Source organism: Zootoca vivipara, chromosome 3 (genome assembly GCF_965207765.1).
Source record: "Zootoca vivipara chromosome 3, rZooViv2.hap1.1, whole genome shotgun sequence".
NCBI classification, from domain to species: Eukaryota; Metazoa; Chordata; class Lepidosauria; order Squamata; family Lacertidae; genus Zootoca; species Zootoca vivipara.
Window position 1 is genome coordinate 1,746,472 of NC_142586.1, and position 118,038 is coordinate 1,864,509.

At 44.6% G+C, this 118,038-nt stretch overlaps 5 protein-coding genes and 1 pseudogene across 11 annotated transcripts; 3 read left to right on the plus strand and 3 right to left on the minus strand.

The window, feature by feature from the left end:
• The first annotated feature begins 10,994 nt into the window (after window positions 1–10,994).
• LOC132591866 (cysteine-rich venom protein pseudechetoxin-like) lies at window positions 10,995–20,410 on the plus strand. The gene is made up of 7 exons (XM_088665460.1): window positions 10,995–11,147; window positions 12,039–12,143; window positions 14,029–14,116; window positions 15,953–16,122; window positions 17,543–17,637; window positions 19,011–19,099; window positions 20,220–20,410. Exons 1-7 carry the CDS (start codon window positions 11,088–11,090, stop codon window positions 20,342–20,344), a joined length of 732 nt encoding a protein of 243 aa, XP_088521586.1. The 5' UTR covers window positions 10,995–11,087; the 3' UTR covers window positions 20,345–20,410.
• Window positions 20,411–30,566: 10,156 nt separating this feature from the next.
• Window positions 30,567–36,666, minus strand: LOC132591867 (dynein axonemal heavy chain 12-like). The gene is made up of 6 exons (XM_088665487.1): window positions 36,562–36,666; window positions 35,722–35,819; window positions 34,550–34,837; window positions 32,741–32,857; window positions 31,498–31,655; window positions 30,567–30,856 (listed from the first exon to the last, which is right to left on the minus strand). The coding sequence occupies exons 3-6, from the start codon at window positions 34,758–34,760 to the stop codon at window positions 30,692–30,694; spliced, it is 651 nt and encodes a 216-aa protein (XP_088521613.1). The 5' UTR covers window positions 34,761–34,837; window positions 35,722–35,819; window positions 36,562–36,666; the 3' UTR covers window positions 30,567–30,691.
• A 5,651-nt stretch (window positions 36,667–42,317) lies between these two features.
• On the minus strand, window positions 42,318–54,081 carry LOC118082806 (cysteine-rich venom protein pseudechetoxin-like). The gene is made up of 8 exons (XM_060272317.2): window positions 53,886–54,081; window positions 51,388–51,449; window positions 50,488–50,592; window positions 48,796–48,883; window positions 47,134–47,282; window positions 46,594–46,688; window positions 43,055–43,143; window positions 42,318–42,595 (listed from the first exon to the last, which is right to left on the minus strand). Exons 2-8 carry the CDS (start codon window positions 51,445–51,447, stop codon window positions 42,585–42,587), a joined length of 597 nt encoding a protein of 198 aa, XP_060128300.2. The 5' UTR covers window positions 51,448–51,449; window positions 53,886–54,081; the 3' UTR covers window positions 42,318–42,584.
• On the plus strand, window positions 46,478–99,740 carry LOC118082645 (uncharacterized). Its single transcript, XM_088665461.1, has 24 exons — window positions 46,478–46,667; window positions 46,848–47,389; window positions 48,989–49,116; window positions 53,607–53,710; window positions 55,341–55,468; window positions 56,691–56,870; window positions 63,020–63,311; window positions 63,784–63,900; window positions 65,489–65,646; window positions 66,290–66,356; window positions 74,696–74,757; window positions 75,385–75,483; window positions 76,156–76,243; window positions 79,161–79,309; window positions 81,283–81,377; window positions 83,128–83,216; window positions 84,186–84,307; window positions 90,900–90,998; window positions 91,476–91,580; window positions 93,506–93,593; window positions 95,273–95,421; window positions 96,210–96,304; window positions 97,869–97,957; window positions 99,484–99,740. Exons 7-24 carry the CDS (start codon window positions 63,044–63,046, stop codon window positions 99,609–99,611), a joined length of 2,067 nt encoding a protein of 688 aa, XP_088521587.1. The 5' UTR covers window positions 46,478–46,667; window positions 46,848–47,389; window positions 48,989–49,116; window positions 53,607–53,710; window positions 55,341–55,468; window positions 56,691–56,870; window positions 63,020–63,043; the 3' UTR covers window positions 99,612–99,740.
• On the plus strand, window positions 59,698–60,850 carry LOC148686123 (uncharacterized; annotated as a pseudogene). Its single transcript, XR_015948811.1, has one exon. The product of XR_015948811.1 is annotated as an uncharacterized LOC148686123 (transcript).
• A 7,096-nt stretch (window positions 99,741–106,836) lies between the features above and the next one.
• On the minus strand, window positions 106,837–117,620 carry FAM161A (FAM161 centrosomal protein A). Of its 6 annotated transcripts, none has more exons than XM_035110432.3 (7): window positions 117,212–117,620; window positions 116,000–116,235; window positions 112,407–113,591; window positions 110,174–110,341; window positions 109,896–109,995; window positions 108,956–109,116; window positions 106,837–107,266 (listed from the first exon to the last, which is right to left on the minus strand). In XM_035110432.3, exons 1-7 carry the CDS (start codon window positions 117,344–117,346, stop codon window positions 107,038–107,040), a joined length of 2,214 nt encoding a protein of 737 aa, XP_034966323.3. In that variant the 5' UTR covers window positions 117,347–117,620; the 3' UTR covers window positions 106,837–107,037. The 6 variants fall into 6 exon arrangements, with proteins under 6 accessions (XP_034966323.3, XP_088521614.1, XP_060128291.2 ...); XM_088665488.1 differs by having other exon boundaries at window positions 117,204–117,536; XM_060272308.2 differs by lacking the exon at window positions 110,174–110,341.
• Between the last annotated feature and the right edge of the window lie 418 nt (window positions 117,621–118,038).

Sequence of the window (118,038 nt, forward strand, 5' to 3'; positions counted from 1 at the left end):
AGGTCAGAGAGCTTTGATTTCATGAGCCACAATTGCCATCCTGCAGGCCACAGGCATTCCAGGTTTGGGTCCAGAAGCAACACCCAAATACCTCCTCAAGAGAGTCCCCATTGAGAAGAAGGGAGCCCAATGCCTGCAACACCTGCTAGAAACTAAAGACATTATCAATAAATGTAACATCCATACCAAGAATAACAAGAATAACTGTGCTCTGGAAAAGACAAAATCCCCTCCCACAATGCCCAGCCCCATCAACGAGTGGCCAACCTTTTCTCCATAGCAAAGGTTGATTGCTGTAAAACAAGAATTCAAGAAGTTCAGGTCCAAGATGGCAATTGTCACAAGGCGTGCCAGGTCTCCTCACTTAGAGCTGACCCAAACAGGAGGGGAGAGGCTCTTCCTGCAGTCTGCCCCCCGGTCACACCCCCAGGAGCTCAGCTGGTTTAGCTGATTGGTGCCTGGGACAGAGCCATGGACCACTAAAAAAGAAGAGATCTTGGTTTAACTTTCCAAATATAGCTGTTCTTAAATCTTTCAGGTAAGACTTGTATTGAAGGCTGGACCGCTCACAAGACTGGGATACATATGGAAATCCACTATAGGATGCATTTAAATACTGTAATCAATTCATGGTGGAAAAAGTGCTTGTGTAAATCACCTTAAGTAACCCTGAATTAGAGATGCTAGAACATCAGGAAGAGCCCTTCTTAGAAATATATTTATGGGAACAACTTACTTTGCACTGAAAAGTTCATTGCTAATATCTGGCACAACCAAAAGTAACACAATGGACCACTATGCTGACTCAATTCACAATGGGCCAGTTCACGGACAATGAGCTGGTTCATGGACTCACCCATCCAGGGATATAATATGCACACAAGGCCACATTTGTACTTCATTTGTGCAATAACCTCCATTTCCTCACTCATTTGTCAGTGGCCAGGGTTTTTCTTCTGAAGGAGGGAAGGATGAAGGTTTATGGGCAATGAGACCACCAACCAGAGCCATGACTCAATCACACTGACAAAGCATTTGAGTCTGGTCCCATTTTCTACCCATTTCCCACACCAATGCATCTTGTGTAAGAAAACCAGAATGAGAGGCCAGATCTCAAGATTATAGGTGAGATATGAAAATGTATTACAGCATATTATTGGCTCAGTGCTTAAAAAAATATCCAGCAGAAAAAGAGTCATGGTATCCCTTGTTCTAGGAGAACATTTGAATAGGAACATTCAGTTTTGAGCATTATGACTTGTCACTATCCAGAAAGGACATGTAACAGTACAAGTCATTGTATTTTGCTTTTCCTGATACATCCTCATGCTCCCCTGAATCCCTCCTCTGCTTAAGCAGATTGCAATTGCAGAAGCAGCAATTATGTCAGGATGCTCAGTGGACAGAAGCAACCACTGAATGCTGGGATGCCAGTTAGTATGCCATCATCAACATCGTCTCTGGAAAGATCAGCTGTGCAGCATCAATGCAGACAGAGATACGAGCTGCCAAGGATCGGCAAATGAGGGGCACCAGAACATTTCCTGTCACTTCAGCAGTGCATAAATAGTTTAAGTAGTCAATAGCAGGCAGAGTCCAACTATTATCAGGAGGAGGGCCTTAACCCTCCCCTTGCTACAGTCCTAATCCAGATTGGGCAACTCACAGCTGCTTCCATTGGCTCAAATGGGAGATTTACTTCCAATATACAGTGGTGCCTCGGTTTAAGTACACAATTGGTTCCGGAAGTCTGTACTTAACCTGAAGCGTACTTAACCTGAAGCGAACTTTCCCATTGAAAGTAATGGAAAGTGGATTAATCCGTTCCAGACGAGTCCGCGGAGTACTTATGAAAGTACTCCAACCGAAGTATACTTAAACTGAGGTATGGCTGTAATTAGCAGGCACCAGGGAGAATTTCTTCTGCGATAGGAAGCACATAAGTTTGTATCAAAAGAAAGGGTAGCCATTATTATGCAATGCTACCTAAAAAGCATTTATCCATGAATGTTAACACATCCAACATTAAAAATCCTCAGATCTTCTAAATGAAAAATAAAGGCAGGCACATCAGTGATCTGATTTAACTACACACCCCTTAACTTTTGTAATCTATGCAAATGAAATGGGGTGTTGATACGACAGCCTTATAAAGTAGTGTAGGCAGAGAGATTGTGGCTACCCTGAAATAAACTTCATAGCATAGTTTGGGATTTGAGTACAAGTCTCCTTGATTAAAGAACAACTCTTTGCTACACCACATCAACTAACCTATTAAAAGTAAAAATAAAAAAGTATGTAACAGAAATCACCCCTCGTATAGAAATGGGCTGCAGATTTTTCCTCTGCGGAACAAGGACATTTGGGCAAGGAAGGAGGTCCAGTTTTCTCCATTCCCTCAAATAGGTGACTGGATGGAACAGTGCCTGTCAACTGGAGGTAACAACTAGAAAAGGCATGATTCAAATGACTTAGAATTGTAAGTAAGCAACGAACTCTACCTTACTTTTTATCTTCGCTCACCACTCCCCTGCTTCTTACAATACTCTCTAAGGTACATTAAGATACTTCCAATTATTGTGGACTTTTCTCCTAATCTCCACTATGGGCCATGGCAAGCGGCCAAGGGACCTGGATGAGGCAATGCCTCCCCGAGGCCCAAACAGTCCAAGATTGACTCTTTCTTTCTTAACCGTGGCAGAAATAACGAGGAAGTTAGCTACACGGTGGAAACTTACAATCGTTTTAATCCTTTAATTGACCTCACAACCGACATAGAAGTGGAGGGGGTGAACTCGAAGGCGACAAATAATGCTAATGATAATGACAAAGAAGTGAGAGTCACCTTGAAGGGGGAGTCCGAGTTGGCCCTGGGCGATGGCATGGGACTCGATCATTTCCAATTAATAACCAGGACCCTGCGCTGCATCTTTAAGAGCATAAATGGGATCTCCATGCAGGTGGATAAGCTCCACCAAAAGCTTGAGGCCCATTTGCCAGAGCTGCAGCTCAACCACACTCTACCGCCGAGGGATTTAAAGGGACAGAGGTGTACCTCCCCTATTAGACATGAAAGTGGTACTGGTGGTCACCTCTTAAAAACTCAATTGGACTCTCAATCTCTGGTTTTACAACCTGTTAGGGGAAGAGAATATAGGGATCCTCCTCCCATCATCAGAAGCAGCTCCTCCCCATCCAGCAATGGCAGCGAGGATGGGGAGGAGTCCAGTGAGGAAGGGGGGAGAGAGGTCCAGGGCTCTGGCAGCAAGGGAGAACCCCTGCTACACATGAGGGAGGAAGAGAGAGAGAGGGAAAGGGGGGAGAAGGAAAACATGGAGCGTAGACCCTTCTTTCCCCCAGTTCCGGAATTACGCAGGAGAAGGAGGGGAAGGAGATTTGCTGTCCCGAGACTCTTATGTTGGAAGAAATCCAGGGGCACTCCATTGCCGGATTCTGCATTGGACTGAGCAGACATGTTCTACACACCAGTTTCACTGTAAATAGACTGCACTAAATAAAACTGTCTAAAGACAAGAATGCGGAGCGTCGTTACTCTAGAGTAGTCGCAACAACCCCCTGACACAACCAAACAAAATATGTATACACCATATATACACCATAGTGACCCCAGGTCCCCAAGGTGAAATAATCCGAGAGATGTAAAAGATCATCTAAGGCAACTCCTTCAGATTTGGCCTCCGCTAATAGACCTCAGTACAGTGAAACTTTTAAATTACCACCATCGGCTCCAAAAAGTACTGCTCTCCTTCCAGTCACCAAAAATTCCCTCCATTCTGGTTAGACGGAAAGCGTTTTTGGCTACCTGGGGCATCTTCCCAACGAGAGTCTTTAATGACACCAGGATTAAACCTCTTTCCCACAGCATCGCACCAAAAGGTATCTGCTCGCCAGACAGGCGTGACATAGTCTTGAAACTCAAGCCGTCCACCCGGGAACCTCACTCTCCCCCTCAGCCCAAGCTTCCTGGTTTATCCTCCCCAGCAACAGAGAAGCACGATCAAAGCGAGCCCAGCCATCTGGCTACCTCAGAGGAGAAGGGACCTTATTTCATCCTATGGCGAGCTGCCATTAGTAGAACAGCAGGAAGTTATAGACAGGCTTGATACACTCAAGCAGCAACTTGCACATGTACTTCAAGAGAAAATCTCCTCGAAACCTGGTCATAGCAACCTATTAAATCAAAGGAACGCAGATGTGAAGGTGCTAACACCCCAGAAACCCCTGCCAAACACTGGGACTTTAATAACGGATGATATGGCAGTCTGCCTGGTGGAAGCTCCTCACACACCACCGCAACACAGACCCTCTTCACCTCTACTAATAGATCTGCAATCAACTACCTCGCCTTCTGCTCTAAAGAGCAACGCGCCAAACACTCCTCATCCTGGCTGTCTGGAGTCTGGGCAGGAGTCAGGCTCTGGGGCCTGTAGTGCTTTGCAGGACTGGGGCCTGCCTCAGCTTGTGCTGGAGAAGCAAGGAGTGGCCACTCAGGTGAGGCCACTTGATAACTCATTGCACCTGGTGGCAAGAGCTAGAAGGGATAAAAGCTCAGCATTTCCCTTCAGCTCTTTACCACAGCAACGCTATCCCTGCCTGGTTGCATCTGGCCTCTTGCATCTTGATCCTTGGACCCTTGCCTTGCCGATGCCTTGATCCTCGACCCTTGGACCTTCGCCTTGCCAACGCCTTGCTTCTCGACCCTTGGACCTTCACCTTGCCGACGCCTTACTCCTTGACTCCCAGCCCTTCGCCTCCACCTTGCTCCTTGACCCTGCGACTGCTTGCCGCTGGACCCTCAGCCCTGCACCTGTTCCTGCTTCTACACCACCATCTTACCTCTGGTCCTGACGTCCTCAGCCAGGGCTTCAACCGCCCGCCGACCGGACCATGACACTGGCAATCTGTTGATGTCCTACTCTTCTATGCCTGACCTGGAGTCTTCAATCAGTGCGGTCCAGGCAGATGACTGTATATCCTCATCCCTTGCCAGTCAACCTTTCTTGGCAGAACCTTATTTATCCGCAACCTCTTCAAGCCAATACATAAATGTTAATGAAGCCACTGCGCAAAGAGGCAGCTCTGATTTTATTGAAGACCCTGCTGGCCACATCAGTCAAATCATCACCACTTCAATACCCTCGGCAGTATCACGCCTGGCGTCGTCTCAGACCTTTGGCAATGTCTTTCCCACCAGCAACCAGAGTAACTGACTAGCACATATTCCCTCCTCAAACTGCTTCAATGTGCTACACTAGAATGTGGCGGGATGGACGTCCAAACAGGATGGCGGGGATATGAAAGAGTTTTTAGCGAAATTCCAGATTATGGGTATACAAGAGACCTGGTGTGTAGTGCAAGAGGGATTCTGGAAAAAGTTTAACTTTGGGTCCCTGCTCTGTTCAGCTTGGGGAGAGAAGCCAAGGTTGGTATTTTGGGAAGGTGCCTGGCTTTCGTGTCTGGCGCTCCTTTAAGATAAGCTTTTCTCCTCTTCCCTTAATTGCCTTGGGAAGGTAGGGAGTGACCTAAACTCCTCAGATGGTTGTTAATCAGCCGTTGCCCAGCTGCAGTGAATAGTTGACAATTGATTTATAGTTTTGGTCTTTAATCATTGGGTCTTTACTGATTAAAGTATCCCTTCAATTGGTTTAAAATCGCACTACCTTGTGGGGTTAAGAGGGATATATACTCAGCGTCTAGAGGTGCAAGGGGCCCTCCTTTGGCCACCTTTGTCGATGTAAATGCCTGTCGTCGAGAAGATTGCTGGAATTCTGCCAGAGTGTTCATCATGCCCTTGTTGGAATGCAGGGACCTGATGGAGAGACTTTGTGCTTTAAGATTTATCATCGATAAATCTGTGGCTGAATTTCCAAAGTCAGAGATTCTTATAATGGGGGACTTTAATGCCAGAATTGGAGCAGATATAAGTTCATTTACCGATAAGTCACAATTATTCATAGAAGAGGAGTGGTTTCCTACGTGGAATTCACACGACAAGACCATTAATAGGGCTGGCATCATACTGCTGGAGTTTACCATTAACTGAGGGTTGCTCAGCTTGCATGGCACACCCAAAGACTGGTCCAGGGGATACTATACTTTCCTAGGAACTAGAGGGGCTAGCGTTATAGATTACATCTGGTCCTCCTCGGTATAGATTGATAAGGCATACTGTTTCAATGTGTTCAACAGAACCGAAAGTGACCACCTTCCAATCTCCATCTCCTTCCACCACACCCAGCTGGGGCCTCCCAGCTCCCTCCACCTCCAGGATTCATTGATCTTAGCCCCCGGACGGAAGAAATGGGATATCTATCTGGAGCAAGACATAAAAATCCTCCTAAATTCCCCTGAGATTCTAGCCCTGAAAGCTCAGCTGTTAACAATGAATGTGATTCCTTTCTTAAGTTTCCAACAATTTTTAGCCTACTTGCTCCCTACACTGAGGAAACCTCCCCGCACAATTTTAACCTGGAAGAATCAAACTTGGTTCGACCAAGAATGCAAACAGTGCAGAAGTAGGCTTAGATTTCTTCAGTCTGATATGAAATCAGACAGCACCCAGCGCAAAATCAGGGAGTTAGCCCAATTCCGCTCATATTGCAAGAAGCTGCTCCAACATAAGAAATTGCTCTTTGCGAAAGAATGCTGGACCACACTGTCAGTGGCCATTAAAACGTGTGATGACAAGAAATTCTGGAATTTAATTAATGCAGGTTTAAGACCCCCCTCGTTCATCGTTAATAACATCACAGCAGCCAGTTGGCACTCTCACTTTGCTCAGCTGTATTCCGCCCCAGATTCCGACGTAAACGTAGTCTCCACTATTCCAGCATCTGCCTTGCCCACCTGGGAGCCAGTCTCCCCGGAGAGATGTATACAACTAATTAGCATGCTATCAGAGGGTAAATCCCCGGGGGAGGATATGATACCACCTGAGGTATTCTTATCGAACCGGACGTGGTGGGCCCCTATTTTAGCATCTCTCTTTACCACTATTAATGCTACTCTTAAGATTCCACCTAACTGGAAACAGAGCATAGTCATCCCAATACATAAAAAGGGGGACCCACAAGATCCGCGCAACTATCGACCTATTAGCCTGCTGGACATAACATACAAGATTTACTCTAGATTCTTGCTACAGAAATTAATCGAGTGGGCAAAAGAAACCAAGCTATTCCACCCGGAACAGGCTGGCTTCCGTAAAGGTCACAGCACATCTGGCCAATGTCTTGTTCTATTTACTCTGATTGATAAATACCTAAACAGGTTCAACTGCAAATTACACACGGCTTTCGTGGACCTGACCTCCGCTTTTGACTCCATTCAAAGAGATAGGCTATGGCAGAAGCTTAGCTACACCAACATAGATAAAAGACTCCTCCTCCTTCTAATGGAAATTCATAATGACATATCTGCCAGAGTAAAATTCAGCCCTCTGGGAGCTCTTTCCGATTCTTTCCCTTTGAATAAAGGGGTCAAACAGGGCTGCCTTTTGGCCCCTTTCTTATTCAGTTTCTATATCAATGACATTGTTACAACTATGAAGGCCCTAAATCAATCTGCCCCCTCCTTACAACAGCTCAAGATCCCCATATTACTCTATGCGGACGACATGGTGATACTTTCATTAACCAAGCAGGGCCTAAACAACATGCTCAGAGGGCTCATGACATATTGTGATACCAACTCCCTCAAAATCAATTTCGCCAAAACCAAAATTCTTACTTTTGGCACGAAAACTCGGAAGTCATTCTGGAATTTTGAGGGCCACCCCATTGAATATTGTTCAGCATTCAGATATTTGGGTATCACTTTTCAGCATGGGCTTAGCTGGTCAGTTCACCTAAATATGACCATCCTGGCCGCCTGTAGAACCATCAAAGCCTTGGAGAAATTCTTCTATGCAAAAGGCGGCCAGTTGGTTCCACCAATTAGAAAAGCATTTATCAGCAAAGTCCTCCCAATGTTACTGTATGGGGTTGGAATTTGGGGGTGGAATTTAAAAATACTACAATGGCTGGAGATTCTACAAAACTCATTTGCACGAAAGATACTGGGTCTCCCCAAGGGCTCGGTTGCTGCACAGTTAAGAACAGAACTGGGCCTCCCCTCCATTGTTGCGAGAGCCCACATTAGAATTATTTGTTTTTATTGTAAATTAATAACTGCCCCAGGTTCCCTATTAGCCAGGCAAGCCTTTTTAACTTGTTCCCATAGCAACAAATGCTCTAAGGCCATGGAGACTATTATTACACGCTACTCCCTCCCAGTATTCGACACGCTGTCATCCTGGGACCAACATAAAATCCGGGCCTGGATTCTTACAAGGGACGAGGCCATGGACCGGGCATGGTCCACCTCAGCCCGCCTCTCTACATGGCTTCCTAAAGTGAAAGTGGTAAGATCACTTGCCAACTACTTGATAGACCTGACGGAGCCCAATTTGAGAAGAGCGTTTACTATGGCCCGATTCTATTCTATACCCACGGCCTTCCTGCAGGGGATTTACTCTAAGACCCCTATTACTCAGCTATGACGTATTACTCAGCTATGCACAATGAATGAAATAGAGGACTTCCTACATTTCTTTTTCTACTGCCCCATTTATGAGCCAATAAGATCTAAGCTCCTCTTGATCCCGTCCACCATTACATCTAAGGAAGACTGTTTGAAATTGCTTCTTGCGGACGCAAATCCCCTAATTTCACGTGGGGTGGCAATCTTCATAGTGCAGGCTCTGAAACTCAGGGCTACCCTGACAGGGTAGTGTGTCCTAGACCTGGACCTGTTTTAATTCTCTCTATTTCATTTTTAGCTGAATGCGCTGAGCCTATTTTGGGCTATTTTATGCTTTACATATATCCGCATATTAGATTTTTGGTGCTGGCACCTAAATCTTTGCATTATTGTCTTAGGGTAATTTAAATGTTATTACACCAGCAATATCGCCTTGAATTATGTTTTGTTCCTTGTCTCTGGCATTTTGTGGTGTTTTATTTTGCTATGGTTGTATGCTAACGCAATAAAGGTTTGAATTGGCGTGTTGATACATTGTGTTTTCTAAACAGCTTGTGTTCGCATACTGCAATCCGTGCAATCTGTAATGATTCAGTGCCTCAACCATTCATGATGGTTTGCAGTTGGTTTAGCGTCTTAGGCTGCAGCTGCAAACACATTCTGCTTTTGGAGGCAATGGGACTTACTTCTAAGTAAATGCCATAGGACAGGGGTCAGCAACCTAAGTCCCATGGGCCACAGGCCCACGAGCTGTCCCCGAACTGAGCCACCCACTCGGCTAGCCCCCCCACAATGCACTAAACCGGCACGGCACGGGGACTTGTTTCTGTGGCGCCGAAAATTGCATCTGCGCAGGCAACGAAAATCGTGTGCACATGCGCTCACACGCCATCCGGCCCAAGGAGGGATCTTCGCTGAAGTGAACCAGCCCAGGCGAGGTAAACCTTGCCGACCCTTGCCATAGCATAAAGAACAAGCACAGATATCAATCCTTCATAAGAAGTTGGCTGGTATGAAAGAGCTCATTAATACGGTAAGAGATGCTTTGTTGTTGCATAGAAGATGGTTAATAAAATCCAGGAAATAAATCTTTTTTAAAACAACAGAAGAGAAATCCAAAGTTTTCCCTGATCAAAATTGTCTGATTTACTGTTGGACATTGAGTCATTCTGCAAAGCAGGAAACAGGAGAGGTATATAAGCATAACATCATCCAGGGACACCCAGAACCTCCTTAAATCTACAAAGAAGGTTATTCAAGTCTCACTGGAAATGAGAAGGTAATTTGGGGGGATGGGGGTAGCCAGTTTATCCCATAGCCTGCTATATCATGTAGCCTGCCATATGAAGGTCATTTGCAACTTGGGTTGCCATATTTCAAAAAGTAAAACCAGGAAACCCCAAAATTGCTGAGCTTTTTGTTGCATGTGTAGACCCTTTAACCTTCCCCAAATAAATTCAGACAAAACTCAAATTTTAGGTTTGTTTTTTTGGCAGAATTTAGGCCACAACTTTATTGATTACAATCAAGTGAGTGGTTGCATAGCCTCTGGTTCAACTAGCGCCCTGCACCCTTGCAGGCAGCGCTGACCCAGGGCACACCGTAGGTCAGCCTTGGGTGAACACCCAGCAAAATGGAAGGCGGGGTCAAGCCAAATGCCCCCCTGGACTCAGGCTCAGGGCACAACCCCTCTCAGGGTTGACCAACCAAGAGTCCCAGGATTCCTTTAATAGAATACCCATTGCATAGGGATGGCCAGACCGCTCTGCCACCCCTATCACCTGAACCAGAGCCTATCCACCTTACAAGTTGTGACGATTTGCTACGCGGCAGGCGAAACCCAAATGGCACCAGCCGATCAGCCAAGTGGGGAAAAGAATGGGGAAGGGAGGGTGAGAATTTCACACCCTCAAAGACAAGGACTCTCTGGATATACACTAAGAACTGTGCTAGTGTCATCAAAGTGACCTAAGTGAATTTACCATTGCTGTAGAGCAGTCCACTTTGCAACTGTGAAGGGAAATTGAAGGAATATGGCTTAGCGCTTCCACCCTACAGGCAGCCTCCATAGCCAGGTACATCCATGAAATTCTAACAGGTCATTCATCGGCTGCAAGCACCTATGGGTCATATACAGTGGGAGGACAGCTTGCGTACATGCAGGTGTACATCTGATTTACTACAGGTCAGTTATTCCTTCTAAGAGCCTGATGTTTTTCTTTGTGGGGGATTAGTGTGCTGTAAGCTATATTAAACATTGTACTTACATTGGGAGGGTGGGGTACTAATCCTTAGCAATAAATTGCCCCTGTTAAACAACCAGGAGTCCAAAACCCTCACCCGTCTCCTGCAAACCATCCAGAGATCTTCCAGCAGATCCTGATCCACCACCTGCCCAGCAGAAATCCACTTCTCGGCTGCTGCCACATGAGCAGTTTGGAATCTAAACCCCCACTCAGAAGAGTGGTGCCATGTTTCAATAAGTACATTCTATATACAAACAGCAAATGTAAGGTAAAACCCCTGGTGTTATTTTGTTTTCAGAGATGATCATTCTCATTGTGTTGCTGAGTTTTGCTGCTGTGTTACAACAACCTACTTCAAAAGTAAGTTTCTTACCGTCCATGCCTAACTCTCTCCCCTTTAAATCAGTGGGACAAAAAAAGTGTTACTAAATTTGGCTGGGTTGTTTTCAAATCTAAGATTGGATTGGGTTAACCTAAATATTCTCTTTAATCAGCCAAAATGTGTTTTCCTGCTTCATCCAGGAACACAATGGACTTGAAAAATATCATACTTAAGGGGAAGTACAAACAAATGTAATTGTATTCTTTTAAAAAAAACAAAAAAATAAAAAACTTGATTAAATCTCGAATCTTTAAGGATGTTGCGGTTTCCTATCCCGCTAAAAGTAATGGCAAGTCTCTTTTATTTCAGTAACTGTAAAGGTAAAGGTAAAGGGACCCCTGACCATTAGGTCCAGTCGTGACCGACTCTGGGGTTGCGTGCATAGGTGCCAGGTGCCCAGGGCCCTGAGTGCCATGGCTCCCACAACATTTTAAATGAGGGGGCCAGGCTCGGTTGCGCATGCATACCCCAGGGGGCATGCGCACTATGTCATCCTATCCCTGGTATGTGTGCTCTACGTCATTGTGCCCCTATTAGGTGTATGAGTGATGTCAGCATGGGGGGGTGATGACATAGAGTGCGCACATCGGGGGGCATGATGACAGCGCACAGCCTCAGGCACCCACAGTTGCAGGCACCAGCCGGCACCACTGATCCAGAATACACCAAAGAGTGTTGGGTGGCACTGTGTTACCCAACAGTTTACAACTCAGATTTCATTTCGTCAGAGGAGCCTGACAGAGGCAAATGGGGCCTACAAAGCACTTTTTCATGATTCTTAGAGAAACAATGGTCAAATTATATTAGCATAATGAAAACTAATCCTACAAACAAAGACAAGAGGAATATTTCTCGTTCTCTTACTTCAGGCACATGCAGTAGGAATTGGACCAGCAGAGCGAAAGCAGATTGTTGACAAGCACAATGCGCTGCGGAGAGGAGTGCAGCCAAGTGCAAGCAACATGCTGAAGATGGTAAGCAAGAAAGAGGCCGGATTCATGTAGGTCAGAGGCCTTGGCAAAGGCTTTCCAGGGATACTACATCTCCTTGCAGGCAGAAAACCTTGGTTCTTCACCCTCTCATAGTAATCATCAAGGATAAGACTAGATTCAACAACAGCTTGACATTTCACCAAGGATTGCCACTTACACATCGTTTTAAAAAAGATAAAAGAGGACAAAAAGTGGGCACATATTTGCATATCATCGTTTATGCATATGTCACTATTCCATCATTCAAGCCACGCCCAATGCAATATACATAATCAGATAACTATAACAAAATTTGTCATAAACCAAGAATAAAACACATCCCGACATATACAACAAAATTAAATATTCCCCACATAAGTCCTAATGAGATCTAAGAATAAAGATACCAAAACAGCAAAACTAAGCATCTCCAGAATTTAATCTTGACACAAACAAAAGAAACCCTGAACGATACCCCCCCCCAAGAGTCTGCAGGCATCCTGAGAAGCAGGTCTTGAAGGACTTATGGCAAAGATGGTCTCTGGTCTCATCAGCAACCTCAGCTTTTTTGGCTGGAGTCAGTCAGGGCTCTATTAGACAGCCAAGATGCTTATTAATATGCTGCTTTCCTGTGAAGGACAGACGAGCTGAGGATGGTGAAGTGATATATATCTATTAATGAGGCACCTGACACAGACTGAGCTGATTTGTCACACTTGGGCATTATCCACCAACAGCCAGGGAAGCTCATATGCCACAGAAGGTCCACACCACTGTGCAGAGAGGGGGCAATGATGCATTTGCCTGAAGCATGTGACTCTGCCACCCCACCCCACCCCCCAAAAAACCCCTTTGTGTGGCTGTCATCTGCATCGATGATCCTATGCATCTTCCAGATATAATGGGGTTTACTCCCGACAGAAGCTGGAGTGAAAACATTGAGGTTGAATGCAGTGGTTTAAAATCCATTTTAGCAAGTCGGACATGAGAACATCAGAAGAGCCTGCTGGATCAGGCCAATGGACCATTTAGTACAGTATCTGTTTCTCACAGTTGCCTGTGGGAAACCAGCAAACAGGAATTGAGCACAAAAGCGCTCTCCCTTCCTGGGCTTCCAACTGGAAAGACAAAGCATAGCCATTGGGACTAGGAGACATCCATTGTCTAATCTTCTTTGGAAGCCATCCAAGTTGGTGGCTATCACTACCTTCTGTGGGTGACGGAGAGAGACCCCAACCAGCCAAGTTAAGGCAGCGGGGGGGGGGGGCAGCAATGGCATGCTGAAGTTTTTTTTGTTTTTTAAAAAAATCATTTTTATTGATTTTCCATTGAAAACAGCCACTTAACATATCCATCAAATCATAACCACAATCCAATTAAAAACAATAAACTAAAATATAAAAACAACCAAATAAGGAAACATCCATGTCTCTAATGTATACACCAGGGCTTCACTAGAAGTGGGACAAGGCTACAATGATTGCGTCAGGCCAAATTTGACTGGGGGGGGGGGACACCAAGGTGCAAGAAATGGCAGCATACCTTTGGAATATGAATAACATTGTGCATACATAGATTCAAAGCCCAGTGGTTGGGGTGCACTGGAACCCAAGTAAATGGTAATGTGTGCACATTCCAATGAGTAGCTGAGACCACCTAACTCACCGTCTTAACCAGGGGTTGAAAGCTGGTGACTATTGTTAAGCATGGATGGCATGAGTCAAGCAGATGTAATGCTAAACAATGCTTAAGATCATCCAGGGATTGAGGTTGGAGATTGACTCTAGAACAGAACACAAGAAATTTTTAAGAAATCAGAGGTACATTATGTTCTCCAGTTTTAGAGAATGTGCCCATTCTCACATTTACTACTTTTCTTTTCATTTAGGGATGGAGCTCGGCTGCTGAAGCGAATGCAAAACGCTGGGCAAACAATTGTGAATTTGCTCACAGCCCAAACGACAAAAGATTTGCCGGTAAGTAGGGCAGTCAGTAAGCATTGTACAAAAAATTAAGGGTGATCTAAAATCTAACCCACATCTAATATAAATTCACAATTATTGCACTGACTCCGCAATTGTCATTCTGAGCATAATATTAAAAATACTTGAGGAATCCCACAGAAAGAGGCATAATGGAGAGGAATGTTCCAATTCTTCCTAACATCTGAAGTCAGAATTCCACATTCCATTCAAACCAGCTAAGCTTTGCCTTGACACAAACTGTGTCCACCTGTGATACATACAATTTTTTAAGCACAGGCTTATCCCTGTGATTCCCCCCTGATCCCCCTCCCTCATCCCCGTGAATCCCCCAACGCTGTCCTGATCCATGACCTCTTCCCCCCACCCCAGCTTATCCCTGTGATTTCCCTCCTCTCCTCCGTCCAACACCCCCCCCCCGGGTTATCCCTGTGACCCGTTCATTTTGCCTGTAAAAGGCCCATATTCAGTTGATTCTATGCTGCGGCCTATTCGGCCCCCCATCCCCCCCCCAGGCAGACCCCTAAATCCACTCAACCTAGTCTGCAAAGCCGAGGCGAGATACTGTAGAGAGGGCAGGTTCAATCCCTGTGTCTCCCCCCACCCTGTTCTGACCCATTACCTATCCCTGCCCCCTATTTGGGCCCTCCACCCACCCCCCACCCCAGGCAGGCCCCTACCTCCACTTGGCAATGTTGGGCCTTGTTTTCAGTTGGTTGGGCCTTGTTGCTGCAAAAGGCCTGTTTTCAGTTGGTTGCTGTGGAATTTGTGATGTCATCTGGTGGCGCGGCTTTGGAAGCAGCAGTGGGCGATCTGCCTTTCTATTGGATGCTGCTGGAGTCTTCAGAGCTTCTGCTGGTGACCTCTAATTTGGGTGCCACTTTTTTGTGTTTAATCATTATTTTAGGTATGAAAGGTTTGCTTGGGGGGGGGGAGTATTCCAGATCCCTCACTGATAGGCATGTAATGTCGTAGCCAAATTTGTTACATTACAGTTCAGCGGTTACGAAGAAAGGCTGTGACCTCCACGCACGCAATGCCTACATTTTTTATATAAAGATTACAAATGAGAGACATAACGGTTTTATGGCAGAACATTGCAGCTTTCTCCTCCCTCAAGTGTTCTAAAGAAGGTGAAACCTGAAACATTTTGCTTTCAAACTTTACTATCTCTGCCTTGTTAATCACAGTAATAGAGGGAGATGGATACAGAGATAAATATAGAGATCAATACAGGAATTCAGTGGCAAGCAGTGAAATTTTTCACAGGGGAAGTTAAGGTAAGAGGTGACAGCTTGCAAGGGCAATTGGGGTGCTCTTGCATGTGTGACATTACAACACCACAATGTCACACACGTGAGCATTGCGCCTCCATCCATAATCTGGGCAGAAGCTTCCTGGGCTTTGAGAAGGAGGCGCCAGGCCTCTGACAAGATGCTGGAGCCCTTCTGCTTCCTTCCCAGAGCCAGTGGGCTTTGGAAAGGGGACAGAAGGGCTCTTGATCCCGTATGGGGACTTGCCTAGTCCACTCACCACACACCACTGTAGTAATTCCAAAAACCCCAGAGAGCGAGTACCTTTTACAGGCAAACATGTGCAAACATGTGCTAACAACAAAACAGGTGTTCCTTTTGCTTTAGAATAATTCTTTTGCATTCAAATGTAAGTAGCTTTAACCAACTAGCTTACCAGACAGATTTGTGAGGGGGGGGGACAAATTCTGCTTGGAATAAACAAGCTTTACCTGTTGCAACATGTCAGTTCAAAGCACTAAATGACTCCTCTTGTTTACAGAATTTCCTGAATCAGTAATCATGGGTTTTTGTTAATGCTTCCCGTCTCCACTTCTAGATGGCGTCTTGTGTGGTGAAAATCTATTCGCTTCAACTGACCCTATTCCATGGAATAACCTGATTCAAGTTTGGTACAACGAGGTGAAAGATTTCAAGTACAATGTTGGAGTAATCCGTAAAGGGGCCCCAATTGGCCATTTCACTCAGGTAACTCAAACACTGTTTTGTATCTTTGTCAAGTGCATGGTTCAGCTAGTCAATCCATGCCTGATAGTCCACTCACATCTTGGCTTGCTGCTGCCTTGGACATCACAAAAGGAAGAAAGGAAACCGAGAAGAGGTGGTTGTGTCCCTCGAGTTTCATCCAGTTCTTTTTGATATTTTTCACACAGGAAGTTCAGATAATGGATTGTCCTTCTCTCTGCTGTGCCTTTGTTTCTGTGGTTTCTTCAGTTGCCATTCTCATTCACAGCTTCTTCCAAACTTCCTTTCCCTGAGGGGAAAAATGAGTGTGCTTCAATTAGACACAACACAAAGTGATGATATTTTGGCTGTTGTTAAATGTATGTTTTCCTGGCTCAATATGACACCAAATTGGGAGGGGTGGCTAATACCCCAGAGGGCAGGATCACACTTCAAAATGACCTTAACAGATTGGACAACTGGGCCAAAGCAAACAAGATGAATTTTAACAGGGAGAAATGTAAAGTACTACACTTGGGGGGGGGATGAAAGGCACAAATACAGGATGGGTGACACCTGGCTTGAGAACAGTACATGTGACAAGGATCTAGGAGTCTTGGTAGACCACATACTTGACATGAGTCAACAGTGTGATGCAGCAGCTAAAAAAGCCATTACAATTCTGGACTGCATCAATAGGAGTATAGCATCTAGATCAGGCATCCCCAAACTGCGGCCCTCCAGATGTTTTGGCCTACAACTCCCATGATCCCTAGCTAACAGGACCAGTGGTCAGAGATGGTGGGAATTGTAGTCCAAAACATCTGGAGGGCCAAAGTTTGGGGATGCCTGATCTAGATCAAGGGAAGTGATAGTACCACTCTGGTCAGACCTCACCTGGAGTACTGTGTCCAGTTCTGGGTACCACAGTTCAAGAAGGATACTGACAAGCTGGAACGTGTCCAGAGGAGGGCAACCAAAATGGTCAAAGGCCTGGAAACAATGCCTTATGAGGAATGGCTTAGGGAGCTGGGTATGTTTAGCCTGGAGAAGAGAAGGTTAAGGGGTGATATGATAGCCATGTTCAAATATATTAAAGGATGTCATATAGAGGAGGGAGAAAGGTTGTTTTTTGCTGCTCCAGAGAATCGGACATGGAGCAATGGATTCAAACTGCAAGAAAGAAGATTCCACCTAAACATTAGGAAGAACTTCCTGGCAGTAAGAGCTGTTCAACAGTGGAATTTGCTGCCAAGGAGTGTGGTGGAGTCTCCTTCTTTGGAGGTCTTTAAGCGGAGGCTTGACAGCCATCTGTCAGGAATGTTTTGATGGTGTTTCCTGCTTGGCAGGGGGTTGGACTGGATGGCCCTTGTGGTCTCTTCCAACTCTATGATTCTATGAGATTCTGATACCTTTTCTTGTGTGGATGTTTTTATACTTACAGATGGTTTGGTACAAGTCTTACCTAATTGGTTGTTATGATGCCCATTGTCCTCAAAGCCGCTGGAAATACCTCTACGTTTGCCAGTACTGTCCTGCGTATGTATTATTTATCTGTTTGTTTGTTTGTTTGTTTGTTAATTAAGCTTGTTAGTCGTTTCTTACCCATAATCTCCAAGGGACTTACGTTTCGTATCCGTTTTCCTTTTTTATATTATGGGGGGGGGACCCTGAATCAACGAACCCTCATAAGAGCCACAGGACACTTGGGCAGAACCCTAGTAATGTATTAACTCTGCATTTCAATGGCTGCCAACCAACCAGAAAATTACCTTTGGGCCATTTGCCAGAAAAATCAGGAAGCAGCCGTTGATTTATTTATTTTTTAATGACAAAGTCAAAAAAACCCAGGAAAGACTCCCCAACTTCACCATCTGGGTGGATCCAGTCAGACCTCATATGATGGGTCTGGCAGCCCTCCTGTCAGTTACCTAACAGCACAGTTACATCAGGTGACCACTTTTAAATGCAGAGCCCACAAAGTACCTTTCCATCAGCTGATTGTCACCTGTTGAGAAGCCCTTTCCACAGGGAACATGCCGAGTTCCCTGGACAGCTGAGTTACTTGAGTGTGGTGCTGATAATGTCAAGGTATCAGGTTTGATCTCTGTGTTTTTAACCATATCGAGTTCCTTATGCCAGCTCTAAAATCCTGGAGAAATCCAGTGCCACCCCAGATAATATTTGGCAGAAAACCGCCATTTGCCACCCACAACTAGTGTCGATATTTCTACACTTATTTCATTCAGCCCAATTTTTCCCTCGTTCATAGGAGCAGTCATATTCCTCAGGAGAATAGGCAGAGAAGTCACAAAACTAGTGACTTCCCGTTCACCCAACATAGATCTTTGTAACCCAAATTATATACAATTGCATTTTAAGGTTCCATCTTATGCAATTTCATCCTCTTTAACATGTTTCTTAATATATTCAGCTATTTTCTTACGCTTCAAACTCCACTGTGGTCTTCGCATATGGGGAATAACTTTTTAAATAGACTAGAAAGGGTTTCCAGTCTTCTTTAAGGATTCGAAATCTGTGTCTCTTATCAGTGCTGTCAGTTTTGCCATCTCTGCGTATTCCCAGATTTTCATCAACCATTCTTCCTTTGAGGGTGTTCCCTCCTCCTTCCATTTCTGTGCATTGAGGTTTCCTTCAGAATTTTGCTGTCTAGTGTCCCCAGTAGGAAGGATTCTGGCCTGTTTGATTGTCAAAAAACATCGGAGCAATTTAAACAATAAAATTAAGGAAAAATTAAGAACAATAATTTACAACTCACAAAATGTTAATATAATAGTAGACTAAAGCAATTTTATTAAAAAAACATGCATAAATACTTTTCTTATTGAGAACAGAAACACAAATGTATTCCTGTTTGTTTACATCATCTTGTTTATCTTATTATCATTCAGAGGGAACATGAAAGGATCACTTAAAACCCCATATAAGGCTGGACCACCTTGTGCGGACTGCCCTGGCTCATGCGACAATGGATTATGCAGTGAGTAGAAATAACTTCAAATATTACCATAATGCCTTTTTGTAGAGTCGAAAGGGCACTCAATAAAAATGGATCCCAGTAAATATCCAGTTCCATCTGGTAGACCAAGTTGACCTTGGCTATGAGAGGGCCACTTTGCACATAATACAAAACGCGCATAAATTGCACAGGACATTACAAAGGGCAAGCATACATTTGCTACCATGGGTACCAGCAATGATGACCCACAGCCAATGTTAGTTTCTCTCTGATGCACAAATTTGAAAACAAGCATTTCACACACAGATGGGATTTTTGAGCAATCCTGCTCAACTGGTGAAAAATTCTTGCATTATTATGCATTTAATGTTCGGTGCATATTACATGCATATAAGGGTCCCTTCCAACTTTAAATTCGATGATTCTATATATACACACCAGGTTTTCTGAAGTAACTGCAAAGTAAACGAATACATACAACAGTGCATATACTGCAGAGTGTGCAGGGGGTCAGGCTGAGATATTATGAGCCACTGATATGCTCCTCTTTTCAAGTTGCTGCAATGGTGTAAACTGCAGCAGCTGTAGGCCCGCTTTGCAAGTGGAGGCACTGTATCATATAGTCAACATGCTTCCTGATTGCTTGTGAACCTTCTGGCAACCTTGTGTGCTTCCATATACCCTCCAACATTTCTCCGATGAAAATAGGGACATCCCATTCCATAATGATAGTTTTACTATTTATACCCCACACATCTTACTGGATTGCCCCAGTCAGTCTGGGCAGCTTCCAACATATATAAAAACATAATAAAGCATTAATAAACCTTCCCTATATGGGATTGCCTTCAGATGGCTCGTCAGTTGGATAACTCCATACCCTCCAACATTTCTCCAATGAAAATAGGGACATCCTAAGGAAAGGGGGACATTCTGGGATCAATTCAGAAACTGGGACGGCTTCTCTAAATCAATAATCTCCCTGGAAAATAGGGACACTTGGAGGGTCTGTTCCCAGTTCTCTGCATGGGAACTCTTAGCAATTATGTGAACTGGCCTAGTGACTTAGGGCTGGCTCGTATGATTTTAATGATGCATCTACAAATGTAATAATCTCTCTCTCTCCCTCTCTCATTTTTAGCCAATCCATGCAAGGAAAAAAATCGTTATAGCAACTGTGCGAGCTTAAAGGATCAAGTGGGATGCAAACATTATGTAATGAAAGACTGTCAGGCTTCTTGCAAATGTCCCACAGAAATAATATAAGGCTCCTGAATTTCTTACTTATACCAACCATCTATTTGTATTAAAATAATAATATACTTTGCTGAATTAGACTACTGTTCATTTTTGATGATCACTGACAGGGCCAAAGCTGGTTTGGGTCCAGAAGCAACACCCAAATACCTCCTCAGGAGAGTCCCCATTGAGAAGCAGAGAGCCCAATGCCTGCAGCATATGCCAGAAACTAAAGACAACATTATCAATAAATGTAACATCCATACCAAGAATAACAGTGCTCTGGGGAAGACAAAATCCCCTCCCCCAATGCCCTGCCCCATCAACAGGTGGCCAACCTTTCTCCATAGCAAAGGTTGAGTGCTGCAAAACAAGAATTCAAGAACGTCAGGTCCAAGATGGCAATTTTCACAAGGCATGCCAGGTCTCCTGACTTCGAGCTCAGACCCAAACCAGAGGCAGTGGTGGAGGAAGTGGAGGGCAGGGGGAGCGGAGCACCCCAGGTGCCATCTTTGAGGGGTGACAAGAAGGCACCCCATGGGGGGCTAGCCCCGCCACCATCACACAGCCCCAGCTGTGTGTGGAGGATCCTCTGCTCATGGCTGCACCCTCTGCCGCCGTCCCTACGACTCAAGCGGCGCCGTCGGCAAACCACCCAGGGGCGCATGCATGTGTGCTGTATGGCACCGCTCGAGCGCTGTATGGAGGCTGCAGGATCCCTCTGCTACTGCTGCAGCTGCAAGTGAAGAATCCTGCTGCCGCCGCTGGGGAAACCAGGGAGAGATTGAATGATCATGCACTGTTTGGGGGACTCTTTCAATTTCTCCCCTCTGGGCAATGTTTCTTCTCCTCTCTTCCCCCGCAAACAGCGAGGAGAAGCGTTGCCCAGAGATCCCCAGCCCAGCTGGTTTGAGGGGAGATCACACACTGGTTTGGGGGGTGGGAAAGAGGAGAAGTATTGCCCACCCTGTGCCAATACCTGCTGCTCACCCTGCACCTATCCCTGCTTTAGTTGACGCCCTGGCAGAAACCCTGCCTGGCTTAAATGTATTTGGGTAATCATGTGTTTTTTAAGCCTCTGGGCCAGGCAGGGTTTCTGCCAGGGCGTCAACTAAAGGACAATATGCAGAACATAATAAATATAATTGAAAATTTAGAAAACAAAATAAATAAACAGGCTGCATTAATTTTCATAGACACTGAGAAAGCATTTGACAATGTTTCATGGGTTTTCATGAAAAAGAACTTAGCAGCAATGGGTTTAGGACCAAATCTGTGGGTTAAACCACTGAGCCTAGGGCTTGCTGATCAGAAGGTCGGCGGTTCGAAACCCTGTGACGGGGTGAGCTTCCGTTGCTTGGTCCCAGCTCCTGCCAACCTAGCGGTTCGAAAGCACGTCAAAGTGCAAGTAGATAAATAGGAACCGCTACAGCGGGAAGGTAAACGGCGTTTCCATGTGCTGCTCTGGTTTGCCAGAAGTGGCTTTGTCATGCTGGCCACATGACCTGGAAACTATACGCCGGCTCCCTCGGCCAATAATGCGAGATGAGCGCGCAACCCCAGAGTCGGTCACGACTGGACCTAATGGTCAGGGGTCCCTTTACCTTTACCTTATATTGAGATGTATTGATGCAATATACAAAGAACAGAAGGCGAAACTCATAATTAATAATGAATTAACGGATGATCTCTGCATCACAAAGGGTACAAGACAGGGGTGCCCATTATTGCCTTTTTTATATAAGCTCACTGGAAGTACCACTCCAAAAGATAAGGAATACGGAAAACATTAAGGGGATAAAGCTGGGAATAAAAGAATACAAGAATACAATGTTAATACTATGTCTTCGCTGATGACATAGTATTAACATTGCAAGAGCCTCAGACATCAATAGTGGAAACATTAAATATCATTGAAGATTACAACATGGTGGCAGGACTAAAAATAAACATGAATAAAACAAAAATGATGGTGAAAAATGTAAAGGACAAACAGTCAGAACAGCTACAAAGGGAAACAGGAATAGCGGTGACCAAAAAAAGTAAAGTACCTGGGTATTTGGCTATTCCCGAAAAACACAAATTTATTTAAAGACAACTATGACATAACTTGGAAGGAGGTAAAGACAAAGTTGGAGATATGGAACAAACTGAAACTTTCATTCTGGGGAAGGATCGCGGCTATTAAAATGACAATCTTGCCTATAATGCTTTTTCTATTCCAAACAATTCCAATTATAACAGGACAAAGTAAATTTAGAGAGTGGGAGAGGGTAATTTCCAGGTTTGTGTGGCAAGGAAATAAGCCTAGAATAAAATTTAAACTATTAACAGACAAAATAGAGAGGGGAGGCTTCTCGCTACCTGATTTTAAGATCTATTATGAGGTGGCATGCATAACATGGTTGAGAGAATGGCTGAAATTGAACAACTCTTATATATTAGACTTGGAAGGGTTTGGAAATATATACGGATGGCATGCATACCTCTGGTATGAAAAAGTTGGGGTACATAGAGATTTCTTAAATCACATTATAAAAAAACACTTTATGAAGTCTGGAATAAATATAAGGATTGGTTTGAGAGAAAGACTCCTTGGTGGCTGTCTCCACAGGAAGTGTATGCTGTTAAAAAATTAAATATGGGAAGACAATGGTTAACATAGAGAGACATGCTGTTGGATAAAAATAATATAATGAAGATCAGACCGTATGAGGAATTAAAAGATAAAATTGTAGGATGGTTAGAGTACCACCAAGTAAATAATATATTTTTAACAGCCCCCCCAAAAAAGGATTCGAACATCGAAGATCAGAATTGGACAAAATTTTAGTACAAGGTAATACCAAAACATTTTCAAAAATCTATGAATATTTACTAGAATGGCACACAAAGGATGAAGAGATCAAGGTGGTCATGACGAAATGGGCAATCAATATAGGCCATAACATAGAGTATGATAAATGGTTTAAATTATGGACATTGGGAATTAAATTCATGGCATGTACATTGTTAAAAGAAAATCTTTATAAGATGATGTACTCCAATCAAATTGTATAAAATGTATAAAACTGGGAATAAAAACTGTTGGAAGTGTGGTAAAGAGGAGGGCAGCTTCTCCCACATGTGGTGGAAGTGCAAGAAGGTTAAAAATTATTGGGAAAACATCTATAATGAACTAAAGAAAATTTTCAAATACACATTAAAAATAAACAACCGGAAGCATTCTTGTTGGGAATGGTAGCCGAGGATGTAGAGAAGAATGACAAAAAATTCTTTTTGTATGCAACAACAGGAACAAGACTGTTATTAGCACAAGTCTGGAAACAACAACAAATACCGACAGTAGAAGAATGGCAACAAAAAATAATGGAATATGTGGGGACAGCCAAGTTAACAGGGAAAATTAGACAAGGTAATGAAAAATTTGACAAGGAATGGAAAAAATTTATGGACTATATAGAGAAGATATGTTGAAAGAGAGAATATCAGTAGATCTGAATCTTACAAAGCGGTTGTACTCTATAACATTAGTTTATTAGTTTATTGGATGAAGAAACAATAAAATATTGATAGGCAATATAATTATTAATGGTTTTTTATTTAAAAAATATTAAAAGATTAGGAAAGAAATGGAAAGAAATGGAAATCAGAAAAATAGAAAAGCAATGTGCAGAAAAATATGATAGTTAGAAGACAAAGGAAGAATGGAAGTCAATTATGATGGAGTAAAAAGAGAATGTGTTGAATCAATGCTAATTTGTAATGTAAGTAAGGATGGATAATATGGAAATAAGAATGTAATTTTTTTAAGTATGTAAAGTATGGGTATGGTGGATAATCAATAAAATTGAAATAATAATAATAATTAACACAATGCCACTAATTTTTGCTCAGGCAATGCAGAAGTCTGTGCCATGGTATCCAACTGGATACCCAAATAGGATAATTCTGTTGCTGGGCCTTCGGTTTTGTCAGCAGCCAAGGGAACACCCAACTCGGCTGTCAAGTCATTAAAGGCCTGCAATACCAGCAGGTGTTCATTAGAATCTGCTGCAGAACTTAACAAAAAGCCATCCAGGTAATGGGTCACGCCCCTATAACCTGTCTTTGCATGAAGGGCCCAATCCAAAAATGTACAAAAGGCCTCAAAAGCTGTGCAGGAAATAGAACAGCCCATGGGCATGGAACCCGAGCAATTTAAAATCATGTGGATGCACAGGAAGCAAGCAAAAGACAGCTTCCACATTGCACTTAGCTAAAAGTGCGCCTTTCCCAAAGCTCCTGATTAACTTGACTACATAGTCAAAGGTGACATATTTAACAGAAGACAGCTAGGGAGGGATGGCATCATTTACTGATGTACCCCGTGGATAAGACAAATTATGGATAAGGTGAAATTCGCCAGAGGCCTTCTTAGGCACCACACCTAAAGGAGAAAGGTGTAAATCAGGATATGGAAGGGTAGGGAATGCGCCAACTATCCTGCCCACCACCGGTTCCTTCCTAATTTTGAGCCTTGCAACCTCAGGCATTTCGTGAACCGATTTCTGATTTTCCACTTTCGAAGCCCTGGGTGGGTGCACAACAGGAATACGGAAGCCCTTGGAAAATCCAAGCCATAGATAAGAGACAGCAGCTGCATCAGGATATTTATCCAAACATTCCCTCAAGGCAGGCAACTTAATGGGAGTACATGCAAAGGTCCTTAAGACCTCATTTTTGACATCACGGGATGCTTGCAGAGAGGCAGCCTGTTGTTCTTGCTGGGAACCTCTCCTCGCTCCACGAAAGAGCCACTTGCTTCCACATGAAGCAGCAGGATGACTCCCAGAACATTTGCTGCAAGCGTGGGAATAAACACAACCCAAACGCTGGCAAGACCCCTTGTTGAATTCCCAGCAAACAAGAGGCTTGCTAAATTTCTTATACTCCGGCTTCAATTTCTATTGCTCAGTAGGCTTAGCATCATAATGTGGAGACACATAAGTGGTCCACACATCAAGATCTTTACGATCCCAGCGGGCAGAAGGGATCTTAGAAGCCCCACGATGGGAGGTCTCGTCATAAGTGATGGCTGCTTCTGAACAAGCCAACATGAACGCCCTGCACACCAAGGACAAATAAATCCAAAAATGCAGACTTCTTTTGGGGTAAGCAGCAGAGACTATTCCTGCAAACACCTGGAAAGCATTCAGCCATTTTTCAAAGGTCTTTACGACCTTTCTGGAAGAAGCCTCCAATTTGCCAGAGGAAGATGTCTTATCTTTTTCAGGGCACTCACTTAGAATCATAGAATCATAGAGCTGGAAGAGACCACAAGGGCCATCCAGTCCAACCCCCTGCCAAGCAGAAAACACCATCAAAGCATTCCTGACAGATGGCTGTCAAGCCTCCGCTTAAAGACCTCCAAAGAAGGAGACTCCACCACCCTCCTTGGCAGCAAATTCCACTGTCGAACAGCTCTTACTGCCAGGAAGTTCTTCCTAATGTTTAGGTGGAATCTTCTTTCTTGTAGCTTAAATCCATTGCTCCATGTCCACTTCTCTAGAGCAGCAGAAAACAACCTTTCACCCTCTTCCATATGACATCCTTTTATATATTTGAACATGGCTTTCATATCACCCCTTAACCTTCTCTTCTCCAGGCTAAACATACCCAGCTCCCTAAGCCGTTCCTCATACGGCATTGTTTCCAGGCCTTTGACCATTTTGGTTTCCCTCCTCTGGACACGTTCCAACTTGTCAGTATCCTTCTTGAACTGTGGTGCCCAGAACTAGACACAGTACTCCAGGTGAGGTCTGACCAGAGCAGTATACAGTGGTACTATTACTTCCCTAGATCTAGATGCTATACTCCTATTGTGCAGCCCAGAATTGCATTGGCTTTTTAAGCTGCTGCATCACACTGTTGACTCATGTCAAGCTTGTGGTCTACCAAAACTCCTAGATCCTTTTCTGCTCTCTACCAAAAGTCCTAGATCCTTTTCTGTACTGCTCTCAAGCCAGGTGTCTCCCATCATGTATTTGTGCCTTTCATTTTTTTGCCCGTGTAGTACTTTACATTTCTCCCTGTTAAAATTCATCTTGTTTGCTTTGGCCCAGTTCTCTAATCTGTTAAGGTCATTTTGAAGTGTGATCCTGTCCTCTGGGGTATTAGCCACCCCTCCCAATTTGGTGTCATTTGCAACTTGCTCAGGATGCCCTCAAGCCCATCATCCAAGTCATTGATAAAGATGTTGAATAAGACTGGGCCGAAGACAGAACCCTGGGGCACCCCACTAGTCACTTCTCTCCAGGATGAAGAGGAGCCATTGATGAGCACCCTTTGGGTTGGGTCAGTCAGCCAGTTACAAATCCATTGAATGGTAGCATTGTCTAGCCCACATTTTACCAGCTTCTTTACAAGAATATCATGGGGCACCTTGTCAAACGCCTTGCTAAAATCAAGATATCCCTTTTAAATCTTAACTCAGTTAAAAGTTCTTTAGATAGCCACCCTGGCTTCTTTAGGCACCTTCCATGTTTCCATCTCATTGGTATTCCCTGAAGTTGTGCTTTTAATATCTCCCTTTTAACAAACTCCCAACCATCATGAACTCCCTTCCCTTTTAGCATTGCTGTCCATGGGATTTCACTCAGCGTTTTCCTAAGATCTCTGAAGTCGGGTTTCTTAAAGTCTAGAATTTGAGTCTTAGTATGCTTGGTTGCTCCTTTCCGCTGTATAATAAACTCCAGAAGAGCATGGTCACTACCACCTAATGATCCTGCCACTTCTACCCCACTCACCAGGTCATCACTATTGGTTAGGATCAGATCTAAAATGGCTGATTCTCTTGTTGCTTCTCCCACTTTCTGGACAATGAAGTTGTCTGCAAGGCCAGTGAGGAATCTGTTCGACCTTATGCTCTTGGCTGAGTTTGACATCCAACAAATATCCGGATAGTTGAAATCCCCCATTACTACTTTCTCACTTCCTTTTGAATGCTTTTTCCTGCAAGACCAACTGTAAACATTCGTCAACAGGTTTACCACACCTATCAGTGAATCACCCATTCCCACCACCCTTCTGAGTAATCCTCCCCACCCTCTCACTATATATAAGGGTCTGGTGACTTCTGTTTCAGTGCATCTGAAGAAGCATGCATGCACACGAAAGCTCATACCAATGACAAACTTAGTCAGTCTCTAAGGTGCTACTGGAAGGAATTTTTTTTCTTTTGTTTTGACTATGGCAGGCCAACACGGCTACCTACCTGTAACTTACTTCAGCAGTCATTCAGGGTTTGCAGTTCCCATAGACCAGTGGTTCCCAACAGGTGCCGCGAGTTATGCCAGAGGGGTTCGCAAGATGCTATTAGAATAAAAAAATATTAAATATATTTCGTATGATAACAGATTTTTTGTTTTGGCCGCTTCCTGCATGAGCAGAGTCTAGCACAAAACTAGAATTAGATAGAGGCAGTAGTTCTACTGTATGCCGTTAGGTGGCGCTTTACAAACACTACTGTTTTGCAAAGAGGCAGCGCGTGCATTCTAAACGCTCACCTCCCCAAGATGCTTTGCGCGCGTCGGCTTCATTTGTGCACTACTGCGCAGGTACCCTGTCTTCTCCATTCCCCTCCCTCCTCCCTGGCGTGCGCTGCCTCTTTGCAAAACAGTAGTGTTTGTAAACAAAGCGTTGTTTTTCGCGGAAGCTACAGTTCGCGTAGTTAAAAATGGACCGTTGGTTTAAAAGTGGTTCGTTAAAACGACAAAGGCCTACAGATGAAGAGGAAGATCATGCATTTGATGTTCAAGCAAGTAAGTCAATTAATGGGGGTCCTTGTCACAATAGCGGCTCGATGAGGGGTCCTCGAGAAAATTTTGTTGGGAACCCCTGCCATAGACTCTAATGCACTGCTCCGTTGTTACATTATCGGTCCACACTTTAATATAAGAAAGTACAGCATCTTGGGGCTTACTCCCATTTGCACTCACTTCCTCTACTTTTTCTGTTGCCTTCCCTATTTCAAACTACTATATAGACAGCAAACGCTTTATGGCAGGGCAAAATTGTCTTGTTACTCTATAATGGTTGATGGCCAGAAATAATGCATGGTGCTTGAATACTGTGAAGCATATACATAAGGCAAGTGAGCTGGTGCGATAAGGTATTGTGTGGCCTAATTAACTGAGTCAATATTACTATCTGGTTATGGCAAAAGCTCAGGGGTGGAACAATTTTTTCAGACCCGCAGCCCATGTGTCATATTTGACTCATCCTTTCTTCTACATCCAATTCAGTCATTTCTTCCTGTCAAATTGAATACAATAATAGCATTCCCCTTTGAAGTTGTTCCTTATCTATCCTTCTGCTTTCTATGCTGCTGTGGCTGTCTGTCCCACACAAAATAAACAGTGTGTGTGTGTATGTGTGTGTGTGTGTGTGTGTGTGTGCCCTGACGAATCAAGCAGCAACATAAAGCGAAAAAAAAATAAAAAATGAAGGTGGCAGACTTAAATTAACTTTGTGATCGGTCAATATACCATACTTTTCTGTGTATAATACATGGGTTTTTAATGCTAAAATAATGTCAGAAATAGGGAGTCGTCTTATACATGGGTAGTGGGTGATTGGTTGCTGCCACAAGCAGCATATTGTCAGTGGTGATTGTGCTGTTGATTGGTGAATTTGTCAAGTGCTGCTGTTGATTGGCTGCTGCTGTGGCAATTGGGTGGGCAATTGGTGGCTGCTGGTGGCGAGCGTGCAGAGGATATTTTGCCTCTGCGATGCGTTTGATCGTCATTGCACCAAAAAAGTGCAATAACTCTGTGCAATTTACCTCCATTTTCTTAATTTTGAGTCCCCAAATTTTGAGAATTATACACGGGGGTGTATTATACACAAAAAATACAGTATGCCCAAAATCTAATAGCTGTGTTCCCCTCACAGAGCTGGAAGCCCCCAGAGTCCCGCAGGAAGAAGAACTAGCCTCTCAGCACCCTTAATATAAACTCCAGTTCCCAGTATTTTAGAGTGTAAATAGGTGTGATATTGCTTTAAATTTATGGTGGAGGCGGGGCCTAAAACCACAAGGAGATGAACATCTGGGGCAGAGAGTGGAAGGCTGAGGGCAAGGAAGTCTTTGCCACAGGAATGGACGGATTATGAAGTCACAGAATCAAAGAACCATAGAGCTAGAAGGGACTAGAGGGTCATCTAGTTCAACATCCTAGAATGCAGGGGCTGGAACCCATGACTCTGACCTGAAAATGAAAGCCCTGGTAGGAACTGGGGAAAGCCAGAAGAGAAGTTGAATGAAATGCCAAGGCTAAGGAGTTTGGCGAGAGTGGTGCTTTTTGCTTCCTCTTTCTGGGAATACCCTCCTGAGTCACCCTGAGAGCAAACGGGTTGCTGTGAGTATGGCTGTAAGAACAGGGGAAAGGAAGGGCCCAATTCTCAATACAAAATGGATCAACACGAGAGAAAGCCAATTGAGAGCAAAGCAAAGAGCACCTCCAGGCCATTGCGAGTCTTGGGTGGGATTCAGCCACATCCCAGCAAATCGTGGTTGTGCAGTTGATGGCAGTTGGGAGGTCTTGCACAACAAACCAACTCCCCCCAAACGTATAAGAGATGAGAAAATGCGCTGGAAAGTGTGGGATAATGCTGGCTTGATGCAACATCGCTCACATGCACAGCATACATTTAAAGCACATGGCCTCCAAAGAACCTCGAGAACTGTAGTTTACCCCTCACACGGCTACAATTTCCAGGACCTTTAACAAACTCTGTGAGATTGTCTTACCCCATACATGCCCTCTCGGACTGCTATGATCTGTGGAGCTGGCATTGTTACATAATACCCATTCTGCATCTGTAAGAAACTGATCTTTTAATGTGGTAGCCCCTACACTTTGGAACTCCCTGCCTATTGATATCTTGCAGGCAGCTTCACTGTGCTCTTTTTGGTACCTACTTAAAGCATTTTTGTTTAGACCAGCCTCCTCCTCTATCTGAAATACTGATGTGTTTATGTTTACTGCTGGTTTTACTTTTCTGAATGTTTTCATTGTTTTTACTAATGATTTTATTGTTGTATTCTTTGTATAAACCCCTTTGAGGGTTTTTGTGTTTTTTTAAGAATCAAGCAGTATATAAACTTTATGAAATGCATACATGCATACATCAATGTCTGGTGTAGATGCAACTGCCATCTAACCTCCCTGGAAACAAATCAGAATGAATGTGCAGTAAAACAAGTTGCTCAAGCCTTAAGGTTTATTTCGTTATGAAGGGGCGGTGATTGTAGCCCAACACCTCTTTTTTCCCATGGGGCGGTGGTTGTAGCCCAGACCTTAAGGCTTCTTTGCTGTAAAAGGGGTGATGGCTCTAGCTGCGCTTTTTCATTGGAAAGCACAGGCATTTAGTTGACAAGCCTCTCTCAGCACAGATGCAAATTTCCTTCTGCAGACATTTGGTACTCTCACCAGGTTTCAGCCAAATGTAGGCTCCATCTTCTGGCACCTGAGTCATACATTCCTCCTGTATCATCACCTAAATTGGGTGGGGGAAGGAGATATGCTGTATTAAAACATGGCCAAGGTCTTGCAGAAAGAAGTAAAACACACACACACACACAAACCACACAAGTCTTTTAAACCCATACAAATCATTACAGTAAAAACAGCATAGCACCAGCCCTTTCATTAAAAGCAGTCCGTTCCCAAAAGCATGTTGGAACAAAAAGAGAGGGATTCCCAAAAGTCTGGGAGCAAACACTGAGAAGGCCCGGCATAGGATCAGGATGACTCTGCCAAGTTTGATTTCTCTCGGTTTCTCAAGGCAAATCAAGTCCTTTTATTACGGCCAATGACCAGTAACAAGACACAAAAACCAATATTCCAAAATACAAAAAATCAGAAGAAAATAAACAATGTAAAATCACATATACATAAAAAAGCAGTTCTGGCTGGACATTTATTTGTCCAAAAGGAAACCATAATTTGTCAGAAAAGCAACCTCAATTGATAGACGGTTACTCTCAGTATCTTATTTCTCTAGTGTTAAACCAATCCCCCACATTTTCACATCACTTTGCAGAGCTTTTTTTAAAGTGCTTGTGAAAATTCATTAGCATTCTAGTGCAAATTTCTCCTAATACACACATACTTTATCCACACCTTCTGCTCTCTTACCCGGCATGTCCCGAAGGATAGTTCAAAATATTCCCCCTGTGGGGAACGCTGATAGTTTTCCAGGACTTCTGAATTTTTGTAATACACTAAGAAGATGAGAGAGAGCAGGAGACGCCTGTCCTTGTCGTCCATTGTTCTCCCACCATAGTTACATTCGCCTAGGGATAGAAACAAGGCATTAGAATGAAAATGGTAAGGTGTTTACGGAGAGCGTGTTCTCCTTCATGGAGAGCACGTGTTGCGGTGGGGGCTAGCAAAACACCCTCCTCTTGCTGTTGGGTGAGATCGTTTGGATGGCCACAACTGTAATAGGAGATTTTCGGTTGTTGGGGAGATTTCTATGTTGCAATTTTTGATTGACAGCCTACTGGCTTTATATTCAAGGCTCGCAGAGCGGGCTTTCTCTTTAACTGCAAGCTTCGGATCACCCACCCACCCTCCCTTTATTTAGGCTGTTGTGTTTGACCTTGCTATGCCTGCCATGGGGTCGTCTGCTTTGGGGGCAGGGGCCTGGTAGGAATTTATCCATTTGGCGGATAGCTGGTGCCACTTGGTTTTCACCTACTGCGTAGCAATTCGTCACAACTTGTAAGGTTGCAGTTAGGCATTGGTTAATAAACTGGTTGGTGAGGGATCAGGATTGGCTGTGACCTCCAATGCTGCTGGTTGATGGAGGGGCCAGGATTGGCTGTGCTGGCCCCTCCAATGGTTGCTGTAGGGGAAATGGTCAGCCATGCCTGACCCTACAATGCTGCTGCTGTGCGGGGAATTCCATTAAAGCAATTCAGGGGCTCGCCATGCTTTCGTCCGTACCCCCTACAAGGGGCTAGGGCCACGGAAGAGCCCCTGGGAGCAGTTGAGGAGAGGAGAGTCTCTGACCCCCATCTCCATTCTCTCCTCATTTTGTTTTCCTCGCCCTGACTTCCGCAAAGGAAGATATCAGCCAGTCAGAGCAGACGATACTGAATTAGATGGACCAATCAACTGACTTTGTATAAGGCAGCGAGCGTCCCATGAGCTGCAGTGTGCCTTGCATGCTCCTCTCTCTCCCCTCCTCTTTTCCTGCTGTTTTGCTACGGTCACACTGAGGAACGGGGAGGGGAGCCCTTGGGGGCTCATTTTCATAATATTTGTAATATGCTCAAGTTCGTAATGATAAACAATGGTTTAGCTAAATCATGCTAAACTCGTTTTCCTGATGCAAAACCAGCACTATGTCTGAATGTAGCCATAATGTCCATACCTGTAAGATATGTGAGAGCTTCAAATGAGGTTTCTACATATTCATCCAGAAACATCTGGATCTGCCGCATACTGAGTCTCAGATCAGATTCATTGAATTCATAAGGAACGTTCCAACCTGTCCAGGTCAGAGGGGGGGGGGAAGTGAGTCTGCAATACAGCAAGCTTTCTTCTGCTGATGGCAAACGATTAAATGCCATTCAATGATAATAGGCTACGCTGAAACAAAACTATAGTGAAGCCTAGGCACATGTCCCAATATTGTATGCAAGAGGGAGATATTTCTCTTTAGTTAACTTCCCTTAAAGTGCACTGAGGTGTTCCAGGACTTACATTAATTTGAGCCGCTAATGTTAAATATTATCTATGTGCCCCTCAGCTGTCATTTGAAAACTGCTGAGCTCAAAACTGAACAGCTGCATTCTGATGGAGACAGAAAAGGCACAAGTGCCTCTGGTTAATTTGAGCAGAAGCTGCTTATAGGGCCAGCTAGGAAATCTGAGCAAAATAGACCCAAGTTCGTAAGCACATAAAAATACTCCCATTTGTTTTTTGGGGTGCTTTGGGCAGCAAAAGCACCCCACTGAGTGACATACCTGAGGAAGTGTGCATGCACACGAAAACTCATATCAATGACAAACTTAGTTGGTCTCTAAGGTGCTACTAGAAGGAATTTTTTTATTTCGTTTCGACTACGTCAGACCAACACGGCTACCTACCTATACCTAAGGAAATCTTCAATAAAACTAAGCCCCAACTTAATTGCACAGACTGACACAATGGTTGTGCCATTATTGGCATGGGGTCAAAAGCTGTTCTCAGTGCCTGTTTAATCCATGCTGTGCTGTTCCTTAGTTTAGAGGTGTAGCACATCTACGATGATAGCATCAGTCTGGTGTTGTGGGCAGAGCAGTAGATCAGGGAGATCCACTTTAAATTCCCCACTCGAGAATACGAATGTCACTTTAGGTTTCTAATATTAATGCAGTTCTTCACTGTCTCTAGGGATCCCAGCTTGGGGGCCTCACAAGAACATAAGAAGCGCTTGCTGGATCAGCCATTGGCCCATGGAGTCCAGAATCCTGTTCTCAGAATGGTCAACCAGATGCCTGTGAGCAACTCGCAAGTAGGACTTCAACACAACAGCACTCTTGCCTTCTGCGCTTTCCAGCAACTGGCATTGCGAGGCATTACTGCCTTTGACCATGGAATCTCTGGCTCAAGTTTAGAATTGGGGACCAAGGTCTGGGTCCAGCACCGAATCTGTTTGCACTGCCGTTTTTTTAAAAAAAATCTGGATGTACACGCCTCCTCTGGGTCAGAGTTTGAGCTGCTGTTCAACTAAAAGGCAGTTAGTTGTTTAAGAAATCTCAGCTGCCATGGGATCAGCACCTGGCAACAGGACAAGAATCAGAGCTGCGCAGCATTTGGAATCATGGCAACTTCTAACAAGATCAAATGTTGGGAGTTCAATATGAATCTTCTCCAATATTTGCAAAAGGAACTACACCTGCTGTTGGAACAGCACGCTTCAAAACTGCCATGTTAGCAACAAAAATGTTTAAGATGTGATCTTACCAAAAATGTTTAAGATGTGATCGTGATGTTGGGCTGGTGATATGTCACAATGTTGAATGGTTGGTATCACTCAGCTCTACCCCCACCCCCGGTCCTTCTCCCACACTCCCTACCTGGGGAGTTTGGGGTCCCTGGCAGCTTCTTTCTGAAATAGGAACTACACCTGGTGTTGTAACAGCATGGTTCAAAACTGCCATGTGTAGCAAGAAAAATGTTTAAGATGTGATCTTACCTACGAATGCAACAGCCTTTTCCCCAGCGGGTGGACCAAAAAGTGCCTTTCTTCCCCTGACCAGTTTGGACATATTAATGTCCTGGATCCTACTGGCTGTGGTTCTGCCAGAGAAACTTGGTCTCGGAGTGTACTTGGTCTTTGGGCACTGAATCACAAAGCTGTTGGTGATCGCAGATTTCCCTGTATTTGTGGGTCCCACCAAGAGCATAGGGGTTTCTTAACATACGTTTGCAGGGGGAAAGTCTGCAGGGCTGCTTCCATGTTCAGAATTATAAGCTCAGAGACCTGTCATGAAGAGATGGTTAGGTCTAAAAAACCACATCTTGCACATTTGAAAGTAGAAAAATCTGCATCACTGCAAGAAGGAAGTGTGTGCATGAGAAAGAGGGATAATGTAGTTATGACCTGTACACTGCAAGGAACCTGGTGGGGTGGCATATACATTGCACTCCATGCATGCAATGGAAGCTGGTCCCTTAGGGGAAATGGGGCACTGCCCCACCATTTTGTCCTTACTTGTCCTCAACTAGCTGCCACTTGCCTACCTTCTAACTTACAGTACTGTCAGCTTCATGCTCGTTCCTTAGTCTAAGTGTTGCATAACTCAGCCGGGAAGAGCATGGGGACAAAACTAGAATTACTTGGCTCTGCCTTTCCTTGGCTCTGGATCTTATCATAGTTTTAACTACCTGACTATATTTATAACAATCACAATCGCATCAAGGCTTTCATGTGATGTCACAGTGATGTCAGGTCATCCCTTTCTGCCCTCACAGGCCTGGGGATGCACAATAGTAATTACTCCATCAAGGCTTTCCCATCACCAGAGTTCCAGCCCCACATCTGCTAAAACTTCACTGTTTTCCTGGTCATGACCAAAAGTGTGATGGAATGTTGAGAACAAGCTCTTACATTCATTGATTTGGGATTGAAAAGATATAGACCTTGTTCTTTAACCCGTGATTCTAAAGTGAGACAGAAAAAAATCCAGTCTAAACTGTTCAATTCAACCTTATTAAAAATAATAAACAAAGCCACAGGCAAATGATTAACAAAGCCATCAAGAATCACTTCTCCCTTTTCTTTTTGAATTACTGTAAAGAAGGGAGGTTTCGTTCTTTCTTTCAACAATTCACTCAATTACGAGGCAATAAATGCAAATGGTTTACCTTTCCTGCACGTGGAATGCTTGGCTCCTCCTTTCTAATGCACTCCTTCTGCATGTTGCATTGGTCGCTGGCTAAGCAAATGTCGTTCTGCACAGTTCCTGGTTGAGGGGAAAAGGCCGTCAGGAAAGCTAAGTTCCAAAAAACAAAGCTGACTTTGGGTATTATTTCGGATTGCAAAATTTGGATATGTTTCTACGTATGCCTTCTAACCCAACAGAACAACCCAAATGTTGCCAAATCATGATTGCGGTACAGAAGGTACAGCAGTAGCCCACCAATAATGTCTAGCTCCCAGTTGTGTAACAATAGCAGCAGCTCCCCATTCCACACACCACTTTCAAATTACACTGCAAAAGCAAACAAAAAGGAAAGAAAACCTTACGAAAGACCTCATGGGCCCCGGCTTCATGCACTTTCTTCCTCCCTCTGCTTTCCAACATCGTGATGTTGGGCTGGTGATACGTCACAATGTTGAAAAGTTGATATCACCCAGCTCTACGCCCACCCCCGGTCCTTCTCCCACACTCCCTACCTGGGGAGTTTGGGGTCCCTGGCATCTTATTTCTGCAAAAGGAACTACACCTGCTGTTGGAACAGCATGCTTCAAAACTGCCATGTGTAGCAACAAAAATGTTTAAGATGTGATCTTAGCTACAAATGCAACAGCCTTTTTCCCAGCGGGTGGACCAAAAAGTGCCTTTCTTCTCCTGACCAGTTAGGACATAATAACGTCCTGGGTCTGACTGGCTGTGGTTCTGCCGGAGAAACTTTGTCTGGCAGTGTACTTTGTCGTTGGGCGCCGAATCACAAAGCTGTTGGTGATCGCTGATTTCCCTGTACCTGTGGCTCCCACCAAGAGCATTGGGGTTTCTCTCTTCACATAGGTGTTCAGGGGGAAAGTCTGCAGGGCTCTTTCCATGTTTGGAATTATCAGCTCAGAGACCTGTCATGAAGAGATGGTTAGGCGTAAAAAACACACATCTTGCACATTTGAAAGTAGAAAAATCTGCATCACTGCAAGAAGGAAGTGTGTGCATGAGAAAGAGGGATAATGTAGTGGCCATGGCAAGGCTGAGTAGGCTGCAAGAACACTGAGGCCCAGCTGCAGCAACACTGGAGAAAGAGCCAGTAGAGCGAAGGATTGCAGTTGGGGGGGGGGGTGTCAGGAGTATGGGCAGGAATCAGGCTCTGGGGCCAGTAGTGCTTTGCAGGACTGGGGCCTGCCTCAGCTTGTGCTGGAAAAGCAAGGGATGGCCACTCAGGTGAGGCCACTTGATACCTCACAGCACCTGGTGGCAGGAGCTGGGTGGGATAAAAGCCCAGCATTTCCCTTCAGCTCTTTGCCACAGCAACGCTATCCCTGCCTGGTTGCATCTGGCCTCTTGCTCCTTGGACTCTTGCTTTGCCGACGCCTTGCTCCTCGACCCTTGGACCTTCGCCTTGTTAGCATTTTCACCCCTCCCAATGTGAGAATCAGATAGTCTCCAGAGAGAGAAGTGGGCGGGAACTGTTCCCTCACTAAATTGTCTTCCTGACTCTGCTAATTTAGTGGGGTGTGGTATTGCTATATTGCTTTGTAGCTGTTGTGAGTAGCTCTGGCTCTCTGTTATGCTGTGTGTTTGCAGTGAGAGCTGTTTGTAACTTTCACACAGCCTATGTATATATTCTGTAAATACATATTAGCTTGAAATAATAAAGAGGATTAAAAACCTCTGCCGCAGTATCCATTGTTTATCGAAGCAGAAGGTGCTCCAGTCGTCCTGTTAGCCTAGTTGGGGCAGAAGAGGGACTGAAGACGTGGATATAGCCTGGCATAAAACCCACACGCCTTGCCGACGCCTTGCTCCTTGACTCCCAGACCTTCGCCTCTGCCTTGCTCCTTGACCCTGCGACTGCTTGCTGCTGGACCCTCAGCCCTGCACCTGTTCCTGCTTCTACACCACCATCTTGCCTCTGGTCCTGACGTCCTCAGCCAGGGCTTCAACCACCCGCCGACCGGACCGTGACAGTTTGCTGTGGCCCACCCACGTCCCGGCCAGGGTGCGAGATGAACCTCGCCACTGTGCTGAAGCAGCTCCTCATGCAGGTAGCTACGCTCCAGGGGGAGGTGTGAGCACTTCGAGCAGCCCCTGCTGTGGCCCCAGCCCAACGGACTCTCCCCATCCCAGTGCCAGATAAATTCAGGGGGGAGCGTGGGGCTCCTCCAGCCACTACCCCCCCCACAGGCTGTGGTCAACCCCTTCTATGGACTTACGCAACCGTCCCTGCACACCAGTGGCGTCCCTCGTGCCTCCCACATCCCGGAGACACAAGCTGATCTGACACAGCACCTAGAGAGGGCCAAGGCGGACTATAAGGCGCAAGCAGATCGACGGCGGCAGCAGGGGCCTGCGTTCCAGGTTGGGGGTGAGGTTTGGCTGTCCCTGGAACGTCACCGCACCGGACGTCCCTCGACTAAGGGAGCATTCCCCATCCTGCAGCAGGTCAACCAGGTCGCCTAAAAGTTGGGGCTTCCCCACTCTCTGAAGATCCACCCCGTGTTCCACGTATCCCTGCTGAAACCTTGCCACACGGACCACTTTCCGGGCCGCATTACCCCACCACCAGCAGCGGTCCAGGTTAACGGCCATGAGGAGTTTGAGGTTGCCCAGGTCCTGGACTCGAGGTGACTCCGTGGGAAACTCCAATACCTAATTGACTGGGTGGGCTACGGGCCGGAGGAGCGATCTTGGGAACCAGCTGACTTTGTGCACACGCCCGCCAAGGAAGTTCCCAGATAAGCCTGGGCCATGACCGGGGGTGGAACCCTTTTTCCCTATTGGGGGGGAGTACTGTCAGGAGTATGGGCAGGAATCAGGCTCTGGAGCCTGTACTGCTTTGCAGAACTGGGGCCTGCCTCAGCTTGTGCTGGAGAAGCAAGGAGTGGCCACTCAGGTGAGGCCACTTGATACCTCACGGCACCTGGTGGCAGGAGCTGGGAGGGATAAAAGCCCAGCATTTCCCTTCAGCTCTTTAAAACAGCAATGCTGTCCCTGCCTGGTTGCATCTGGCCTCTTGCTCCTTGGACCCTTGCCTTGCCGACGCCTTGCTCCTTGCTCCTTGGACCCTTGCCCTGCTGATGCCTTGATCCTCGACCCTTGGACCTTTGCCTTGCCGATGCCTTGCTCCTCGACCCCCAGCCCTGCACCTGTTCCTGCTTCTACACCACCATCTTGCCTCTGGTCCTGACGTCCTCAGCCAGGGCTTCAGCCGCCTGCCGACCAGACCGTGACACTGGGAAAGGGCCCCAGCTCAATCAATGCAGCAGAGTTGTGACATCTGATGGAAAATTACCCCAGACACCCTCTATCTTAAGGAAGGTTTTCTTTTAAGTTTTGCATCCCCTATGTTGGTCCATACTCCCCCCTTTCTTTGGCTCGTAATTTGAAGTTAGTGGTGGGGAGGAAGTCCTTAGTGTCTCAGCCTTTGTTTTTGACAGATCACTGAATTGGATCAAAGTGGGTACATATCATGGTATGTGATCTAGTGTGGTATTCTAGGCAAATCAGGTGGCAAAGTCAAAGATTGGGACCAAGCTGTTCCTTAGGCAGAGGGCTTCAGCTGGATTGCCATGGCATGCGTTGGGACAGGTTGCTGCCGACCCTGTTCCAGCAAGGTGGGGTGTGCCCCCCATGCATGTTTTGGTTGTCCATCTGGGCTTGTGGGATAACCAGCCTCATAGAACCAACATGCTTAAGTCCACTTGATGCATGAAGGGGTTAATGGCATAGAGTAAGCTGTCCTGCCAGGTTAGCTAGGCCACTCCTCACCTTGGGAGGAGTGTAATCAAACCTATTGTTGTACCTCAGTCTATCTGAGAGGTCTGAGCTAGTTGCTCCAAGCACTGATCTTGTCTTCAATGCTATTCAACACCCATATGATCACCAGGAGTTTTTGGAGCTGTGCCTGGATGCAATGGTGAATGAGGATCTATAAATTGACCTTGAATCCTGGACAGATGGAGGCCTCTAGGGTGGCTCCCTAACTGGAAGACAGGTCAGCTTCCTATACTGGATGGGCTTGTGCTTCTTCTGAAGGAGCAGGTATGCTGTCTGGGGGTTGTCCTTAATCCATCTCTCTTATTAGAGGCCCAAGTGAGCTCCCCAGGCCATTCCTGGACTGTGACAACTTAACCTCAGCCTTATGACCCAAGTACTGTGTTTGCTACAAGACTCTTGGTTGTTTCGGCTGCTGCAGATTGATACTGCTACTCCTCTGGTTGCATGAGTCAGTTACCTGAAGGAGGACATTGGTTATTCTTCCACCCACTCAGGTTGGCTATAGCTCTGCTCTGCCTCAAGGCAAGTCTTCTCCCTATGGGATTGTCGCCAGACATTGGAAGTGGGAACTCCTGGGTGGTACTCAGCTGGTTTCACTCAAACAGACCCACTGAAATTGATGAACATGACCAAGGTAGGTCCATTCAACTCAATAGGTTTGAGTAAAACTGAGTTGAATACCACCTCCTCCTGTTTTTGTGCTGCTCCACTGGGCTGCAGCATCACACTGGAGCTTAAGAAGAAGACGAAGAAGAAGAAGAGAAGAGTTTGGATTTGATATCCCACTTTATCACTACCTTAAGGAGTCTCAAAGCGGCTAACATTCTCCTTTCCCTTCCTCCCCCACAACAATCACTCTGTGAGGTGAGTGAGGCTGAGAGACTTCAAAGAAGTGTGAGTAGCCCAAGGTCACCCAGCAGCTGCATGTGGAGGAGCGGAGAAGCGAACCCGGTTCCCCAGATTACGAGTCTACCGCTCTTAACCACTACACCACACTGGCCCTCCAGTGCATTCTCATCTGTTAGCCAGTTGTTGGGGGAGGTTTAATAGATGTATGTGTGTATGTATAAACACAAAAATAATGTGGTCACTTAACTTACTGCCTTTTTTACTCACTTCTTGGCTTGAGAAATGTTTTCACCCCTCACCCCATTGTACTTTATTAAATTCCTTCTATTAACCCTTTCCACCCCTTCCCTCATTTAAGTATTAATTTCCCACCTGTTTGTACCATGGCTGCATGTAATATTAGTTTCTCCTCCATTCTCCGCTGCTTGTCATTAATCTCCACGTCATTTTACTAGGAGTTTCACAAAACACTTGCTGCAGCTGATCAGGAGCTTCTAACGGCCCTGTGTCAGAGATCTCACTGTCACCAAGGAAGATACAAGGAATGCTTCCCGTTCCTTCATTCTGATCACATCAGCTCTAGAACTCACTCCCACAGGAGGGAATGGTGGCCACCAACCTAGATGGCTTTAAAAGAGAGTGCTCTCGAAAGCTACTAGCCACAGTCACTAAGCTCTTCCTTTCTCCACACCTGAAGGCAGCAGTGCTTCTGAATCCCAGTTACAGGAAGAGTTCTTTTGGGCTTGAACCAGGGCCGGTGCTAGGGTTTTTTACGCCCTAGGCGAGATCACCTTCTGGCGCCCCCTGGGGGGTGAGAGGGGGAGGGAGAGAGAGAGAGTAAGGGTGGGAGGGGGGAGGGGTGAGAGAGAAATAGCGAGAGGGAGGGAAGAGAGAGAAGGAAGGAAGGAAGGAGTGGGGGAGAGAGAGAGAGAAAGAAAGAAGGGGAGAGAAAAAGAGGGGGAGAGGAAGCTGCGAGGGAGGGCTCCGTCTGGGCCGCTTTCCCTCCCCCCACCCCACAGTGAGCTGGGGAGAAGGGAAACGCGGCCGCCCACCCCTGCAAGAGGTGGTGACAGGATCAGCGCCCCGAAAGCTCTCCTTTCGGGGCACTCATCCTGCCGCCGCCTCTCGCAAGAGCAGGTTTCCTCCCCCCCCCCCGGCAAGCTGGCCAGCGCCCCCTCCATTTTGGCACCCTAGGCAACTGCCTAGTCGCCTAAATGGACGCACCGGCCCTGGCTTGAACCCTGCCACTGTTTTGTCCACAGGCATCTCATTCACCACTTGGAAAACAGGATGCTGGACCAGATGGGCCATTGGCCTGATCCAGCAGACTCTTCTTATGTTGTATGGACTTAAGCAGCAAAAGATACCTTAGAACACCATTTGCTTCTCATCTCCCATTCCTGGTAATGTAACAACTAGTATTTTTATTTAAAAAACCGCTGAATGCTAAAAGTCTGAGAGTCCCCCTACAGAACACTGTTTGCAGGGACTGAGCATAAAGATGAATGAGAAATTATTTCTGCGGTCATTCAGAGGTTCTTGTTCAAATACACTAGTTGATTCCAAGCACTGGGGATACCAGGACCATTGTACACATGTCTTGCTGTGTTGGTTTTTGGGTTGCTATGTATTGCAAAATTGCTTCGGTTGCAGGATGAGGCTAGGATCTGACCTGTGTTATGTCAGTGTGAGCCCAGGTGGAGCAGCTGCTAGTGCTGTGGGTTGGTTGCATTTCATTTCATTACGTTTGTCCACCTTCTATTCCAGGCTTCCTGTATCCGCATTTACTCAGCCATCTATTGCATCCCTTTTGGGATCTTTTGCAGGTGTGCATCTGTGTGCCTTTTATTTCTCCTGTAACTCTTTAGACCCTAGTACCCCCAACTCCCCACCCCGGCAGTAGACAAAAAGAAAGAATGAAAACATCCATGCATGCAAGACTTTTTATGAGTTTCAAAAACATGTTAAGAAATTTCATTTAGATGGGATCTGTCAGAAGAAACTGGAGGATTGTATGATTTAAGTGAGAATGCAGAGTTCAACGAAGAGGATGAACGTCCCAAGAGGGACCTCCTATATTATTTCAGTGGGGGAGGGGCACTTGCAAGAAGCAACACAATCTTGCATAATTTCCTTGTTATTGCACCCTTGTGATTTTACTACAGCTTCACAGTTGATGTTCTTATCTGTATATTTTCAATGATTGGCTGAAAATGAAAAGGACAAGAACACACCAGAGTTAACAAAAGCAAAATGCCTCCAAGGATTCAAACTCCAGGGACTCTTTCATTTTTAGTTGATATGGTGGAGCTTAAGATCAAAACGGAAGGTGATTTAAAAGAAAAAGAACATGTAAAACATTATTTAGCAGTTTGTTTTAGGAATGTAGGAACTGAATTAGTAATTAGTTGAGCAATCCTGGCTGTAACCCAGAATAAATTGGGCATGTTTTTAAGGGTGGATGTGCAGGTCACGAGAACATTTTACACGGGCACCCAGCAACCACCTACAGAATAAGGAAGGCTGTGGGGTCTGCAATCCTGTGTCCATCTGCTCAGGAATAAGCTTCCATCAAATGACCAAATGACTGTGATCCATTCTTACTGAGTGCCCTTTCTAAACTACAAAAAGGCATTAGGATAATATTTGAAGTTATTTCTACTCACTGCATAATCCATTGTCGCATGAGCCAGGGCAGTCCCCACAAGGTGATCCAGCCTTATATGGGGTTTTAAGTGATCCTACCATGTTCCCTCTGGAATGATAAATAAGATAAATAAGAAGTAAACAAACAAGGATACATTTGTGCTTTCTGTTCTCAATTAGAAAAGTATTTATTCATATTTTTAGAAAGTTGCTTTTGTCTACTGTTATATTAATCTTTTTTGTTGTAAATTGTTGTTCTTATTTTTTTCCTTAATTTTATTGTTTAAACTGTTCTGACTTTTTGGACAACCGAGCAGTGCATACATTTTTGAAATAAATGTGAGGAATAGGGCTACACACTGGATTCTGCTGAAGCTCCAAGCCTAAAATGAATGGAGCCCATTCAGGTGGATTGGGGCTTTGGCTGAGTCGGGTAGAGACAAGGCCAAACAGGATCAGCCACCTCTTCCTAGCAAGGGAAGACAGCCATGCGGTTGAAGTGTGCAAGACTCCGCAATGCAGCTGCCAAGGTGGGATGCAGAGAGGAGGAGGGGCAGCAACTCCTCCTGCCCCCCAAATATATTGACTTATTGTTCTATTCAGATGCAGGAAAAAGGAGCTGGCCAACTCACTCTTCAATTGAAAAAGTCTGGGCAAACTTTGAAGTAGGTTTATGTAACCATGAGGAGAAATTAGTTTCTAACATGTACAAATTATTGTTAGGCTGGGAAACAAAGGATGAAATGGTTAAAATAACAATGACTAATTGTGCTAAGGATGTTGGACATAATATAGATATGGCTGTCTGGGAAGAGCTTTGGAAAAGAGGAATGAAATTTTCAGCATGTTATGGCTTTAAAGAAAAGTATTACAAGATGATATATAGATTGTATTTAACCCCCAAGAACCTGTTCAAATGTATAAAAATGTATCAAACAAGTGTTGGAAATGTAATGACTGTGAGGGGTCATTTTATCACATGTGGTTGACCTGCAGGGAGGCAAAGGCCTTTTGGGACGTGATACAGAATGAAATTAAGAAAAATAAATAAATTGACTTTTCCCAAGAGGCTAGAATCCTTCCTACTGGGGACACTAGACAGCAAAATTCTGAAGGAAACCTCAATGCACAGAAATGGAAGGAGGAGGGAACACCCTCAAAGGAAGAATGGTTGATGAAAATCTGGGAATACGCAGAGATGGCAAAACTGACAGCACTGATAAGAGACACAGATTTCAAATCCTTAAAGAAGACTGGAAACCCTTTCTAGTTTATTTAAAACTAGCTGTTCCCGGCCACGCATTGCGCCCTCGTTCCTCACCCCAGCCCCGTACCTCACCCCAGATGTCACGACACCCCTCTCTCTGTGGTCCCTCCCACTCTCTCTGGTCATCCTTGGTCATCTTCCTCCCCTGTGATGGCACCCGTCACCGCGACCCCTCTCTCTCTTCCACCCACACACCCCATGTGCATCTTGGGTCTGGCCTGCTCCCCTGGCTGGGCTATGCTGGGCAATGCCATTTTATTGTGATGTCCTACATAGTCTGCAGCCAATGGCAGCAGCTGAGGCATCCTCAGCTGTGCTGCTTTGACACCCAGGCAATGTTTTTCTGGAAAAGTGTGTTCTAACTTGTCACAGGTGAGACATCTATACAATCGAGGTATATAAAAACACTCATGTACACTGTGCCAATATTGTGTCAAATTTTCGAAGCGATCAGTCAAGCACTTTCAGAGGTTATCCATTAGGGACATTGTCATCTTTACATTTTTATTTATATAGATGTTATTCCCCATATGCGAAGACCACAGTGGGGTTTGAAGTGTAAGATAATAGCTGAATATATTAAGAAACATGTTTTAAAGGATGAAATTGTTCGGTTTCTGATAATTGGTTCTCATGGGAAACTTACAGATTCTTGTTTCATACAATTAACTCAAGGCAGTGTCAATTTACAAGGTCTGCCTGTCCTGGCAACAGCTCTCTGATTGGTTAATGACCAGCACTGAATTCTGTTATCTAGGAATGCTAGCACACTTGTTTCTTTTTGGGTGTTAGGAGTAGGAGTGCTGCGTATGGTTGGAGAGAGAGAAAGAAAGAGAGAAAGGATTTATTTTGCTTTGCTTTGTATGCAGAAACTCTGCTGGTTTTATTTTCTTTTAATAAATCCTGTAAATAGTTATTCTGCGTCTAGCTGACTAGTCATTTCCACCTCAACTAGCTTCTGCGCTGTGCAGGAAAACTCTGCTACGTTTGGGCTAAAGCCACTAGAGCTATGCCTGGCACTTCAAAATTCTAAGAGAAATTACATAAGACGGAACCTTAAAAAGCAATTGTATGTAATTTGGGTTACAAACATCTATGCTGGGTGAACAGGAAGTCACTAGTTTTGTGCATATTCTCCTGAGGAATATACAGTGGTCCCTCGACTTACAAAATTTTGAGTTACGAATGAAAAAAAATGGCCGCAATCTTAAGTTTTTTTAGACATCCGAAAGGAAAACCGTTGCGGTTTAGATGGGGTTTTCTCAACTTGTGAATTTCAGATGCGGTTTACTCGACTTATGAATTTTTCCGTTTCCAATGCATTCCTATGGGAAACTGCTTTTTTTCAACTTACAAACTTTTCGACCTACGAATGTGCATTCAGAATGGATTAAATTCGTAAGTTGAGGGACCACTGTAACTATGACTGGTCCTAGGAACGAGGGAAAAAATGGGCTGAATGAAATAAGCCTCCCAGAATTCTCTACACTAGTTGTGGGTGGCAAATGGTGCTTTTCTGCCAAATATTATCTGGGGTGGCACTGGATTTCCCCAGGATTTTAGAGCTGGCATAAGGAACTCGATATGGTTAAAAACACAGAGATCAAACCTGATACCTTGACGTTATCAGCACCACACTCCAGTAACTCAGCTGTCCAGGGAACTTGGCATGTTCCCTGTGGAAAGGGCTTCTCAACAGGTGACAATCAGCTGAGGGAAAGGCACTTTGTGGGCTCTGCATTTAAAAGTGGTCACCTGATGTAACTGTGCTGCCAGGTAACTGACAGGTGGGCTGCCAGACCCATCATATGAGGTGTGACTGGATCCACCCAGATGGTGAAGTTGGGGAGTCCATTTCACTGAATATTCAGTGAAATGAACATTCAGGAATGAAAGTCTTCAACTGTTTAGGAGGATCCGGGGCGGGGGGAGTTTCCCATAAAATGTCAGAAAATTCTTTCCTGAGGGGTTTTGACTTTGTCATTAAAAAAATAAATAAATCCACTGCTGCTTCCTGATTTTTCTGGCAAATGGCCCAAAGGTAATAAGAAGGACTTTGTTGTTTTTGTTTTCTGGTTGGTTGGCAACCATTGAAATGCAGAGTTAATATATTACTAGGGTGCTGCCCAAGCGTCATGTGGCTCTTATGAGGGTTATTTTATTCAGTTTTTTTTTTGGTAATATATAAAAGGAAAACGGATACGAAACGTAAGTCCCTTGGAGATTATGGGAAAGAAACTGCTAACAAGCTTAATTAAGAAACAAACAAACAAACAGATTAATAATACATACGCAGGACAGTACTGGCAAACGTAGAGGTATTTCCAGAAGCTTTGAGGACAATGGGCATCAGAACAACCAATTAGGTAAGACTTGTGCCAAACCACCTGTAAGTATAAAAACATCCACACAAGAAAAGGTATTGGAATCTGTTTTCATTCTGAGCCAGGAAAACATACATTTAAAAACAGCTTTTTTAAAAAAACAACCAAAATACCACCATTTTGTGTTGTGTCTAATTGAAGCACACTCATTTTTCCCCTCAGGGAAAGGAAGTTTGGAAGAAGCTGTGAATGAGAATGGCAACTGAAGAAACCACAGAAACAAAGGCACAGCAGAGAGAAGGACAATCCATTATCTGAACTTCCTGTGTGAAAAATATGAAAAAGTACTAGATGAAACTGGAGGGACACAACCTCCTCTTCTTGGTTTCCTTTCTTCCTTTTGTGATGTCCCAGGCAGCAGCAAGCCAAGATGTGAGTGGACTATCAGCCATGGATTGACTAGCTGAACCATGCACTTGACAAAGATACAAAACAGTGTTTGAGTTACCTGAGTGTAATGACCAGTTACGGCCCCGTTACGGACTGCTCCAACACCGTACTTGAAATCTTTCACCTCGTTGTACCAGTCTTGAATCACGTCATTCCATGAAGTAGGGTGAGATGATGCAAATATATTTTCACCGCATGAGATGCCATCTAGAAGTGCAGACGGGAAGCATTAACAAAAACTCATGATTCCTGATTCAGGAAATTCTGTAAACAAGAGGAGTCATTCAGTGCTTTGAACTGACATGTTGCAACAGGTAAAGCTTGTTTATTCCAAGCAGAATTTGTCCCCCACTCACAAATCTGTCTGGTTAGCTAGTTGGTTGAAGCTACTTACATTTGAATGCAAAAGAATTATTCTAAAGCACAAGGTATACCTGTTTTGTTGTTAGCATATAACAGTTTGCCTGTAAATGTCTTTTCTAAAGGGCACTCGCTCTCTGGGTTTTTTAGAATTACTACAGTGGTGTGCAGGGCCGTCTTAAGCATACCTGGATCCCTCTGGCGCCCCGCCCCCACCCTGCTTCCCAGAGCGGCGGGCGGGCGGGTGCCGCTGCACTGCGCCACCCAGCCTGCCTTCGAGCCGGCCCAGGGCCAGGGGGCGCTGCCTGCCCCCTGTTGCGATGCCCCTACGCGCGGCGGAGGTGTCCCCAGGCCCGCGCGCCTCCGGAGAGCGGCCTGAAGCCGCTGAACAGCTGAGAGGCGCGCCTGGGACAGCCTCAGCCGCGCCTCTCAGTGGGTACAGCGGGCGCAGCGGCGCCCTTAGTGGCCTGGCGCCCTGGTGCCCCATGCCACCGCACCCGGGCCTAGAGACGGCCCTGGTGGTGTGTGGTGAGTGGACTAGGCAAGTCCCCATACGGGATCAAGAGCCCTTCTGCCCCCTTTCCAAAGCCCACCTGGCTCTGGGAAGGTGCCAGGCAGCAGGGCTCCAGCATCTTGTCAGAGACCTGGCGCCTCCTTCTCAAAGCCCAGGAAGCTTCTGCCCAGATTATGGATGGAGGCGCAATGCTCACGTGTGTGACATTGTGGTGTTGTAATGTCACACATGCAACAGCACCCCAATTGCCCTTGCAAGCTGTCACCTCTTACCTTAACTTTCCCTGTGAAAAATTTCACTGCTTGCCACTGAATTCCTGTATTGATCTCTATATTTATCTCTGTATCCATCTCCCTCTATTACTGTGATTAACAAGGCAGAGATAGTCAAGTTTGAAAGCAAAATGTTTCCGGTTTCACCTTCTTTAGAACACCTGAGGGATGAGGAAGATGCAATGTTCTGCCCTAAAATTTTAATGTCTCGGATTTGTAATCGATTTATAGTTTTAGTGATTAACTGCAACCTTCTGGGATTTGGAATGAACTTGTATGAACTGGTCCTCTGTGCTTAAAAAGTTATATGTATCACAGGTGGACACAGTTTGTGTCGAGGCAAAGCTTAGCTGGCGAGAATGGAACGTGGAATTCTGACTTCAGATGTTAGGAAGAATTGGAACATTCCTCTCCATTATGCCACTTTCTGTGGGATTCCCCAAGTATTTTTAATATTATGCTCAGAATGACAATTGCGGAGTCAGTGCAATAATTGTGAATTTATATTAGATGTGGGTTAGATTTTAGATCACCCTTAATTTTTTGTACAGTGCTTACTGACTGCTATACTTGCCGGCAACTCGTTGGTTGCTTGGGCTGTGACCAAACTGACAATTGCTTGCCCAGCGTTTTGCATTCGCTTCAGCAGCCGAATTCCATCCCTAAATGGAAAAGAAAGTAGTAAATGTGAGAATGGACACATTCTCTAAAAATGGAAAGCATCATATACCTCTGATTTCTTAAAATTTTCTTGTGTTCTGTTCTAGAGTCAATCTCCAACCTCAGTCCCTGGATGATCTTAAGCATTGTTTAGCATTACATCTGCCCGACTCATGCCATCCATGCTTAACAATAGTAAGGTAAAGGACCCCTGGACAGTTAAGTTCAGTCAAAGGTAAATACGGGGTTGCGGCGCTGATTTCGCTTTCCGGCTAAGGGAGCCGGCATTTGTCCACAGACAGCTTTCCTGGTGATGTGGCCAGCATGATTAACTGCTTTTGGTGCAATGGGACACCGTGATGGAAACCAGAGCGTGTGGCGGAATAGTGCCTGGTGATGATTCTGGTTCATCATGGGTTAACCTATCACTCCCATGATAGGCAGGTGTTCCCTGGGAGGCGGAGCTAGACGGCGTTCTAAATGGAGGGGGAACAACTGTTAAAAGGCAGTTGGGAGTGGACGGTTATAGAGGGGTTAGTTAAACTATGGAAATTGCTCCCACAGGAGGTAGTGATAGCCACCAACTTGGATGGCTTCCAAATAAGATGAGACAATGGATGTCTCCTAGTCCCAATGGCTATACTTTGTCTTTCCAGTTGGAAGCGCTGTTAGCCACCAAACCAGTTTTAAAGTTCTGCTACTTACAGCTAACTGGCAGTATGGTCAGCTAGTCGAACCATACTTGTGGGATCATGGAGGTGGGGTTTTCCCTGGTGGCCCCAGTGCAGCCCAGTGCCTTCCCTGCTGAAGTATGAGAAACCCCATCAGTGTTGGCATTCCGCCAGCTCCTGAAGATATGCCTTCAGCATTTTAAATGCTTTTATGTTTTCAATTGTATATTTCAATTTGGAATGCTTTATTGTTATTTGCATTTTCATTATGGATTGGTATATAAGAGGGAAATGAATTATTTAAAAACCCCTCACACATATTAGACCATCTTGGCTGTCTAATAGAGCCCTGACTGACTCCAGCCAAAAAAGCTGAGGTTGCTGATGAGACCAGAGACCATCTTTGCCATAAGTCCTTCAAGACCTGCTTCTCAGGATGCCTGCAGACTCTTGGGGGGGGGGGGTATCGTTCAGGGTTTCTTTTGTTTGTGTCAAGATTAAATTCTGGAGATGCTTAGTTTTGCTGTTTTGGTATCTTTATTCTTAGATCTCATTAGGACTTATGTGGGGAATATTTAATTTTGTTGTATATGTCGGGATGTGTTTTATTCTTGGTTTATGACTAATTTTGTTATAGTTATCTGATTATGTATATTGCATTGAGCGTGGCTTGAATGATGGAATAGTGACATATGCATAAACGATGATATGCAAATATGTGCCCACTTTTTGTCCTCTTTTGTCTTTTTTAAAACGATGTGTAAGTGGCAATCCTTGGTGAAATGTCAAGCTGTTGTTGAATCTAGTCTTATCCTTGATGATTACTATGAGAGGGTGAAGAACCAAGGTTTTCTGCCTGCAAGGAGATGTAGTATCCCTGGAAAGCCTTTGCCAAGGCCTCTGACCTACATGAATCCGGCCTCTTTCTTGCTTACCATCTTCAGCATGTTGCTTGCACTTGGCTGCACTCCTCTCCGCAGCGCATTGTGCTTGTCAACAATCTGCTTTCGCTCTGCTGGTCCAATTCCTACTGCATGTGCCTGAAGTAAGAGAACGAGAAATATTCCTCTTGTCTTTGTTTATAGGATTAGTTTTCATTATGCTAATATAATTTGACCATTGTTTCTCTAAGAATCATGAAAAAGTGCTTTGTAGGCCCCATTTGCTTCTGTCAGGCTCCTCTGACGAAATGAAATCTGAGTTGTAAACTGTTGGGTAACACAGTGCCACCCAACACTCTTTGGTGTATTCTGGATCAGTGGTGCCGGCTGGTGCCTGCAACTGTGGGTGCCTGAGGCTGTGCGCTGTCAACATGCCCCCCGATGTGCGCGCTCTATGTCATCACACACACCCATACACGTAATGGGGGCACAATGACGTAGCACACACATACCAGGGATAGGATGACATAGTGCGCATGCCCCCTGGGGGGCATTTAACATGTTGTGGGAGCCATGGCACCCAGGGCCCTGGGCACCTGGCACCTATGCTTTGGATAAATCTACAGTTACTGAAATAAAAAAGAGGCTTGCGATTACTTTTAGTGGGATAGGAAACCGCAACATCCTTAAAGAATCGAGATTCAATCAAGTTTTTGTTTTTAAAAAAGAATACAATTACATTTGTTTGGACTTCCCCTTAAGTATGATATTTTTCAAGTCCATTGTGTTCCTGGATAAAGCAGGAAAACACATTTTGGCTGATTAAAGAGAATATTTAGGTTAACCCAATCCAATCTTAGATTTGAAAAAAAAACCCAGCCAAATTTAGTAACACTTTTTTTGTCCCCCTGATTTAAAGGGGAGAGAGTTAGGCATGGACAGTAAGAAACTTACTTTTGAAGTAGGTTGTTGTAACACAGCAGCAAAACTCAGCAACACAATGAGAATGATCATCTCTGAAAACAAAATAACACCAGGGGTTTTACCTTACATTTGCTGTTTGTATATAGAATGTACTTATTGAAACATGGCACCACTCTTCTGAGTGGGGGTTTAGATTCCAAACTGCTCATGTGGCAGCAGCCGAGAAGTGGATTTCTGCTGGGCAGGTGGTGGATCAGGATCTGCTGGAAGATCTCTGGATGGTTTCAAGGAGACGGGTGAGGGTTTTGGACTCCCGGTTGTTTAACAGGGGCAATTCATTGCTAAATATTTATATCCCACCCTCCCAATATAAGCACAATGTTTAATATAGCTTATAGCAGGCATCCCCAAACTGCGGCCCTCCAGATGTTTTGGCCTACAACTCCCATGATCCCTAGCTAAGAGGGCAAGTGGTCAGGAATGATGGGAATTGTAGTTCAAAACATCTGCAAGGCCAAAGTTTGGGGATGCCTGGCTTATAGCATACTAAGGTAAAGGTAAAGGGGCCCCTGACCATCAGGTCCAGTCGTGTCCGACTCTGGGGTTGCGGCGCTCATCTCGCTCTATAGGCCAAGGGAGCCGGCGTTTGTCCGCAGACAGCTTCCGGGTCATGTGGCCAGCATGACAAAGCTGCTTCTGGAGAACCAGAGCAGCGCACGGAAACGCCGTTTACCTTCCCACTGGAGCGGTCCCTATTTATCTACTTGCACTTTGATGTGCTTTCGAACTGCTAGGTTGGCAGGAGCTGGGACCGAACAACGGGAGCTCACCCCGTTGCAGGGATTCGAACCGCCGACCTTCTGATCAGCAAGCCCTAGACTCTGTAGTTTAACCCACAGCGCCACCTGGGTCCCTATAGCATACTAATCCCCCACAAAGAAAAACATCAGGCTCTTAGGAGGAGTAATTGACCTGTAGTAACTCGGATGTACATGTTCCTTGAAAGTCATTCCCACTGAAAACTCCCAAGTAAATGCTCATAAAAGGGCAGCTTTGAAATTGCTTTAATCATAATCTCCTTTCCTTGGGGGGCTCTGGGTCTTTTGGTTCTTTCTGTGAGGGCTCCAGAGATCTCTAAACTGAATTGTGAGCACCTGCTGAAAAGTATAGTTCCCAGGATTCTTCTGGGGGAAGGTATAAATGTGAAATTTGTAAAATATACATTAGCTATATCCCTAGCGTTTTATCCATTGCAGACTATGGTAATGCTCTTGCGTATTAAGATCCCAAGACCTCCCCCAATAAAGAAAGACACGATTGACACAGAATTTAGTTTACGGTTATTGGCATAATTTTGGCCACAACTTTATTGATTACAGATCCTGAGTGGTTTGCTTAGGCATTGGTTCCTGACTAGCTGCACCTGACCTCAGCAGGGCAGCGCTGACGCCTGGACTCCGGCAGACGTCAGTAAGGGAAAACATCCTGGGGGAGCATTGGACCAGGCTCAGACTCAAGATCACCCCAAATGCTCCCAGGGGCCCTAACCCCTGGAAGGGGATCAGACAAAAGCAAGGCGAGCCCCTGGATTCCTTTAACAGAATACCCTTTCGCACATTGGAGGGACAGGTGTGACAATCTCCCATCCCCTCCACATTGAACCAATGCCTAACCGCCAAACCTTACAAAGTTGTGACGATTTGCTACGCGGCAGGCGAAACCCAAGTGGCACCAGCCAATCAGCCAAATGGGAAAATTCCTATCGGCCCCTGTCCCAAAAACAGATGACCCAGGACGGCATAGCAAGGTCATAATGGACTCTAAATATAGGGAGGGTGGGAGGGTGATCTGATGCACAAGGCGAAAAGAGGAAGCTCAGCGCAACGTGCAGCGGTAGATATAGGTCCCTCGGTTAATGCATGAAACGATCCCATTGGCCAGAATTACCCCAGCAACCGAGGGACCGCCAATCGGGTTGTTGTGGCTATCCAATTGCTCCCACCCACACAAGCAATGAGGTCAGTCCTGATGATCTCACCGCAACACGTCCTCTCTGGGAGGAGGACACGATTTATCAGCTGGCTTAAGTGAAGAGTCTTCAGTAGAAGAGTTTTGTAAACTGCTTTGAGGGTTGTTGCTGTTTTTTTAACAGAGAAGTGGGGTATAAATTTTATGAAACAAATGAATGAATAATAGAAATGTAAACATTAAGATGCCTCCTCCTAAGCTAACCTAACTTGTTTAACTAGGGCTGCCGTACGTCTGGATTTTCCCAGACATTACCAGGACTTCAAAGGCAGAATTGACGTCCAGGTGGAATCTCTGAAAGGCGGTGCTTTGTGCTGGATCTTAGGCAAGTCAATCAAAATATTGGTTCAACAACAAAAAGCTTAGCAATTTTGGGGTTTTCTGGTTTTACTTTTTGAAATATGGTAAGTCTAGTTGCAAATAACCTTCATATGGCAGGCTACATGATATAGCAGGCTATGGTATAAACTGGTTACGCCCACCCCTCCAAAAAATCTTACCTTCTCGTTTCCAGTGAGACTGGAATAACCTTCTTTGTAGATTTAAGGTGGTTCTGGGTGTCCCTGGGTGATGTTATGGTTATATACCTCTCCTGTTTCCTGCTTTGCAGAATGACTCAATGTCCAACAGTAAATCGGACAATTTTGACCAGGGAAAACTTTGGATTTCTCTTCTGTTGTTTTAAAAAAGATTAATGAGCTCTTCCATGCCAGCCAACTTCTTATGAAAGATTTATATCTGCGCTTGTTCTTTATCCTTTGGCATCATTTCATCACCCATAGAGTGACATTTACTTAGAGTGACATTTACTTTTACATGAAAGCACATTTACGTTACTTAGAAGCAAGTCTCATTTTCCCCAAAAGGAGAATGTGTTTGCCGCTGCAGCCTGACTCCAAACCAACCGCAAACCTTCATGAATGGTTGAAGGCATTGAATCATTACAGACGGCACAGATTGCAGTATGTGAACACAAGCTGTTTAGAAAACCTGATGTATCAACACCACATATTATTTGCATAGGTTACAAAAGTTAAGGGGTGTGGTTAAATCAGAACATTGTTGTGCCTGCCTTTACTCTTGATTTAGAAGATCTAAGGATTTTAAATGTTGGATGTGTTAACATAGTGGCGGAGGAAGCCGCTGCGTCACCCGGGGCGGCAAATTGCTGTGCACGGGGCTTGGGGGGGGTGTCGCCCGTAGTGCGCATGTGTTGCATGTGTATAATGTTTGATGCTGTACTGTTTTTAATATTTGGTTGGAAGCTGCCCAGAGTGGCTGGGCGGGGTATAAATAATAATAAATTATTATTATTATTATTATTATTATTATTATTATTATTATTATTATTTATATCCCTGGATGGGTGAGTCCATGAACCAGCTCATTGTCCGTGAACTGGCCCATTGTGAATTGAGTCCACATAGTGGCCCATTGTGTTACTTTTGGTTATGACAGATATTAGCAATGAACTTTTCAGTGCAAATTAAGTTGTTCCCATAAATATGTTTCTAAGAAGGGCTCTTCCCAATGTTCTAACATCTCTAATTCAGGGTTGCTTAAGGTGATTTACACAAGCACTTTTTCCACCATGAATTGATTATTTAAATGCATCCTATAGTGGATTTCCATATGTATCCCAGTCTTGTGAGGGGTCCAGCCTTCAATACATGTCTTACCTGAAAGATTTAAGAACAGCTATATTTGGAAAGTTAAACCAAGATCTCTTCTTTTTTTTTAGTGGGATGCCAGCTTGGATGAATATTTTCTAGCTTGCCCACCAGAGTGGCAACTCAGTTTGGGTGGAAAGTAGTATGTTATAGAATGATTGTAAGCCTCTCACTCCCTCTGGGAACAGGGGGTCCTGAGATCAGCTTGGTAGACACACACCTGATTTAGAGTAAGTTTAGCTATTTCTGTTGAGCCCTTGATCACACGCATGTCTTCCTGGCTAGAAAATGGATCCAATGACCTGCAATGACATCTTCACTAAGAAACTATGAAGTCTGCGTGTCTCAGAGCAGCATATAATGGCCTGATCCTGATAAAGCTCCACTGAAGACAGGATGAAGTTGCTCAATGGGTAAGTCTGGTTATAAGTTATACTTACCACAGAGGCAGCCATGTATACACCAGGTTCTGACTGCAAACTGGGAGTTTCAGCCCGAGGTCCACATATAACCTCCTGGGCAACTGTCTGAGGGCCACATGTCAGGGGTGACACTTCAGACTGCCAGCAACTTCCACTCCCCCCCCCCAATTAGACAAGCAATAAAATAAAATAAATCCACACATGCAAGGTAATTTATGAGTTTTCAATTTAGAAAGCATGTGAACAAGTTTCATTTGGAAGCGGTCACCCAGAAGGTCCTGACGGATGGCCTGATTTGAATGATAATGCAGAATTCAACAGAGAGGACGAATTCCCCAAAGGAAACTTCCTATTTTATTTCAGTGGTACACAGGCAAGAAGCAGAGGCGGAGCAAGGGGGGTGCGGTGGAGGCAGCCCACACTGGGTGTCATCTTGGGGTGTGTGACATCTGGCATGCCACGGGGCAACAACACAGAGGCAGGCAGGCGAGAGGACGAGCTGTGCCACTTTGGTCGGTCGAAGGCTCGGGGTATGCTTGGGAGTCACGGGGGTGGCGGTAGCACGCCATTGCTCCAGGCTGGAGGAGGCAGGCAGGCGAGCAGTCAACGAAGGGGGGCGGTAAGGGGAGAGGAAGGAAGCGAGATTGGTGTGTGCGTCTTTCATTCTGCCTGGAACTTCTCTATCTGAGCTGGCTCCCTGCCTGTTACGTTACGTGCAGGGAAACCCATGTGGGGTTTCTCCCTGTGTAAAGTCTTCAAGCTGTGCCTGCGTGCGCCTGGCAAACCTGCCCCATTGCCTTTCCCTCATCAAAATCTATTGTTTCCCTAGTCTCTGTTGTTGTGTGTCCTGGCTGAGGGGAAAAACAGAAGACGGGGGGCTTGACAGTACTGCCCATCCCAGCTCCACAACAAATGTACCGCAAAGCCCCACACTATGCACACATTCCCATGAAAATGTTTTTTATTTGTAATTAAATATGAGACTCCAGTAAATAAGGGCAGCCTTAGACACACACGTTCAATTAAGAAGGCTGCTTCACTCATCTACAAGCTGGGTAGTCTGGATGGCTGAACCAATAACTTCAATTTTTGGGGGGGTGACCAACTTGTTTTTGCCCTGGGTACCACCTGACCTTGCTACGCCTCTGGCAATAAGCAGGACAATCTGCCTTCATAACTTTCTTCTTCCAACTGCCTTACTTCGCTACATCAGCACAGATGCTGTACTTTTGCAAGGATCGTCTGAAAGTGAAAAGAACATGAACAACATACCACCATCAGACTAGACATCCTGGAGGAGAGTCAAAGCCTCTGACAGGGGGAAGAAGGGCAGTAGAAGCAAAGGGGTCAGGCTGGAGAAGAAAGGCTTCTAAGCGAGGCACAAAGAACAAAGGTAGGGCTGAAAATGTCCTCTATCTGAAACCCCTTTTGGCTGAGCCAGGGCCTTACCTGCCCCACACCTGATGTTGCATGTGACATCAGCTGTAGGCCAAGTGAGCATGGCTTGGGCCCTTTCCCCATCCTTTGGACCCCTGGGAAATTCAGCTAACCTGCCGCACCTGGAACTGAATGGGGCACAGCTCACTGTATTCTGCTTTGCTTGGTAAGGATCCTGTGGGCTTCTTCTTCCTGCTTGCCCACCCCCACCTTGCTGCACCATATGATTGTGGGAACATCTGCATTAGCTCTCCCAGCTCATTTGTGCCCCAGAAGAATATGGAAATGTCATTGAGGAAGCCCATGTTGAGCTGCGTCCAGGTTCTGGACTTTTTGGGGTGAGAACGGTACCCCGGAACAGATTGGGTCTGCAACCCAAGGTACCACTGTACATGGTTTGGGGACTTTCTTAGTGGGAAGCAATACACAAATCTAACAAACCGGATGGATATTGGAATCAGCAAGGGATACCCACATGACCTGAAGGTGCTGCTGTGCAATGCCAGGTCAATGATCCACAAGACCACTGCCATCCACGACCTGATTGGGGATGGAGGATTTGACCTGGCATGTGTGACAGAGACCTGGTTGGATGAAGCAGATGGGCCTGTCCTTGCCGCTGCTTGTCCACCAGGTTTCTCTTACGCATAGCAACCGAGGCCATCTGGGCGGGGAGGGGGGGTTGCAGTGATTTTTAGGAAGTCATTAGTTTGCACCAGGCATCCTATTGGGAAGACCAGGTTTTCTGAGTGCATGTTCTGAAAGTTGGGCAATAGGGGCAGTACAGGATTCCTTTTGGTGTACCGACCTCCCCGCTGCACCAAGGATTCCCTGCCCAAGCTGCTTCAGGTCGTGTCGGATGTGCTCCTGGAGACTGTTGAGTTTATGCCCCTAATGAGTGATTGATTAGCTCATTAGGTCTTTGCCAAACTTCACAACAGTCCGGTAAGCTTCCAGAACCAGCACACTCCTGGCAAAGAAATAGCAAAGTTCTTCTCTCTTCTTGCGTAGCTAGAAGCTTGTGTGGCTTTGCTGAAAGCAGCTCACAAGGAATCACGGAAAACAGTTTCTTTCTACTTAACTAAACTTTATTTACAGAAAAAAATAAACAACTGCCGGGAGAGCAAGACGGCATGGTTGCACTCTCTCCGTTCTGAACAATATCGAAACTGATTTACAACACAGAGAACAAAGAAAGAATTCCCGTATGTAGGAACAGCTTCAGGCTTTTAACTCTTGCCAGCCTGAAACCCTTCACAGAGACGCCTAGCTTGGTTGTCTTAGGGGATTTTAACATCCATGCCGATACGACCTTACAAGGAGCCGCTCGGGACTTCATGTAAAGCATGGCCTCCATGGGGCTGTCCCTGAATAAGTCTGGCCCAACTCATAGCCGCGGACATGCCCTGGACCTGGTGTTTACCACTATGGATGTTGGTGATCTGACACTAAGTAAAAGTGAAACTAACGAAGTGCCATGGTGCAACTGGACTTCTCCGCTACCCTTCCCCTCTGCAGGGAGGTGGGACCTATTCGGATGGTCCGCCTCCGCCACTTAATGGATCCAAATGGTTTCCAGAGAGTGGTAGGGGGATGCTTTATCCCATATTGATGGCCTTTCAGCCGATTCCCTGGTAGCCCGCTGGAATGTGGAGTTAAACGGGGCTATTGACTGTTTGGCTCCGAAGCGCCCTCTCCAATTGCATGGAGCCCGGACAGCCCCGTGGTTTCCCCCGGAGCTGAGGGCGATGAAACAGTCGTTGAGATGGCTAAAGCGCCGGAAAACTCATTCTGAATCCGACCGAACACGGGCTAGAGCTCAACTTCAAGCCTACCAAGTGGCAATGGCGACGGCGAAGAGGACCTTCTTCACTGTTTCTATCGCATCTGCAGAAAACAGCAGCAGGAGACTGTTCCAGGTGGTTCGCAATCTATCCGAACCACCTTCGTCATCAGGGCCTGGTAGGGACCCCAATATCTCCTGCAATGCTTTTGCAAAGTTTTTTGCAGATAAAGTCGCTCAGATTTGGAGGGAGGTAGACTCCACCGTGGGAGCAGGGCCGGGGCGGGAGAGTGCTGGAGTCCTGTCTAGTCATGTTTCATGGGATCAATTTCAATCTGTTACCTCCGAGGATGTGGACAGGCTGCTTGGACAAGTGAAACCAACCACCTGTCTCCTTGACCCTTGCCCATCCTGGCTAATAAAAGCGAGCCAGGAAGGGCTGGGCGATGGGCTCCGCGGGGTGGTAAATGCTTCCCTCTATGAGGGAGTATTCCCAGACCTGCTGAAAGAGGTGGTCATTAAACCACTTCTTAAAAAACCATCTTTAGATGCGGCTAATATAGCTAACTATTGCCCAGTCTCACATCTTCCATTCTTGGGCAAGGTGATTGAGCGAGTGGTTGCTGAACAACTCCAGGCACGCCTGGAAGAAGTCGACCATTTGGATCCCTTCCAGTCGGGATTCAGGCCTCATCATGGGACTGAAACTGCCCTGGTCGCACTGGTTGATGATCTCCGGCGGGCTAGGGACAAAGGTGAGAGCTGTTTCCTAGTCCTGCTGGATCTCTCAGCGGTTTTGACACCATCGACCATAACATCCTTCTGGACCGTCTAGAGGGGTTGGGAGCACTGTTATACAGTGGTTCCGCTCCTTCCTCCTGGGCCGTGTTCAGAAAGTGGTGGTGGGGGATGAGTGTTCAGACCCCTGGGCTCTCACTTGTGGGGTGCCTCAGGGTTCTGTCCTCTCCCCCAGGCTTTTTAACATCTACATGCAGCCACTGGGAGAGATCATCAGGGGGTTTGGGCTGGGTGTTCATCAGTATGCGGATGATACCCAGCTCTACCTCTCTTTCAAATCAGAACCAGTGAAGGCAGTTAAGGTCCTGTGTGAGTGCCTGGAGGCGGTTGGAGGATGGATGGCGGCAGATTGAGGTTGAATCCTGACAAGACAGAAGTACTGTTCGTGGGAGACAGGAGGCGGGCAGGTGTGGAGGATTCCCTGGTTCTGAATGGGGTAACTATGCCCCTGAAGGACCTGGTGCGCAGCCTGGGAGTCATTTTGGACTCACAGCTGTCCATGGAGGCGCAGGTCAATTCTGTGTCCAGGGCAGCTGTCTATCAGCTCCATCTGGTACGCAGGCTGAGACCCTACCTGCCTGCAGACTGTCTCGCCAGTGGTGAATGCTCTAGTTATCTCCCGCTTGGACTACTGCAATGCGCTCTACGTGGGGCTACCTTTGAAGGTGACTCGGAAACTACAACTAATCCAGAATGCGGCAGCTAGACTGGTGACTGGGAGCGGCTGCAGAGACCACATAACACCAGTCTTGAAAGATCTACATTGGCTCCCAGTATGTTTCCGAGGAGAATTCAAAGTGTTGGTGCTGACCTTTAAAGCCCTAAATGGCCTCGGTCCAGTATACCTGAAGGAGTGTCTCCACCCCCATCGTTCTGCCTGGACACTGAGGTCCAGTACCGAGGGCCTTCTGGCGGTTCCCTCACTGCGAGAAGTGAAGCTACAGGGAACCAGGCAGATGGAAACAGCCCTGCAGACCTTCCGCCTGAAAAGCTATGTCAATAAAGAAACCCCGATGCTCTTGGAGGGACCCACTGGAACAGGGAAATCATCGATCATCAACATCTTTGTGTTTCAGCGTCCAACAACAAAGTACACTCCCAGACAAAGTTTCTCCGGCAGAACCACAGCCAGTCAGACCCAGGACATTATTGTGTCCAAACTGGGCAGAAGAAGAAAGGCACTATCCATATCTTTTCAATCCTAAATCAATGAATGTAAGACTTTGTTTTCAAAATTCCATCACACTTTCGGTCATGACCAGGAAAACAGTGAAGTTTTAGCAGATGTGGGGCTGGAACTCTGGTGATGGGAAAGCCTTGATGGAGTAATTACTATTGTGCATCCCCAGGCCTGTGAGGGCAGAAAGGGATGACCTGACATCACTGTGACATCACATGAAAGCCTTGATGTGATTGTGATTGTTATAAATATAATAATAATAATAATAAGAAATTATTTATACCCCGCCCCTCTGGCCGGGTCTCCCCAGCCACTCTGGGCGGCTTCCAACAGAAGAATAAAACATAATAACATTAAAAGCCTCCCTGAACAGGGCTGCCTTCAGATGTCTTCTAAAAGTCGGGTAGTTGTTTTCCTTTTTGACATCTGTTGGGAGGGTGTTCCACAGGGCAGGCGCCACCACCGAGAAGGCCCTCTGCCTAGTTCCCTGCAACTTGGCTTCTCGCAGTGAGGGTACCGCCAGAAGGCCCTCGGTGCTGGACCTCAGTGTCCGGGCAGAATGATGGAGGTGGAAATGCTCCTTCAGGTATACTGGACCAAGGCCATTTAGGGCTTCAAAGGTCAGCACCAACACTTTGAATTGTGCTCTGAAACGTACTGGGAAACGTAAGGTAGTTATAAATATAATAAGATCCAGAGCCAATGAAAGGCAGAGCCATGTAATTCTAGTTTTGTCCCCATGCTCTTCCCGGCTGAGTTATGCAACACTTAGACTAAGGAACGAGCATGACGCTGACAGTACTGTAAGTTAGAAGGTAGGCAAGTGCTAGCAAGGTTATGCTTAAAATTCTACAAGGCAGGCTTAGGCAGTATGTGGACCGAGAACTCCCAGAAGTGCAAGCTGGATTTCGAAAGGGCAGAGGAACCAGAGACCAAATAGCAAACATGCGCTGGATTATGGAGAAAGCTAGAGAGTTCCAGAAAAACGTCTACTTCTGCTTCATTGACTATGCAAAAGCCTTTGACTGTGTCGACCACAGCAAACTTTGGCAAGTTCTTAAAGAAATGGGAGTGCCTGATCACCTCATCTGTCTCCTGAGAAATCTCTATGTGGGACAAGAAGCTACAGTTAGAACTGGATATGGAACAACTGATTGGTTCAAAATTGGGAAAGGAGTACGACAAGGTTGTATATTGTCTCCCTGCTTATTTAACTTATATGCAGAATTCATCATGCGAAAGGCTGGACTAGATGAAACCCAAGCCGGAATTAAGATTGCCGGAAGAAATATCAACAACCTCAGATATGCAGATGACACAACCTTGATGGCAGAAAGCGAGGAGGAATTAAAGAACCTTTTAATGAGGGTGAAAGAGGAGAGCGCAAAATATGGTCTGAAGCTCAACATCAAAAAAACCAAGATCATGGCCACTGGTCCCATCACCTCCTGGCAAATAGAAGGGGAAGAAATGGAGGCAGTGAGAGATTTTACTTTCTTGGGCTCCTTGATCACTGCAGATGGTGACAGCAGTCACGAAATTAAAAGACGCCTGCTTCTTGGGAGAAAAGCAATGACAAACCTAGACAGCATCTTAAAAAGCAGAGACATCACCTTGCCGACAAAGGTCCGTATAGTTAAAGCTATGGTTGTCCCAGTAGTGATGTATGGAAGTGAGAGCTGGACCATAAAGAAGGCTGATCGTCGAAGAATTGATGCTTTTGAATTATGGTGCTGGAGGAGACTCTTGAGAGTCCCATGGACTGCAAGAAGATCAAACCTATCCATTCTTAAGGAAATCAGCCCTGAGTGCTCCCTGGAAGGACAGATCGTGAAGCTGAGGCTCCAATACTTTGGCCACCTCATGAGAAGAGAAGAATCCTTGGAAAAGACCCTGATGTTGGGAAAGATTGAGGGCACTAGGAGAAGGGGACGACAGAGGACAAGATGGTTGGACAGTGTTCTCGAAGCTACGAACATGAGTTTGACCAAACTGCAGGAGGCAGTGCAAGACAGGAGTGCCTGGCGTGCTCTGGTCCATGGGGTCACGAAGAGTCGGACACGACTAAACGACTAAACAACAACAAAGGCAAGTGGCAGCTAGTTGAGGACAAGTAAGGACAAAATGGTGGGGCAGTGCCCCATTTCCCCTAAGGGACCAGCTTCCATTGCATGCATGGAGTGCCATGTATAGGCCACCCCACCAGGTTGCTGGCATTTTACAGGTCATAACTACATTATCCCTCTTTCTCATGCACACACTTCCTTCTTGCAGTGATGCAGATTTTTCTACTTTCAAATGTGCAAGATGTGTTTTTTTACGCCTAACCATCTCTTCATGACAGGTCTCTGAGCTTATAATTCTGAACATGGAAGCAGCCCTGCAGACTTTCCCCCTGCAAACGTATGTTAAGAAAGAAACCCCTATGCTCTTGGTGGGACCCACAAATACAGGGGAATCTGCGATCACCAACAGCTTTGTCATTCAGTGGCCAAAGACCAAGTACACTCCGAGACCAAGTTTCTCTGGCAGAACCACAGCCAGTAGGATCCAGGACATTAATATGTCCAAACTGGTCAGGGGAAGAAAGGCACTTTTTGGTCCACCCGCTGGGGAAAAGGCTGTTGGATTCGTAGGTAAGATCACATCTTAAACATTTTTGTTGCTACACATGGCAGTTTTGAAGCATGCTGTTACAACACCAGGTGTAGTTCCTTTTGCAGAAATAAGCTGCCAGGGACCCCAAACTCCCCAGGTAGGGAGTGTGGGAGAAGGACCGGGGGTGGGGGTAGAGCTGAGTGATACCAACCGTTCAACATTGTGACATATCACCAGCCCAACATGACAGCTCAGGGGCACATAAATAATATTTAACATTAGCGGCTCAAATTAATGTAAGTCCTGGAACACCTCGGTGCACTTTAAGGGAAGTTAATTAAAGAGAAATCTCTCCCTCTTGCATACAATATTGGGACATGTGCCTGGGCTTCACTATAGTTTTGTTTCAGCATAGCCTATTATCATTGAATGGCATTTTATTGTTTGCCATCAGCAGAAGAAAGCTTGCTGTATTGCAGACTCACTTTCCCCCCACTCTGACCTGGACAGGTTGGAACATTCCTTATGAATTCAATGAATCTGACCTGAGACTCAGTATGCGGCAGATCCAGATGTTTCTGGATGAATATGTAGAAACCTCATTTGAAGCTCTCACATATCTTACAGGTATGGACATTATGGCTACATTCAGACATAGTGCTGGTTTTGCATCAGGAAAACGAGTTTAGCATGATTTAGCTAAACCATGGTTTATCATTACGAACTTGAGCATATTACAAATATTATGAAAATTAGCCCCCAAGGGCTCCCCTCCCCGTTCCTCAGTGTGACGATAGCAAAACAGCAGGAAAAGAGGAGGGGGGAGAGAGGAGCATGCAAGGCACACTGCAGCTCATGGGACGCTCGCTGCCTTATACAAAGTCAATTGATTGGTCCATCTAATTCAGTATCGTCTGCTCTGACTGGCTGATATCTTCCTTTGCCATAGGCAAGGATGTCTCCTAGCCTTACCAGGATATGGCAGCGAATGAATCTGGAATCCTTCCCCAAAATATGGTTTCCTATTACATCTGGGCCACAGTCAAATAGCCACCTCCCCACCATACCACCCTTCCAAGGTGCATCCAGTATATGGGAATTCCCACAGTATATGGGAATTTGTGATGGGAGTCCATTTCTGCCCAAACTCCATCATCCCTGTAATGCAAGGCCAGCTAACATATGGCTGCCCCACCTGTAGGTTCCAATTCCCCCCTGACCCTGCAATATGTGGGCTCTGGTCACCTTGGGAGCAGAGTCTTATTGGTCTCCTGTTTTAAACAGAAGGTATCTCTGCCTGTTGGGTGTAGAGGTCCCCAAAACACCCAAGAAATTTAAGTGTAAGGTTTTTGGCATAAATTTGGCCACAACTTTATTTAAAATACAAAGTGTGAGTGGTTGCTTAGGCATTGGTTACGACTATCTGACATCTGCCCGCCTGCGGAAGTCAGGGCGAGGAAAACAAAATGAGGAGAGAATGGAGATGGGGGTCAGAGACTCTCCTCTCCTCAACTGCTCCCAGGGGCTCTTCCGTGGCCCTAGCCCCTTGTAGGGGGTACGGACGAAAGCATGGCGAGCCCCTGAATTGCTTTAAAGGATTTCCCCGCGCAGCAGCAGCATTGTAGGGTCAGGCACGGCCAACCATTTCTCCTACAGCAACCATTGGAGGGGCTGGCACAGCCAATCCTGGCCCCTCCACCAACCAGCAGCATTGGAGGTCACAGCCAATCCTGATCCCTCACCAACCAGTTTATTAACCAATGCCTAACTGCAACCTTACAAGTTGTGACGAATTGCTACGCAGTAGGCGAAAACTAAGTGGCACCAGCTATCCGCCAAATGGATAAATTCCTACCAGGCCCCTGCCCCAAAAGCTGACGACCCCATGGCAGGCATAGCAAGGTGAAACACAACAGCCTACGGTAAATAAAGGGAGGGTGGGAGGGTGATCCGAAGCTTGCAGTGAAAGAGAAAGTCCGCTCTGCGAGCCTTGAATATAAAGCCAGTAGGCTGTCAATCAAAAATTGCAACATAGAAATCTCCCCAACAACCCAAAATCTCCTATTACAATTGTGGCCATCCAAACGATCCCGCCCAACAGCAAGAGGAGGGTGTTTTGCTAGCCCCCACTGCAACACGTGCTCTCCATGAAGGAGAACACGCTCTCCGTAAACACCTTACCATTTTCATTCTAATGCCTTGTTTCTATCCCTAGGCGAATGTAACTATGGTGGGAGAACAATGGACGACAAGGACAGGCGTCTCCTGCTCTCTCTCATCTTCTTAGTGTATTACAAAAAATCAGAAGTCCTGGAAAACTATCAGCGTTCCCCACAGGGGGAATATTTTGAACTATCCTTCGGGACATGCCGGGTAAGAGAGCAGAAGGTGTGGATAAAGTATGTGTGTATTAGGAGAAATTTGCACTAGAATGCTAATGAATTTTCACAAGCACTTTAAAAAAAGCTCTGCAAAGTGATGTGAAAATGTGGGGGATTGGTTTAACACTAGAGAAATAAGATACTGAGAGTAACCGTCTATCAATTGAGGTTGCTTTTCTGACAAATTATGGTTTCCTTTTGGACAAATAAATGTCCAGCCAGAACTGCTTTTTTATGTATATGTGATTTTACATTGTTTATTTTCTTCTGATCTTTTGTATTTTGGAATATTGGTGTTTTTGTCCTGTTACTGGTCATTGGCCGTAATAAAAGGACTTGATTTGCCTTGAGAAACCGAGAGAAATCAAACTTGGCAGAGTCATCCCGATCCTATGCCGGGCCTTCTCAGTGTTTGCTCCCAGACTTTTGGGAATCCCTCTCTTTTTGTTCCAACATGCTTTTGGGAACGGACTGCTTTTAATGAAAGGGCTGCTGCTATGCTGTTTTTACTGTAATGATTTGTATGGGTTTAAAAGACTTGTGTGGTTTGTGTGTGTGTGTGTGTCTTTTACTTCTTTCTGCAAGACCTTGGCCATGTTTTAATACAGCATATCTCCTTCCCCCACCCAATTTAGGTGATGATACAGGAGGAATGTATGACTCAGGTGCCAGAAGATGGAGCCTACATTGGGATGAAACCTGGTGAGAGTACCAAATGTCTGCAGAAGGAAATTTGCATCTGTGCTGAGAGAGAGTTGTCAACTAAATGCCTGTGCTTTCCAATGAGAAAGCGCAGCTAGAGCCATCACCCCTTTTAAAGCAAAGAAGCCTTAAGGTCTGGGCTACAACCACCGCCCCATGGGAAAAAAGAGGTGTTGGGCTAGAATCACCGCCCCTTCATAACGAAATAAACCTTAAGGCTTGAGCAACTTGTTTTACTGCACATTCATTCTGATTTGTTTCCAGGGAGGTTAGATGGCAGTTGCATCTACACCAGACATTGATGTATGCATGTATGCATTTCATAAAGTTTATATACTGCTTGATTCTTAAAAAAACACAAAAACCCTCAAAGGGGTTTATACAAAGAATACAACAATAAAATCATTAGTAAAAACAATGAAAACATTCAGAAAACTAAAACCAGCAGTAAACATAAACACATCAGTATTTCAAATAGAGGAGGAGGCTTGTCTAAACAAAAATGCTTTAATTAGGTACCAAAAAGAGCAGTGAAGCTGCCTGCAAGATATCAATAGGCAGGGAGTTCCAAAGTGTAGGGGCTACCACATTAAAAGATCAGTTTCTTACAGATGCAGAATGGGTATTATGTAACAATGCCAGCTCCACAGATCATAGCAGTCCGAGAGGGCATGTATGGGGTAAGACAATCTCACAGAGTTTGTTAAAGGTCCTGGGAATTGTAGCCGTGTGAGGGGTAAACTACAGTTCTCGAGGTTCTTTGGAGGAGGCCATGTGCTTTAAATGTATGCTGTGCATGTGAGCGATGTAGCATCAAGCCAGCATTATCCCACACATTCCAGCGCATTTTCTCATCTCTTATACTTTTGGGGGAAGTTGGTTTGTTGTGCAAGGCCACCTAACTGCCATCGACTGCACAACCACGATTTGCTGGGATGTGGCTGAATCCCACCCAAGACTCTGGAGGTCTGGAGGTGCTCTTTGCTTTGCTCTCAATTGGCTTTCTCTCTTGTGTTGATCCATTTTGTATTGAGAATTGAGAATTGGGCCCTTCCTTTCCCCTGCTCTTACAGCCATACTCACAGCAACCCGTTTGCTCTCAGGGTGACTCAGGAGGGTGTTCCCAGAAAGAGGAAGCAAAAAGCACCGCTCTCAGTCAGCAAGTTACAAATCCACTGAATGGTAACATTGTCTAGCCCGCATTTTACCAGCTTCTTTACAAGAATATCATGGGGCACCTTGTCAAAGGCCTTGCTGAAATCAAGATAGGCTATATCCACAGCATTCCCTTCATCTACCAGGCTTGTAATTCTGTCAAAAAAGGAGAACAGATTAGTCTGACATGACCTATTTTTCAGAAACCCATGCTGACCTGAAAATGAAAGCCCTGGTAGGAACTGGGGAAAGCCAGAAGCGACGTTGAATGAAATGCCAAGGCAAAGGAATTTGGCGAGAGTGGTGCTACTGGCTCTTTCTCCCGTGTCGCCGCGGCTGGGCCTCAGTGTTCTTGCAGCCTACTCAGCCTTGCCATGGCCACTGGAAGTGAGGCGCCTATGTCCAGAAGTGTGCTTTTGGATGTGTTGCACCTGCTTCTGTGAATATGGATGAAGGAGATATCAGCCACAGCGGTGGTGGAGCCTATGATAGAGGCTGCTCCAGCCACCCTAGAAGAGGTGGCGGTGGCCAGGTCGCACAATCAGGACAGATTTCAAACAGCCACTGGGGCGGTTTCTGTGAATTTGTGATGTCCAGATTAATTTGGGGAAACTGAGTGGTAAGAACCTTCAGGAATTCGGTAGATACCACATTAACTGTACTCCCAGCAAAGCAAACAAGGTTGAACCCCCTCCTACCCTGTGGGAACATGAAGGAAGAGCAACCTGCCTAGCCAGAAGATGGCCATTACCAGTCCTGTCCCTACAGATCAGACAAGAGTGAGCCATAGGCCCACCTCCTTCTTAAAGGTAAAAAAAAGGTAAAGGACACCTGGATGGTTAAGTCCAGTCAAAGGTGACTGTGGGGTTGCAGCCTCTTGCTTTCAGGCCATGGGAGGCGGTGTTTGTCCACAGACAGCTTTCCGGGTCATGTGGCCAGCATGACTAAACCGCTTCTGGCCCAACGGAACACAATTACGGAAACCAGAGCGCACGGAAACGCCGTTTATCTTCCCGCCACAGCGGTACCTATTTAGCTACTTGCACTGGTGTGCTTTCAAACTGCTAGGTTGAAAGGGACAGAGCAACAGGAGCTCACCCCGTTACGGGGGATTCAAACCGTCAACCTTCTGATCGGCAAGTCCAAGAGACTAGTGGTCTAGACCACAGCACCACCCATGTCCCCACCTCCTCCTTATGCCACAGTAGGAAACACTCAAAGGCAGCCCTAATACAAAAAGCCTCTTCATATGCCAGCCATTCTCTGCCCATAAACTCAGAATAGGCTATGTACACGATATTCCAATATCAGGGTCCACATCATCTCCTTCTGCCCATACCCCCTTCCAAGAAAGGAGAAAGGGTCCACAAAACACCTTTACAAATACTCTCTTTAAGTGGTGAAAGCCCCAAGAGGTCACTGTTTCCTGAAAAGGTATGGTGGAATGTAATATATAAAGTAAAAATAATATTAGGAATGACTGGGTACTAAACACAAATCACCCAGTTACCAGTGGCCCCTTAAAGTATGCTTTACGCAGAGTATGCGCAGTTGGAAGTTTACCTGGCTAAGCAAAACACCACCAAGAGTGTAAGGTATTAACTGCCTTGTGTGAAACCCCTTACTAGCTGTATGCTTGTCAAAGCATACAGATGAAAGACAAACTGTTGGGTTTCTTCAACGGAAAAACAAACTGATTCTAAAGGCTTTAAACTAAAAATAAATACTTTCTCCCACATCCAAAACCTCCCACAAAAACCCTCATTAAACTACCCGAGAACTATCAGCAAACAAAGTAATTATACTAAGGTTTAGCTAAGGGGATCTCTTAAACTAAGAACAAACAGAGAGTGATCCATAACGAGATGTATCAAACTGCAAGATCTAGCAAAGAGATGAGGAAGGCTTTCTGTCAGAGCCTTATATACAAAAAACAGAGCCCACGCCTGTGAGCAATTAAGAGAAACGCTTGCACCTGTTTCTCTTAAACAGACAGTGTTTACAATAGACCGGCACTAAAGTAATGACCATTCAAAACAAAATCCAACAAGGTATGCCCTTCCTCTTGACTGACTCCTGACCATCACCCCACCCTTCAGTGCTTCACCATGTGCAGGTGTGTCCAAGGACTCAATGGAAGGTAAAGCCAGCAGAGGAACCAGAGATTCACTCACCGTTGGTCTTACTGAAGGTTGTCCAGGGATGGGAACTGGAGCATCAAGTCCCAGTGGCCTCCATGCCTGGTAACTGGCAGAGCAAATAAGTGGTCACTGTGACACCCCCTTTTCCGTGGTGCGGACAAAGCCAATGAAGTCTGTCTAGCAACCACAGAAGACTGGCTGGGCCCCCAATGTGGAAAACTCCATGTGGTTAGGGACTCCAGACAGGTCAATCCCATTTCTGAAAAGGGGAAACTTCTCCACGGAAGGGGCCCACACCTGAAACAGAGGCTGGACTGGCAAGTGCCAACAGAGTTGGGGATTCCATGCTAGGCCAGCTTCCCTGAATCTAGGTTTGCTTCTGCTTGCCATACACAATAGGCTTGGCCTTCTTCGAGGGCCACCTTCCCAGCCTCAACATTCTCCAGCCTGCCCAAGCAAGCCTGAATCATCAAGGCCTTTCTTCAACTGAAGACAAGGTGGGCATTGAAAGTGGTGCTTGGCTGTGGCTTTAGGGGCCTTGACTTTGCCCTTCCAGCCTGTTCTGGCCACCTGTGAGTCACAATAGATACCAGGTAGCCAGAGAGGTGCAAAGTGCCCTCCGAGAAACCCCGTAAGCAGTGCTGACGAGAGTACTGGGTAATCTTATTCTGAATCCAGTGTCGGTCCGCCAATATGACCCCAGGACCCCCTGTTCCCAGAGGGAGTGAGAGGCTTCGAATCATTCTATAACATATTACTGTACTTTCCACCCAAATTGAGTTGCCACTCTGGTGGGCAAGCTAGAAAAAATTCATCCAAGCTGGCATCCCACTAAAAAAAAGAAGAGATCTTGGTTTAACTTTCCAAATATAGATGTTCTTAATCTTTCAGGTAAGACATGTATTGAAGGCCGGACCCCTCACAAGACTGGGATACATATGGAAATCCACTATAGGATGCATTTAAATAATCAATTCATGGTGGAAAAAGTGCTTGTGTAAATCACCTTAAATAACCCTGAATTAGAGATGTTAGAACATTGGGAAGAGCCCTTCTTAGAAACATATTTATGGGAACAATTTAATTTGCACTGAAAAGTTCATTGCTAATATCTGTCATAACCAAAAGTAACACAATGGGCCACTATGTGGACTCAATTCACAATGGGCCAGTTCACGGACAATGAGCTGGTTCATGGACTCACCCATCCAGGGATATAATATGTACACAAGGCCACAATTGTACTTCATTTGTGCAATAACCTCCATTTTCCCACTCATTTGTCAGTGGCCAGGGTTTTTCTTCTGAAGGAGGGAAGGATGAAGGTTTATGGGCAATGAGACCACCAACCAGAGCCATGACTCAATCACACTGACAAAGCATTTGAGTCTGGTCCCATTTTCTACCCATTTCCCACACCAATGCATCTTGTGTAAGAAAACCAGAATGAGAGGCCAGATCTCAAGATTATAGGTGAGATATGAAAATGTATTACAGCATATTACTGGCTCAGTGCTTAAAAAAATATCCAGCAGAAAAAGAGTCATGGTATCCCTTGTTCTAGGAGAACATTTGAATAGGAACATTCAGTTTTGAGCATTATGACTTGTCACTATGCAGAAAGGACATGTAACACAGTACAAGTCATTGTATTTTGCTTTTCCTGATACATCCTCATGCTCCCCTGAATCCCTCCTCTGCTTAAGCAGATTGCAATTGCAGAAGCAGCAATTATGTCAGGATGCTCAGTGGACAGAAGCAACCACTGAATGCTGGGATGCCAGTTAGTATGCCATCATCAACATCGTCTCTGGAAAGATCAGCTGTGCAGCATCAATGCAGACAGAGATACGAGCTGCCAAGGATCGGCAAATGAGGGGCACCAGATAGTTTAAGTAGTCAATAGCAGGCAGAGTCCAACTATTATCAGGAGGAGGGCCTTAACCCTCCCCTTGCTACAGTCCTAATCCAGATTGGGCGACTGACACCTGTGGCAAATGTTTTAGCATATTTTGACAGAAGACCATCAATATCTCATCAATATCTGATGCATTAGTTGTTGTCTCATTTCCTCTTGAAAAAAATGTGTGACTCCAGGCTGTTAGAAACCTTTACGGATAGCAGCAGAATTTTATGTTTGTATCCCTGAAATACAGTGGTTCATATTTAGTTATTTATATAGTGTTTTCTTAGCTTTTCAAGAAAATTCTTCTGTTATAGGAGGAACACAAGTTTGTATCAAAAGAAAGGGTAGTCATTATTATGCAAAGCTACCTAAAAAGCATTTATCCATGAATGTTAACACATCCAACATTAAAAATCCTCAGATCTTCTAAATCAAGAGTAAAGGCAGGCACAACAGTGTTCTGATTTAACCACACCCCTTAACTTTTGTAACCTATGAAATGATATGGGGTGTTGATACATCGGGTTTTCTAAACAGCTTGTGTTCACATACTGCAGTCTGTGCAGTCTGTAATGATTCAATGCCTTCAACCATTCATGGTGGTTTGCAGTTGGTTTGGAGTCTGAGGCTGCAGCAGCAAACACATTCTGCTTTTGGGGAAAATGGGACTTGCTTCTAAGTAAACGTGCATAGCTCTATGGGTGATGAAAAGATAATAATATAATAATAATAATAATTTATTATTTATACCCTGCCCATCTGGCCAGGTTCCCCCAGCCACTCTGGGCGGCTTCCAACAAAACATTAAAATACAGAAATCCATCAAACATTAAAAGCTTCCCTAAACATGGCTGCCTTGAGATGCCTTCTAAAGGTCTGGTAGTTGTTGTTCTCTTTGACCTCTGGTGGGAGGGCATTCCACAGGCCCTCTGCCCTCTGCCCTCTGCCTGGTTCCATGTAACTTAGCTTCTCGTAGTGAGGGAACCGCCAGAAGGCCCTCGGCACTGGACCTCAGACGGCAGAATGATGGGGGAGGAGACACTCCTTCAGGTATACTGGACCATGATGCCATAGGATAAAGAACAAGCACAGATATAAATCTTTCATAAGAAGTTGGCTGGTATGAAAGAGTTCATTAATAAGAGATGCTTTGTTGTTGCATAGAAGATGGTTAATAAAATTCAGGAAATAAATCTTTTTTTAAAAAAAACCAACATAAGAGAAATCCAAAGTTCTCCCAGGTCAAAATTGTGTGATTTACTGTTGGACATTGAGTCATTCTGCAAAGCACCAAACAGGAGAGGTATATAAGCATAACATCATCCACGGACATCCAGAAGCTCCTTAAATCTACAAAGAAGGTTATTCCAGTATTACTAAAACCAAGAAGGTAAGATTTTTTGGGGGGGTGTGCAAGTTTTATACCATAGTCTGATTTATCCCATAGTCTGCTATATGAAGTTTATTAGCAGAGTTAAACAATTTAAGTTAGCTCAGGAGGATACAACTTTTTGATCAAATTTCTATTATTTATGTATTTATGTCATAAAATGTACTAGGGTTACCACCGGATCCCAGATATGTCCGGGAAATTCCAGACATACGGTAACCCTGTTATCAGTAGGTATGACTTTCAAGGAAAGCGTCTTAGAAGTCAACTGCAATGGACTGTATTTGTAGTATAGCTACACCTTCACACATTTAAACATCTCCTTGTTTCCCTTTCTTTTTTCCTCAAGACAATTCTAATCATTCTAATCGCCCAGAAGAGGTTCAGCTAGTAAAAGAGTTCAGCTAGTGAACTCATAAGACATGCCCTATTTCCTACTTTATTTTACTACTTGTGATCCTATGCATTCTGGCACCCTGGTCCAGAGATGGACTACAGTCACACCATTTTGGCACAAGGTCAGGTCCTTCATGGGTCATCCAGACAGCGCCTTCCCCATTGTGTGCTATAGCAAAGAGATAAAAGGTAAAGGTAAAGGGGCCCCTGACCATCAGGTCCAGTCGTGTCCGACTCTGGGGCTGCGGCGCTCATCTCGCATTATTGGCCGAGGGAGCCGGCGTTTGTCCGCAGACAGCTTCCGGGTCATGTGGCCAGCATGACAAAGCTGCTTCTGGCGAATCAGAGCAGCGCACGGAAACGCCGTTTACTTTCCCGGAGCGGTCCCTATTTATCTACTTGCACTTTGATGTGCTTTCGAACTGCTAGGTGGGCAGGAGCTGGGACCGAGCAACGGGAGCTCACCCCGTTGCAGGGATTCGAACCGTCGACCTTCTGATCAGCAAGCCCTAGACTCTGTGGATTAACCCACAGCGCCACCTGGGTCCCTAAGCAAAGAGATAAACCACAGCAAAGCATAGCCCACACACTTTGAAGCCAGACTCCTTCCTACCAAACAGAAGGAGCTAGAAGACCTGCAAACACCATGCAGTCTCAATGTGATGTTCAAGAACTGGGAGGACAATTCCTCCACACCCTCAAAGAGAAGGACTCTCTAAGTATTGTGCTAGTGCCATAAAAGCGACCTAAGTGAATTTACCATTGCTGTAGAGTGGTCCATAGATGTGAAGAGAAATGGAAGGAATGTGGCTTAGAAGCTCTGCCCTAGAGGCAGTCTTCATAGCCAAGTACATCCATCCAACTGTCAGGATATAAGGCAAAAAGGCAGTAGCGTCTTAAGGTCATCGGGCGCCCTGGTGCAGATCCCTCGGGCACCCCCCCACTCTTTAAAAAAAAAGGAAAGCTCCACTGCAGAGCGGAACAGGGTCCTAGTGCCCCTGCTCAGCTCGTTTACCTCTCTCCTCCGAGCGGCGCAGCTGGCGGGCGTTCAGGAGGAGGGAAAGGGAGGCTGCCGCGCAGCTCCCCCACTTGCTGGGGCGCCCCTCAGCGCCCCGCACCACTAGGGCCAATGGGCGAGCCGCCCCTGCAAAAGGGTAAAGGACCCCTGACAGTTAAGTCCAGTCACAGACGACTCTGGGGTTGCAGTGCTCATCTCGCTTTACAGGCCGAGGGAGCCAGCGTTTGCACACAGAGCAGCACTACTCAGAAGAATGGCGCCATGTTCAGTAAGTACACGCTTTATCTAAACAGCAACTCTAAGAGAGTATCTCCAATGTTATTTTGTTTTCAGAGATGATCCTGCTTACCGTGTTGCTGAGTCTTGCTGTTCTTCTGCAACAGCCTGCTTCAAGAGTAAGTTTTTTTATGTTGTGTAGTGTAGCAAAATACTGGGAGATGCTAAACAGTCTCAGTCAGTGGGATATGAAAAGTTACTAAAGTTAGCTGGATTGTTTTCAAAAGCAAGATTTAGTTTGGCCAACTAAACCTTCACTTTAAGAAGCCAAAATGCTTTTGACTGCTTCATCCATAAACACACTGAAGTGGGAAAAAATATCATACTTAAAAGGAAGTCCAAACAAATGAAATTAACTCAGGTTAAGCTTAAAACATGATGGAAGGATGGTGCAGTTACATATCCCACTAAAAGTAATGCTAAGTTTCTCATAGTTTTCAGTAGCTGTGGATTTATCCAGAGTAGATCAGAGACATCTTGATGCCTCTGCATCGCCCAACTGGAGGACCTGTTGATCTGCTCCAGGGTCAGCTACACTATCACAGAACACTTAAAATACATCCCTTCAATTTTAGTTTACAACTGATGTTTCATTTATGGCAGAAGAGCCTGACAGAAGCAAGTGCACACTTTTTAACCATGTCCATGATTCTTAGTGAAAATATGCTAAAATTACATTGGTGTAATGAGAATATAATCATATAAATAAATACAAGGGGAAAAAATACTCAATCTCACCCCTTTAGGTACATGGACTGGGACCCAGGGAGCGACAGGAAATTCTTGACAAGCACAATGCCCTGCGGAGAGAAGTGAGGCCACCCGCAAGCAACATGCTGAAGATGGTAAGTGTCTTAAAGGTTTACTACGCTTTCTGGCTGGCAGAAAATTGCATGTGCTAGTTTATACGTATCTTTTATTATTAATTAATTAATTTATATTCCATAGTGGCTACCACATGGTTTGCAACTACTGTATAAACCCAATCTATAATTAAAATACGCAATAACATTTATTTAATTCATACATACCATTAAAAGCATTCATTGTCTCCTACATGGACAATGAATATGCATTTTTCTCAGAAGCTAAGCAGTAGCTAAGAGCACCAAATTCACCATCTTAACCTTGGTTTGAAGTGGGTTTACGGATCCTGGTAACTACTGTTAAGCATGGTTGGCATGCGTCAGGAAGGATAAACAAAAACGTGCACACAACCCAGGAAGTATCTGGCAGCCTCTAACTCAGCATCTTTGAAAGCTGGCTGTGGCCATTAACCATGGGACTGGCATGAGTCAGGCAGGTGTAATACTAAGCCCAAGAGCGGAAATACTGCACACTTTGATTTTGTTTCATGCATTCAAACCATTACCTAGCCTGAGAATAACTATCATTAAAATGACACACAAGTTTTTTAAGAGAGCTGAAAGGTGAGAATGATCGGACAAACATGAGCCTCTCCATTTTTACATTTTGCATCCAGTCTCATGTTTAATACATATTTTTTTTCCTTTTAGGAATGGAGTACTGCTGCAGAAGCAAATGCCAAACGCTGGGCAAGTGGATGTCAATATGCCCACAGCCCACCAGACTACAGAAGTGTTGGCAAGTAGAGCTTTTACTAAGCATTGTAGAAATATTTTAGAGATCTGAAATATAATCCACATTTAGTCACCATTCACTAACTCTTCAGCAAACCTGCAATTGTTATTCTGCAGATAATACTGAAAATACGGGAGGAATGCCACAAAAAGAGGAACAGTGGAATGTTCTGGTTCTTTCAAAAATCTGAAGTCAGAATTCCACACTCAGTTCTGACCAACTAAGCTTTACCTGCAGGAGTGGAGGAAGGGGTGTGTGGTGGGGCCGGACCACCCTGGGTGTCTTCGCTGAGGGGTTGACATTTGGCGCACTGCCCGTCTGCGACTCCCAAGCCTACTCTGAGCCGTCGGGAGGAAGGGCAGAGCTGCACTGCTTTGCCAGCGGCATTCCCCCCTCGCAGGCAGGCGGCGCGCTGAATGTCCGCCATCGGCAACTCACTCCACCCACAGCTACAGGGTGTGTGTGCCACTCCGTGCACCCGAGCGGCTATCCTGCGCCTGGGAGGGCACCCTCCGCATCCCACGCCACGCCCTGGGCAGCACGGGGATATGCTCCGCCGCTGTTTGTCTGTACACACACTTTACACCAATGACGCATACAAGTTCATTATGGATTCCACAAGTTTGCAGTTAATCACTAAAGTCATTACTCTATTACAAATCAGAAACATTAATGTTTTAAAGCAAAACATTTCAGCTTCCACCTTTGGGTGCTCTAAAGGAGGTGAGAGCCAAAACATTTTGCTTTTAAATATTAATATTTCTGCCTTGTTAATCATTGTAACACACACGCTTCAATGTATCTATCTATATCTATAGATCTATATCTATCTGCCTATCTATCTATCTATCATCATCATCATCTATCCAGATTAATACCAGTAGTTCTAAAGAGCTCCCAGTTCATTTCTGAGCACAATTCAAAGTGTTGGTGCTGAGCTGTAAAGCCCTAAACGGCCTCGGCCCAGTATACCTGAAGGAGCGTCTCCACCCCCATCGTTCTGCCCGGACACTGAGGTCCAGCACCGAGGGCCTTCTGGTGGTTCCCTCACTGCGAGAAGCAAAGTTACAGGAAACCGGGCAGAGGGCCTTCTCGGTAGTGGCTCCTACCCTGTGGAAAACCTTCCCTTCAGATGTCAAGGAAATAAACAACTATCTGACTTTTAGTAGACATCTGAAGGCAGCCCTCTACAGGGAATTTTTTAATGTTTGATGTTTTAGTACGTTCAGACACATACAGTGAGCCAGAGTGGGCGGGGTATAAATAACAACAACAACAACAACAACAACAATAATAATATGTTGTTGTTGTTTGTTTCACCTTACTACAAATGAAAGTATATACCTTTTGGACTGTTATGGCGAAACCTGGGAGACCCACTCACTGGCTGTATACTGAGTTTCCTCTCCATCTCTGATTCACTTGCCATTTATCCCTCAAAAAAAATTACTAGGCAAACTGGCCTTATGCAACAAGCAAAGAAGTGCCAGCTTCGTAGCTTTTATACTCACCAGGGTCCTCTCGTGGAGCAACAAATAACTGACAAATCATGACACCAAACAACAGATCTTCCATTCCTTCAAAGATGAAGAATCATAGGCTGGAGGTATGAGATCTTTAAAGATCTCTGGTGTGCAAGGGATCTGGGACCATGATGTCACCGGGATCACCTCCCTCGTTCTCTGAGAATGGTAATAGAACTCACCTGAGTTCCAGCTGGAAAAAAGCCCTGCTTCCACCTACTCTATTATGATCTGGTTTTTTAAAGCCGTATTTATGGCCACATCAAAGAAACTGACCCAGCAACTCCAGGTTCTTAGAGGGAAAGTGGACTTTGTGGCTTTCTGGTGGTTTATGTAGCTTATTTAGTAACTGATGGCAAATCCAAATGATTTCATATTGTGCTGTTCTTGATTATGAATTTTTGATTGGCCATTTTTTAAAACTGCTGTATTGCCTCTTTTGCAAAAGTTTATTTAATATTTTTCTCTATATCTCTTTATTTTTCTTTATATACCTGCGATCATCATTTGAGACCCTTCTTCATGTGCCACACCATGAGAGGTCTAGAGGGCGTAAACGCGAGATTAGGCCTTTTCTGCGGTGGCTCCCCATTTTGTGGACTGCTCTACGCAGAGAGGCTCAGCTGGCGCCACCATTATATATCTTTAGGAACCAGGCAAAAACTTTCCTCTATAACCTTAGTGCTATCGGTCAGTTTGGTTTATTGTGTTTAGCAAGAAGCCATTACACACATAATAACAGGAATTCTAATAACAGGAATACTGCACTGCTACTAATAATGGTTAACATTTCTACCCCCAACCCCTACCTCTTTAGCAATAATTGGCTTTTAACTATCTGTGGCCTTTTAGAAGTGGGTGGGATGTTTTTAATGTATTCTTTTTCTTCTTGGTTTTATGGTTTAGCTATTGTCATGGTGGGGTGGGGGCTGTCTGGTTGGTTGGTTGTAAGTCACTTTAGGTTGCCGTGTGCAAGATAAAGCAACTAACATGTTTAATAAATAATAGGAACAATCTCCTTCACTTACGCTTGACTATGCTCAATTGTTTACTCCCTTTCTTGAATTCTTTAAATACTCTGTAATAGTGTTTGTGTGTGTGTGTGTGTGTGTGTGTGTGTGTGTGAGAGAGAGAGAGAGAGAGAGAGAGAGAGAGAGAGAGAGAGAGAGAGAGAGAGAGAGAGAGAGAGCTTTGGAACTATTATTGTACATACAAATGTATACAGATTTACTTAAGCTGGCAGATCTCCAGGTGGGGGGAACAAATCCTGCTTGGAATAAGCATGTTTTACTGATTGCAGCATGTTTCTCCAAAGCATTGAATAGTTCCCCTTGTTTATAGAATTCCCTGAATCACTAATCATGACTTTTGTTAATATTAACCATCTCCACTTCTAGGTGGAACCCCATGTGGTGAAAATTTGATGATGTCAAGTGTCCCTGTTCCATGGTCTAAAGTAACTCAAGAGTGGTACAACGAGGTGAATGATTTCCAGTACGGTGTTGGAAAGATCCGCCCAGGAGTCCAAACTGGCCATTACACTCAGGTAACTCAAACACCATTTTGTATCTAGTGCATCATTCAGCTAGTAAATCCATAGCTTGCTGCTGCCTGTAGAGCTGGAAAAAAGAAATCCATATTTAGACGAATCTAAAAAGTCTGGGATACAAATTTTCATGGCCCTCTAACTGGAGCAAAGGAAGGTGTCATGACACCCGGGGTGGGCATTGCTACGTAGGGCGCATGTGCGGCATCACTACGTGCGATGCATGCACCATATGTAGCGCCGCCGCACATGCGCTGTACGTAGCGGTTTGCCACCAGCAGTGCTCCAGTGCCGTACAGACATTGCAGGGATCCTCTGCTTGCAGCTGCAGCCACGAACGGAGGGTCCTCCGTTCGCGGCTGTAGCGGCAGTGGAGGGATCCTGGCACCGCCCGTAAGGTGCTGGAGCGGCGGTGCCAGCAAACCGCTATACAGCGTGTGTGGCGTCGCTACGTATAGCACATGTGTGCGATGCCGCACGTGCGGTGTACTTAGTGGTTTGCTGGCAGCGCTGCTCCAGCGCCGGATGGATGGAGCGAGGATCCGCCGTTCGCTGCTGGAGCAGCAACAGAGGGATCCCGGCACCGTCCGTACGGCGCTGGAACGGCGCCACCAGCAAACCACTATGTACAGCGCATGTGCGGCAGCGCTACGTACAGTGCATGTGTGCGATGCCGCACTGTACATAGTGGTTTGCCACTGGCGCCGGGCTCCTCTGCTCATGGCTGCAGCCGCAAACGGAGGATTCTCCACATGCAGCTGTGGCAGCACAATGGCTGCTCGCATCACCATGAGCCCCCACGGGGTGACTTCTTGTCACCCCCGCAGACATGGCACCCAGGGCGCACCGCCCCCTGCCCCCGTTGCGACGCCACTGCCTCTAGCAGCTATAGTGGCTCCTAGTAGGCTTCATTTGGTCAGAATCAACTATAGACTTCAGAATTAACACTAAATGCATTAGTTCTGGTAAATGAGCCACCATAGTTGCTAGTAGGCTGTGAAAATTTGTGTCCTGGACTCGCCTGCGGTAGTGCTATTTTTCTGGAAAGAGAGGTGCTGGAACTCACCATGAGCACCTCCCTTAGAATAACAATGGCACCCACCTGAGAGGCGAACTGTACAGTCTACCCATGTACTATCTCAGGCATCTCCAAACTGCGGCCCTCCAGATGTTTTGGCCTACAACTCCCATGATCCCTAGATAAGAGGACCAGTGGTCAGGGATGATGGGAATTGTAGTCCAAAACATCTGGAGGGTCGAAGTTTGGGGATGCCTGTACTATCTGAAGCCAAAGGGTGTATTGGTTGCCAGATGTGAAATATATTGGCATTTTCAGCTCTCCCACCACACTACTGGGACTGTGCAAAAGAAAAGATAAAGAAACCAAGGAAGGTTCTTGTGCCCCTAACAGGTGACACATTACATGGCAGGTAGACTGCTTTTGCTTTGGTGGGTCACTTTGGGCAGGCTCGGCCGCTCTCACATATTCCTATTCAAAGTTTTCACACAGGAAGTTCAGATACTGGATCATCGTTCTCTCTCCTACGCCTTTGCTTCTGTGGGTTCTTCAGGCACCCATGATGCCATTCATATTCACAGCTGTATATAGAATCATAGACTCACAGAACTGTAGAGTAGGAAGGGGCCCTGGGTGTCATTTAGTCTAATCCCCTACAATGCAGGAATCTTTTGCCCAATGTGAGGCTTGAACCCATGACCCTGAGATTAAGAGTCTCGTGATCTACCAACTGAGCTATTGCTGAGCTGCGACTTCCATTGAAATTGTTATCTGGAAATTGTTTATTTCTTTACTATCGTAGTCCATTTCAAGGTGCTCCTAATTATACACAACACAAAGTGGTGGGTTTTTTTAGCGGGGCGAGTTCAAATGCTATTGTTAGATTCATGTTTTCCTGACTCAAAACAGTTAGATTCTAACTGTTTTTCTTGTGTGGGTGTTTTTATATCTACAGGTGGTTTGGTACAGGTCTTATGAAGTGGGTTGCGCTGAGGCCGAGTGCCCTCAACAATCGCTAAAATACTACTACGTTTGCCAGTACTGCCCTGCGTATGTATCATTCAGTCAGTCCATCATTAAACCTGCTAATCATTTCTTACCCAAGGTCTCTAAGGGACTTACAGCATTTAAAACATAAACAAAAAGGCATTATACTATAAAAACAGAATGAAACAACTTCATTAAGAACCACAGGATGCATGGGCAACACTAGTAATGTATTAACTCTGCATTTCAGTGGTTCCCAAGCAACTAGGAAACAAAAACAGCCAGGTCATTCCTATTAGCTTTAAGCCATTTGTCAGGAAATCAGGAAACAACAGCGGATTTTTTTTTTAAGGGCTGAGTCAAAACCCCTCAGAAAAGAATTTTCTGGCAATCTATGGAAAACTTTATTTATTTATTTATTTATTTATTTATTTATTTATTTATTTATTTATTGGCCCTAAGCTACTAAAGGTAATGGGGCCCTTTATCTGTCCAGCTGTCAACAGCAAATTGATGCTGTTTTTTGTGTTGAATATATGCTATCTCAGGCATCCCCAAACTGCGGCCCTCCAGATGTTTTGGCCTACAACTCCCACGATCCCTAGCTAACAGGACCAGTGGTCAGGGATGATGGGAATTGTAGTCCAAAACATCTGGAGGGCCGAAGTTTGGGGATGCCTGTGCTATATGGTAATTTATGGACCTAAAAGGTATCTAAAGCCATTTGCACATAACAAAGTAACTATTTTATCATACTTTGATATTGTTGAACTGAAATACAATTAAGAAGGTTTTTTTCTTTTAATTTTTTTTTGGGGGGGCGAAGAGGGGGGGGCCCTAAGCTATAGCTTGTTTTTTAGCTTATACAGTACATAAATCCGGCGCTGGAGACTTTCACTCCTCCTCTGGTGAAGATTCAGTGACAGGCCCTCCCTAATTTCACCACCCCTTATGGCTTGGTGCACTGATGGGTCCATTTTAACCTTACCTTCATATTGTTGCTGAAGGAACCAAAGGGCTGTGCCCCCACTCCTTGCAGCCCTCCTGCCTTAGCCCCCATAGATGCCGTCATGCACCAATATGCGCCAACAGCACATTCACCATTAAGTGAGCCACAGTGCCTAAGAAGAGAATGTTCTCATTTAGTCATCTATATGTTTATTAAGCTTGTTGTAAACCAGGTGTGGGAACCACCAACCCAGACACCTAATTAGCTGTGCCTAAGCACCACACCTTGACTTCTCCCCACAAGGCCTGCATTGGCTCCCAGCCCGCCAGGTGCTAGATTTTGTCATTTGAAGAGTTCGTTGGCCGGCCTACCTTTTCCTGGACTTGAATAGAACAACTCATAGTAATAGGCCTAAGTGAACATACATTTGGCAGGCAAAGGAGATACTGCATCTCCTCCTCTTGCACTGCAAGCACAGAAGTGTTGGCTCCTGCTCAGTTTGACTGCCTGGCTATGTTCCCTGCTGGGAAGAGGGATGCTGCCAAAGTTCCTTCTTCCCACACAATGTCCCTTCTCCTGACAGTCCAAACCTTCTGGGAGGGCGATCCTATCGGTGCTGTCTCCACCCAGCTCATCCAAAGCCCAGGTCCACCTGAATTCGCCTGAATTAATCATTCAGGCTGAGGGCTTTAGCTGAAACCAGTTCACAGACCTGCTCCTCACATTGCACAATATTTGTGCTATAAGTTCATTGATTAAATAAATGGATTATAACTTTTCTAATTAAGAAATTCATTTACTGAGATTATACGATCATTCTAGTCAACTATACCCTTGTTTACTCGTTCACTTTCATCATTCCAGAGGGAACATAGTAGGATCAATTGAAAGGCCATATAAGTCTGGATCACCTTGTGCGGACTGCCCTGGCTCATGCGACAATGGATTATGCAGTGAGTAGAAATAACTTCAAATATTATCCTAATGCCTTTTTGTAGTTTAGAAATGGCACTCAATAAGAATGGATCCCAGTAAATTTGATGGAAGCTTATTCCCGAGTAGATGCAAACAGGATTGCAGACCCCATAGCCTTCCTTATTCTGTAGGTGGTTGCAGGGTGTCTATGTAAATGTTCTCGTGACCTGCACACAGGGCCGGTGCTAGGGTTTTTTACGCCCTAGGCGAGATCACCTTCTGGCGCCCCCCCAGGGGGTGAGAGGGGGAGAGAGAGAGTAAGGGAGGGAGGGAGGGAGGGAGGAGGGGGTGAGAGAGAAATAGCGAGAGAGGGAGGGAGGGAAGAGAGAGAGAAGGAAGGGAGGGAGGGAGGGAGGGGTGGGTAAGAGAGAGAGAAAGAAAGAAAGAAGGGGAGAGAAAAAGAGGGGGAGAGGAAGCCGCGAGGGAGGGCTCCGTCTGGGCCGCTTTCCCTCCCCCCCACCCCACAGTGAGCCGGGGAGAAGGGAGACGCGGCCGCCCGCCCCTGCAAGAGGTGGCGACAGGATCAGCGCCCCGAAAGCTCTCCTTTCGGGGCACTCATCCTGCCACCGCCTCTCGCAAGAGCAGGTTTCCTCCGCCCCCGCCCCGCCAAGCTAGCAAGGGCCCGCTCCATTTTGGCGCCCTAGGCAACTGCCTAGTTCGCCTAAATGGATGCACCGGCCCTGCCTGCACATCCACCCTTAAAAACATGCCCAATTTATTCTGGGTTACAACCAGGATTGCTCAGCTAATTACTAATTCAGTTCCTACATTTATTAAAACAAACTGCTAAATAATGTTTTAAGTGTGGGGGGGGGTTTCTTTTAAATCACCTCCACTATATCAACTAAAAATGAAAGATTCTCTTGAGTTTGAATCCATGGGGGCATTTTGTTTTTGCTAACTCTGATGCTTTTTGTTAACTCTGTTCTTGTCCTTTTCATTTTCAGCCAATCCTTGCAAATATTTTGATAAGTACAGCAACTGCGCTGAGGTAGTGCAATCGAGCGGGTGCAAGGGCAGCCTTGCGGCAGATTGTGCTGCTACTTGCAATTGCCCCACTGAAATAAAATAGGGGGTCCTTCTACCTGATCTTCATTGAACTCTGCATTCTCATTTAATTTTCATCCTCCAGCATCTTCTATCAAATCCCATCCAAATGAAATTGGTTAACTTGTTTTTGAAACGGAAAACTCATAAAAAGTCTTGCATGCATGGATGTTTTCATTCTTTTTTCTTTTCTTTTTTTGCCTAATGGGGAAGAATGGAAGTTGGGAGTAGGGTCTTACAGTCGCAGGAAAAATAACAGACACAGAGATGCAAAAGATCCCAAGGAGGACACAATGTATGACTGATTAAATGTGAATGGAAGGTGGACAAACGAAATGAAATCAACACAGCATTAGCAGCTGCTACACCTGGGCTCACACTGACATAACACAGGTGAAAAATCTCAAGCCAGAAAGAGAGTAAAAATTGATGAGTTAATTGAGTTTAGAATGTGAGACTGCACATGCTCAGATCATTTTGCTGCAGTTTATCAAGGTCTGCAAACTGGCTTGTGTACCAGGAGTGGAACGTAGCAACCAAAGTCCAGAGGATGAGGAAATGTTTGCTTTCTTGGCTTTGCCATGAGTTTCTTCACATCACATTATTTATGTATTTATACACACACAGACCCACATTTATATTGAACTTTTCCCCAGCAACCGGCAAATAGATGAGAAAGAAAAGGCTCTGATGTGATGCTGTAGCCCAGTGAAGCAGTACAAAAACAAGAGCTGGCATTCATTTTATGTGGTTCCTTTGTGGGAGCATAAAACTGGTAACCTACTTTCATGAGTGAGATATTGGAGGGCCAGGTACTCCAAACTGGAAAGATCCCAAAGCAAGTATATTTAGAGGTGTTGGGGAGAGAAGGGGCCAGAGCCAGGTGGGGGCCCTGACTCTTGTGCTCCCCAAACCATATAAATAAGAGACAAATAAGACTGGGTTTTGGGTCAAAACAGGCCACAACTTTATTGAATCCAGATGAAAGAGGTTTGGCTTGGGCATGGGGCAATCTAAATAATTCTTGCTCGCCCACCGGAAGTGATGCGTGATAAATCCAGGCAGGGGTTCCTAAGACTTACATCAAATAGGGTGACCCCCACAGGGACCATTGTATGGGGAAGTGCCTTCAGCCATGACCTCACTGACTTGAAAGATAATCCAAGCATCTCTAAATTTAGAAAGCCAAAACATGAAGGTGATATTTTATCCGATGGCAGCAGGTGTTGAGCACCCACTTGGGACTCAAGAGGGTAAGGGGCTCCCAGGTCAGCAGAATAAATCAAACAAACTTATTGTACCTGCTGCTAGCCTGACACTGGCCAGAGGAGGACAATCTAACTGTATAATGGAGTGTGTAAGGTTGTCATCACACAGCCCCCATTGGATGACTTGTAGTGCATGTAACCATGTAATTATTATTATTATTATTATTATTATTATTATTATTATTATTTGTACCCCGCCCATCTGGCTGGGTTTCCCCAGCCACTCTGGGCGGCTTCCAACAGAAAAATAAAACACAGTAATCTATTAAACATTAAAAGCCTCCCTAAACAGGGCTGCCTTCAGATGTCTTCTAAAAGTCTGGTAGTTGTTTTCCTCTTTGACATCTGTTGGGAGGGCATTCCACAGGGCAGGCGCCACCACCGAGAAGGCCCTCTGCTTAGTTCCCTGCAACTTGGCTTCTCGCAACGAGGGTACCGCCAGAAGGCCCTCGGTGCTGGACCTCAGTGTCCTGGCAGAATGATGGAGGTGGAGACGCTCCTTCAGGTATACTGGACCGAGGCCATTTAGGGCTTTAAAGGTCAGCACCAACACTTTGAATTGTGCTCAGAAACGTACTGGGAGCCAATGTAGATCTTTCAAGATCGGTGTTATGTGGTCTCGGCGGCCGCTCCCAGTCACCAGTCTAGCTGCCGCATTCTGGATTAGTTGTAGTTTCCGGGTCACCTTCAAAGGTAGCCCCACATAGAGTGCATTGCAGTAGTCCAAGCGAGAGATAACTAGAGCATGTACCACTCTGGCGAGACAGTCTGCAGGCAGGTAGGGTCTTTGCCTGCATACCAGATGGAGCTGATAGACAGCTGCCCTGGACACAGAATTGACCTGTGCCTCCATGGACAGCTGTGAGTTCAAAATGACTCCCAGGCTGCGGACCTGGTCCTTCAGGGGCACAGTTTCCCCATTCAGGACCAGGGAGTCCTCCACACCTGCCCGCCTCCTGTCCCCCACAAACAGTACTTCTGTCTTGTCAGGATTCAACCTCTATCTGTTAGCCGCCATCCATCCTCCAACCGCCTCCAGGAACTCACACAGGACCTTCACCTGTATGCATACCTGTAAAGTGTAGGTGTATAACAACTGACTGGTAGGGGAATTGCTGTAGCTCCAATAAAGCAACTGAGAGGTGTTTGGAGGGAGCTAATGGGATAAGCCTTCTTCCCTGAGAGTATGAAGCATGCAAATCACCAGGGCACACAAGAACCCTCAAGAACAAATGGGCAGGAGGGGAACTTTGGAGGCTATGGGAAAGTCACACTGCATCTACTTTCCATCATAATTTATGCAACTTAGCCTGTCAGGCTATAAAATGTTGACAGGAGCCCCAAACATTAACAGTAACCTGCCCCCAAAGAGAAAATGGGTGTGTATGATAAAAAATTACCCCCCTTCACCACAGAAAAGCCACCTTGCATTCCCTGAATGGAGCAGGGAGGACTGAAAACTGCCCCCTGGTGGGCTGCACAATATAGGGAGGAGAAGGGGAATGTAGGGAACCCAGGAGAAACCCTCACAGGGCCTGCAACCACTGAACCCTGCTGCCTCAACAGCACACTGTTGTGGGGGGAGCTGGCCAGGGTGCCCACCCAGCTGCTAGAGGCCATTCATACACCATGGTGATCTGGATGAGGCCAGCACACCTGCCACTCACCCCAGCTTCTGCAGCTGCCAACCCACCTCCATGGATTATGGTAGCCCCTGGAGCAGGAGCCATGAAGAAACCACATTTGCTGGGCACACTTTAATGCCCCAAACACACCTGACTTCAAACTAGGCCCAACCTACTAAGTAAATTCTTATGATCCTGAATCATTAATCACTGTGTTCCATTATTCCGTATTGCATCATTGTGAGAATATATTGTTCATCAGATAATTGCATATAGTTTAGAAAAGAAAATCTGCCTGGGGCTTCTTCACCTCTCCTCTTCATATTAGCTTCAACTTCAATTACAGCATAGATATCAGAAAGTTGTCTTTGAGGTTCAGTGCTGTTCCTATTGCACTGCCATTGGCTTGTTTTTTCATAGTTTGCTTGCAGTACTGGGCTTCTTTTCAGTCAGGATAAGGCAATATACAGTATCTTTTGATATGCCTTCGGCAGGCAAGTCCACAGTAGCCATAAAATTTCTCACTTTTCTCAGTGGAATGTATTTTTTTAAGCCTCCTACCTTGTGGAATTCTCTTCTAAGAGACATAGAGTTGGCACTATCAATCCAGGAACTCCAGGACACATTTATGGGAAGAGGCTCAATAGCTGGCTCCTGTCAGGAGAGGCAACAATCGGTATCTGTGTGATCCCTGTGACCTGCTGGCGGAGTCTGAAATGTTAACGAGCCCCTCAATGCTTCCTTCTCTCTGTATTTCTGCATCAGGAAGAGAAAATGATTAATGTTTCAGATTTTTAAAAGAACAGAAAGATGTTTAAAGGCCACGGAGGGATTTACAAGGGTGTGTTTAACTGTACAGTTGGACTTGTTTACATTACTTGATAGAGCAATATGGGGAACAAGGTGTCTCTCTGTGTGTCCCCTCCGTCTTAGGAGAAATGAGTATGGTAACTTCAGACACCTCCTCCACACCTGTCACAGCCTGGTCAGGTTTGTGGGCAGCTGTACTCATATCTATAAATCTGGCTGTGACATCTGTCACCCCATTGATCCCCAGGGTTGATTCGGCTGATCTGGCTGGCTAGGCGGGTGTCCCCTTCCTCACCGCTCCATGTGCATCCCTCCCGAAGCTGCACGCTCAGTGGAAGAGGGCGACCATCCCAGATAGAAGGAGTGTATCGTTCTTCGGTCAAGGGTATACGATAGCTGCGCTCCCCTGCTAGAACCTCCAAACAAGCTCAAGGTCAAGGTCCATATCTATAAAACCAGAGTCAGATTTATATGTATTAGCCAACTGGTGGTGTCATGTGGATTGTTTTTAAAGTCTATTTCAGAATTTTATAAGTTTAATTTACAATTACTTGAAAATGAATGGTTTCCTGTATCATCAAAACAAATCAATTGGATTGTCATATTGTGTCTTGAAATGAATTAGCGTTGAACTTTGTAATGAGAATACAATTTTTCTCTTCTGTTCCCAGCCACTTTAGGCATGTTTGTGTCACAACCATAAAAATAAGTCGGGGTGAAGGGGTGTGTCTTCAGCATTCTGTATCATGAATGTGGAGAAGGAGATCCACAGCTTAGGGGCAGCCACAGAGAATACCATGAAACTGACCTCTGCAAACTCAGCACAGATAAGGTAGCACTTGGTTTTCTGTTTCTTCAGCAGTATGGCTTTTCAAATACTCAATAAGATTATATCCATAATTCAGAGGACTATATCAATAATAAGACATAGTTTTGTTACAACACATGACGGGGATCTGATTTCGTCACATTACCACTGTGGTTTATGCGGGGGGAAGTAATAAAAAAGGAAGAGAAAAATGGGTGAAGAGTGTGTGGAGTGTAAGGAAGTCTAACAAGGATTTTCCCTGTAGTTACTACTTCAGTGTTTTTTTTAAAAAAAATGAAATATTGAATTCTTTCAACAACAACAAAACCATCTCATTCATTATTTATTTTATGGTGCCCCTGCTTTGCTGATTCCGTAAGGACATTTTTAGTCTGCTTATTGGGTAATCCAGAACTGAGCACGTGCAACAGGAAGGATTTGCAGAAATTATATCCCCACTGTGATGCTAATTGAACATAAGCAAATACTGAAGATTTAAATGGCCGTTGGTATGCGATAACATCATCTCCAGGAATACCAGCTGAGTGGCATCAATGCCTCAATAGATGCTGGAATCAGAAATGAGTGGGGCAGGGAGGGAGGGAATGAGTCCAGCTTTCAAAACAAGATTTCCTATCACTTCAACATCTGAAGTAAAAGATTAAAAACACTTAAATCCTTGTTTACTAGATTATGGCACCACCAGTGCATTACTTCATGCAGTAATGCTTCATACAGTTCATACAGTTGGAGAACAGCCTTGACCAAAGGTGTCATGGGCTTTGAAGACACTCAATCTCAGGACGCAAGGGAGAAGCGTGCTAAGAGGAAGGCACGCTTGGCAAATCCACACCGTGATCAACTCCCGCCTGGAAACCAATGTCCCCACGGTAGAAGGACATGTGGATCCAGAATTGGCCTCCACAGTCACTTACGGACCCATTGTTCCATAACCGTGTTTATGGAAGACCATCTTAATCAGCTACGAGTGATCGAAGAAGAAGAAGAAGAAGAAGAAGAAGAAGAAGAAGAAGAAGAAGAAGAAGAAGAAGAAGAAGAAGAAGAAGACTTCATACAGTGGTACCTTGGGTTAAAAACTTAATTCATTCTAAAGGTCCGTTCTTAACCTGAAACTGTTCTTAACCTGAGGTACCACTTTAGCTAATGGGGCTTCCCACTGCCGCTGCGCCGCCAGAGCACAATTTCTGTTCTCATCCTGAAGCAAAGTTCTTAACCCGAGGTACTATTTCTGGGTTAGCGGAGTCTGTAACCTGAAGCGTCTGTAACCTGAGGTGCCACTGTGCACAGAAAGAAGGAAGGAAGAAACCTATTTGGTAGCAGCAATAGCTTGTGAATTCCTCTCATTACAATGCATATTAAGTCCATGATGTGTTTAGATCTACCACTGATAAAATGATGCCACAGGATAAATAAAAGACACATATATCAATCCATCATAAGATGCTGGTTGGAATTTTTCAGGAAATAAAACATTGTTAAGAACACATATGACAGATTCAAACTTCTGACTGGTCAATGAGGTGTGTAATTTACGGTTGGACACTGAGTCATTCTGCAAAGCAGGAAACAGGAGAGGTATATAAGCATACGGTCATCCATTGATTTCCATAACCTCTTTGAAGCTACAAAGAAGGTACTGTAGTTCCAGTCTTCCTTGAAATAACAAGGTAAGGTTGGGGGGAGGGGTTAACCTATACAATAGCCTGCTGTATCCTATAACCTCCTATATGAAGTTTGCTAGGAGACTGAAGTAAGATAAATTGTATGAAAATAATAGCTCGGGAGCATGCATCTTATTGATCAAATTCCTACTGAAGAATCTGCACTTAAGCCATCTGATAAGAGCCTTACCTTTGCCTTCATTGGCTGTAATGCTGGGATGTATCTAATGTATGTTTTACAAAAGTTTACTGCCATGCTTTCTCATGGGTGGAAAGCATTGGGTCCTGATCTGCCACCTGCCCTGTTCTAGGAGGCACAAATCTTTTTTCTCACATGGAGCCACATGAGCATTTTGAAATTTAAACTACTACTCAGAAGAGTGGCACCATGTTTCAATAAGTACGCTCTTTATCTAAACAGAAACTCCAAGATAATATCTCCAATGTTATTTTGTTTTCAGAGATGATCGTGCTCCTTGTGTTGAGCCTTGCTGCTCTGCTGCAACAGCCTGCTTCAAGAGTAAGGTGTTTTTTGTTTTTTTTACGTTGTGTAGTGTAGCAATACTGAGAGTTGCTTAACTCTCTCCTATCTCAGCCAGTGGGAAATGAAAAGTTACTAAAGTTAGCTGGATTGTTTTCAAATACAAGATTGGAGCTTGGTCAACCTGAATGTTCTCTTTAATTAGCCAAAATGCGCTTCACTGCTTCATCAGTGAACAGAATAAATCATACTTAATGGAGAAAGTAATAGCAAGCCTATTGTTGATTTCAATAACTGTGAATTTATCCAGAGTACGGTACGTCAGAGAGAGGTTAATGTCACGACATTGCCCAACAGTTTACAACAGCTTACAACTGAGATTTTGTTTATGTCAGATTTGATTTATGGCATGTTTTCACCATGGCCATGATTCTTACGGAAACAGTGCTAAAATTATATTGGTGTAATATATTATGAATAAATGCAAGAGGAATTTTACTCATTCTCTCACTTTAGGCACATGCACTAGAGGTTGGACCAGCTGAGCAAAAGCAAATTCTTGACAAGCACAATGCCCTGCGGAGAGGAGTGAAGCCAACCGCAAGCAACATGCTGAAGATGGTAAGATAGAAAGAGGTGAAATTCATAGTTCCAGGTGCATTGCAAGTGCTTTGCATGTTTACTACACTTTCTTGCAGGCAGAAAACTTTTGTTCTTGATCACTTCAAGGATGAGACTGACAGGCAGATGTACATTTCAAAAGGGAATACCATTTAAACATCAATTTTTAAATTAAAAAGGACAAGCAGGCACAGATTTGCATAATATTTGCATATGCTAATCCATAGGTATAGTGCGAATTTAGAACTAATCAGTATGATTTCATCAGAAATACAATGCAAACAGGGAACCAGACTCTGCAACAGGCTACCCCTTGTGCCTCCTCAGTTGGCTGACTGGGGGTTCTTAGCTTGTGATATTAGAGTCAGCTCTAGGAAGTCATGCTGATTCGTTTTAAGTAAGCAAGGTTCAGCTTAATGAGTTGCAGTAATCATTAATAATAATAGTGCAGGCTCAGAGTCTATTGATGCCGCTTCTCACCTCTGCGCTTTGTGTTCCCTTGGATAGATAGAATCCACCCCTCCTGCTTGCTTTAACTTCCTACATATTCTTGTCCACTCAGGAGAAAAAACACCATGTATGCTTTCCCTTCCTCCACTTGTCCATGTAGTGGGCTATGAATATGGACTTACCTCAGTGGTAACTTAGTAGTAGCTGAGAGTGCCTAACTCAGTCTCTTAGGTAAAGGACCCCGGACAGTTAAGTCCAGTCAAAGGCGACTATGGGGTGTGGTACTCATCTCGCTTTCAGGCCAAGGGAGCTGGCATTTGTCCACAGACAGCTTTCCAGGTCATGTTGCCAGCATGACTAAACCACTTCTGTCTCAACGGGACGCCGTGATGGAAACCAGAGTGCACAGAAATGCCATTTACCTTCCTGCCGGAGTGGTACCTATTTATCTACTTGCACTTTGACGTACTTTCAAACTGCTAGGTTGGCAGGAGCTGGGACCGAGCAACGGGAGCTCACCCCGTCGCGGGGATTCGAACCACCGACCTTCTGATCGGCAAGCCCAAGAGGCTCAGTGGTTTAGACCACAGCACCACCCGCATCAGTCTCTTAATCAGGGTTTGAATGATGGTTACTGCCGTTAAGCAGGGCAGACAGGAGTCAGGCAGAGTTGATGCTAAACCATGGTTAAGATCATCCAGGGATTGGGGTTGGGATTGGGGCAGAACTGGCTCTCCCATGAGGCAACTCCCTCAGGCAGCAGAATCCACAGGAGCAGCAATTCTGACTCTAAGGAACATGCTGCCTGTCACTACTGCCCACAGTGGTACCTTTCTTGGAGGACAGGTTTGCCACCTGCTTGGTACTCCCTATGCCACTTCCACAGTGGCCCCTCAGCAAATAGGAGGGACTGCTCATCTCTTCCCACTTCTAGGGAGGAAATGGCGGGGGCTGCTCTCTGGGGCCTCCTGGGCTCTGCACCCACCTGGCATGATTCAGAGATGGCCCCTTTCCCCCCATGAGAGCCTTTGATCACCGGGTAAGGCTGATTTGATTCCCTCTCTTGTTCCCGATGTAGTTCTTCACTCCCCGCTTGTTCCCAGTGTTGATCTTTATTTCTCTCCCCCCCCCCATTTTTTCTGATGTAGAACCTCATTCCCCCCCCTTCTTTCCTGGTGGGGAGCACCATTTTGTGGTTTGCCTAAGGTGCCAAAAATATCTTGGGCAAGTCTTGGGTTGGGATTGGCTCCCAAGAATGAAAGAGTGATGGGAAAGGACTGCACAGTTCTGTTTTTCCTTCATATATTCAAGCCACAAAATAACTATCATTAAAAGGGAACATGCATGCACACATGGACAAACACATCAAAGTTTTGAAGAAAGCTGAACGGTGACAAGCAATCAGACATATATTATCTTCTCCGTTTTTACAGTATGCCTCCATTCTCACCTTTGGTACGTCTTTTTTCATTTAGGAATGGAGTCCTGCTGCGAGAGCGAATGCCGAACGCTGGGCAAAGAAATGTCATTTTGGCCACAGCCCACAAGACCAAAGAATTGCTGGCAAGTAGAGCTTTCAGTAAGCACTGTAGAAATATTTTAGAGACATCTATAATATAATCCCCATTCAATCAGCATTCACTTACTCCTTCAACAACCTTGCAGTTGTCAGTCTGAGCATAATATTTTAAAAAAACACACTGGAGGAATGCCACAGAAAGGGAATAATAGAGAGGAATGTTCCAGTTCTTTCTAACATCCAAACTCAGAAATCAGCATACCTTTGCCTCTGTACATGCTGAATCCACCTTTGATGCATATAATTTTTAAAGCATCACACAGCAGTTCATACATGTCCATTCCGGATCCTGGAAGGATGTAGCTAATCACTAAAACAATAAATCTTTTGCCGTCACTAACAATTCAGAGATGACAACATCTTAAAGCAAGACCTTTCAGCTTCCACTTTCTGAAGGTATTAAAAGATTCATCAAAAGATGCCATCTATTGAGCAATTTATACAGCACAGCTGAGATTAGCCTTTTTTGGCTGTATGAAACATGGAAATATTTAATGTCTTGTATGCCAACAGGTTCTAAATTCAGGATATTTTAATTTGATCTAGTGAGCCTATGGATAGTCACCAAAGAATCAGAACCACATGAAAAAGGAAGCTCGTTTAACATTTACTAAAAGTAACTGACAAATGTTTCTTTCTGGTAACACCTTTGAATAAGTTTACTCATTAAAATTAATTCTTCATTATTTATTGCTTGTACCAAAATGCAGACTCTTCTTTCTTCCTCTACCTTTCGTTGCAACTCGGTTTTCCATATCAAATGTAAAGCACAAATTATGCCCACATCTGAGACTCAGCTAGACTGGTAAAGAAAAAGTGATTTATATGCACTGTCTGTGCCAGGGGTTCCCAAACTAAGGCCCGGGGGCCGGATGCGCCCAATAGCCTTCTAACTCCGGCCCGCGGACGGTCTGGGAATCAGCATGTTTTTACATTTGTTCTTTTATTTAAAATGCATCTCTGGGTTATTTGTGGGGCATAGGAATTCATTCATTCTTTTAAAAAAAAATATAATCCGGCCCCACAAGGTCTGAAGGACAGTGGAACGGCCCCCTGCTGAAAAAGTTTGCTGACCCCTGGTCTGTGCGATATAACATTGTGCCACCGACGTGGAGTCCTGTTTTTTTCTACCTGTCACAATGGTTTAAACTGAAATGCTTCTAGCTAAGAATATACCCTACTGAAACCAAGACTTCTGTCTCTAAACAGGGATTATAATATTGGTTGAAATAAAGATATTCTTGTGTAACAAACATTTAAAATAAAGACAAATGCCTGAGCAATTATACAACAATCACCCCCCTTAGTGTTCATATTTTATATCCCCCCTTTCACCCCAGAGTTTAAAACTGAACAGCTGCTTCCCAGTTTAATTAGATATAGGTAACTCCTAAATGCTAAGCAAGAAACATGGAACATCAAAAGGTATCCCAAATCAGAGTATCAAAGTAGTTATAAGATTTATCATTCCCAAATAAGCAAAGATTCTGTGTTGTTCAAGCACTGGCTCAAATGGGTCACATACATAAAATCTCTCCTTTGCGGGTGAACAAATTCTGCTTGGAATAAACAAGCTTTTACCTGTTGCAGCATGTTCTTGTTTACAGAATTTCCTAGATCAGGAATCATGAGTTTTGTTAATGCTTACCGTCTCCACTTCTAGATGGCTTTTCATGCGGTGAAAATATATTTTTATCATCTGACGCTACTTCATGGGATGACGTGATTCAAGCCTGGTACGACGAGGTGGAAGATTTCAAGTATGGTGTTGGAGCAGTCCGTCCAGGGGCCGTAACTGACCATTACACTCAGGTAACTCAAACAATGTTTTGTATCTTTGTCAAGTGCATGGTTCAGCTACTAAAACCATGGCTGATAGCCCACTCACATCTTGGCTTGCTGCTGCCTGGGACATCACAAAAGGAAGAAAGGAAACCGAGAAAGGGTGGTTGTGTTCCTCGCGTGTCACCCAGTACAGTAGTTTTTTCATATTTTTCACATAGGAAGTTCAGATAGTGGATTCTCTTTATCTCTGCTGTGCCTTTGTTTCTGTGGTTTCTTCAGACCCCCCACGATACCATTCACATTCACAGGTGTATGCATTTCTGAGCTGCATCTCCCATAGGAAGAAAATTATTGGAATTGTTACTTGGAAATTGTTTATTTCTTTAGAGACAGTGTGGTGTAGTGGTTAAGAGCGGTAGACTTGTAATCTGGGGAACCGGGTTCATGTCTCCACTCCTCCACATGCAGCTGCTGGGTGACCTTGGGCTAGTCACACTTCTTTGAAGTCTCTTAGCCCACCCACCTCACAGAGTGTTTGTTGTGGGGGAGGAAGGGAAAGGAGAATGTTAGCCGCTTTGAGACTCCTTTGGGTAGTGATAAAGCGGGATATCAAATCCAGACTCTTCTTCTTCCTCTTCTTTAGTATCATACCCCCTTTTCAAGGTGCTCCTAATAAAACAACACAAAGTGATGAAATCCAGGGGTTGTTTATTTTTTATTTTTAATGCTGATGTTAAATGCATGTTTTTCTGGCTCATTATGAAAACAGCTAGATTCTAATGTATTTTCTTGTGTGGATGTTTTTATATCTACAGGTGGTTTGGTACAGGTCTTACAAAATTGGTTGTTATGCTGCCCACTGCCCTCATAATCCCCTGAAATACCTCTACGTTTGCCAGTACTGTCCTGCGTATGTACTATTTAATTATTTATTGAGCTTGTTAGCTGTTTGTTACACAACGTCTTCAAGGGATTTAACAACACATTTGAAACATAAATTTTAGCTATGGTTTAGGTAAAGGGACCCCTGACCGTTAAGTCCAGTCGCGGACGACTCTGGAGTTGTGGTGCTCATCTTGCTTTACTGGTCGAGGGAGCCGGTGTTTGTCCGCAGACAGCTTCCAGGTCATGTGGCCAGCATGACCAAGCCGCTTTTGGCGAACCAGAGCAGCACATGGAAATGCTGTTTACCTTCCCGCCGGAGCGGTACCTACCGTTATTTATCTACTTGCACTTTGATGTGCTTTCAAACTGCTAGGTGGGCAGGAGCTGAGACCGAGCAATGGGAGCTCACCCCATGGCAGGGATTCGAACCACCAACCTTCTGATTGGCAAGCCCTAGGCTCTGTGGTTTAGACCACAGTGCCACCTACGTCCCTTAGCTATGGTTTAACCTTGCTTTAATATTGTGGAAAGGCACAAAAGGCAGTGCCCCCACTCCTTGCAGCCCTCCTCTCCTAGTGCCTATGGCTTCCGTCATCCACCAATACACACCAGCAGCATATTCAACATTACGTGAGCCACAGTGCCTCAGAAAAGAATGTTCTTATTTATTCATTTACATATTTATTAAGTTTGCTCTAAACCAAGGCTCAGAACCTCCAAGCTGGCCTCCCTGTTTGACCCACCAGGATATTTCAGCCAGGCCAAGCCACACCTGAGCAGATGGGGGCAGATAAATACCTGGCTCAGCTGAAAGAGATTTTCAGGCACCTCTGTTAGGCAGACCAGTGGCAGCTGCAAAGCCCTGTTCAAGGGGCTTAACAAAGGCTGGCATCTTTGACAAGCAATGCAGAGCCAAATTCTTAAAAGTTCTGAACCCAGGAAGTTTTACCCAGGAAGGTAAAGGATTCTCTTGAAAAGTGTATGGAGATGCAGGGACCCCTTGTTGATATTTTGCTGCATTGCTAGTGGGCACATATGGTAGAGTCTCTGAATAACACCCGTGAGATTCTCTTTACTGATGATACAGCCCCAGGAGGTATCCAGCTATTAACATTCCTGAGAGGTTACATAACACTGGGAGGTCCACAAGATAAAGGGAGTTAATAGCAGATTGTTAATGGGACAGAATAATCTCCACAGAACATTAGAATAATCCAAATGACAACATGCTGTGTCCATGAAGTTCATTTGCATTGGCTTGTTCTGGGCGTTGAGTTGTCACCCTTGCCTCTTTAGAAACAGGGATGTGGCACCATGAAAGCAGCTTAGGTCACATAGGAAAATAAAGTGAGTTCTGTTTTATCCCTCCCAATGTGATGTCCCGCCTTTCTAGACTTCTCCTCTCCAGCCATCCCAGCCTCATTTCCAGCATTACTGAACTGATGCCACTAGATTGTTCCCTCTGAATACTGTACAAACAATCGGCTACAGCATACCATGACTGATCTGCTTTGGGGTTTTTTAATATATTTATATAATTTTCATGAAATAAATGAAACTGTGGCACTTTTTTGCATTTCTCATTCCAGAGGGAACATACAAGGCTCACTTAAAACCCCATATAAGTCTGGACCACCTTGCGGGGACTGCCGTGATGCTTGTGACAACAGATTATGCAGTATGTACAAATAACTTCAAATGTTAAAGCTTCTTCATCTTTTCCTTAGAAAAGGTACCCAGAATTCAGAGCTCATTGGGCCTGTTAACTGTCACCAAGTTAGTATAAGGGAGAGTAGGAAAAGCTGTGCTGATTTCTGCTTACGAGCCCTACTTCTGGATCTGCCCAAATGTGCCCTGGGAGCAACACTGGTGTGATGTGGAAGTTTTGCATCCAGATATGATACTTCTGCGCTGCATGCACAGTACACTGCCAAACCGATGCTCAGCCCTGACAGTTTAGCCAGTAAAAAAGCAGGAGATGGGCAGGCCTAGACCCACTGCTGCTTATGAAGATCTATGTAGATATCAAGGCCAGTAACATTTATTGGAGTAAAACTTGTATTTTCTGACAATATTTTCCATGCGCTTTGTCTCCAGTCGTGTCTTCGTAATGTCTCTCTTCCCTCAAGATTACAAGGTTATTTGTAGAGGGGAAGGGATATTGCCAATTATATTCTAAATTTGAATGCTAAAACCAGCATATTCCAAACCTAGTTACTCAGAAGAAAATCCCACTGAATTTGATGGAAGCCGAGGCAGCACCACTAGAGGTGAAATGGGAAGTTCTGTCTTGCCTTGCTGCCACTCCCACCATCACCTAATTGCTCCTGCTGCTACATCTGCCAAAGGCGGAAAAGCAGCGCTCCCATCAGCACCAAAGATCTTGCCCCAAATGGACACAATCTTGCCCAAAATTGGCACTGATGGAAGTACCGCTTCTCTATCGATGGTGGGGAGGTCATACCACCTGCGGTAAGGCTTCTGCCTCCTGAGTCACAATAACCTTTTATATTTTTAAGGCGAAGGTAGGAATTTCTACATAATGATCATAAGATGTGGCAATCAAAGCATGCCCAAGTTCATAGCCTCATAGGATTGTAGAGTTGGAAGGGTCATCTAGTCGAACCTCAACAAAAGCATCCAGGGCAGATGGCCACTCAACCTCTTCTTAAGGACCTCCAAGGAAGAAGAGTCCACAATCTCCCAAGGGAGTCCATTCCACTGTCAAACAGCTCTTACTGTCAGAAAGGTCTTCCTGGTGTTTAATCGGGATCTCCTTTCTTGTAATTTGACTCCATTGGTTTAGGTTCCACCCTCTGGAGCAGGAGGAAGCAAGCTTGCCCCATGTGACAGCCTTTCTGATACTTGAACTTAGCTATTATATCACCACTCCATCTCTTCTTCTCCAGGTTAAACATACTCAACTCCCTCAACTATTCCTCATAAGGCTTGCTTTCCAGGCCTTTTCCTCTGAGTTATGGTCAGGGTTGCTAAACTGTTTATGAATTTAATTATTACATCCATTAGAACTGTTAAATAATATGTTCAGTGTTCTTTTTTCTTTTGTATAATCTTCAGTTTTGATCTTAAACTCCAGTATATGAACTAAAAATGAAAGCATCCTTAGAGTTTGAATCTATTGGGGATGTTTTGCTTTTGTTAATGTCCAGACTGATGGTATTGTGTTCTTCTTTTCACTTTCAGCCAATCCTTGCAAATATACAGATATGTACAGCAACTGCCCTGACTTAGTGAAGACACAAGGATGTAGGAAACAAAACATGCTGAAAGATTGCACTGCTTCTTGCCTGTGTACCAATGAAATAAAATAGGTCTCCTTTGGGCATTTATGATTTTCGTTGAACTCCACAAACTCACCTTCAGCATCTTTTAATGATCCTTTCCGAATGAAATTTGTAAACATGATTTTAAAATTGAAAACTCATAAATTATCTCGCATACATGGATGTATTTTTTGTGTGTAAGGTGGGACTGGAAGTTGGGATGGGAGGAAAATTTGCAATTTACAAAATTAGCAGCTGCTACACCAGGGCTCACACTGCATAGCATAGTTAACATCCTATGCTCAATGAGAAACTGAAACAATCACTCCAAAATGCTAGGGAGTGGTGCTGTGGGTTAAACCACAGAGCCTAGGGCTTGCCGATCAGAAGGTCGGCGGTTCGAATCCCCGCGATGGGGTGAGCTCCCGTTGTTTGGTCCCTGCTCCTGCCCACCTAGCAGTTCGAAAGCACTGCAAAGTGCAAATAGATAAATAGGTACCGCTCCGGCGGGAAGGTAAACAGCATTTCTGTGCGCTGCGCTGCTTCTCCAGAAGCGGCTTAGTCATGCTGGCCACATGACCCAGAAGCTCCCTCGGGCAGTAAAGCGAGATGAGTGCCGCAACTCCAGAGTCGTCTGCAACTGGACCCAATGGTCAGGGGTCCCTTTACCCCTTTACACCAGGGCTCACACAGCATAGCATAGTTAACATCCTATGCTCAATGAGAAACTGAAACAATCACTCCAAAATGCTAGGGAGTTGTTTAAAAACAATATTAGAAACTCAACTAGAGTGCAAGCCACAGATCAGCAAAGGTAACATGAAGACCAAGAGGGTGCCCGTGTGGTTAAGTAGTGGAACCTAAGGAGGCTTTCTTCAAAAAACTGGATTCTTGTTCAAATTAAGGTAATGAAAAGGAACACAAAATTTGGCCAAAAAAATGGTAAGCAGACAGTAAGGGATGCTAAAAAAAGAATTTGTGGAGCAGGAACACATTGCTAAAAATATTAAGACTGACCAAAAAAAGGTTCTTTGAATACACTAATATCAAGACACTGGCTAGGGAGGCAGGTGGGCCTTGGGTGCCAGGGGAGTCAAAGGAAAATGAGGGGACTGCAGAGGAGCTGAATGAATTCTTTGCATCTGTCTTCCAAACAGAAGATATAGGGCAGATCCCAGCGTCTGACTAACTTTTGCAGTAAGAGTCTCTGAGGAACTCCAACAAATAGTGGTGACAAGAGATGAAGTTAGAGGCATAGCAGAGAAAATATAAACTGAAAAATTGCTGGGTCCAGATGACATCCACACAAGAGTTCTCAAAGAACTCAAATATGAGGTAGCTGATCTTCTAACAAAAATATATAACTTGTCCTTCAGGCACACCTGAGGACTGGATGTAGCAGCAATTTTTTAAAAGGGAGGCAGGAGGATCCTGGAAATTAGTTTCATATTCCTGCGGAAACTAATGGAAAGTATTGTAAAGAATCATATAACCAAGTATATATAGAACACCAAGCCTTGCTGAAGCATAATGCTCTGAAATGGAGGATATTTTTTAAAAAAGATAGATGGTGAAGAAATGTGAAATAAAAACAGAACATGGAAATGGAAACCTTAAACTTGACTTCTAGTTAACAAGTAAGGCAGTGGATCTTAACCTTATTTGGGTCATGAACAGAATCTGATGAAAGCACATAAACACAAAATTTTGCATTCAATTTATTTTATTGCATTGGAAAATCGTTTTCTGCCCAGTTCATGGAGCTTCTCAAGCCCATCCATGGACCACAAGTTAAGAGCCCCAGATACAAGTTTAACCAGTGTAACCTTTTCAATGAAATCAGTAGAAGACTCCATCAAGCTGTTTCACTGTACTCAGCATTTTCATATAATTATTTAATAGCCAATGTAAGTGGTGCCTCACTAGACGAATTTAATTCGTTCCATGGGTCTTTTCTTATAACGAAAAATTCGTCTAGCGAATCCCATAGGAATGCATTGAATATTTTTTTTTGCCCATAGGAACACATTAATTGAATTTCAATGCATTCCTATGGGAAACTGCGATTCGCTAGACGAATTTTTCGTAAAACGAATTTGTCTAACGAGGCAACCTCCACTAGAAAAAACCTTTCGTTAAGCGGAAATTTTGTTAAGCAGGGCATTCGTTAAGCGAGGCACCACTGTATTGTGCTTTAAAATGTTTAGGAACACTGTAACAGTTAGAAAGTTTTATTTTTGAAATGCTGCATATATTTAAAGTAATGCATCAATACAACACTGATTATGCCACACAATGCTGAATCAATGGCAAAAGTCCTTTTGAATTATAAGCAGAGATTTAAAGCGCTCTGATTTCCTGATAGCAGACTAGCATTGAGACCTGGGAAACTCTTGGAATAACTGGTCAAATCTTCATCTGAATAAATAAAAAAAATGAACAGTTTGCATGTTATGTCTATTTAAGACGCAGTTTGCCAATTCTTTGGGGTCAGTGGCCATATTTGAGGAAATTTTGAGGAAATGTCTTAGACGTTACGGCATATCGCAACAGACTCCCTGGAAGGTGGTGGACACTCATTCATTTGAAGCAGAGAGGTGGCTACCTGTCAGGGACTCTTTAGATGCGATTCCTACAATAGATGGGCCTTGAGGTCCCTTCCAACTCCACAATTCTATGATTCTATGAACAGGGTTGCCATGGAGATGCAGTATATTACAAAAAGGATTGCCACAGAAGCGTGGCATAACACAACATTGCTGCCACGGGGGTGTGCCATTACTACTGCATCTGAGAGACAGGACCACAAAGTGATGTGGGCAAAGCCCCACTAGCTACCTCATCAAAGCAAGGCAACTAGACCAGCCACTGGCACACCAGAAGGAAGCTCTTGGTACCTCTCCTCTGTTCAAAACAGATGAAATGGGGGCATGTTCAGTGTAGGGGAGGGTGAGCCAATGCAAACAGGAACTGAGTAGGAAGAACAAGTTCTTCTGTATTGTGGGTTTTTGAAGAGCTATTTATGGAGGAGACCTACAGTACCACTGGCGACCCCCGAGCTAAGCATTTACTGCTACGCATATTAAGTCATTTTGTTTTTCCAACTATAATTAAAAAGTTACCGGTTGCTGCAACACTTACCTAATTTTTGTACTTTTTATATTTTCCTCATCACTCTCAAAAAACTTTTAGTATAAAGGTTTTGTCACTATACTGAGATTCATGACCGCTGAGGAATGAGTATCATTTTCACAACCCCTTTACAGAATAGTAAACCTACATTTTGAAAATTCAAAGGATGAGTCCATATTGATATTATACTATGAGCCACCTATTGGACTGTGCCCCAAAATGTGACATATAAATAATGGATGGAAAGGAATAGTGAAGACAAAATAAATAAAAATTAGAAGCTATTTTTAAAAATGACAATAGAGTACAACTATGTTTTGAAGTGGGATATGGGTGGCATTGTGGGTTAGAGGAGGGAGAAAGGTTGTTTTCTGCTGCTCCAGAGAAGCGGACACGGAGCAATGGATTCAAACTACTAGAAAGAAGATTCCACCTGAACATTAGGAAGAACTTCCTGACAGAACAGTGGAATTTGCTGCCAAGGAGTGTGGTGGAGTCTCCTCCTTTGGAGGGCTTTAAGCGGATGCTTGACAGCCATATGTCAGGAATGCTTTAATGGTGTTTCCTGCTTGGCAGGGGGTTGGACTGGATGGCCCTTGTGGTCTCTTCCAACTCTATGATTCTATGATTCTAAACCACAGAGCCTAGGGCCTGCCAATCAGGTCAGTGGTTCAAATCCCCGTGACAGGGTGAGCTCCCATTGCTCAGTCCCAGCTCCTGCCAACCTAACAGTTTGAAAGCACGTCAAAGTGCAAGTAGATAAATGGGTACCCCTCCAAGTGGGAACAGCGTTTCCGTGTGCTGCTCTGGTTGGCCAGAAGCAGCTTAGTCATGCTGGCCACATGACCCGGAAGCTGTCTGCAGACAAACGCCGGCTCCCTCAGCCAGTAAAGCGAGATAAGCACCGCAACCCCAGAGTCACTCACGACTGGACCTAATGGTCAGGGGTCCCTTTACCCTTACCTTTTGAAGTTAACAAGTGTTCACAGATGCTACAAATCTAGTATTTGTATCTCAGAGTTGAATCTTGGCAATAATTAGAATTATAGCTGTTTGCAACTTTCCCCACTTCTAAGCTCTGCTGAACTGATTCACATGGGACTTGGCTACATTCATCGATTTTATTGTTATAGACATGTAACACCAGATGGCGCTGTAGAGCTGTTATTCCTGATTGAAAATATTGCCCAATGGTGAGTGTGGGGTTCTTGTGGACCAGAAGCTTCCATTGCTTCTCCAAGCTTCAGGGCAAAATGTACAACTAGAGGTAGATGATTTTCACTACTCATAGAGGAACTATGCATTCTGAGAGTGACACACCCTTCAACCACTGTGCAATAGTACATTGTCTGGGCTTCAATTGACTCATTTACTTAAGTTATCACTTAAAATTAATCTCCTGTTTTACTAACATTTAGACTGCCCCATTTCTCTTTTGAGGGTTTTATGAAAATTTTTATGAATAGAATACAGTACCAAAAAAAAAAAATCTATTTGCTTAACCAGGAATCGGTGTTCAACCAAGAGGGGGACAGATATGAGGAACAGCCAATGCTTGTTTGTCCCAGAATCCTAAATGCAAAACCTGATACTGTACCTACTGCACTAAATAGAGTCTTACCAGTTTGCAATCTCTATCCTGGAACTGTGTCTGAAAGCTAAGGTTGTCCTTGAATCTATATGCATTTTTTCTCTGTTCCTGCCATGCTCTGTGGTCTCATCACTTCAATCTGTGTTCAGGATTCCAAGCTCTACAGCGTACCTAGGAAATACCTAGGACTTGCCCCCCACTTTGGCCAAAGTGGACAAAATATTGAGGCGTAACTGGCCTCCTCCAGAGTGGATTAAGGCTGCCAAATTGCAGACAAAGCCTTTCCAGTCGGGGTTTGTGCTGTAACTTTCCTTCATAATCTATATTAGGGCAAGTAAAGCAGCAAAATCCACAGCAGTTGCATATTTTCAAAGGGGGCTGTCTCTTGTTCTTTCTTACCTTAAAACAATACTGTAAATAGAAGGTCCATGTGATGTGTATTATTGCTTCTACATTTAAAAAAAAAAATTCCTGTGGCTGTTTGTGTCCTCCAAGATAGGCCTTCAGACGTCTGATGGAGGCCTCACAATATGAGGCTGTCTAGAAAATGGCCTGGGGAGCTTTCTTTTGGTTTGATTTGCAGGGCAGCAAAAAAATTATGAAAAAGATGTAAATTTTAACTTTTAAAAAGTATCCTCTGCTGCTGTGCTTTAACAAAAATCAATCCAAATCTCTTCAGTGCTCTACAAGCAACATTTTTGGCAGTCTTGTGTTTTTCAAAGCCCCTGGACCTAGAGAAACAGAGATATACAAAAAACAGAACTATTCTGTACAAAACAAGCAGAAAATCACACGGCCTTGTGAGAGCACTTACCCAGTTTTGAGAAGGGGAATTATATACATTGTGCTTCAACTTAAAGGTAAAGGGACCCCTGACCATTAGGTCCAGTCGTGACCGACTCGGGGGTTGCGCGCTCATCTCGCATTATTGGCCGAGGGAGCCGGCGTATAGCTTCCAGGTCATGTGGCCAGCATGACAAAGCCGCTTCTGGAGAACCAGAGCAGCACATGGAAACGCCATTTACCTTCCCGCTGTAAACCTTACCTATTTATCTACTTGCATTTTGACGTGCTTTCAAACTGCTAGGTTGGTAGGAGCTTGGACCGAGCAACGGGAGCTCACCCCGTCACAGGGATTCGAACCGCCGACCTTCTGATCAGCAAGCCCTAGGCTCAGTGGTTTAACCACAGCGCCACCTGGGTCCCTGTGCTTCAACTTGGGATACCTCAAATCAGCCTAATTCACCTTGTTATTCAGCCTCTACACACAGCTAACGCACACCTCTACTAAAATCTATATACTTTATACAGTATTTGCATATTTTTCCTCATTCCCCTGCCCTTGCTCTATGTAATATCTTGCCTGATTAAGAATTTTGGAAAACACAAATGCATAGCTGCCAAGTTTTCCCTTTTCTCGCGAGGAAGCCTATTCAGCATAAGGGAAAATCCCTTAAAAAAAGGGATAACTTGGCAGCTATGCACAAATGTTTGCCACTGCTTTGTGATATTTCGATTTGTCCTAATAAGGTATTGCCAAACTGTAAATTTTGGAGGGTTTTTTCCCCTTAGGGACCAACATGCTACCTTTGCTTTTTATAATAAAAGGAGTAAATGAAAGGTAGCCTCAGTGTCCCAGGGTGCCTTCCATCAGCTTTGGCTGGTGGCCCAGCCATGCCCCTATCTGGACAGGGATAGCCTAATAACTCAGGGGTCAGCAAGGTTTATCTTGCCTGGGCCGGATCGGTCCCATGGAGATCCCTCCATGAGCCGGATTGCAAACACAATTTTTGGCGTCTGCGCAGACGCAATTTTCGGCGTCACGGAAGCGAGTCCCTGCGCCATGCTGCACCGTCTTAGTGCAGCGCGCAAGCGGGCGGCTCGGTTCAGGGGCGGCTCGTGGGCTGGTCAAACAACCTCTGCGGGTCGCTTCCGGCCCATGGGCCTTAAGTTGGTGACCCCTGGCCTAACTAATGTTGCCTATGCTCTGGTAACCTCTAAGGTTGGATTACTGTAATGCATTATATGTAGGGCTGCCTCCGAAGATGGTTTGGAAACTTCAGCTAGTGCAGAATTCAGCGGCCAGGTTGCTCACTGGGGCAAGATGGTTTGAGTGTTTTACACCGATCCTGCTCTGACTGCACTGGACACCAATTAGTTTCCAGGCCCAATTAAAAGTGCTGTTTTTAACCTATAAAGCCTTAAACAGCTCAGGACTGCAATACCTCAAGGACCACCTCTTTCCATATGAACCTACACAGACCCTGAGATCATCTTCTGAGGTCCTTCTTCGTGTGCCTCCTCCACGAGATCCATAGGGTGGGAACACATGTTTTTCTGTAGTGGCTCCGCATCTGTGCATTGCTCTCCCCAGGGAGGTTTGCCTGGGGCCTTCATTATACACCTTTAGGTGCCAGGCAAAAACCTTCATCTTTAACCAGGCCTTTTTAAAATGTGGGGGAAGGATTATTTGGTTGTTTTTGTTTTGATTATGAATTTTGTGGTTTTATATTCTGATTTTATCCCGGTAACCACCCTGAGACTTGCAGATATAGGGCAGACTACAAATTTAATAAATAAAATAAAATATGTCAGTTGAAAACTCACAGCTGATCGGCACATTAAAAATGCTTCAAAACTCTATTTGCACCAGTTGTTCCTTCCCCCCCCCCTCTCTTATATTATTTGGAGCAATAGAATAAATGCAAAACACCCAAACCCACACAACATGGAAGCAGCCATGTACTTCAATTAGCCTTCATCATCACTGGTTTTTTCTGTGGCAGCTTGTTCATTGTTTTCATACTCAGAAGCATCCTGGTCATCGTGATCTGGCTGAGCCTCCATGTCCAGCTCATCTTCAGAGGCTTCCACATCCTCCTCATCACCATCCTCCTCTCCACAGGACTGGGCAGAATGGAGTTGTGAGCTCTCCCATTCTCTCTCAAATTCTCCATCTCCTGCTTTATTTTCATTATCACTACAGGAGAAACAGAAGAAAAATACTGCCCATTGGCATCCTCTGAAGAACAGCTGAATACATATTATGACCCAATCAGATCACACCCATAAAGAGCTGTTCTCAAATTTGTCAAACGCCACGATTTTGTGTTATTGCAATGGGGACAATGTTATTGCATTGTAAAATTTAGTTTCAACTTGTGTAGAATTATGGCTGGCATCCAATGCAGCACTAAGTCACAGGTCCATCCGGGCAAGGATTTCTGCTTTGTGCAGCAGGTCTGCCCCTCTTTTCCTCCCCCCACCATGTGCCCTGCACCCTCCCAGATACCCTCAAAGGAGGTATCTGCAGAGAGACAAAGCCACCCATCTTGGAATGCCTCATGAACAAAGAAGCCATCAGGCTACCATGCACATGTATTCAAAGAATGCACTGGTACAGAAGATGAGTGTCCCCCCGATGAAATGAATCATAAGCCCACAAGAACAAAGAACCCCTGGAGCAAACTCTAAATGCCTGCCCTTCTCCATCTTGACTGTGAGAAGACAGTAAGTGATAAAACCACCACTGTGTCCTTTCTTGAGGACATCCTGAAAGCAAGTCTCCAAACAGCCTGCTTTCTGTGTTAACAATATACTGTACAGAATAGCCTTGTTTTTAAAATTAGCACTCCGATGTTGGAGCCATGTATGTGGTTGGTCCTCATACTCATGGACCTAGCTCTGGCTATGTGCCAGTCAATCTAATCAGCCACAAGCCCAGCTAGGCCAACTCAATAAGAAGATATCAAGCTAAAATGACTAATTTTCCAACACGATTGGTATATATGGGGTGGTTCAGGGGATGGGCTCACAGCCCCTCCATTCTAGGGAACACTCCTGAAAAATAAGGGCAGCTACGGTATTGTCATGTCTACTAGGGAGCTCCAAGTCTGCTGTTGTTCTTCCTAAAGCTGCAAATAAAACCTCTTGGCTGCTTGATTACCTTGCCCATTCCAGTTCTTGCAGTTCTGATGTAATAACCTAATAACTGAGTAAAAAAAGGAAATGCACACTTAGCATAATCCCAGCTAGAGGAAGCATCCGTGGACTTTTAGGTTTTGGCAGTTTGCTTTACTTTGAGTACTTTTACCATCAATTCTTCAATCCACCAATCAACTGCAGGTATAAGGGCTGTGAATATTTTCACATTCTTTTGAATGGGTGAAATCCAACAGTATCCATCTGTCTGTAGAATGACCACAGTTGGCAGGACAGATCCCCCACCACCTCCCATACAGTCCCCTGCATACTCTCTGGAAAGTTGCGGAACCCACTAGACAAGACTGGGATGGCATGGGGGCCAGCAGAGGAAAGAAGAGGAAGGGGAAGCTCACTCACAAGATGCTGACTGTCACCCAATGGAGATTCAAGAGGAGGCGCAGACATACTACATGCATATGAGGCTTTGGATTTTAGAGTTCTGTGCTATTGGAATAAGCTACAGCAAAAGGGGCAGCTTGAGATTAAAGTTGTCAGTCTCCCTCTTAAAACATCTAGAGCAGGGATGGGGAATCTGTATCCCTCCCAATTTTGTTAGAGCACGGCTTCCATCATCCTTGATCCTTGGCCACATTGGCTGGGTAGCTGCTGGCAGTTGGAGTCCAACAACATCTGGAAGGCCACAAGTTGCCCATCCTGATCCATGGCAACCACTGGCAGTATTTACCTTTCGCCGTCTGCTGTCAAAATGTCAGAGCCACCACTGGAATGGTCCTGCAAAAGCATTTTTGTAGCCGTTTCACCTTTCTTTGAAACAAACTCTTCACATAGTCCCAGCTCTCGAAGAATATCAGAGTAATGCTTCTCAGCAGCTATTCGTGCATTTTTCTATATTTTAGGAGAGGTAGAGTAAAAGAATAACAACAAAATGCGTTACTAAGATACTCTTAAATTTAAAGAATATATACGGCTGTGGATGTGTACATTGGTTGCCAAACATCCATGATCTCAGAGCATGAAAATGTTGTGGAACACAAACACAAAGCTTTAGACAGTGTCATTTTTAAATTTGGTACTCAACACCTCTGCGCCGGCACACATTAAATGCTTAAATTACATATTAAAAATATTAAATCTTTGGATTACATATCTGCTCAGCTGCAGCTGGTTCGTCCATCTCTGCCCTTGACTTGCAGCTTTAGGTAGAAGAGAAGACACACTACCACAGAGCAATATAACATGTGCTAGAAATGAAAGCAGCAGACCTAATGTTGTTGCATTATTTTAAGTAAGCCGCTTGGGATCCTTCTGGATCAAAAGGCAGACTAGAAATCAAGCAAGCAAACAAAACAAGTGTAAATAATCACAGTTAAATTAAGTGGTGTCTCCTCTACCCTTCACACTGTGATGGGTGGATTAGGAATGCAGAGTACAGTATAAAATAAGAAGCCTTAACTGGAACATTACTGTACACAATTATAACCAGGAAGGCAGCAATCATTGCTGGTTGAGAAAGCACTGACAAATGAAATGAGGCATACAGAAGTGATGCAATGGCGAGACAGGAGACTGGGAAGGTGGCATAACTTACATCACCTCAATGACAGTTCTTGATCATCAGATAAAAAAGAAAGCTGGCACCCCAATATAGGAGAGATGTCAATAACCTGTGTAGCTTGTTCCAACAACAGTGGCCTCTTTTGCACTCTTTCTTCCATTTCTTCCAACTCCTGGAGATATTCTTTCATTCTCTGCTTTTCATGTTTCCTGTTTTTTTAATATACCACGACATGGAAATGGTATGGAATTTAATCATGAACTTTCACAGCAAAGTAAAAATAGAAGCAGCAAGACTATACTATGTTATACTCTTTGAGGGCCTGCTACTGAACTAATGCTCTTGCACCTATTGGGTCAGGATTTGGAGGATACATTAGCAGAATACCTGAATATTTTAAACTTCGATTTATGCATCTGAGCTAGACTTTGATGGGGATCATTTGCCTCAGCCCGGGTGTGTATAAGTCTCTGTAGCTTTCTTGCTCTTTCTTTTTGTTTTGTTCTATTTTTCTTCTTCTCTTCTTCTACCTTCCTTTTTTCCTCAGCTGACTCCCTAAATAACAAAATAAAGTAGAACGAAATAAATTTAAATTGAGAAAAGGCTTTATGGATTTTTTCAAGGATACACTTACACAGATCAAGAAGTAATGTACTTCACGCAGGTGGCAAATCCCACCCAAATATTATTTCATCTGGTGCCTGTGTCCTGTCTTGGAATACTGCCATGTTGCCTCTTTTGTGTAAGTATATTTTATTATTATATAAAAATATGTTTTATCTCTTTACCCTTATACATGATCGTGCTCAATTGTTTTTCTTTCTTTCTTTTTAATTGCTGGAATGTTTTGTTAGTCTTGTGATACATTTAATAAAAAATGATGTGAATGGCTGTGTGTCAATCTGAACTTTTTCTATGACTTATTACTGTAGATCATGGCATGAGTAAGAAGTTTGGCATAACTTAATATAACAGGAGATCCCCATTATGAATTTGATTGATGCTGGTACCAGCCGTATCTCAAAAAATATGTCCTGGAAGGCACTGAAGAGACACCCTGAGCTCCAAATACCTTGTGTAAATATCAGCACATGTAAATCTAGCAACTAATAACATCTAATCAACACCTGAATGGATGCCATCATGATAATAGTAAGGTAACTTTAAGACAGGAAGTAAACAAGGATAAACAGTTCAGTCATTGCTCACTAGATTCTTTCAACATTTTATTAAGCAAAATAAACAAAATGGGAAATAGGCAAGAAACCCCCAGAAGAAACAACAGAACAATAGAAATACTGAAATAGTAGGAATTGCTCGTCTCAATGCTCCCTTCCTTCTCCATTAGAATGAATTGGCTAAAATTATTACAAAAACCCTAGATTTTCAATTGTTAGTTAGCTCTCCAAGCTCCAAGAAAGAATTCTTACTTAGCACTCCAATGGAAACAACACAACCTTCGCTTCAAGGACAAGTATACCTTCCCCCGCTCTATTTCTTGACTTGCTATTAGTGTGGGTCTTGTGGTGAAATTGTCACGCTCTTTTCTATAAGCTTTTGAGAATAGTTAGGGATTCTTTCACTCACTCTTTGCCTGCTTAAATTGTAATTCTGCTTTCTGAAGCAACATTTATCTATTCTGTCACTTTCATTTCATATAATACACCAAGATTATTTTATTCCTCTGGTGTAGGAACTTCTTGTGGCTATTAGGTAAACACCTATTCATAAAGGACACACATCATGACTCTATCAAAGGACCCTAAACCTCTCAGTAGTCTGTGTATGAACACACATGAGTGTGGGACATGCATGTGAGTTCAGACATACATGCAATGTAACAATGTACTTCCTCTAATGCTCCACCGTGAGACTAATCAAAGATGGGTTTCCTTACCCTAAAAGAGAGCATAGCCAACCACCCATCCACAGTTCTCTGGAGACATGCATTGCTACAACCACTACATCAAGAACACTGAACTCAGGAAATTGTTGAGCCCCTTGGTCTTGTCAGTTGTGTAACTAGGGGAAAGTGACTGGTGCCCCAACACCAGACACAAGATCTGGGAAGAGGGGGTGCAAAATCAGCTGCTGACAATGGAGTGTGGCTTAAAACAATTATGGGGAGGAAAAGGACTTCCCCACCCGCCACCCCCATTCCCTGAAAGCCCCAGAACAGCACATGGACGAAGGAAAGAGGGGTTCATTTCACCTGAAATGCTTGCTCTGATGAAATGACTGCCTTAGTGCAACACCGAATTCCTCTCCAAAATAGCATGAATTTCACACATTCAAAGATAATCTTCATATTTTGTTATCAAAAAAACATGATTAACATGATTATGTTTAGTTGTCTACTTATGTTGTTAAACAAATAATCTGTTTAACAACAGATTCTGTTGTTAAACAGAAAACCAATAAAAATTACTTCTTTAAAAAAAAATCCACATGCAATTAGTAAAACCATTATAAACAGAGAATAATAGTTTTATTAATCCCATGTGGATCGTAGTTTTTAGTATCTTAGTATCTTATTGCATCAACATGGTTTAATTTTCCACAGGCAACTTGAAATTAAACTAATGACAATTACATCAGTCCAGGCCTGTGAACAGCTCACCTGACTGCTTGCAGTCGTCGTCTTGTAGATTCTGTAATTCTTGGAGATACAGATCCTTCACAGCCTGAAGGAGATGAATTTGCATTCAAAGACCTCATCTGAGGCTTCGCTCTTGAAGAGGCATAGGGCCAGCGTGTTTCCTTTAATTTTTCTTCATCCATTTGAATGTCCTCAAGAATTTTCTCTTTGTTGGACGCTATATTTGGTGTACAGAGATTGAAGGGTTCACAGGCTGTAATGTGTTTCACATTCTTCTGTCCCTGAAGCCGCTTCAGGAATTTTTGATGTAAACTTTCAAAATCTGGGACCTTGGCTTTGGTCTTTGGTTTGTGTTCCACTTCTTTAGTCAGCTCAAGATGATTTTGCTGCCTATTCTTATTAATGCCTCTGTTTCCTAACCTACTGTTAGGGACAGATGAATTGCGCAGAAGCTCTTCTGATCTCATCTGAATTCTAATATCTCTATAAAGCTCTTCTTCCTTTAGCCTCTCATTAATTTCTGAACTATAAACAAATTTAGGAACTGGCTTTGCTTTGAATACTTTTGCTTTCTTTTCTGGTGAAGAAATGCCCTTCAACTGCATTTTCTTCATTTCTTTCTTTTGTGCTTCCCGCTCAATAAACTGAAATGGCTTTTGTGAAGCTAGAAGGATCTTTCGCCTTCTCTCTCTTAGTGCCTTTCTACGTTCTTCGTTTTCCTGCATAATCTCATGATAGAGAGGGACAAAAACATAAGCAGGCACTGGATTGGCTCGGAATTTCTTTTGACATTCTGCTTCCTCCTCCAATTCTTTCCTCAGCAAGTTATTTTCTAGTTCAATCAGTGACTTTGACTTTATGTTCTGTTGTTTTATCCTAGCTTCTCTGATAGTCATCTGGAAAGGCTCAGGTATTGTGATCTTTGGGGACCACTTTTTTTTCTTCCTCCTGCTCTTCCTCAAAGTCTGTAATTTGGATAAAATACTTTGGTTGCAGTGAGAATAGTCCTCCAAAGATGACCCATCCCATGAATTTTCAGCTTGCTCCTTACCAAAGGTTAGTGATCTGTCTTCACTGTCATTTTCTTCTAACTCTAATTCTTTATCAGATATATGAGATAAATCTGAATGAAAAGAATTGTTCAAATCAGGCTCAGAAAATGATTTACACATATTCTGAGGTTGAAAGGGGCTTGGCTCCCAAGATCTAAAAGGAAATAAAAACGTGAAGGTTAGTTCTCTGCAAGCAGCAAAATATAACCAGACTGCTTTGATGAATAACAGAATGGAGGAGCATTTCAAGTCTAAAGAATCCCACCAGTATAGCAGGTTGGCCTATGTGTCCTAGCTCATCACCTGTGTTACCAGAAGCCTGAAAAATAGCTCTCCCCAACCTGGGTGATCAAAAGCAAACTTAAACTCCACTTGCTCCTTATGATAAAATGTACAGTTTAGTAAAATATTTGTATTAGGACCAGGCAACCTTAGGCTGGATGTTTGAAAACAGTTTTTAAAGGGGGGGTTGAGTTAAATCATGAGGTTAATCAGGGGTCAGCAAACTTTTTCAGCAGGGGGCGGTCCATTGTCCATCAGACCTTGTGGGGGCCCGGACTATATCTTTTTTAAAAATATGAACACATTCCAATGCCCCACAAATAACCCAGAGATGCATTTTAAATAAAAGAATAAAGCAAATAGTTACAATCATACAAAAATATACATTGCTATTACATTTCATTAATGACATTCCATTTATAATTGACCCGCCTAACAACAAATAATGACAATGACAACAAATCAAGGCTTGACATATCTTGCTTTGCATGTCATCCATCTATCCCATAGACTGGTTTCGCCTTTTAAGTTGTGTTACTGAAATCAATGCACTTTTCGACGATATTCTAATTTTCCGAGTTTCACCTGTACTCATGTAAAAACATGCTGATTTCCAGACCATCTGCGGGCCAGATTTAGAAGGTGATTGGGCCGCATCCGGCCCCTGGGCCTTAGTTTGGGAACCCTTGTCTAAAACTTGTTTCAGTCTTAAAATGGCAACAGGCAACATTGCTGAAGACTTAATCAGATTAGAACCATGCATTGCATTCACATTTGTTTCAGACACAGAGAGAAGCAAGGGGAGAGTTCCCTTCAAAAATACTAAGAAGTAATAGTTAGCTTTATGTCTGTGATCAGAACTCACATCACTGGTCTCCTGTAAGACAGAGAATAGAAGTAAAAATAAGAAGGATTCCTATTAGCAAAACTGAAAATTAATTTTAGAAGACACTCCCTAAGGAATATCTGCGCAGTGTTCTAAAACCTTTGGAAAACCCTAAGCAAAAGTAATTTGTTACTATGAATAGGGAGACAGGCCATAGCTCATGCAGAATGTCCCAGCTTCAATCCTTGGAATTTTCAGGTGCTGCTGGGAGAGAACTTAACTGGAAACTCTGGAGAGCTGCTCCCAGTCAGTGGAGACAATACGGGGTTAGATGAATCAATGGACTGACCTGGTATTAAAGCAGCATACTATGTTCCCGAAATTTCATTTCAGTCCCATTTCAGTATTTCTGTCCTAAACCATGGCTTCAGATTCTGGTGTAAGCAGGAAGCCTGGTTAGTCTTAGCATCAGCTAATGCCACCATCCAATGTAATAGTTAATGAGTGCTAAATTCTATTCATGGTGTTGGGAAAGATTGAGGGCACTAGGAGAAGGGGACGACAGAGGACGAGATGGTTGGACAGTGTTCTCGAAGCTACCAACATGAGTTTGACCAAACTGCGGGAGGCAGTGCAAGACAGGAGTGCCTGGCGTGCTCTGGTCCATGGGGTCACGGAGAGTCGGACACGACTAAACGACTAAACAACAACAAAAAAATCCCTAGGAAGAATTTATACTCCAGTCCAAAAGGATCGAGCGGGGAAGAAAGTGGATGCAACCCTGCACTCCCAATTGCTTAAGCATAGTTAAGCAATTAGCAGTATTACACACTCGGTAACTCTGAAAGTTAAATAATTACCTTCTGACATCTATATCTATATCTATATCTCTATATATAACCTATTGTACACCATAATAGTTGAACCAATTCTGACGTTTTCAGTAGGATTAAGGAGTTTATCCTACAGTTAAGGATATTTTCAAACAAATCAAGGCAAGAAACACACACACACACACACAAAATACTCAGTTCTCTTCCTTGTTCAGCTGTTCTTTCTGAGTTACCTGCAGGGAAACAAGTGTGGCCCGATACAAAAATCTAGAACGGAAGGTTCTTCGGCAGTTTAAAAAAATTAAGCTGTTGGAATATAGTAAATAAAACACTGTTTTGGTGAGATTACCAGCATGCAGATTCCTCCATACTATAAACGCAGTGGCTATTTCATGCAGGGGTTCCATTCCTGGCCCCTGCATGTCAGCAAGAGCACACATAAGCACATCCCACCCCATTATGCCCTGTTCCGTCCCGTCCCACCCATTCTGCCCTCTTCCAGGTCCAAAAGACCTGCACGTCGGCAATCACGTCTCAACCCCTAAAAGGGTTGCTGCCTGTCACTACAACATTTAACATCTTCAGACAAATAAGACTACAAAAATAGATTATAAACCATACCTATCAATCATACTATGGGTCACATCCAGATTTGATAAAGGCTGAACATCTTTTAGATACAGTTTATTCCGATACATGTTTTCCAATTTTGCCATGGTCTCCAGGTGAGCGTACTTAAGCTCTTCCAGCTTTAAATAATATTCTTGATTTGAAAGGTACATTTTGGAGAGGTCTATCCAGTCTCTGCAGTCGGCGTGCCCAGTAGAATGCTGCTGTTTCTTAGGACTCAAACTATCCTAAAACAGAATATTATTATAATGTTTTCATTTTCCTTGGAGAAATACCGGTAAGTATAAAATGCTAGTAATTTGGTCAAGTGGTAGGTGCCATAAACTGTGGAACTCAGCATCTCTCAGCATTGAAAACGGCTGAGACATGATAAAAGGAGGGTCCAATCTGCATGACATCATCCTATAGCCAAAGTTGCTCAACTGTAATAAACATTTAAATCTATTTTTATTTCTAATTTCATATGAATACTTGCATTTTATCAACAGATATACTACAACACTGTGCACCTTTCTGGTTAGCTGCATGTAAACTCATTTCGACTCCTTTCATGTAAAGCTCATTAAGAGATTTGTGTAGGCTTAGTATACAAATACCATCTGGTTCCTATATAAGCCAATACCAATACTGTCCAAACAGCAGTATTTGTGACTTACAAATTCCCAGAAACATTACCTATGCTTCAATAAAAATGCAGTAAGAGAAGCTCTGAGGTTTTTTAACAATCAAGTGGTGTATAAATTTTATGAAATAAATAAATAAGCAAAAACAGTAAGAAGATTTAACTTCCACCTAGCATAAACCCCCTCCCTGCTCTTTGGCAATATAGTTGTTTACCTTCTAATTACTGGGTGGGAACATTCTTCATTATTATTTATTATTATTCTTTCTTTATGGTTATTGCACGTGTGCGTGTGTGTTTAATAGACCTTCAGGAGACAAGGGACTATTAAGTTTAATAAATAATAATAATAATAATTTTAAAACAACAACGCGCTCCTCCCCTCCGCTCTTTTGCCTCGAGACATGCAGCAAGTGCCACTTTTCCTGGAAAGGAAAGCAAAGAACCCCAGCCAGACAGGGAGGAAGGGGGAAGGCGCCTCCTGCCGTTTCCTCCCGCGGCCACCAGGGGGCACCAACCCGCCGACTCAGGCGACGCGGGCGGCTGCAGCGGCCTCCCCCGCTTCCGACCTACCCGCCTACCTGCCGCTCGCCGCCCCCCGGCGCGGGCCTTCCGGTCTCCCTCTCGTAAAGCGCGACCGGTGCCCTGGTGCGCGGGTCTACCGGCGTGTGGAGGCAGGAGGCCGCGAGCAGGGCGGCTCGGTGGGCCGCGTCCATGGCTCTCTTCGAGCGGGGCAGCGCAAGGCCGCTTTGCCCGGCTCGGTTGCCAAGGCGACGGCGCTACGGCGGCTCCCACGGGACAGAAAGCCCTCGCCTGCTCGCGAACGCGCGCTCTGGAGCCCCGGCTCCGAATCCAATATGCTCTTCTCATCCTTTCTCTTATCTCCTGCATTGTAGACTTGGAAGGGACCCCAGGGGTCATCTAGTCAAACCCCCTGCGATGCAGGAATCTCAGGCTGAAGCATCCATGACAGATGGCCATCCAACCTCTGTTTAGAATCCTCCAAAGAAGGAGAGTCCACCACCTCTCGTGGGAGTCTGTTCCACGGCTGAACAGCTCTTAAAGTCAGAAAGGTTTTCCGAATGTTTAGTCGGAATCTCGTTTGGGACAGCTCTTAAGATATTTGAAGATGGCTAACATATCTCCTCTCAGTCTCCTCTTTTCCAGTCTAAACATCCCCAGCTCCTTCAAGTGCTTCTCATAAGGCTTGGTTTCCAGACCCTTGATCATCTTGATCGCAGTTCTCTTCACACATTGCAGCTTGTCAACACCCTTCTTAAATTGTAGTGGTACTATTACTTCCCTTGATCTGAACGGTATACAGTGGAACCTCGGTTTATGAACACCTCGGTTTATGAATTTTCGGTTTATGAACGCTGCGGACCCATTTGGAACGGATTAATTCACT

Bases quoted from the DNA above. Each gene is read 5' to 3' on its own strand.
- LOC132591866 (XM_088665460.1), top strand. From the start codon at position 11,088: ATGATCATTCTCATTGTGTTGCTGAGTTTTGCTGCTGTGTTACAACAA. The intron at 16,123-17,542 runs GTAACTCAAACA...TTATACTTACAG, and splicing joins CAATTGGCCATTTCACTCAG to ATGGTTTGGTACAAGTCTTA. The intron at 17,638-19,010 runs GTATGTATTATT...ATTATCATTCAG, and splicing joins GTTTGCCAGTACTGTCCTGC to AGGGAACATGAAAGGATCAC.
- LOC132591867 (XM_088665487.1), bottom strand. From the start codon at position 34,760: ATGCTCTTGGTGGGACCCACAAATACAGGGAAATCTGCGATCACCAAC. The intron at 31,656-32,740 runs GTATGGACATTA...TTCTATCCCTAG, and splicing joins AGCTCTCACATATCTTACAG to GCGAATGTAACTATGGTGGG. The intron at 30,857-31,497 runs GTAAGAGAGCAG...CACCCAATTTAG, and splicing joins TATCCTTCGGGACATGCCGG to GTGATGATACAGGAGGAATG.
- LOC118082806 (XM_060272317.2), bottom strand. From the start codon at position 51,447: ATGATCATTCTCATTGTGTTGCTGAGTTTTGCTGCTGTGTTACAACAA. The intron at 50,593-51,387 runs GTAAGTTTCTTA...CTCTTACTTCAG, and splicing joins TACAACAACCTACTTCAAAA to GCACATGCAGTAGGAATTGG. The intron at 43,144-46,593 runs GTATGTATTATT...TTATCATTCCAG, and splicing joins GTTTGCCAGTACTGTCCTGC to AGGGAACATGGTAGGATCAC.
- LOC118082645 (XM_088665461.1), top strand. From the start codon at position 63,044: ATGGAAGCAGCCCTGCAGACTTTCCCCCTGCAAACGTATGTTAAGAAA. The intron at 63,901-65,488 runs GTATGGACATTA...TTCTATCCCTAG, and splicing joins AGCTCTCACATATCTTACAG to GCGAATGTAACTATGGTGGG. The intron at 74,758-75,384 runs GTAAGTTTTTTT...TCACCCCTTTAG, and splicing joins TGCAACAGCCTGCTTCAAGA to GTACATGGACTGGGACCCAG.
- FAM161A (XM_088665488.1), bottom strand. From the start codon at position 117,521: ATGCAGGAGATAAGAGAAAGGATGAGAAGAGCATATTGGATTCGGAGC. The intron at 113,592-115,999 runs GTATGGTTTATA...ATTTCCTTTTAG, and splicing joins ACCCATAGTATGATTGATAG to ATCTTGGGAGCCAAGCCCCT. The intron at 110,342-112,406 runs GTGAGCTGTTCA...TTTGTTATTTAG, and splicing joins CGACGACTGCAAGCAGTCAG to GGAGTCAGCTGAGGAAAAAA.